The 115,543-nt window shown below is 42.5% G+C and overlaps 3 protein-coding genes across 16 annotated transcripts; 1 reads left to right on the forward strand and 2 right to left on the reverse strand.

Annotated features, from left to right (window-relative positions):
* Nucleotides 1-2,463: 2,463 nt before the first annotated feature.
* Nucleotides 2,464-18,608, reverse strand: ASMT (acetylserotonin O-methyltransferase). Of its 2 annotated transcripts, none has more exons than XM_075736809.1 (8): nucleotides 18,512-18,608; nucleotides 9,785-9,959; nucleotides 8,464-8,593; nucleotides 7,556-7,624; nucleotides 6,936-7,054; nucleotides 6,030-6,170; nucleotides 4,613-4,735; nucleotides 2,464-3,054 (listed from the first exon to the last, which is right to left on the reverse strand). In XM_075736809.1, the coding sequence occupies exons 1-8, from the start codon at nucleotides 18,524-18,526 to the stop codon at nucleotides 2,843-2,845; spliced, it is 984 nt and encodes a 327-aa protein (XP_075592924.1). In that variant the 5' UTR covers nucleotides 18,527-18,608; the 3' UTR covers nucleotides 2,464-2,842. The 2 variants fall into 2 exon arrangements, with proteins under 2 accessions (XP_075592924.1, XP_075592914.1); XM_075736799.1 differs by lacking the exon at nucleotides 18,512-18,608 and adding an exon at nucleotides 11,766-15,947.
* Nucleotides 9,836-31,312, reverse strand: AKAP17A (A-kinase anchoring protein 17A). Of its 8 annotated transcripts, none has more exons than XM_075736758.1 (5): nucleotides 29,612-31,162; nucleotides 27,360-27,508; nucleotides 26,009-26,249; nucleotides 23,655-24,558; nucleotides 9,836-9,959 (listed from the first exon to the last, which is right to left on the reverse strand). In XM_075736758.1, the coding sequence occupies exons 1-5, from the start codon at nucleotides 30,371-30,373 to the stop codon at nucleotides 9,940-9,942; spliced, it is 2,076 nt and encodes a 691-aa protein (XP_075592873.1). In that variant the 5' UTR covers nucleotides 30,374-31,162; the 3' UTR covers nucleotides 9,836-9,939. The 8 variants fall into 8 exon arrangements, with proteins under 8 accessions (XP_075592873.1, XP_075592857.1, XP_075592866.1 ...); XM_075736742.1 differs by lacking the exon at nucleotides 9,836-9,959 and adding an exon at nucleotides 19,070-21,241; XM_075736751.1 differs by lacking the exon at nucleotides 9,836-9,959 and adding an exon at nucleotides 21,078-21,238.
* Nucleotides 31,313-45,281: 13,969 nt separating this feature from the next.
* P2RY8 (P2Y receptor family member 8) lies at nucleotides 45,282-107,339 on the forward strand. 6 transcript variants are annotated; one of them, XM_075736848.1, is made up of 4 exons: nucleotides 68,193-68,277; nucleotides 71,806-71,892; nucleotides 98,815-99,439; nucleotides 102,674-105,730. In XM_075736848.1, exon 4 carries the CDS (start codon nucleotides 102,742-102,744, stop codon nucleotides 103,813-103,815), a length of 1,074 nt encoding a protein of 357 aa, XP_075592963.1. In that variant the 5' UTR covers nucleotides 68,193-68,277; nucleotides 71,806-71,892; nucleotides 98,815-99,439; nucleotides 102,674-102,741; the 3' UTR covers nucleotides 103,816-105,730. The 6 variants fall into 6 exon arrangements, 5 of the variants coding, with proteins under 5 accessions (XP_075592956.1, XP_075592963.1, XP_075592936.1 ...); XM_075736841.1 differs by lacking the exons at nucleotides 68,193-68,277; nucleotides 98,815-99,439 and adding an exon at nucleotides 45,282-45,333; XR_012832624.1 differs by lacking the exons at nucleotides 98,815-99,439; nucleotides 102,674-105,730 and adding an exon at nucleotides 106,161-107,339.
* The last annotated feature ends 8,204 nt before the right edge of the window (nucleotides 107,340-115,543 follow it).

Below are 115,543 nucleotides of genomic sequence, written 5' to 3' on the forward strand. Positions count from 1 at the left end.
GAACTGCTTTCATTACCCAAAACACAAGTAACTTGGAAACTTCCACCTTATTGCTTTATTCTTGTACAATCTTTTTTAACATTAAAATAGCCAATGACAAGCAAAGAACACAGCTGAAAGACCCCATATATAACAAGCTGTCATCAGAAATGCCTGTTGGAGCATGGAAACCATAGCGCAAACAGGGTTTTAATTTGCTTGCATACAGCAAAGCACTTGTTTCTGGTCTTCTTCACAGTGTTTGTCATTTAGGAAAAAAAGAAAAAAGAAAATGACAAAAGAAAATAAAAAAAAAGGAAGAGGCTCTGATGAGATCAGCTATGGCTCTGCTTTGTCAAGGCAGGTCTCAACCTCAGAGCACTCTGGGCTTACCCTCTTACTCTGGCACTGCCTTGTTCTGCTGATAGAGCAGCCTTCTCTCTTAGGGTCAGGATGGAAAACTAAAGGACGGACAAAGGTCAAAGGCACATGGGAGAAAAGAGGCTCTGAAGGAAGAAGAGTTTAAACATACTGCGGAGGAAAGAGTTGGGGGTGAAGAAGAAGAAAAACAGGAAAATCAGAACTGAGTAGATAAATAAATATAGTCTAACGAAAACAGCACATGCCCTCTTATTCCATTATTTTGTGTTTTCAAAGGTCTGATCTCTGAAGGTGAATATTGAATTTTAGTATTTTCCTTACGCATACTGCAGTATTTCCTTGGTCATCTAGCATAAGAGAGTAGCCAAGAACGCTGTAAAATCTCCCCAGAAGCTGGATGCTCAAATGCCAACTAGCAGATAAGGGTAGGTTCCGATTCACACAGGCAGTGAAAGCATACTGTGATTGTGTGTTGGTGTTTAGCTGCTGTGATATGGCATCACATCTGACCCTTAAAAGTTATTTAATACCAATGATCTTCAAATTCTGCACCATTCAGCACTTCATTTATTTCCATCTGTATTCCAGATGGGTCAATCCTGTTCTTTAAAGACCCAGCATCTTTGAGCCTTGATGCAGCCAAAAAGGCAGGTGTGCATCTTGCCTATTCAAGTTGTGCCCAAGCTACTCACTGCTAAGTTAATGACATGCAGAGTATGTTGTGAATGAACTCATTGCAGAAGTACTGTGTTCAGGGAATTTGTTTTCACAAACTAAAACAGCCTGCTCATGATTTTTTTCAAGTCAAGGGCAAAGTTACCACTGACACCAGCCAAGACTGGAATTCTCTGACTCATCAAGGTTATAGGATGTGTGTTTATATACGCAGCTGCAGCATGCTGACCATGACTGGCCTGTGTACCGGCTCAGGAAACAGAGCAGCCGTGTGAGTAACCATGGGCATGCAACTTTTTTTGGGAAAATATGTATCAGAGGAAGCCCACACAGGAGTTTGGGGTTTGTTTTTGCCCAGCATACTCAATCAGCTGCTTGGTACAGTCAAATAAGCAAAATAATTTCTCTGAACATTTGTTTTTTGGGGTTGATGGGAATCAACAAAGACCCGGCCAGCCTCATTTCATTATTTGCGTTCATGCCTGGCTGCTGCAGTACATAACACCTTGCTTTGTCTGGAAAGTAACCAAGAACTCCGAACACATTACTCACAGGCTGCAGCTCCTGGCAAAGTCACCTTCATGCCACATAATTCACAGGTAGGGAACACTGCACAGTGACTGCAGCTTATGAAGAAGCTCTCTCAGACACTTGCCCCAACTCCTGCAATATCCTGTCGATATCTGCAGGCCAAGATCCTACTCAGGCATAAACCCACTACCTGCACAGTGGCTCATGAACTGTGCCCTGTTGCTTTTAAGGATGAGAAGGGCCATTACGCCCTTATGATTTGATTTTGGTATCACAAAATATGACAAAAGGCCAAGTTTTCCATACTGAGGCTACTTTTTCCCTACACTCCTCCTACAGTCAAGGGAGAGGGAGGGTCCTACAGATGGCTACTGAGATGACTATCTAAGGCTCCTCTATTATCCATCTTAATGTGCAAATGCAATTGGTGTTCAAGCCACGACTGCATAGAGTGACTTTCTGGTACCTTTTCCAAATGTTTTTCACTCTAGTAGTCTGTAATTCTGCTTCCAAGAATTGGGTGGGTTATGGCAGGTTGTGATTGACCAAAAGGTTTAAAGAAATAGCAGGAGGGAGGCAATAAGGACTTCCCCAGTGTGTAACTGAATGACTTGGCTGCATCGTTCTCCCTCTCAGCTGTCATCTCAGGGCCTGTCCAGTAAAGAGCATCACTGGGCTTCAGCCAGTCATCAAGCTACAAAATTATTTTTTATAACTTAAATCGAAATCTAGAGGAAATAAAAAATTAATATCTTTTTTCATGCCAAACTTCCCAAGGCTCAGACAGGATTTCTCCTAGAACTCTGAAAATACTAACCACAGGGAGACTTAATTTGGTCTGTTTATACTACATCAATTCCCCAGAAATAAACAAATAATAATAATCAGGTAGCAGAGCTCAGTCCAGGGATCAGTTTTATTTTGCAGGAATTCAAGTACAAATTCAGCTTTGCTTTTGTCAGATACAGTGTTAAAATTGGAAACAATGCAAAAATCTGAAGCAGATGCACTGCATATTTCTTTTGTGGGTTATTTCATGTTGAACAGGTGTGGATTCCTTTATCTCCTGTCCAGACCAAAATGCAAACCCCAGTCAGGCTGCCTGACTCAAACTATGCATGCTCAAGGTCTATCATTAGCAATTCTCCTGACAACGTATCAGCCTACAAAAAAAGTTGACTGCCTTAACTAAAAGCTAAGTTGATGATTCCCCTCTAAGAAGGGAATATCACATCTCAACTTATTCTATCTCGTTAGGTACATAGAAGAGGTACTATTATTTCCTCCCTAAAACAGCATCATAGAGTTTTCCAGTCCTCTTGACTTGAATCTCTCCAAAGCCAGCTGCCTCAAGGAGCGTCCTGTACTCTGCCGCTGTTCGCTCTTTTCCTTCTGTCTGGACCAACATATTCATCGAATACAGTTGGGTTTCTAAAGGCCCACTTTTGTCTTCATTCAGAAGGGATTCAACCAGCAGTACTCCACCGCCTGGTTGAATAAAGAGAAATAAAACACACACTGAGATCTGAAAAGACAAGATATTTTTCAGCTCAGTTATTAGATTCACAGATTGGTAGGGGTTGGAAGGGACCTCTGGAGATCGTCTAGTCCAACCCCCCTGCTAAAGCAGGATCACCTAGAGCAGGTTGCACAGGATCACATCCAGGTGGGTTTTGAATATCTCTAGAGAAGGAGACTCCACAGCCTCTCTGGGCAGCCTGTTCCAGGGCTCGGAAACCCTCACAGTGAAGAAGTTTTTCCCCATATTGAGATGAAATTTCCTGTGTTCCAGTTTGTGCCTATTGCCCCTTGTCCTGTCACTGGGCACCACTGAAAAGAGTCTGGCCCCTTCCTCTTGACATCCACCCTTTAGATATTTATAAGCATTAATAAGATCCCCTCTCACTCTTCTCTTCTCCAGGCTAAACAGACCCAGCTCTCTCAGCCTTTCCTCATACGAGAGATGCTCCAGTCCTCTCATCATCCTTGTAGCCCTCCGCTGCACTCTCTCCAGTAGTTCCCTGTCCTTCTTGAACTGGGGAGCCCAGAACTGGACACAGAACTCCAGATGTGGCCTCACCAGGGCAGAGTAGAGGGGGAGGAGAATCTCCCTCGACCTGCTGGCCACACTCTGCTTAATGCACCCCAGGCTACCATTGGCCTTCTTGGCCACGAGGGCACATTGCTGGCTCATGGAGAGCTTGTTGTCCACCAGGACTCCCAGGTCCTTCTCCCGAGGGCTGCTTCCCAGCAGGTCAACCCCTAACCTGTACTGGTGCCTGGGGTTATTCTTCCCTAGGTGCAGGACCCTACACTTGCCTTTATTGAATTTCATTTGGTTCCTCTCTGCCCAGCTTTCTAGCCTGTCCAGGTCTCACTGAATGGCAGCGCAGCCTTCTGGTATGTCGGCCACTCCTTCCAGCTTAGTGTCATCAGCAAATTTGCTGAGGGTACACTCTGTCCCCTCATCCAGGTCATTGATGAATATGTTGAATAGGATCCTAACATTTAGTTTCAGGAAGAAGCAGCCTCTATGTAAAGTCATATTTCAGCATCACAGAAGGCAATGAAAGAGCCAAAGCATCAGACTGTGTCTCTGCTTGGCTACGTAGGTACTGACGTACCAGGGCTGAAGGGGACGCTATGGCTGGGATGGAAATTCCCATTTGCCCCAGCTGAAATCCACAGGAGCTTTCTGATTTTGCTGAGAACCCAGCTCTGTAGGCAGTGCTTTCAAAGCTGTGAGGGTTCAATGTGATGCTTCATGGGATTTTTATAATGACATAAATACCTGTCTGTCTAAACAATACCCCAAATCCTTACACCTAAATGCCTTGAAAGAGGAGGCCCTGTAAAGGAGAAGACTAAAACTGGAAGCCAGATAATGATAACTTAAGACCAGGCCCTATTTCACTCAGCTGCACATGGAAAGCAAAACACTAAGCCCTGCACTGAAACTCTGCCACCCAAATTGCGCATTGAAACTGGTATGCTTCACATTACCGATAGGTGAGAGTCTCCCTGCTCTTCAAGAGCTCATACCTACCAGGTTTGCAAGCCTTGTGGACTTTTGCCAGCAGCTGCCTGCATTTGTCATCATCCCAATCATGCAGTATCTTGGATAAAATATACAGTTCAGCTTCTGGAATTGAATCGTTAAAGAAGTCTCCTGTAAAGCAAGAATACATGTATTACTCAAACCCCTCAAAACGCATAGGGCTGAGTTAAGCAAGTATTTTCAGTTCTGTTCAGTTCCACAGACTTTGGGCTTGCCATGTCCATCACCACATCAGACAGCAACAGTTACCAGGTAAAAGTCCTCTGTGGCACTGCACAGGGGGTGTTGTTCTTATTAAGTCTCAAGAAGGTCTGAAATGTTTAAAAGCAGTAGCTCATCTAAAATGGCCACTGATGCACAGGAAAGCGTTTGAGTCTGAGTTTTCTTCAATGGCAGGAATTCAGTTTCATAAAGTATTAAAAAGAAGAGACAGCTTGTCATGTTTTCCGTAACAAACTGTCCTGGAAAAAAAGGAAGAAAGAATTTTCTTATCTAAGCAAATTTTCAAAAACCTTCAGTAACCATAGAGCTACATCATAAATCTGTAAGGAAAAAATTCTACATCTCTCACCTCCTACCACTAGCTTCATCATCATGCCTTTTGTTCAGCACCTGGTGAAAATTCATATTTTTCTTTCTGTAACTTACTTTGCCATTTCCATTCCCATTTCTTCACATCACTGGCACATGTAATATTTTCTGTGTTTCTCCATCTTTGTATGCACTCCCTTCCTTCCTCAAAGGCTTCTTTCCTCTCTCAGAGCTTCAAGCCATATCAAGTCCTTCCAACACTTGGAGGGCTTTTGAAAACATTAAAAATTAGATCTCCCTACATTCATTTTCATCACAGATGGTCCAAAGACCATGCAAGCAAGATCTGTGGACTAGGCAGGAGGAATATAGGCTAGCTCATCCACATTCAAAGCCTGAAATATCTCAGGACTTGATAGTCAAACAGTCATGACCAAAGAATGACAACCCCTTGCTCAGAGCAGGCCTGGCAACCTGCACATCTGCCAGGTCTGCACAGGAGAAAAGGGAGTGTTGGTAAGATTTATAACATAGCATGGCAATTCTTCAAAATTGCAAGACTTTTTTTTTTTTTTTTTTTTTTTTTTAGGTACCCTTGTTCTAAGTAATCAAATAGTTGTGTTCAGGAGTAAAGAGTTTCTGGGTTGCTGAATAACCAAGTCGTGTCTCAGAGAAGGTAGCTGCAGGTGCGCAACTGGGACAGCCCTGTGGTAGCAATGAATTGCAGACCTGGGCTGGGGAGGCTGCAGTCTGGGACGCTCTGCCCATGTAAGGGGCAGCTGGAGACCTGAACCTCCAGTATGGTACCTCTGAGCAGAGCCAAGGGGCTCGGGAGCAACAGCTGTGACAACACTACACACCTATCTGCACCTACCTTCATAGAAAGTGATCCGACGCTCCTCAGGGGGAATAAATTGCTCTTTGGCCACTTGCACGACTTTCGGCAGGTCATAAATTGTGACCGTGGAATTTGGGTACAAAGAAACACACTCCCGGGCCAAAGCTCCTCCACCTCCTTTGGGGAAAGCAAAAGAAGGTCAGCACTGACACAAAACCAACGTGTTCAGCAACACCCCCACAAAGCAATGCAGGCAATGGTGCATTCAGCCTCATGGCAGCTGGCAAGGTACATTTGCTCCCCACGTGTTACTGAAAGGGAAGAGGAGGGACAAGAGAGACCACTGTCTCTGCTCTGCAGGAAGCCCCAGGGCCCCCAGGACTCTGGGGTCAGCCCTAGCTCTTACAGCTCTTACGCACTCCCTCAGCCAGACGTAGCTGTGGATGCTGGAAGGTGGGAAATGAAAAAAAGAGCCACTAAACCGGGTGCTGGGGAAGCAGTGATGGAGCCTGCAAGAGAACCTGACAGGTCCCATGAGTCCTGACAGCGGTCAGCAGTGCTGGGACAGCGGGTGCTGCAGGGTAAGAGGCTGCAGACAACATCTCAACGACACTGACTGAAAGGGAGGAGGGAAAAAGTTTGGCTCTGGAAGAATGTTTCAAGCAAGGCCAGAAAAAATGCCAAACGTGCCACATAAACAAGGGGACAGGCCACTACTCAAACCAATGAGACTCTGTAGAGAAAAGCATTCAGCTTCCTAATGCTCTCATTACTCTCACATTTTTCTTTTTAACCCAACCAAATCAGTAAATGCTCCCTTTATTGCTAAGTCCTGCTTTCCCTTACTTTGCCCATCATATAATACATGAGTTGTTTTTCTTTTCAGAGCTTGTAAAAAGAGACAGTTCAGAGGCTTGTTAAAGAAGATCTACCAACGCTTACCTCCCAGGTCATAAATCTGCGTGAAAGAGGAAAGGTCAAACGCAGCAAGAACATCTCTGCCACATATACTCCACACTGAGTTCTGGCCAGCCATGAATTTCAGCATTTCTTCTTCTGATCTAGTAAGGCAAACAGACATAGCACGTAGAAAAGGTAACCTACAATATTCTTGTTATTACAAGTTTTAGCTTAAACACTAATCTCTGTTTATTGACACTGAACACATTCTCTTTGCATATAAACCTACCTTGAGTCTTACTGTAGCAAAGGGTACAGCTATGCATTTATGCATTTAAATAGGGAATTAAGACTAGTGAAGTCCAACAGTGTATTACACTGCTAATTCTCAGGTTTCCAAGGGATTTTTTTTCCTTCAGCTACCATTGCCTCTGTGCCAGAGACCTGTGATATGTTTTTCAGAATAGAAAATTATATATTTCTATTCAAAATATCAGACACTGTCCTAGTAATGGATACTGTTGAGAAAGGAAAACGCTGCATGATGGTTCTGATGAGTGGGATTCTCACATCATCATACTTAACTGTCCTGAGCCATGATTAAAAACTAATTTTATCTGCAATAAGAAGAATAAAATTTCTATAAATATACTAATGATTACCTGTACATTGCTCTAAAAGGGTCTGTGGATGAAATGCCAAAAGCTCTTTCGTATTGGTTTCTTCCTTCTCTAAAAAAGCAACAACAAAAAAATCATATGAGCGTAAATTTTTTTTTTTCTTTTACCCCAAACACACCTTGGGGCTTTAGTTTCAGCTTGTTCATCACTGTGGAAGGTGCTCAACTTTGTATAGAATATACACCATCCTATTTGTAATGGCTATAAGGGGATCCTCACTTGCCACCCCAAAATATGCTGATATATTTCTCAATCTTTCACAAGAATGACTGATTCTTTTCAAGCCCAGGTTGGATGGGGCTTTGAGCAACCTCGTCTAGTGGAGGGTGTCCTTGCCCATGGCAGGGGGGTTGGAACTAGATGATCTTTAAGGTCCTTTCCAACCCAAACCATTCTGTGATTCTATGATTTATGGGAACACATCTCAGGTAAAGGTGTGAGACTGGTGCAATCATCTCACACACCATGTTTGATCACCAGTTGCATGGAGTGCAACAAGTAAGACTTCAGCCCCATATTAAACTACTCCTATACACCTTTGCAACAGAAGTATCCTTAGCCATCATTACTCATAACTTACTTTGTTGATACCTCCTCAAGTAAGAGCCAGTGTAACGATCAAGTGCTTTCCTGAAGGTCAAATACACAGAAATCCAATTCCTAAATCATCTCTACCATCAGAAGGAAAACAAGAATACACACAAATGGAGAACAAGAAAAAACAAGAATACATATTGGCTGTGTTAACAGCCAAATTGATTTGCTGTTTTTTCTTTTTGAGAACCAGCAAACATCTTCATTGTGCCCTGCCCAGAAAAACACCACTCAGAGCAGCCACACAGATGCCACAAAGCGGTCTGCAACAGACAACACACACCACTCCTCCTCACCTCACAGCATCAGCCAGGTAGTGCCAGCACAAGTAGACTGTATTAGAGTAATACATCATAATATGATACTGAGACTTGGGACTTGATTTTGTAAGGTAGATGTTGGAAACTTCTGTGTTTCTGTAGAGGGCTAAAGGGTGAAATAAATATATTTACTAACACGTATGATATATCACCTTGCCAAGCCTATTGTACAGAATGGTATGTATAATCAGAAGATGTCTATATGACCTAAGACACAAACACATTGCTTCCACAATCAATCCTTCCACTGCAATGAGCAGCAGGTGAGGGTTGCTGAAATGTGTTTTGCCCCATTCAATGTAAGTAAACACTATATTCCTATGCTTACTCCACCACTAAACATTTCGTTCAAGAACAGCAAGAGGAATGCCTTATGAGTGTCATTATCTACCTACAGGCTTCTGCTATCAGAAGCAGCTTTTGGTATGCTCTATTTAAATGAGAAGCCCTTGTAGACAAATCTCTTTTCCAATCAACAAGGTCAGCAAGTGCGAGACAAGTCCCCAAAATATCATGCCAACCATACCTACACCTCTTCACTAGGGCAGGACCTTCTATAGACAAATGAATGCCTAAAGAAATCTCCCTCACTTCCTCCAATGCATCTGCAGTGGCATCCCTCACCCACAGGACCGGCATACAAATGGAATATAAAAGATAGATCCTGCTCTCCCTAAACACACTGAGCAGCTACTGTAAGCCCTAAAACAGGGCAAGGCAGCACAAGCCAGAGCAGGGGACACAACTTGCAAGACTCTGGCTTGTCCTGACCAGCTGTCTGATGGCCACAGATCCCTTCTGACCATGTGGACTCAATGTCTCTGATGCAAAGGCAAACTTATATCACCTCTCACAGTTCAGATCAGCAACCTAACAAAATACTTCACGTAGTGGTAAAACCCCAAAGAAAAACAAAACATGTTTTTAAATCATACCATTGGCCATCCATTTTGCTTTAAGGTTTAAAATCATGCCCACACCTCAGAGTTTTCTTGAGAACAGCTCTGCAGAGACCCTGAATATCTTCTCCAAGGTCACCTGAGGCTCTTGCACAAAGTAGTTTAGGTATATAGAGCCCTTCACCTTGGTTTTACTTTACACGTCAATGATGCTGACATTTGCTGCCTCTCTTTCAGCTGAAGAGGGGATAGTGTTCCCAAGTGATTCTCTCCTCCTTCTAGCTACAGGAACTGGCCTAAAACTAGGTATCACTTCTCCCCACACACCTCACCTCACTTTCAAAACCATCAGAAGGTTTAAGTCTTTTATTTTCTTAGCCTTCTTCTGCCTTTATTACCTCCTTGTTGTGTCAGCTCTACTGCCAAGAGCTTCAATCCCACGCAGGCATCCAACAGTCTTTCCATCCCCGTGGTGCTGGTACCCAAGCGTGCAGCAATGGCATCTGAAGACAGAGGCTCTCCTGACTCCAACAGAAGATCAAACACCCCCAACTCACAGGCAGTGAACATAACCTGGGGGTGAGGAAAGATGAGAGCGAGGGATCAGGTGAAAACACCAAAGCCTACTGATTTCTAAAGCTGCTTTGCTGGAGAAAATATACATATAGTAATATTTTTTTTAATGTAAAATCATATTTATATAAAACAAGTTCAATGATTAAACTGAAGTTTCTCTGAACACTGATAATACTATACAGTGCTTGTAGTGAACCGTTTTTCATTTCTTTTCCTTTTCTGATGAAGCCAGCCAATGTGTTTGGCTCACAAAGGTTTACATTTAGAGACCAGGTTTTGGGTGTGAATGTTCCTGCCTCTTCCTTAGTTTCAGAGCACATTCTTACAGTCTCTCTTGCTTTTTGCCTGGAAAGCACAAAGGCAAGAGTGGGTGGTGGTGGGTTTTCCTGTTGTTTTTTTTTATTCTTTAACTAAGGATCTAATGTGTGCTACAGAGAACCTGGAGACTCTCCTGTGGCTTGCAGCAGGGGGGAATAGCCCACTCTATGTATCCTGTTTAGAGGGACTGACGTGCTTGACTACAGGTGTCTCCCTGAGGCAGGGAGGTTCCTCAGGGCCAGCAGAATTTCCCTGTCTTTTCACAGAGAAGGAAGGTGTGTAACATCTCCAGGAACAACCCTCAACCTTGAGACACACATACATAACCATACATAAGAAAAACATCCTTCTTTAGCTGTACACAGTCAAGTTTACAAGTATTAGCCTATTTCTCTGGCCACACAAACACTCCTAAAACAGTAACAAAGCCATCAACTCAGTTGACTGCCTGTATCTACAATAATTTGATAAAGTCCACAGGAAGCTCCTTTTACTCTCAGTAAGAACATGGTTTAACCAAAGTTGAGATTGTTTCTCAGAAACATAGTACCAGTGTCAATTTGGAAAGCACTGGGCACCCCTCTTTCTCACCAAGCAAAAAGAATTTTTCATTATCCATCTTTCCTCTCTTTACTGTCAGCTCTGCCTTTCAGGAGCCTTAGGATGCAGCAGTATTTGCACAACCCAAAGAGCATTCCTTCTGTCACTATGTTGACCAGAGCTGCAGCAAGGGACAATAGGAAAGGTAGCTAAATAGAAAATGAGGAAAAAATCTCCACTGAACTGGATATTATAATTTTATGCCCATGTGCTTACACACACCAAAAGGTAAACGACATCAGTAAAGATTAAGGAAAGTGGAACTACTAGCTTTACGTTTGTACCTTAATAAATGCTGTTTGGAGAAACAGTCATTATACCAGACTCTCTTTCACCTGAAAATAGGCAATACACAGAAGTTTTCAAGCTCACCCTTCTGCATAATACATACAAAAAAAAACATGGGAGAGGGAAGGAAATCCTCTCAGAAGCTATTTGAAAAATCTTGTTCTTTGCATGGTTTAACAGGGAGGGAAAAAGGCAACTGAAGTCAGCCGTCTGTTTCTCAAACTCCTAAAATGAAAAGTGGGAAGAAATCCCACCACCAAAGGAACCTTCCACGTCTGAGGCAGTCAGACAGCAAGCCCTTCAGAAATAAACTCATGTGTTTTTTATAAAGCCTCATGTAGAAACAAGGTCTGATCATCCAAGCCCCCAAAGGTCAGAGAGGTCTCAATAAATGCAATGTCTATCCTGAGGGGTCAGGATGCTTTCAAATCCTTTTTCTTTTCAAAGTTCCTTCCTGCCTAGATGAACAGACAGGATGCTTTCATATGACATGGTTTTCATTCCAAAGACTTACCTTCAGGACCTAAAGTGAGATCCTTGAATATTTCTGTCTGCATACTTTTAGAAATCTATCCAAGACTGAGTTACATTTCTTACCTTTGAGACTAAAAATCCACTGTTGTATTGCAAGATGATTTGAGGATGGTCAAGGTCTTCTGTCGAACCCATTTTCTCTCTGGACTGAGGCACAGATTCTCTGGTCCTCTTAATTTAAATAAGCTTCTTTCCACCAGCCACAGAGCACACCAGCTGATCCACTTAATCTTATTGCTTCTGAGAAACACACTGCTTACAAAACATGTTAGCTAAGTTACTGGCTTCAATGGGTTTTTCTACCACCTTCAGCTGTTTCTTTGCCTCTTCCATCATCAAGTACAAGGCTAACAAAGCAGGGCAGATGAAAGCTTGTATTGTCAGTTCAGCAGTCGGTTAACACGCTGGTACTTCAGAAGCACTTGAAAGCTTGTGACAAGCAAAACAGAAATCAGTACAGAACAGCATCAAGAACCTGAACTCAGTGCAATGCACCAGAGCTCATAAACCAAAGTGGAGTCTTACTTGGGGCTTGTTCAAAAGCAGCTCTACTTCATCAGGATGGCTTTTTGATGCTGGAAGACTTCCCAAGAATAGAAATCCTTACATATGTCAGTCAGCCCAATGACATGACCTCAGAGGAAAGATGACAATTTGGCAACACAATCCTTCAGGTGAAATGTGGACATTCACGGGGCTCAAGAATGAAGGAATATCAGCTCAGCTCAAAGCGGTCACAGCATAGCCCTGGCCAAGCCTGGCATCTCCCATGGCCCTAATTCCACTCACCCCTCAATCATATGTACAGCACTTAACCTTCACCATGCTGAAACACAGACTTGTTCAGCCTTGGGCTCCAGGTCCTGTGTCCAAGGCCTCAGACCTTACTCATGCAAGGAAAATGACTGGCACGACAACTACATAGCAGGCAAGAACTGCCGAACAAATAATCTGAGAGCGGAGTCCGTACAAGGAGCTGAAGGAGACGAAAGCATCCCACCACAGTCTGTGCCTGGAATAATTTCCACCTAGGTATGGAAAACATAGTTGTGCTTCCCTGGTCAGGTTTGCAAGCTGTGCCCATGGAAAGGATAAAAGAAACACAGGGGTGTAGCCGGAGGGGAGATGAAACTTGCTGTGATGGGCACAGGTCCAGGTGACCCTGGGGCTGGCAGTAGGGTACCACCCACCCCTAAGTGCAGAAGCAGCCAGTCTGAAGAGAAGCTGTTAAGAGTCTGTTGTGCTGCTTTGTCGCAGTGACTAGTTTGTTCTGACAACAATCGCTCACATGAAGTCTACAAGGAATTAAATCTACTCTTCTTCCTTTTCCATACTTTGCAGGTCTCCCCACATTCCAGCTTAGAAAGCAATGCCCGTTTGATAGCTGCCAGTGACAGCGGGCAGGGGTGTCCTACTTGTGCTTTGCCATATTTTGGCAGGTGCTGAGGGATGACAAAATATTCTACATTTTCCAGCTGGCTGTCACAGTCTTCCTCCCCTTCTCGGCAAAACTAAACAGAGGCATGCAGAAAGACCTTAGGAAGCATCAATGAAATGACCGCCAAGTGCCAGATATGGCACGGATCATGCAGAACATATCTCACAGGTCTTTCATCAGAAAATGAAAACCCTGGGTTACTTTCCTGAAACCTCTCTGCCTCACTGTCCATTGTTCCAGCTTGTGAATGCCTGCCTTCTTGAGCAGATGCTGCAACTCTCAGGTGAGAAAAGACCCCTTCCATCACAGAAAGACTCACAGTTTTTCTAGCACACATTTATTGACCCTTCAGGCAACAACAGTAAATGAGCCTGATGTAGGTAATACAGCGACGGCAAAATGTTACCAAATAGCATTTTTCAGTTGTAGCTTTCTCCATGCTTCAGTGATTAAGGTAATGGGCAAACTTGAGCAATACAATGATAAACACTGAGCCTAACATTTTGTGTGCATTAGCTTGGTGTATATTTTAAGACCGCACTTTACAACTTCGTCCCAACACAACATTTTAATGTTCTCTTCCTTTCTTAGGAAGTAAGGTTATACGCTGCTGCTGAAGGGTAGTTCTGTGTTTCTCTTTTGAACCCACCTCATTTTAGAAGAAACAGGACAGTATAAAGTTTTCCACATGGTCCTTCTGACCATTTTGTGGATGCAGCAAAACTTTCTCAACTGAAAGGTTCCCCTGTATAACTCTTCTGAGGATCTGTATTTTCCATTCGGATCCTTACATTTCAGCTTGTTGTATTTCTTTTAGCCAGTAATGAAATAGCAACCTACTTAAGAGTTAGTTGTTAAAGTTAGCTAAGTAGATGTCACAGTTACCAGCCTTTTCCCCTCTATACACAACTCCAAAACAGTACCTGTTCCCCCAGTTCTAACACCCAGGGCCTCCCGCGTTACCAGAACACGAGGTGTACAAAAGTTACAGCAAACACCAAACTGTAGAAACGTTTAGCCAACATAGCCCATAAATTTATTGCTGTTGTCTTGCTAGTGCACCAGACTTCATTGTTCAATACAGGTTAGACCCTAACATTCTGTTTATTTTGTACAGTGGAGGCTGGAGATCCCAACACACCTCTCTGCCAGAGCAACTGTGAATCTGTGCAGCTTGCACTTGACATGTCACTTTCTCTGAAGGAAATGCCTGGACAACAGGTTTCAAGAACATATCTACATATGTAACGGCCCTCTTCCCCTGCTATCCCCACCTCAAGAAAAGCACACGAGCTCTGTTTCTATTTAGGAGCCTCCGTCTGCAAACGCACGCAACAAGCGCGAGTCTGCAGAGTTCATTCATTTGCACAAATCTAGACCCACTCTCACTGATGACGCTACAGCTTTTTCAGTTCCTCGCGTCCATTCCAGAGACAGTTATACGGGAAAAGAAAGCTCAAAAACTTCTCACGAAGTCTCCATCCATATGGATAACCAGGTCAACTTCTTTCTCTCAATAGCTTTCCCTCTCCTCTAATCAAAATAGAGAAATAAATTGTACATAGATAAGTATCACTAGCCAAAGATATATATTGTTAACCAAAAGATTAGAAAGGTGTAGGAAAATAAAAATATTTCTCTGCTAAAGGCCAGTTCTGCCTGCCTGCTACTGAGAAACAAATTGGTGCAATTTTGCCCAAGCATAAAGATTTCCCATTCCCAGGATAATAACAGTTACTCAGATCCAGGCCATTAGCCACACTGGAAGCAAATGCTTACCACACTGAAGGACACATTTCTCTTCTACTGAGCTAAACAAAAGAACTCTAGGAAGAGCTAGCTTAGCAGCTTACAGACCACTTTCCTCAAATGACTCAGCCACAGATTGGTAATCAGATATTACAGATATTACAGTGACATTTAGTACAGCTGCATTAAAGATTCACGAGTATGAAAATGCTCAACCCTTGATTCTTGTAGGTTTGCCTAAATTACAGGCGGTTATGTGTACAACTGTAGACTAGCATGTCCTAACAGGCCACAAATTCACTTCACTTAAGGCAAAGTTATAGGGTACAAGAGACCCAGGTAATAAAATGACCACACAGTTAATTAAACCCACTTGAAGTACTTTTTCAATTATGACTAAATCCATCTGTTGAGGACACCAGATGTAATCATCTAATGGGATTACTACTGGTAGGGAGATGTAGGGGAGGAGGGTTGTAGATAACCCACACCAGATTGATGCAGAACCACACACAGTGTGTTGCTGTTTCCAAGTAAATTGTTATTGAGGCTTAAAGTCTAAGCTTCTTTTAAGCTACAAATGCATTCGTGAAGATGAAATTGCAATGGCTTGCTTTCTCTAAAAACCCCATCAAGGTAGCTGTCATAGCACTCAGACCACGCGCTGGCTAAAGCTGTTATTTTACCTCCATGGTTCTACTTTCGTGATGAATTTTTCTTTGCCTAAATGACTCACTACAGACAAATACTACCCAAAAAATAATTACATCATGTTTGCGTAATATTTGAAAGGAAGAAGCGATCTACGAACAAAGCAGATTTAGTAAAAATAATGTGTCTGTGGGTGAGAAATGGCAGATTACACTATTTTCACACATGCAACATTCCTTATAAGCAACAAGTACAAATCTCAGAGACATGACTATGATAATGAGTTTCAGTAATGCTAGTATGGAAACAACTGTGCCTCGCTATCATTATTAGGCCTCTAAGTATGCCCAGCTTACATCAGATGGCCTGGAAGTGCATTAATATAACACAGTTTGTGCCCTGTGCCGCCCCCCCGCCCCCTTTTTTTTTTTTTTTAAGAGTCCTAAAAAGCCAAGATACTCCATATCATACTTTTTCTTTGAAACAGAACATCCAGTTCTAATGAAATGCTGATTTTCTTCTTTATAATTTCCAATTTTTCTCATGTTTTAACAACACATACATTTCCCTAGTAACATGACTATTGCTTCTGTCAGTTTTTGACACCAACTAATTTCTTTTTTTTTTTTCCTGTTTACATCACAACTACTACTGGCAGGCATTTGGAGTGGGCAGGAAATCCTGTATAACCAGCTCATTCTCTAAGCAAACCCTCCCTTCTCCTCACTTTTCCTCGTAATAAAAACTCTGACTGAGAATGTCTTTTAAAGACCATCACAAGCAATCCAGAGTTGTTCTTAGTTTAACTTCCTGGCCTGCAAATAATCACTCAACAAATAATTCAACCAAATAGTCACTGAGCTCTCTGTCAGAGGAAGGTCCCAGCAGAGAAGAGGTATATTCTGCTTGAGGACAGAGTCTTACTGGCTAAAACTTCAGAGAGAGAGATGCAAAAAGAAAACCAAGATGGACAGCAGCTGAGGCAGGCCTTCCTGTCAGAAATTACTTGTGCTCTGTCAAGCATCACAAAGGCAATCAGTGGGCACACAACTGCCTTGCACAGGCCATTTTTCACTTGCTAATCTGACAATCCTCTCCTCCGTGTCTTCAAAAAGAATCCTGCAGAAGGAAGTGTCCCCATGGCTTGGCATGGGCAAGCACCCCTGAAGTCCTTTTACCTGGTGGCTCACCTCAAATGTTTTTTTGCAGCCTTACGTTGTTTGCCAGCCATGTCAGCTGCAGCAAGCAGAAGAGAAAGATTTTGCCAGCCCTTCCCTTTTCTAGTGAAGGTAGAAAGTGACAGACAGCACCAGGCAATTCCTCAGAGCACTTACAGGCACGTGGCCAGGATCATATACAGAATTGCAGGGAAGACCTGCTCAGAAGGTGATCAATCCTTGTTCAGAGACTTGTTGGCAGGTCGAGACTGCTATCAGGGAGTGACTGTGGTGCTACCACAACAGTATCCCCTTCGTGCTGTCCTACAGACAGTCCAGTTTCAAGGACAGCATTCCTGGGTATCCTGTCCAGAGCAGGTAGAGCTCACTTCACAGGTGCCACAGTGCAACTACATTAGGTATCAGCTAGAAAACACTTCCAATCAGACTTAGCCCTTCAAAAGTTTTATAACCTACTGCTATGGTAAAGCGTTTTTTGAGCTAGTATGAATCTTTTTTGTGAGACAGCAGATGACGTTTTCAGGGGATGCAGCATGTGAGGGGGAACTAGATCAAATTCATTTTTTGTGCTGTGATTAAAGAAGAAAGGATGGTGCTGCTTATCATTTCAAACGGGTCTCAAGAGCCCAGTATCAGATTAAGTACAAAGAAAAAAAGGGATGCTTCCTTTTAACAATAATACTTACACATTTAGGAATGCAAGACACTAGAAGGACCCATTCTCCGCACCCTGTTCTGAAGGATCAACTGCAACCAGATTGCTGCTTTATACAAACACCAGAGACAGCTCTGCAAATTTATTGCGAGGCAGCAAAAGATACATTCTGCAGGTAACACATTCATTGGGCTGGGGAAGAGCCTGATCAACAGACTGCAACATAAGCTTAATTAAATAGGTGTTGTATCCAGATTATAACCAATCCAAGGCAGGATACCAGATCAAAACACAGGCAATACATGTATTTCCTCTTAATTATAATAAAAGAATCTCCTTAACTTGTATAGCAGTACATCAGTGGTCAATTTTGCTCACCCATTTATGAATTAAGGCGTCAAACTAGTTGGTTTAATTGCTGTCTTATATAGAATCTAACAACATCTCTATCTCTGCTATCAAACACGAGCAGCTGCAATAGTCAGTTCATGTTCAAGACCTGCCCTAAAGCTGTCACTGGTGCGATGCCCAGGTAGCACTGATCAGTAATTAACTCTCATTGGTTTGCGTTTATAGCCTTGTGGTCCCTGGTGCAGTCCTGCGCTCACAATTTTGGGAACAACTGCAATAATTCCCATTTTCTTTAACAGCTTTCAAGATGATGCTTCCAGATAACATATCAAATGTTTTTTATATGCATACCTAATCATGCATATGCCTTTATTATAGGTCATTGAATAGATTACTCTACAAAGGTAGAGTCAATTAGAAAAAAACATGGCTATGGTCACAGCTTTGGTAACCACCTCTTACTAGCATCAATTAATTCCAGCAATACAACTCATACATTATCAAAATTACTTTACTGTAGCAAGCAGATGGGAAGCACAACAATCATATTGAAGGGTTTGGCCTTGGCCTTGCCCTTGTGGAGCAGCTGTAGTTTCTGTTGAATAAGTTGCTTCCTGAGTCACCTGGTGCAGGGGCCAGGACATAAAAATAAAACTACAGGCCGAAAGGCTGGTTAACTGCAGAGGCTCATCAGCCCTCAGGAACCAGCAAAGACATTCTTCTTTAAGGATCAGAACAGGACTATGTGGTGACACTGACCATACCAACAGGAACTTGGATTTCTTACCCTTTTGAGGCTCATGATCTTCTTTGCTTAACAAGGAAAACCACTCCTGGCTGCCAGTGCCAACAGCCACAGCTCGGACCTTGCTGCAAGCGGTCTGTGATGAGCAGGGTCCTCATCCTCAAACAGGAAGAGGACACACGCTGCCTTGTATCATGATTAATACACTTCTGAACCCTATACATCCTCAAGACCAACGTGGGTTCCCACTGGCTCAATCCTATCCTCCTGGCACCTCTATGAGGACAAAAGGGATACAGCACGTTCTGTGGTGACAGATGTGAAATCTCTCCTGGAGCCGAGTGCAAGAAGAGAGGTGCCTCCTCGCAACTGAGAAAATTCTCATCCTGTCTCACTGGGTGACTTAAGTCTCAAAACTGGAGGCAGAACATTGGAAGAAACCCTGGGCATTTCTGGGGACTCAGTTAAATGGAACAGGGCGCAGAGGTCTCTTTCACTGCTACCAAGGCTTTCCAGCAGGCATGAACACAGCGCTGTACTGCGGTTGCCCAGTCCACGGCTTAATGGTGTTTACACCCCATGTTTATACCACGCCAGTCCTCTTCCCACACTGAAGGAAAACAACATAGCACTATAGAGTGAACCTGAGCTTTCCACAGCAACAAAGGCTGATCTTGAAGTAAGCTTAAAATTGACAGGTATGGCTGCCTGACACAGAGCACAAAGTTGGGAACTATTTGAGTTCTTGGCTTTGCAATGGCATGGGAAGAGATCCAGTTTGAAAGCAGGACAAAACAAATGAAGTCAAATGCATGGGATAAGCTTAACACTTCTGGAAGAATGACTTGTACTGAAGTCTTCCATTATCTTCAAGGATTTCTTTGCCCATCTCCACCCTATACCCCTGGGGCTGCCACGTGTTCAGTCAAGATGAAAGCTGACATCCAGGCTCCAACTTTTCAAACAGCAGTCTAATGGAGAAGAAAAAGACTTACAGTCTCGTTCACCCAGATCCTTGATGTCCAATAAAAACAGTGAATAAGTCCATATTCCTTGTTACAACCCAGGGGAACAAAGCCACCAAAATAAAATCAAACCCTGAATACTGACAGACAAATGGAGTAGGATACGTAACTTTGACACAATGGGACAGAAGTAACATGCAACTCATGACAAGCCTAAGCAAAGAAAGTCAGGTTACTATGGTACATAATCCTTGCTGACCAGTTTCAGAAGTAAACAGGCAGGTATCTTTGCAGACATTCTCACTGGATTGGATTTCTAGCAGCTAAGGGTCTAAAAGTAGAGGTAGCATAGAAGACCCTATCCAGTACTCAACCATACCAACATAAATTCAATGTTTCAGAAGTATTTATTAGTTTGGTATGTTGCTAAATCCTATACTCTTCAGTTCCCTTAACGTTCATATCAGACCCTGCGACTGCAGTGTGATTTAAGCACTGTAAATTTAATAATTAAACAAGACCAAGAACAGTAGTGTGGATTATTTGAACTCCTTCATTAATTAGACCAAAGTTAGTAGTCCGTTTCAAAAGGACAATGCTTTAAAGCAGATAAACCAGCAAAGGATAGACATTAAATACTTAGCTTTTCATATGAACTCAAGGTCACTCAACAGACATACACTGAAATGGTAGAAAAAAAGAACAACTAATTTTATCTGTTCTAGAGAAAAAAAGCAGCAAGTCAGTTCCTGAAAGTCAGTCTTGCAAATCCAAGCAATCAGGTAAGATTTAAGCAATCAGCATCACAACATTCTTCCATAGGAGGGTAAAGCATTGGTAACTTCGGTACTTCAGCTTCTAGAAGCCATTATAAAGCCTGCTGGTATCCTAGGTTCTTTCATTTGAAATACTAAAACCCATAGAAGATACTTGGTAGAAACGTACTCACAATCAATACAGAACAAAAAGCAATTGTTCACTATCAAAAGTTGTATTATTTTAGTTATTGCATCAGGGAGGTTTTTGCAGTAGTACAAGCACATACCTCAGCCATACTAAAAACCTGAATAAATTATAATGGGCATGGCATAATTTATATTTGTGATCTTATTAAAAGATTAGAGTTTCAACTCTTTTCAATGTTCCTTGCAGTTGAAAGCCCATCATCAACGAAGACCACAGGCAACTTGATGCCCAGCCAGTCTTGGAGCAATGGCTACCTTGGAAAGACAAAAGCCTCTGTTTTTCTTGTTGAGCATGATATTACATGTCACAGGATATCCCTTCGGTCACTTGGGTTCTGCTGTCCCAGCTGTGTCCCCTCCCAACCCCAGCCTACCCATTCAGGGGGAACATGCACAAAATGTGAAACAGAGGCGGCCTTGACACTGTGCAAGCAGCACTCTGCAGTAAGTGAAGCATTGGTGTGTTATCAACATTGTTTCTCACAAATCCAAAACACAGCACCACATCGGCAGCTATGAAGAAAGTTAACTCCTTCCCAGCCAGACGCAGTACAGGGACACATGATGCAATACCCATTTCAGAACATTAAGCACTGAAAAGATTTTGGAGAGCTTTGATGAAAACACATACCTGAAGCAACAATACTGCTAAGTGTTAGAATAGATAAAACTCTGCACTGGGCAGTTACTGGGCAACTTTAGGTAGCAGGAATTTTAAGAGGTTTTGATTGGGTTCAGCTTGCAGACTGAAAGAGGACGACTTCCACATTTCCTCTGCATTTTGGAAAGTAAGCATTGGCAAGTAGCTTCAAAGCACTTTCAGGCTTTTCTTCCTGAAGCTGCTGTGAAAAGAAGTAATACAAGCACTATAAACAACTAAGTTACATTATTGTAACATTGTACGAAGCCAGTGCTGGATATGGTGTGTTAAGCTGAATGATTATCAAAGCCTGACAGATGAACATGGTCCCCACAATTATCTGGCCTCACAAATTGCCCTAAACATCAGGGGAGCTTATGGAATTTAATCATTTCAGGGTGGAATATGAAACCTGCTCTTGGCACCTTCTCTGGAACAAAAAAAACCCCTAGCAAGCACAGGTTTTTGTATCAACTAACAGTATCTGTTGGGTTCTTCCAGTATGACTCCAACACTTTCTGGTGACTGCCACTTCTTTAACTGCTTCCACTCTTGGCAATGACACCACATTCATAGCTTGATGACTTCCTGAAAGTAGCATTAAACTTGAATGTCCCTGATTACTTGCATAATACATCAAGACCGCCCCGTCCAACATATCGATTCCAGTGGAAATCCACAGTAGAAATATACTGCAGTAATACTAGTAAGAATCTAATCCTGAGCTCAAAGACATCGGTACTGACAACCATGAGTTAAACTTCTCACATAACTGCAGATGGAATACTTTTTTTTTTTTTTTTTAAAGTGGCATTACCTGACAGTGGGTCAGTGTTTAAGAGCAGGCTAAGCAGAATTGCATGCATTTATGAGCAGGCATCCCACCAGCCTTATCAAATACTTGCAACCAACATTAGATTGGATTTTAGTAAAATCATTACTAAAGATGAACTTCTCTTCCAGTAGATAGGCTTTCAACACTTTAACAAAGATAGCAGAAAAATGAACTCTCCACAGAAAGCTACTGCTCAGAATTCAAGAGATTGGAGGTGTTGAGATTAGATACATCAGTCTAGCTCTCAGCCCCCAAGACAGTCGAGAAACTCACAAGAGAAGTCACAAAAACTTGAGAAGTAACATAACTGGAGATCTTTAAAAACATGAATTGCCAGGAAGATAAAAGAATGTCTACCTTTTCTTTCCACAGCTATTACTGTGGAAAGAAAACTACAAAGATTTCAGCAGCATGGTCTAGTAACAAACAAAGCCCGATTCACTGAAAGCAAAACAAACTCAGCCAGCCAGGGATCCAGCTAAGGTGCAGCACCAATGTGCTTCTCAGGCACTCCAGGAGAGGGATGCACTTTGACCTGATGCATCAATGTGAGGAAAATGGCATCTGAGGACTGTATATAAAGAGCACAGGTCCTGCTGAATTACCAGCTGATATAGCTGTACATAACAGGACCATCAAGAAGTGGCTGAGCTTCATTATTCAAATGTGTAGAGTGATTTTTTTCCAAAATGGGTTGTTGTATAACACTTCCGCAGATTTTAATGTACTGACATATGAAAACAGCAACTTCAGTTCACTGGAAACAGTTTTCTTTTTAATTTTACCATAAAAAGGCAAAATAAACTCTTTCACTGTAACATTATAGCTTTTAATATTCCTGAGCTGCATTTTAGAAGCAAAAGTATACTGAAATGGATTTAACAAGAGACACTGCAGCCTTATGTTCCAACACCACAAGTAAAAATAATTTAGCAAGAAGGCCCCTTTTTCATAAGACAATGGCTAGCTCTGTATGTACCTGAAAAAATGCTTCAAGTGGCTCTATGCCACCTAAAGTAATTACAAAGCCAAATATGTCAACAACATAACAGAAAAACTTTTCAACCATTTCACCACTGCTTCTTACTTCCTACATCAGTGTGCCTCTCTTACCTGGAAAGTATTATTATACAAATGGCATTACATGCCAGAATAATTTGGGCCACAAAGCTTGGCACCATACAGATATATGAAGGAATCATAGCAGTTTAAAAGATATCTTGCATATCTTTATAGTCAGTGTAAGAACTATATGGAAGTCCTGCTATCCATCCCAGTCAGAAAAAACTCTTACTTTGTTAAATTTCATTGTAATTTCATTGAATGCACCAGAAAGCATTTAAAATCAAATCTGTATGTAATGGCTTGTTATGTCTGGAGTTCTTATAACTGGCACCAATGTACTTCTCAAGCCAAATTAGGTGATACAGAGATAAAAACTAAATCGACTAAAATTAAGGTTTAGAAAACTGGAAATCAAGAAAACAGGTTGGCTTTTAGCACTGTACGAAATCAAGCACAAGCACAGGTGGTTATACCTACGTTGTGGTAGAAACCTAGAAAGAGACAACAAAGCACGAAGGAACATCAAAAAAAATCAGGCATCTATTTTCTTGATTTCAGGGACTAGGTGCAAGTTAAGCATTGGTTCAAACAAACGCGTTTGCTATAGCAGTCACACCAATGAGGTCTCGTTTACAACTTTCTGGCCCTTTTGTCCAACCAAATTTCCGAAGAGCCAAGGCCTTCCACTACCCACTCCAAGTACTCCTTTGCTTACTCAGTGATCTCCTCCGGTGCCTTCGTCTCCTGCTCATGCTTCTGTGACTATGACTTCTTTCTCTTCTGTCTCGTTTACGTTCGCTACTGCGATTTCTTCTGTAACGTGAACGTCTGGAGCTTACACTCCTTCGACGAGGACTATGGCTTCGTCGAGGACTGTAACTTCTGCTAGAGTGTCTATAATACCTCCTTTCTTTCCGGCGCTTTTCATCCCGATAACTCACATCTCTTCTGTGCCTGCTCCTCTCTCGTTTACCCTTACTCTCATCAGTGTTTACACTGCTACACGAACGACTCTTTCTTCTCCTTGGCTCTGTGCTATGTTTGCTCTGCTCACAACGTGAGTCCTTCCTGCAGGTATTCTGGTCACAGCTAGAGAGGCTCTTCTGCTGCTGGTTACTGGCAGGAACACATGAAAGTGTCCCAGAACTTCTTTTCTCAGAACACCTCTCAGAGGTTGTGGTATGAAGTTTCTGACCTTCTTTGACATGAACTTTGTCATGAACATTGCCATTCAAGTACTTGCATTGAGTGTTTTCACTCTCAGGGGATGCTACTTCTCTCTGAGAGCCAGGAGCCAGTTTGCCTGTAACAGCTTGTCCTGAGGTAGAAGTGATGCAGCTGGATGACACAGTGTGTGGAACACCACTAGGGGTTTTCAGCGTGTCAGCCTGAGATGCTTCGGTTTCTTCTTTGTTTTGATTAATTGCATCCATTTTTTTGCTCAGAAGATTGTTCAGTAGTTTCTCCCTCAGTTCCTTTTCTTTTCTCTGCAACCCCAGTGCTCTCTCTTTTTCCTCTTCCACACGTTTGAGCTCAGCCTCCTGGAGCCTTCGTCTCTCTTCTAGCTGCTGAAGACGAATCTTTTCTTCATTATGTTCTTGCTCCAAGAGCTTTACTGTCTGAAAGATAGTCAAAGGGAAGGTGAGAGTAAACAAGAAAGTATTTATAAAGCTGCTCATGCTTCCAAGTTATGGTATAACACAAAAACAGCAATATGGCAAGAAAATAAAATCTAACAGACAGAACTTAACCATCTCAAAATAAAATGGTTGTTTTCCTCTTAAATGGAAAAAACCTAAACTCAAACAAGCAAAAAAACCCACTAATACACAACTGTTGTAAGGTGAAACATTAGCATTAGTCCACAAACTTCTGAGTGTCAATTTCTCCTACCTGTTTCACAAGACAAAAACAAAGCTTGGTCTCTATGGCTCCTTAATACCACAAAAATAACACACAAGCTAGAACAACATGTGAAATTTGAAGCATTAAAATACATTTATCAGGGTCGACACTTGAAGGTTTCAGTCAAATTTAAAACATGAATTTCTCTTAGATGATTGCAATCTGTGGTTCATAGATGACTTTACAATGAGTCCATAAAAAACAAGAAATAATTAAGCACACATATTACATAGAAACTCATTTTGTCAGCCACTTTAGAAACTCATGATACTGAAAGACAAGGTTCAAACTTTATTTTTTAATCTGACCAAAACAAACACCTTAGTGTTGACCTCAAAATTCTGGGAGTGAAAGAAACACACTGCTCTGTTTTATCAGACAACCCTTCTATTTCACAGCTGCAAAGTTACAAAGTCTGCAAGAAGTACTTCTCCCTTCTCCTAGCATATAACTGATCACATAGCACTGTACGTGTTCAAAAACACTACTGAGGTACACTGGCATCAAGAAAAAAAACCTGTGCTTTGCCACACAGTTTTTCATTTCTACAGAAAATACTTAACCTACATTACATTACACCCTAACATGACTTTATCGAAGGCTTAAGCAAATGACATCATGTTTCAGTGAAAAATAACAATACTGTTAGAGAGACAGGATCTAACATTTGAAACATTAGCTGACAATACTTGTCCTACAGAAAAATCATTCTGCACACTTTCAAACATCAAATAATGAAAGCTCATTCTCTGAAACTGCAAAGAAGAGTTAACAGAACTGCTGAAAGCCAGAAGGGAAACAGCATCGAAACTGGAATTAGAAATAAGGAGTCTTGCATCTTATCCTCTGTTTAGTTCACTTTACCATGCTTACATATGCCTTTACTGGACTTAAGAGCAAGCATGCCAATTAGTTTACAGGTAAAAAATGCTATTCAGGACTACGGGTTCAAGTTCACTCTTCCATTTACCTATACGTGTGTATTTTACCAAGGGAGAAACACTGTTTCATTGCACTTTTTTGAATTTTTGTTCTAAAGAATAGCATCTGGAGAGGTACTCAATCTGTTGTTTAACAAACAGCGCTTCCCACCCCCTCTCAAGTCAGTAAAAGGCTTTGTTCGCTGGGTTCTTCATTAGCTTCTGAAATAAGTATTAAAGTTACCTTTGCCCTGCTTAGCAGTTCTGCAATTAGTCTAATGGACTGAAGATTTCTCTGAGCTAACAGGAGTTTCCTTTCTTCTAACTTTATCTTCTCCTGCAGTTTTTTCTGTTCTTCAGCTTGAAGCTTTTCAAGTTGTTTTTTGTTTCGTCGAATTTCACGATCTTTCTGTTTCTGTTCTCTCTTACGCAACTTTTCTTCTCTTTTTCTCTCTCTCTCATATTCTTCGAGTTCTTTCTGCTTCCTAAAAAGAGATTCATATTTTTACTTCATCTAGTGCAGGTACAATTTTAGACTCCTGTCTATGTAAAAATATATTTTGTACTTTGAGTAAATTTGTTTCTAAGTAAGTCTTGTTGATGACTGAAAAACAGAAGCAGAAAACAGTGAACATTTTAACCACTAGTTATGATAGCAAATAATCATTAGCCTGTCAATATTTGAAATCAAGTTGGAATCCAAACATAAACCATGGCTACAACAAAAATTTGTTTTTTAAACCATTTTTACCAGAGACAATAACAACACATCAGGCAACTAGGCAGTCAATCACCATAGTGAGAAGAAAATTACCAAGCCAATTTATGTGTGCAGGGTTTGGTGGTTTTTATTTCAATCATTAGGACAAAATGGTAGTTTATGTAAAAGGCTGAGGGTGTCTGAGATCAGGTGTCTCATGACACGATTTTTAGGAAATTGAGTATTTTGTAGATTTAATATTTTTAACTGAACAAAAGCATTAGTGATAATCTAAATAACCTTACAGTTTCAGAAATTGGTTAATTTCTAAACATTAAGCAATGAGAATTTATACACACCAAGGCAACTGGACACCATACAACCTCTGAAACAATAAACACAAATGGAGCATATACTCTGAAGAGCTGTCTTATGACATTTGCACTTACATACACTTCCTTAAAATGTCACTGTTAAAACATGCTTGTATCCCATCCCTTTCCTTGAAAAATACTGATGTTAACAAACAAGCTTTACAATATCAAAAGTTACTTACTAGTAGAACTAGTGCATAATTTTCTGTTTTCCATTTACAATGCACATTTTTCCATCAGAAGGACACACACCATGTAAGTTCCCAGCTCTCGGAATTACAGTTCAATCAAAAAAAAAAAAAAAGTTGTAAAACACTCTTCTCCAAATCTCATAATCCCTGAATCCTACTTCCTCTAAAGGACCACAACATTTTAAATGCTTCGCTTTAACTACAGGAGTAGGACTTTCAAAGGAAACGTGTGTTTAGTTATTTTCTATGTATTGATGCTGATATGAAGGAGTAACTACAGTTTTGTTATGCCTGATTGTTAAAAATATAACTGAGCAATGTGATAAATACCTTTCTTCCTCCTTTTGTTTTTCCTCAGCTTCTTTCTCTTTACGTTTTTGTTCTTCTCTCTGCTTTTCCAGCTCTTGAAGCTTTTGCCTTTCAAGCTGACGCTTCTTAATTGATGCATCACTGAGGTGTTTTGTTGAGTCAAAAGAAACCTTTACAGGATACAATTGAAAAGTCTTAAGTAGACAAAAACCACCATCCCCAACCTACACAATCCCCAACAATTTTAATCTAGCACAGAGGTATCCAAACTGCAGTGTAGTACAATCAGAAATATAAAGCCTTTTATAAAACAAAGGGAACTTCTCTATGTGCCCAAAGCAAGTACAAGACTATTATAACCAGATAACTGGGAACTAAATGCCTGCACAATTAGGTGTTAGTTTACACTTTTGTGTGTGTCTGACATCCAAAAGTAAACTCTAGTGTGGCTTAGGCCCTGGCTGTCCAAGTTTTCAACCTGTCAGAACAGGAGCATACAGAACTCTTTCAACTCATGTATGCTATTAGGGTCTTAGACCAGTAGGTAGAAATGGGACTACATGAAGGCCTCCCTTTCTATCTAGCACTGTGATCCTTAAGCTCCGCAGAAGAAACAGTTCTACCATATTCAGCACCTGGATTAAGCAAGTACTTCCCCACCAATTCTATCATCAAGATTCCCAAACTGAGGTACACTGGGCTGAAGCTCCAAGGGTGACACTGGGAACACAAAAGAAAGGGAAGTTACACAATTCTGAGCAATGCGACCTGGGAAAACACTCAACTTGTAGAACATACGGGCACACCTGGGCCATGCCCAGCTGCGCACAGGAAGAGGACACCAGCAGACATCACAGCCCTGGTGTCCTCATCTCCTATTCTAGATATCAATGCCTGTGCAGGCAGGCAGGGGTCCACAATGCATTCCCACAGGCCCATTGTAAAGAACCACAGGGCAGAGAACAAGGAGCACATACTCTGCAGTTTAATTCACCCGAGCTCTATGTAAAATGATGTTTCCCTAACAGGCTAAAAGGACAGACAGGTAGAAACAGATAAGGTGTTGTGACCTTGCATGAAAGAGATCTGTCCTGACAGCACAGTCGCAAACACAGCCCTCTCTCTTTCCTATCAATGTCCAGAGCAGCTGCCAGGGAGGCATGTTTCCTCTTGCACGGCCAAACTAAATTTGGGAACCCTGATCCCCTGCATGTAAGTGACAGTTTGAATTTCACATCCCCTTGAAAACGTTGGGGGTCAAGGTACAAACAGTTTCTATGCTCCAACTGACAAACTATGATAACAAGATAAAAGATTACAGTATTTTACTTATATTGACTAAACTACAACTTGAATAAACATATGAATGTTACCACATTACACAAAGGATTTTTCCTGAAATACACTTTCTGATTTGATAAATGACTATTGAGGATACTGAAATACATCCGCAAACATTTCATTCAACTAATATGTAAACGTACAGACTACATATCAGAGGAAGCTTTCTTCAAGCCATGCTTTCACAGATACTTCACCTGAACAGACTGCCTTGTTCTCTCATGTCATACTTGTATGTTCTAAGACAATACAGTTAAAGAAAAAAAAGATCTGAAAAACTCAGTATGTAGATATTATGAATTAAGCACACTGCATTCACAGGAAACTATGCTACAGGTTAACATTATTGTTTACGTTTTTGTGGGGCCTTTCTGTATGTGAAGTACACTAATGATTAACTGTGTACTCAGACCACAGGCTATTCAACTTCACAGTCCTGACACTTGTTAGACCTCATTATCAATGCAGGGACCAAATGCAGAGGCTATGAAATTCTCCCCCAAAATTTCTATTTGTAGTGAACATAAGAGAGTCAGTCTCCTGGTGAAATATGCCTGAACTCACTCAGAATTAAAATTTTAAAGTAAAATGACAAGATTTATAAATAACATATGATTTTCTAAAAACCATTTAGCAGTTCATGTTCATATACTTGTTCCATTATGCAATTCTCATTTCTAGAACTGTCTTGTTAAAAAAAAGCAAAACCCCACTCACTTTGTTCACGTAGTCAAACACATTTTTTTTCTATCATTTTCCTTTTAAAATTCTATTACAGTTGTTTCATGAAACTACATTAGTGCTGTTAATGTCACCTGTTGTCATCACTACAGTACATATATATAGAGAGGTTCTAAGCATTAGGGAAATAACATTTAGTTGTATTTGGTCTTTCACACAAGTTCCCATAAAAAAATCCCACAGTTTCTCACCTTTATATTGCAAGCCACTGCTTTGCCATCATCGCCTTTATACATCAGCTTCATCCCTCGCAGGGCATTCATGGCCTTAATGAAACCTGCGTACTCTCGATATTGAACGTAAGCTTCAAAATTTAAATGGCCTCCAAAACTGAAAGTGTGAAAATTTCTGCCAGTCATTTCTTCTCTGTAAGGGTCCAGCATGGGTATGTCTACATTACGTATTTCTCCAAATTTCTTGAAAACTTTTATAAGGACTTCTTCACTTGGCTTTTCCGAGCCAGAGTCCTTTGCTGCAAACCACTTACAGGGTAAGCCCTCTAAGTGAATAGTATCTGGCCTTTCCCCTGGCAAAGTTTCATTCATATCTTTCGCATCACGGAAAAATGAGTCCCAGTCATGTCTGGTAGGAAAGTCGATCTTATATTCTGCAGCACGGACTTTTAAAATGTCAGAGAAGCCACTCAGCTTTATTGTTTTGCCATCAAGGCATGCCAGAAAAGATTTAACCAAACTTTTGTTTTCAACCTCTCCTTCAAACCGGATGAAATCCATCGTACTTTTAGAAATCCGCAGAGTGGAAAACTGATGAGTTTGCACCATCCCTTTCAATCTTTCCATAACTTCCCAGTTCGAAATGGATTTTCCCGGTTGTTTCAGCTGAGGAAGTGCCACACTGATGGTCATTTTTGTAATGGGCTTAAGGTATAACCCACAGGGAGCACAGAGCTCTACAGCTTCTGATGTATCGTGAACTATTGTTGCAGCAGCCATAACACAGAAAAAGCATAGGATAAAAAAAAATAAAAGATGCAAGTTTAAGTTGCAGGCCAACAGTAGTCAAATAAAATAGCCCTTATCTGTAAATAATTTAATTCTTTGGCCATTTAACCATTCCCAAGTTAAAACCATGTCTCTTAATACAAGAGTCAATTAGAGAGTTAAAACCGAGTAGTACAAACATCTTAAATTACTTTATAACCACTAGAGCCTATAAGTAATTAAACCTCATCAAGGCCTCAGGAAAAAAACCAAGAAGCTGATGACAATCTTAGGAATACATGAAGTTGGTATGTGATGGCTCAGAAAGCAGCTACCCTTTTTACAGAAGGAAGGGACTGGCGGAGCGATGTCACACCGCTTTGAAGTCTACTTAACCACCAGTAAACCCCAGCAGGCTAGCGCCGAGGCGGATCCCACGTTCTCCAGCAGAAAGCCCCGGAAGGTGTCTGCAAGGAGAGAAAAACGTCCCGTTTATTTAAAAGCCAGAAGCCCCACCGCCCTGCGACAGCGCTGAGCGGCCTCAGCACTACAAGGCGGGGGAGCGCCGTGAGCCGCACCGGAGCCAGCGACCACCACCGGCTGCGCAACCTGCCCGCGGGAAGGCCGGCAGCTGCCCTCGACGGGAGGAGCTCCGGCGGCGAGCAAGACGCCAGCGGGGAAGGCCTCCAGCGGGCCGGGCCGGGCCGAGCAGGGTTACCCGCAACGCCACCCCCCGCTGGCTCCCCTATGCGTTCCCCGGCCGCCGGATCCCAGGGGCTCCCCGCCGGCTCCCCCCGCCCCAGAAGGGATCCTCCCGGCGCCCGCCTCACCCGCAGCCGGCGGGGTGACTCGGCCCCACGGGCAACGGCCCCCAGCCCCGCGTGCGCAGCCACCCCCGGCCCGTGCCGGCCCCTGCCCCTCTGCGCGCCGCCGGCACCGCTTCCGCTTCCGCGTGGCGGAACGCTCGCCGGACGAGAAGGGGCAGACGCGCTCTCTGTAGTGGCCCTCTCTATGGTAGCGCCTCAACGGCGCCACCTGGCGGCCGGGCGGGAGAGTGGGGGGGGAGCGGGGGGCGAGGGCCGCGCGGTGCTGGGTGGAAGGCGGGCTCGCGCTTCCCGCCGTCCCACAGGCGGGTGCGGTGCGGTCAGCATGCGTACCCCCGCCTCACCCACTAACGTCATTTTCACCCCTTCCCAAGGGCACAGGCACCTTGCCAAAGCCACCCGACGGCGCGGAGGACAGAGCTGGGGTGCGCAGTGTGTGGGTGCGGGTCACCCGCTGCCGAGGAAGACAGCCTCCTGCTTGCTGCTTACCGCGCGTTTCCAATGGCTGGCGCTTTTTTTCTTGAAAACAAACTCAAGCGCTATGTTTATGAAAGAATGGCACAAATCAACAAGACATAATTTAGCTGCATAAACGTGACTAGTGCTGTTTGAGATGCTGTAAGATACCCGAACTTCATACGTGGGTCTGGAAAACATGGCACGTGGCCTACAAGGAACCTGACGGCACCATCAGCGGGAGGCGATGCCGGGGACCCCACAGCAGCCCCACGGGCAGCAGACAACTGAATTGAGCCTTCGGTGTCATCTCGGGGGCTGTGGGGTCTGGGTCCTGCTTGGCTTTCAGCTGCTGCTTTAGGAGGGTGTGAGTCTTCTCAAATCCTGGGTCGAACCTACTGCACCTGAGCTGACATCTCCAGTACTCTAGAGCACCTCGATAGACTCTTAGCCCCCATGCTAGGAAGCTGAATCCTGTTTCTAGTTTACAAGTAGCTATCGGCATGCTGTGGGAATTGCACATAAGAGGTTGAAAACACCCGTGTCCACTTATCTCTGTTTACAAACATTGTGGATGGAGATCCGCAAGATTGGTATGAGAAGCAGCCGAAGGAGGGAGTCTTACGGCAGCAAGACAACCCTATTTTGGCTAGAGAATGCGGAATAAACAGATAGATGGTTTCTGTAAAGAATTTTGAAGGCCACGGTGCCTGGAGTGAGACCTTTTGCTTCATTATCCATGAAATGAATATTAAAGTTGACACCTCTAAATATGATAATGAGCTAAAAGAAGTACATCCTAAACATGTATGACTATAGTATACAACTCTCCACCCAAATCATGTTAAACGTCACCCTTGGGAGGGAACAGCTAAGGTTAGGGTAATAAAGGATATTGAGGAAGTTACCCCCAGGGGGGAGAGAAGAAATTGAAGACCCCGAAGAGGCAGTCGATGGGCTGCGCTCCTTCTCTTCCATCCAAGATAGGGACGCCTTGGTAAGCATTGCGATTTCACCTTTTTGGTAAGAATACCCGGGACAGCATTTTGCTAGCATTATAATTATAATCATACATTAACGCTATTGCAGTAAGTGCGTTTATCGACGGCAATTCTGAACTCTTTAAATCCGTCATTTTAATAAACTTGCTGTTTCAACTTTGTGAAACTGTCTCAGTGAAAGTCTTTTAGGGGGCTCTGACAGGCAAACATTGACTCTGATATATGACTATATATAATCCTTTAGACATAAACTGTTGACCAAGTCTGGGATTAAGACTGGACCTAGCCGCACCTAGGCTCCTCTCTGAAAAGGAGTTTATAAAGCAAGGGGGTCCTTCCTGAACCTCGTGACTCAACGGGAGGGCCTCCCTCAGCCATGTGTCAGACTCTCACCCTTTATGTGACACATGCAGACACATGAATTCAGAGGTCCGGTCCGAGTCTTTAATAGGATGATATTCTTGGTATTCTCGATATCCAGGAACTGTTTAATCAATTGGCAGAATGGGAAGAAGAAAGGGAAATATGGAAAGCATTGCTGCGTCTTTACATAATTGTTCACCAATAAATATTTAAAGCATACCAAAGCACATCTCTTAAATGTGCTCCCATCTTGCACTGGTCCTCAGGTTATAGCAGTGAAAAAAAGGGGGTTAAGTTGCAGTAGTGGGCAGAGGCGGCAGTTGTCTATTTTGCGCTTGTTTGCTTTTTGTCTGCTTTGCCCATTGTACAAATGAGGCAAAGTATTCGACAGGCCATCAGATCCTCAAGTACGGTCCTTAAATGATCTTACACTATTTTGCACATACCAAACACATCAGAACTACTCACTGTAGCCTTACCGTCAGCAGATTCCTCATATTTGGGTTCGCCGCAAGTGAAGGATGCCGAAGTTTCCACAGTTCCTGCAGCAGCAGGCTGGTGCTAAACATTGTGTGGAAATAATAACTTGGAAGCATCAATGAAAACACTCAGCACAGGAGGTCGCCATCAATCCAGCAGCTGCAGCAAGGCCACAGCTGTTGTGCAGAGGTGCTATTTCACGTCACAGATGCTGGTAATTGCTGGCCCTACTCTGTTTCTTTTATGGTTGAGTTAAAGTACCGGTGTAAAGGCAGAATAGGGAACTGCTGCTACCACACAAGAGTTTGAAATAGTTTGTGCTTTATAGTCTGAGAGCCCCTGCATAGTATGTCACACCTTCTCCTACGAACTTGCACTTAGGAGCGCATAAAACAGATATAGTTATGTTCCAGTAGCAGCTCACTGAGACATTGTGCATGGCAAAGATCTTGAATCCCATGCATAATGATAACCTCACCCCCCTGAGACTGTGCCAGAAATAAATAGTCCGTATTTTTAAACTAAAAGAGTAAATCAATGCTCTGAAAAGGTACAAAATGCCAGAAATGAGGTTACCCATGCTGTGACATCAGCCACAAATGTGACAGCTTTCATAGACTATTTTTCTGATACACTCAAAGGAAATAATGTTACAAGCATTGCATTGAATAATATTGTAAAACATACGGGCAAGAAGAAGTAGTGATAATGTACGTAACTTTTAGAAGATGTAATCAAGCATTGATACCACAGTGCGGCAAGCGTAAAGTGTCTCTGCTCAAATGCCATCCTTTGTGTTAGGCAGATGCGTTGGTTTTATTTTTTTTTTTTTTTTCACTGTAATGAGATACCTACATGAGTAAATGGAATGTCTCCCTTCGGGTTTCAGAGTCTGAAGTGAAGGTCAGTAACACAAGGGTATCACACCTACCAGGAAGAGGAAGGATGAACAGGCAAAGTAAAGGTCAGTAAGGGACAGCACTCAAGTGCAACATTGTGTGTAAATCTCGTTTTTAACATAAGACGTTGTCTCTCCCCAACTCTGGCAAAATACATTGTTCTACCACCCTTAAAAAACATCTAGTGTGTCTGAAAGCTTTTACCTTTTTTCTGACGGCAACAGATAGCCTAAGGAAGATATCACTTCTGCCTATAAACTTTCTCAGGGGTACCTTCAGTAGTTACAACACTGAAACCCACAAAAGTTCGCTAGAGGGAGCGCTTGTTATTTACATGTATATAATAGATCTATTCGTAAACACAATTAAAATAGGCTATAAACAGCAGATACTAGGTTTTGTATTCATGCCATAAGGCAGACCATTCTTCCTTTCTTGGAAGAGGATATAATTATCCCAACTACGCATGGTCTTACCCGTGTACTTCTTCTGCTCTTCCTGAAATGCACCATTTTCTTGACCTTAATGGTCACTTCTGGTAATGCATGCAAGATGTTATGTGGGTGTTTACGTAAAATAAAACAACAACCCAGTATAATTCCATTTCCTTTCCTTCCATCTTCCTTCCTCTCCAAAACACACCAAAGAAGAAGAAAAACTCTTTTTAGTTTAAAACTTAGCTCTATAAGTTGGAGAATGATTTATCCCCTGTGCTCATCTAAATCTTCGCTAATATATAATATCCAGAAATACTCCTAGTACGTATCTTCTTAGAAACAGTTAGAGTATGTGGCACCCTGTGGTTACTTTCAGTGTGATTTCTGTTTTCTGTTGTCACTGAACAGAGGAAATCTCTTTATTGTCTCTCACTCTGAAGGGAAAACAAAATGATTCACTGTGCAATTGAACAGTTTATGAATGGTATTTGAAGGTGGAGGCAGCAGCACAGAAGAATCTCTCGGATAAAGAGGTTGCTTAACTGTTGAAAAGCCATTACAATGTTGTTTTCAGACTCTAAATAGCCTCTCCCCACAAAGCAAAACTAAGCCCTGAAGTGGGTGGGAACAGAGGAATGCACCTGGAATATATTGTTATTTTCCATGGTGAGAAACAGCTCCACAAACCATTCAATTTCCTTTCATTAGCTCTACTCAATTATTATTTTTTTTTATCTAACTGAACTCTGTGTGTTGGTGAAGCGTGCGGATCTGACAGATTGTCTGCCTTGGAAAGAGTACGCTTAGAGGTAATACATGTGCTGATGCGAGGCAATTTCAATTAACTGGAATTAATCATCACTTCCTGTGGCTGGTTCTCCACAGGCCTAATTGTTGTATTCTGTTTAAAGCAGTAAGAATATGACAATACACAGAGACAGTTTCACTGTCCCTAATTCATCCTTATGGCAGAGAATTGGTTTTGTTAACACAGATTAGGAGCACGCAACGCAGAGCAGGCCCTTTCTACAAATTTATCTCAGTGCACTGTGCCAGCTGCCGTCTATCTTACACTAAACATAAGCGGCAAAATTTCTACTTTTTGCTTTTGCTGAGGAGGAATTAGCATCTGTAGTGGTACTGATTTATGAACTGTGTCTTTGAACCATAGTGTGCTGAGGCCTATAAAACATAAAATTAGATTCAAGTTGCAAATCTTGCCAGCAAGATTTATGTTTTACATATTTAGAGTACCATGCTCTCAGATTAATTACTGCTATCAAGACCTTGCCACTCAAACCCAATACAGATACTTTCACATATGGTGAGATTTCAATAGCTACCACTTAAAATAAGTCCAAATCTAAAATATCAGATTTTTTTTCTACTTTTTTTTCCATTATCTGTTTAGGGGAAAATATTTGAATGTGATTCAAATTAACATTTGAAAATTAAGCATTTCCTCCACAATATTACATGTTACAGATTGATACCAATCATAAAAGCATCTCCTGTCTTTATGTATAGTTTTTAAAGCCAAAATTTTTCTTAGCAATTTATGAAGTGAAATGCAAGAGCTGCTGGCCTATCTCTTAATCTGTTTCTGAAGCAGAAACGAGCAATGCCTTAATACCAGTAATGTTCCTCACTGGTATATTTCTCTTTTGACAAAGGGAAGAATTCCACAAGATTCAGTACTAGTGCAACTGCTGACACCCCAAAGAATTATTTTTTAAAAGAGGTGAACCTGTGTTATCACAACTATAGAACTATGAATTTCTGAAGAGTTTTAAGCAGACAAGATCCTCTCTGTAGGTTCAGCCTGCCCTCCCCACTAATGTTTCACCTAATCCAGAGTGACCAGAAACGTTTTGGTAGATCTGGCATAAGTAAGTGTGGCATCAATTCCGAGTTTCAGCAGCAATGCCTACAGCCCAGCCTTGTTTCCCAACGCACACATTGAAGAGGTCAGGGGAATCAGTGGCAGAATGCCGTGCTGAGTTGTTGTTGTTATTGCTTTTTGCTCCTGGCAATCCTCCTTCCTCATTTTCCAGGGCCTGATTTTGAAATCTGAAAAACTAAACAAAGGGAGGATGACTAATCTAGATCACATTTGATTTGCTCATAACACTACTCTTTTCATACTGACAGATACTGTCAATATGTCTCAGAATGAGCTTCCAGGGCTCATTTATTTTAAGATTTACATCTTAAAACAAAGTCTTATAGACATTTTTGTTGACCAGATAGTGGGTTTATACTAAAATGTAGATTAATACATCTGAAATAATCATCAGGTGGCCCAAACCACTGACAAAGTTTTGTCAAAGTTTGTTTCTGGCCCCTAATATGTATATACATATGTATCTATCTCTGTACATCTATCTACATATACACACGCATACATGTGTACAAACTATACTGTGCAAACTGACTGCAGCCAGCAGAGATGCACAAGTTTGTTTTGGGAAAGCCCTCTGGTGTTCTGGTGATTCTGTACTAGGGGATGACAATCCACCCTAGGATGAATCTGTAAATACTCTCCTCCCTTCTCTCCCTGGATATGTCAGTAGGTAGAGGCACCACTTCTGAAGAGTTTAGATAGGCAAAAAGCCTTGGTAGTCAGAATGAAACTCTTATGTATGTACCACATATGGCTAATATTGGACAGCAGTCAACTTCCAGCTAGAGGCTGAAAGGTCCCAAAAAGATTAGGTTGTTGAACTTGCCGCAAATGAGCAGATATTCAGGTACTATTGCTTGAACACATCTCAGTGGGTATCAGGCAGCCTAAATTGCCTACACCTGAAAAGCACCCATCACACTCCTGGATGGAGTTCAGACCATACGTTTCAGCAGCAGTCTTCTAATTGTGGGTTAATTCAGGACATTCATCCCGTGATAGCTATTTGATAAAGCTTCCTATCTCCATTTCCTTTGATTTTAGCAACTGCCAGATCAGGCTGGTAAACGTGATGCTGGAAGCGTGGATCTACACTGGACCATGCTTAAAGAAGCATGCAAGTTCGATTTGCCACCAGGACATGAGAACTTGCAAAGATCCTTGTGCATCTTCCTGTTCCAAGCCTTCTCATTAAATTATGGGAAGAAATAAGTGATAACTGAAACTACATACACTGAGAGCGGAAAGTTTTGGGGAAGTCAGCTACGTTCTCACTGATTTTGCCAGAGGAGAATTGGGATTCGTGAGTGAAAATACATACAAGTGACAACCTCTGTGTGACTTGTCTCTTTGTAAGCAATTGACAGGGGTTAGGATAAAGTCAAGCAAGAGTTATAGGAGAAGTGGAAGATGCAATTTAGGGCAAAGCTTCTTGCACATTTTTTGGTCTGTGTAATAGTTATATTTTCTCATGAGAAGCCATTAGCAATGCTGTCTATATAAAAGGCTGCTGTGAAGACTCTGAAGAAATGTGATGCAGCTTTGGCCATTAAGCGAAACACCTTATACAGGAATTTATGAAATTCAGATGTTCTTTTTCCAGGACCTGGAGTGTGCCAGCAGGCCTTAACTGCCCTGACCAGCATCACCAGGGTCCCACATCAGTGGATCCTCTGCCCAAGGGTCCCATCTGAGCCATGGTGCAGGTAGTCCTGACTTGCTAACTGCATTCCTGGATTGACCTTAGACTGGACTTCACACCTCGCCCTGTCTGATGATCGACAGGCAGTCAGAGGAGCCCGTCCCTATCACCATCCTGGCCCTGCTTGGGCGCTGCAAGACAGTGTCCTGACTGGTGAGAGTGCTGCCCTGTCAGCGCTAAGGACACCTGTGGCTCCTCTTGCCGCACAGAGAAAGGTCCATCTTGCTGTTCACTGACAGCTCATGTTAGAAATAAAGATTCTGGTAAGTGTTCTAAAAATAAGCTGTGACAGAAAAGATGGGCATCTGGTGAATTTCACAACTGCTGATAATCTTCTAAGTTCTACAGAGAACTGGAGGAAAATTTTGAGCTGAAGATGTCTTCTGAGCCTTCAGTTTACTGAGTACAGCATGAAGCAATGACTCTGCTAAATGCTTATTTGTGATAACAAATTCATAGACTGCTTTCTCTTCATCTCTCATTAGGATCTTTGAAATATGTCCCACATAAGAGGTAAGTTAAAACAGGGTTCAGCAATTTTCTGAAGTGCCAATGTAACTATCTGGTGGTCAAAGCTGCTGCTGATTAAAATCTCTTCAGTTTTACTTATGGCTTTCTGTAACAAGAACACAGAAAATGTAGGCTGGGTTTTCCTAAATTGCTCATCAAAGCAGCAGCTTTTATTCTGTTCCTTGTTTCGCAACTGCTTCTTACATGAATTTGGGCAAAATACTTGCCTGAGCACTGTTTCTTACTGACTTTATCAACCAGAGTCGACCTGAAAGATGCTAGGCAGAGGTGTGTATTTTCATTTTGCAGCTTACTTTGAAGTGTGTAATCAAAATAAAAAATAAAATGGGTATCTAACATTTTTTTAAAAAGGTGATCCTTATGACAAATAAATGAAGGCATTTCTGCAAGATTTGTATGATAGAGCACGAGAAATCAGCTGTTGCATGTCTGAGCAACAATTCCTGCCGCGGTCAGTAATACATTGAATCCTATCATTAATTGCTAGCCATGTTTATCATGGAACAGAACTATGAAGAAAGATATGAGTGCTGTAAAAAATAACATAAGAAATTATGTCTTATCAGGAAGTGGCAGAAAATGTAAAAGTAAGGAGAAATAAGGCTAATAACTCTGTTGTAGTGACATCAGCTTCAGGTATAGTGTAGTTTGTCTTGACCTGCACCGCAGGAAAACCTGACACACCATCTCTGTGTAGGTTTTACTTATTCTGCAAATGTCTAGATACTCACATAAATCCTAGGAGTTTCCAGTATTCTGGCTGCAAGACTCACAACATCACTGCAGGTGAGCTATTTTTCCTAACTGGTGATTCTGCAACGACTGAATGGAATAATTTTTTTTTTCATTAGTTTTCTCTTTAACCTGCACTTCCCTATTCTGTTTGCAGTAATATTATAGACATGATGGGAAGAGGAGCCAGAAGGAGAAGAAAGTTATAGGTTGCCTTATATTTCATATCTTTGGGCAGTAATAATCTCTGATATAATGACAGTCCAATTTGAAGGATAAAGTGAAAGTTTTCTGCAAGTGGGGAGAGAATAAAAGGATTCTTATCAAGCAATTTTAATTATAAAAGAAGTAAAGAATTCTAACTTAACAGTATATTTTCATCTACATATGCTAGTCTAATTGTTGTCTCTCCTTGAATTTGCTGTGAAATAACCACATGAAGCAAGCTTTGCACCAAAGGGAAAGTTATTTAGGTTAGTGCAAGGAATCCTAATTTTGAGTCACAGGACTTGGTTTAGAAAGGGAAAATGTCACGATTGCAAGATCTTTTGACTTGTAAAAAGGGGAAGTCATGATAACAGCCAGATTGTTTTGTTTAAAAGACTTTGTAGGAAATAAATCTGTCTGGGCAAAGCTGCAAAGGCTAAGAACTTTTTGTCTGTAGCTTCAATTTCCCACTTCACCCTTTGCTGGTAAACATAGGTGGTATAATAAATTGGTATCTCCACTACATTTCGGTGATATTTCTCCAGCTTCACAAGCTTGCTGCATTCCACAGCGCTTGCTACCTCTTTTAAAAAGCCTTTGCTTACTGAGCTAAGGGCTGGATTTTTGTGTGTTTCTTTCCATCTGATTATGTGTTTAAATATTTTACATATATATGGCTCATTGTATATTGTGGATTATAGTATTGTAAGAGGACCTGAAGAATTTAAATTCTATGTCAGTGATTATCTACAACTTCATCATCCTTCCCTACAGAGCTAGGCTACCCCAATTTTCTTTACAAAGATGGATGTTGTTCTTGTAATCTCAATCAGTTTGTCAGGGACCATGAGTCTTTTTAAACAAGTTTTGCTGATCACAAGCTTGCAGGAAATTTTAAAGCTTTAGGCAAATGTTTTCAGTTGCTCTGACTCCCAGCTCAGCACTCCCTTTTTGTGCTCTGCTTGTCTTTCACTGACATTCTCGCATGTTCTTACTAAAACAGTAAGTTTAGGGATACGGCACATCAGTTTGAGAGTAAAGCAGCATCATTGTAAGAATAAACTCTCAAGACCTGCCCAGTCCAAGTGCATGACAGCTGATAGTAACTCTCCACGGTACGCAGAAGAAAGCAATTTGATAGTTTAAATGCTTGTCCAAAGAGACTGAAATTGAATTTCCCTGCCTGTCAGAACTTGAGTATAAAGCCTTCCTGGCTAAAGGAATTAAATATGATGATGCTTAAATTTTAAGTGTGATGCCATTGCTCCGTATGGGCATACCTGTACACAGTGCATGGAGGGAGTCAAACACCTTAGGTGAGGTTCTAAAAAACCAGTTGGAAAGAGCCTAAACTAGTCAAAACGAAAGTCAGGTACAGATTTTGGGTCTTCATCTCAGCTCTCTGCAGGAGGCAAGTGCTGAAGCTCTCTCTCCCAAGGATCAAGCAGTTGCTTTTTACCTTAGGATCTTTTGAGTGGGAGGATCACAGGACCTTCACGATTTGTAGGCTTCCTCGGGTGAAGTGGGAAACTGAAGCTCATTTCCCATCTCAGCTTGAAGGGAATCAAGGCCACAACCAAATTCGTCAGGGCACATTTTTACGACATAGTTAAACCAGAATGTTTTTAACACAGAAGCAACTGTTACTGTTACAAACCTGAGGTATTTGGTTTCTAGCAAGCCCTACCTTTCAGTCAGGCTCTGGGCACCAGAAATGTGATAGTGTTTACTGCTGTTAAAACTGATGAGTTTAAAAAATAAAGGAAATTGGTTTTAGCACCTAAGTTGCCCAGTATGCAAAATTCATTGTGAATGCCTTTCGCAAAGATCTGTTCCTCAGCCAGCAGTTATTGACCTCAAGGCCTTAATCAGTGGGTGATATTCTACAGCCTATGTGATGCTGAGGTCGAAGTTCATGTGACGCTGCTTTTAAGAAGTACTTGGGGAAATTTTCATTTGCATACACAGTGTTTTTCAATTATTTTCACATGAGCTTCATCTCTTTTTCAGGTATTTCATTTTAGACTGAGTCCAGGCATCCAGTGCTGAGTTCAGTGATGCTGGTCAAAGAGAACCATGTCTGCCGATCTGTGCGCAAAGCAGCTCCTATGAATGTTCTCCCACACTTAAGGCAAACGCCAGTCAGCCAGCTCCAGCCTAGCTGATTGTCCTGGTTTTAGCTGGGATAGAGTTAATTTTCTTCTTAACACCTGGTATAGTGCTGTGTTTTGGATTTTGGATGAGAATAATGTTGATAACACACTGATGTTTTGGTTGTTGCTGGGCAGTGTTTACACCAAGTTAAGAAGTTTTCAGCTTCTCATACTGCCCTGCTAGCAAGGAGGCTGGCGGTGCACAAGAAGCTGGGAGGGAACATGGCCAAGACAGCTGTCTCAAACTGGCCAAAGGGATATTCCATATCATATGACGTCATGCAGGGAGCTGGCCAGGGAGTGCGTGGCTCAGGAACTAGCTGAGCATCAGCTCCAGGTGGTGAGCAATTGTGCTGTGCATCACTTGTTTTATATATTCTATTATTATTATTATTATTATTATTACTATCATCATCATCATCTTCCTGTTCTTTCCTATTAAAGTGTCTTTATTTCATTCCAGGACTTCTACCTTTTTTTTCCAGTTCTCTCCCCCATCCCACTGGAGGCCAGGGGAGTGTGAGCAAACGGCTGTGTGGTTGTTTTAGCTGCCAGCTGGGCTAAACCAGGACACTGACCCAATTGGTTTCATCTGTGGTAACAGGGATTCTTGCCCCATGCCTTCTCCTTCCCCCAGCTGCTGGCTGGCAGTGGGCACATGGTAACTAATTCCCCAGCCAGAGTTGGGCCAGAAGTCGCTACCTGATTTTAAGAAGTTATCAGCTGCACCTACCTGTGTGGCTCCTCTGCTGGAGATTAGATACCACATAAAAGAGGCAGGAAAAATCAACGTTTGTTTACACCTCTACTGCCCTTGTGCACAGCCCAACTTATTTAACTATGCAGGAGCTGGGGGCAGATGCCACATTTTAGTCTGCTGCAGCCAACACTGCAAGAGGTCATTTGTAACTCATGACACAAAAAGTGCACAAAACTTTATATATGGAGCAATTGAGGTCAATGCTTTGTACATGAGTTTGGGTTCTGCACTGATGCCAGATTCAGAATCACTTTTATTAAACCACACTAGTTTAAAGTACATCTGAGAAACAGCAGAAAGACAAAACGTAGTTCTATCTCCATCTCTTTCTCACCACCTCTGTGCAGGAAACTGGCCACAAATTTTAATGTTGCATCAAAGCAAAGAAAATTGCTTGTACAGATCTGTACAGATCGATGTCTTTTAGGGAGACTTCTCTACATAGACTGTATCGCTCTCTTTGTTGACCTCCATTTATAATCTAAAACCCACAAGAGTTCAAGCAGTATGCCCCAGAGTAACTAGGCTCTCACAGCAGCAGGTGGAAAAAGCTGTGTCTGACTTATGATAAAACAAGAAAATCCAGAGTGATGAAATGCAGGCAATACACAAAGAATTCATAGATAATGACAGCATCAAATTTAGCTTATGTAGATAATGGCCAAGAAATGAAATATTAATATTGAAACCTGAAGTTTCACCTTGAAGATCATGAACAGGAGAACAGACTAATAGAAGAAAAATCAAACATAACTTAAACTGAGAGACTAGACTTCAAAGAGGATCTTGAGGAGTGCTAGGCATGGACGCTGTAGCATAGACACTAGCTCAGTGAAAAAGAGAGAGGTATATCACGATACAAAGCCCCTCCTTTACTAAATCAGAATTGTATTAATTAGGGCAGATTATTATTATTACCACTATTTTTGCCATGTATTCCTAATTGTTATCAGGAGTAATACACCTAACACTAAGATGGAGTTTTCTGTTCTATATAAAGAACTCTGAATATCTACTGGTTTTAATCATCACACTTTCTGACGTCTACTTCTTGGAAAGCCCCAGCTTACTTCTCACTTCTGAATCTTCTCACTTCTGATGCTTTCAGGTTGTTGTATTTCTTATTTGCATTAACAAAGCCACGCTGGACGTATGTAATTTTTTTTTCATTTTTACTAATACTGTGAAAGCTTCTATGTATAGTACTACCCCAATCTGTTTTGCTGCTATCTTCTGCTGCTTAATATATGAAGTTCTCTTAAAGGACCTCATGTTAAATGATCGATCTGCTAAGGAGCAAATGAATAGCTGAGGTAATAATTTCTTCTGGCCTCCCAGCTAGACCTTGAAGAGGACATCCTGTTCCCAATCTCAGACATCTGCACCAGTCAGGAGTGATTCATAGCTGATGTGATTAGCATGGGGCACTACTGCTAATGCAGACAAGTTCTCTGGTTTAACAAAAGAGGAAAACAAATGCGAAAGCTATCTTTTAGGAAGAAGCATTAGCATAGGAATGGATTTTACAGGGACAACAGAGGTCTGCTAAGGATCCTGTAGTTACTTCTGGCATTACCTAATGTGATACCTATGTCAGTTGTCTCCAAAGAAGGGTGCACACACCCCAAGGAGTATGCAAGACAATCCACTTGGGTGCAGGAAGAAAATATTTTTTTGTCATTAATAAATAAAAGGAAAATATAATTTTTAAAATAGTGTTTATTTCATCTTTATCTCATCCTTTTTATTTTTTTTTTTTTTAGGTTTTATAATGTACCTAATATATTAATACAGTAGTACATGTATATAACTTATGTATAAATAAACATATATATATTGGGGGGGTTGCTCAAAATTTTTTTATTGTTAAGGATGCATGATCAAAGAAGTTTGGAGACCACTGCTCTATGTCATATAGGAGCCACCTTGCACTGGACATTTGTCTGACCAACAGCAAAGCATGAATCTCGGGAAAGTTTAGGACATCCTCATGTGGCTAGTCTCAAATAAGTAGCACTATTGAAACAGGTTGCCTATTTTTTCCACTATGGGAAATTCATCGTATGGGTGAATGACAGAGACAGATCAGGTTGGTAACATGGAGACGAACATAGTGCTTCCCTCATACTTGTGTTCGTATTCTACTTGGATTGAACCTAATATTTTAAGAAATTATTTGCAGCCTTCCTTGCTTTAAAGAGAAGGTGGATATACATTGGATTATCAGTGTTGCAAAATCATATGTCCGTTCTGGAAAATACCTGGTGGTGACTCCAGCGTTTGTGATGCAAGGTGAGTGAAGCAGCCATACAGTGCTCCATGAGTAATGGGAAACAGATTTTTGAATTGGGGAAAAAAATATGTATCCTTTTAGCAAATATTCTAAAATAGCTTTGTCAGTGAATAAAAGAAATGAAAAGAGGAAGTAGGTGTTACAGTATAACATGTTTTTATTGGTATCCTACAGCAGAAATGCATTCAGTGAGAAAAGACTGAAGAAATTCAGTGTGTGTTAAAAAATCAGGTAAGAAAATAACTTATTTATTAAGAATTTATAAAGTCATTAGGAGCAAAAGTAACTCTTTTCACCGTTTGTTTGACTGACAGGAGTGTTTGATTTGTGGTTGTATTTGTTCAGTCTTTGCAGTTTGAAGAGATTGAGTTTCTCTAGCCTGCAGTAGAAAAGTGTTCGGAGGGCTTATGTAGGAACGAGCTCATTCTCTGTGTTCAGGGTGGGCAAGACAGGATTCCCAGGCTCCAGACAGAGTAAAGAGGAGTCACATCAGGAAGATTTTTTCTTTTGTCTAATTTAAAGGTAGCACTTGAACAAATTGTCTGAGGAAATTATACCCATGATCATTCTTTCTAAGATGTTAGATAAACATTTTATGTCAGAAATTGAACTGATTCTGCCACAGGGAAAAGAGATGAACAAATAAGACCCCACCTAGCCCTATGTGTTTTGTGAAACTGTGATTGCTATTTCTTATATTGTATTTTAAGTTATACAAGGCTAAATCCAGGTTTTGGTCTACATTTGTCTGTCAGTGAGACAAATTCCAGAAAAGTAAACCCCAACCCCAGATGAATATTTGATTTATAAATTCCCCAAAGTCCCATGGATTATAAGTGATGTGTTTTTATTTTGCTATATGAATTGTATAATTATGTAAAACTGTTGAACTGAGTACTGTAACAAGCTGCATTTTATTGAAAATGTCTGTATGAAATTCAGACCTGACCACTGTTAAATAAAGGTGTGAAAAACTGCCCTGTTTAAGGCTACAGATCTTTTCTGAAAACAGGGTTTCAGTGTTGTAACTACTGATTTAGTTAATTTATGTAGCTAACTATGCATTTAGCTCTTGCTTAGTCGTGTATTTCCACTCATGTTTTATGATGCCAAGTACTTTACGAACGCATATATATATATATATCCATCTCAGGAAAAGGCGGAAGTTTTCAGAACTGCTTACATTAAGAGCTCAAGCCAGACTTTTCCTTCTGAAGTCACTTAAGCTTCATAAAGAAACATTTTGCTCAGCATCCCTTTCTGAAGGCCTGCTAGTGTGAAACATTGGCAAGATGCCCGAAACGGCAGAATTGAGTAGGATGGGGACAGCGCAACAACAAAACCAAAGGTCAGATAGCTGCTCAGTTAATTTTCCTTGTGTTTCATGGGTTTGCTGTGGGGAGAAGGACTGTTCTTGTCCGTCTGCGTGCACATGCGTTCAACGGGCTGCAAGAGGAGAAATGAAACTCGCGTGGTGAGAGTGAGGGAAGGTGGGTGAGATGTGGACACTGGAGGGGCAGTGGAGCGGAGGAAGGTCACCTGGACTGGTGTCGACGCACTGTAGCCAGCTGGTAAACATGGGGAGAAAATGGACTTTTCTGCAGAAAGCTTTCAGTGTCCTGGACAGACATCTGTAACTTTAGACACCGTGAAGAGGTGTCTGCACATTTGTGCAAAGTTTGTGAAGATGTCATCGATTTAATACTCACTCACTGTGTTCAGAGCTTATGAATGCTCACGTTGGCAATATGTAGAGCTTTTCAAGTATTTCAGGTAAAGCAAATCAATTATAATTAGGCAAAAGGTTCTTTGCACAGAGAAAGGCTATTACAGAAGTGATTTTTTTGGTGTTTTTTTTTTTCCTGTGGAACAGTTAGTGTGAAAAAGTCTGGTTTCTGTCTACCCTCTACTGTTTTCCTCATATGGCAATTACTGGACTGCTTAGGATAAACCCCAGGGAGCCACTGGAAAAATACAGTGGTTTTCACCAGTTTCTATATGACTTTTGCTCAAGTGCTTGCATCTTCACCCACACACACATAGTATCTCTATTCTGATTTTTTTTCTCAGTTTTGTGCCCTGACTTTTATTTAGGAAATTACTGGAGCCTGTAAAACCAAGTATGTACACAAATTAGAGTAGCTCAGAAGTGAGCAGAAGATCATCGTTTTTGCTTCCACTGTCCCATAAGGACAGTGGCCCACAGGCATGAGCTGGGAGCCAAGGGTGGCCATGAGGCCAGCAGGGCTGTGCCCTCCCCAACCAGGGTCCATCCAGTAGCACCCAGTGAGGGAGCAGGGATGGGACGGGGACGGTGACCAGGGCCAGCCCGGAGCCCTGCAACTGCCCGGCAAGGCCACAGCGATGGGGCTGGTGTAAAGTCCATCAGGGTCCTGCAGGTGATGGCCAGCAGGTACGAGGTTGGGCAGAGACTGTGGCGTGGCTCAGGAAGGACCAAGGCTGAGGATCTGGTCACAAATGCAGTTCCCAAGAAAACAGGAGATTAAAGCTGCCCCAGTGAAACTCCCAGGTCGTTCCCAGCGGTGTGATCCCAGGCTACGCAGCCGGGCTGCAGCAGGGCTGGCCTGGCCCTGAGGAGTGGGGATGGGTGCCAGAGCCGGGGGCTGCACTCGGGGCCTTGGAGAATGGGGGCTCAGTAGCAGAGCTGGTCTGAATTTTTCCTGCAAGTATCACTGAGAAATGCTGTGGTTTTACCTAAAGTGTTTTCTTGGAAACATACTGCCGCTGGGTCCCAACTGGGACTCTCAGGGTCCTGCAGCATGGGGCCAGCAGCATGAAAAAGTGTTAGAGTCTGGTGGGGGCCAGCGTGGCCATGGCCTGAGGAACCTCCGCTGGGAGCGGAGGCTTCAATCTATTTGTCTGTGCAGTGGGCTGTGGGCATAGTCAGTAACTCAGGAAAATCCTTGAGGGCTCGCTGCACCAAATAAACATGAAACATTCAGAAACATGAACCTCCTGGAACAGGGGCAGCACCCAAGTGTTTCATATGAGGAAACATCATAATTTCTTGGAATCTTTGGTTTGTGAGAAATTTTAAAACAAAAAAAAGTCTGTGTGTTTATAGTTTTGTTCTGACTCAGACCAAACCCAAATCTCAAAAGTGCCACGAAACTTCCCAGAAACCTCAGAACTCTTTCTGATCATCTATCTCTTCTGGAAGGAGGCTCACTCTGCCACTCACCATTTTGTTCCATAGAACAAAAAAAGTTGATTTCTGTGCAAGTCTTTTTCACGAATCACATTGTTTTCTTGTGGCTTTGGCTGAACTTTTCAGAACAGAGCATTAAAAAAAAAGATTTTCACAGTAGAGAAGAGAGAAGCGTCTACAGCTGTAATGAGGTAGGATAGATTGGAGGTAAATGCCTTGAATGTTGAGAACATCACCCTAATTTGCATTTGCTTCATGCAGCCACAAAGATAATGACTTTTTGTAGTGTGGTATGGATTTACTGCTCTCAGGAGGGGATAAAGGCAAACAATTTTAAAATCTGCCTTTCTACAGACAGTGGTTAGACCATAACAGAAATGCTGGTTGATAACAATGGGGCTTATTTGTATTTCAATATGAAGTTTCAATGTGCTATTTGATATAGAATCACAGAATCACACAATGGTAGGGGTTGGAAGGGACCTCTGGAGGTCATCTAGTCCAACCCCCCTGCTAAAGCAGGATCACCTAGAGCAGGTTGCACAGGATCACATCCAGGTGGGTTTTGAATATCTCCAGAGAAGGAGACTCCACAGCCTCTCTGGGCAGCCTGTTCCAGGGCTCGGTCACCCTCACAGTGAAGAAGTTTTTCCTCATACTTTGGAGCACTGAAAATATTGCTAAGGGTATTACGGACATGACCATGCAAATGAGCTTCATATCACTTGTTATAGATATTAAAGTGTATTTCCAGGCAGTGATGTAGCTCAAGTTACATACAGGTAAAAGGTCTAATCTGAACAATGTAGAGCTTTTCCATTTCTCATCAGAGGAGCTTTTTTCTTTTTTATTTATTTATCACCATTCACAGGCAAGTGTAGGGACATAATCTGGACTAAATTTTCTGTGCAATAACAGCTGTCTTGCCAAAACCATGTCAATATAAAGTCTTAATGGACTCAAGGAACTGGTCTGTATAGTCTGGTTGACACCCTTTAAATGGCTTTTACTTTTGGCAGTTCCGCACAGAGAGGTGGGTTTAGCTTCAGCTGGGCACAACAACATAAAAATTAACAGTGTTCGGTTTCTGCTGAGACCCTACAGGGAGAAAACAGTTTTGTTGACAGTGTGAGTGTAGTTTCATTTATGGATTGAAAACGTGACTCAGCCATGCCATAAAATGAAAGTCAATAGACTTGGCTTTCTATGCCTTGTGTGTATGCGTGGTGGAAACTACCTTTTCTACGTACATTGTAGGAAATAAGTTCTGCCTTAAATAAATTGATTAAATGTTGAGCTTGTCAAACTGTTATGTGTCCTTGCTTGAAACAGCTTGAAACTGGTTCTGTGCCCGTGAAACTGCTCAGAGATAAGGATGGCTTGATGTTTTTAACTGTTGGATGTTGAACTGACAGTAGTAAATCAAGATCCTGGCTGTAATTTATAGACAAGTTATGAGCTGACTGTAAAGGTCAAGGAGTCCATTGCTAAAGCACAAGGAAGGGAAAAGGAAAGCAATGAATAATTTGCAGTTCAGTGCTTCTTTTTTTTCTGCCTTCTCATGCAGGTGATGCAAAGTCCATTTTTCAAAATCTGTTTGTGAAACAGCTGAAAAACTGCTCGTGGTCCTTACTAGTGAGGAACGCCTAGAAAAAGGAAATACAAATGCTATTTTTTGCCTTGTATTGTATTTGTGAGGTTAAAGTTCAGCATAAAATCAGCATGAGGCCATGGCATTATGATGAAAAGACTTATGGCACCTGGTCTGAGTCAGAGCAAAAAAGTCCCTTTCTTCAGAGATATTTCAGGTGCTTTATTACTGCACAAGAACAGTAATATGGGAATGAGCTTTGAGCTACAACCCTCCGTTTGGGGGTCAGAAACTTGCCGTTTCAGTCATACTTCAAAGCCATGGCATTAAACACGTTCTTCCTGCCCTGTCTCGGCAGCAATTCCTTGGAAAAGAACGACAGGGGTTTTCAGCAGGTGCCACTGCCTTAGTCTCAGGAATCCAAAACTGACTCAGCAGAGGCTTTCCTGCTATGACCCCACTCAACCCAAGGCAGCTCTCCATCTAGCTGAGACGAGGGCACTTGCCCCTCTGTCCTCAAGTCTAAGGCACCTTCATCTGAGGACACCCTCTGACGTGAAGCCAAGCTGTCTGCGCCAAGCCCCAGGCCTGGGAGCACATCCCAGGAGCTCTAGGCAGCTGCAGGTGTTTTGCTTCCAACATCTGGAAACTCTGTGACCCCTCAGCTGGGCGTGTTAGGATCCTACTTCGAAATGGCTATATTCATGTTGTCCCAATGCATGAGGACCAACTCCTTGTAGTGTTTGTGAACAGGACTGGCTCGTTTTGAAGTTGTTCATTGGACAGTACTGAACTTTGATAACTGTATTGTGGGCCATTGCTTCTTGGCCTTAGGATTTTTCATAAAATTTTTTTAGAGCTTTTTGAATTATACTTCAGAGCTATCTGGGCAAATCTATCAGGACTCAGCAATTTTTTCCCAACGCTCTTCCTCTTATTTCCATCAAAGCACCAAATGTCCCAAAGAGCTCCCCAAAAGTGGAATGCATTGAGAATCCCTTCTTATCTTCTGCCTATTCTGTATTATTTACCTCCTGCCTCCAAAACTGCCAGATTTTCCTGCTGTGGATGAACTCTATCCAGAAGGGGAAGTCAGACACAGTAGATACCTTGGCAGGAATGAGTCAAATGGAAAAGGGACAAAAGGAAGTCAAATGCTTGGTGTAGATGAGTAAACTGTCCTTCTTAGGGAGTTCAGGAAGGAGATGGAAGGCCAAGGGATGAAGATAACCCTATTTTCAGTTTCTTACTGTCTAAAAAAAGATTGTTAATATATATGTGAGGGAAAGGGCATGCTAGTAAAAGTAATTGTGAGGACAAGTGGAAGAAAGAAAATTACTGGATGTCAGAGCTCACCTCCTACTCTATTTCCATTCCAAGCTGTGTGCTGTCAGTCTTGATATCTGTTGGCCAAAACCCAAAACTTTTTCATTATTATAAACCAGTATTCCTGCTCATTGCTGATAAGCACAATCTTTTCAACACTGAAACATCAACTGAGACTTTTATCTCGGGACTGAATACATGCTCTTCAACACTAAGGGAAAGAAAAGTCATTGGAGATAGTGTCAAAAAATGTATGAGTTATATCCATAATTTCTTTCTTGTTCTTTCCTTCATGTTTACTTTATATTGTTTCTTGAAAAATATAATGCAGCTCCACATAGCCGGGTAGGAACAGAGTTGCAAGCATGATCTCCTAGGGTTGATTTCTACTACAACAAAAAAAAAGAGTGCTTATATCTGGAATAACTCAGATTTCTACAGAGTTTGGAGGAGCGCAAGGTCCTTGCTGGAGGTACCACTGTAAACGGGTGAAGATAACTCTTGTGCTTGCATGGCACCACCTGGTGGGTAGCTACACATCACTACAGCTTCCAAATCCTACACCCGTGACGGCAATCGTTGGACAGGTTTTTTGTATGTTGTCTACAGCTGGACTTGCACTCGAGTCCAGATGCGCCCACACCCTAAGCCCATGGTCATGTGCCCATGCCACAGGCATAGCCGAGTCTCCAAATCTTAATCTCAGCATCCCTCCCTTCTCTGGGTTTCAGAAGGATGGGGCACAGGTGAGGTCAAGTGTACTCCAGGCTCATCCCCTTGCAAATGTTTGAGTCTGGTTACCCACAAATACTGAGGCAGAACTGTGGCTAGGCTAACGTGCAGATACAAAAGAAATGGGGTTGTGGGGCTGGAGTGCATAAACCCAGCTCCTGCTCCAATGAGCAGTATCTGTTGGTACCCGTTGAACCTGTTTTTGTGGCATGTGTGATTGGCATTGGTAGTCCTTTACACCCATACTGGCTAGTAAAGCTGAGGTAGCCTAGCAATAGCCGCCCTCTGACTGAGGCAGATGCACAAGGGAAAAGGGGGAATATGGTTATGTAGTTAAAGAGCAAATTTTCTCACAATGTTTGTGCAGAGGGAAAGTAATTTTCATGCTATTATCTCCTAGTTTCCACAAGTTTGACATTCCAAACTACTTTTAAAAATGTCATTTTACATGTAATAAATGCTCCCCTTCCTTTTGGATTTTCCTGTTGATCTGGAAACATTTAGCTAGCAGCCTGTATCTCCATGCTGCAGCTGCAACAATATCCTTCAGAGAAGGATTCACCTACCTCTTGCACCAGCAGCGTGACTCCTCCTGTGTCAGTGCAGCTGCCTGGGATTCTTCCACCTAGTCATATTTGAAATGGCTGATGATGCTGGATTTCTCTCTTTTCCCTGGAGGGAAAATTTTTCTAGATAAATGGAACTGGTTTAGGTTCAACTCCAGATCACCTCAGATCTTTTTTTAATTGCATTAATTGGTTCCTTTTAATTATAATTGGAACTTTCTTCTTCCCTATTTTTTGCTCTTTAAAGTTTTTCATCCCCATAGTTGCAGAAAAAAGTTTGAAGAAATGAATCTCAGTGAATGACAACCTATAAAGCAAATATTTAAGAAATAATCTGATTTTAAAAACAATCTCTTAGTATGTCTCACATTTATGATTTCTTGATGCATGAGACTGGCAGTAGGACCTCCAGGTAAAAGTGTTAAGGAATAAAAATTCAGTGTAACTTTCTGGCCCCATGCTCTAATTCTGCCACATTTAATTTGAAAGATCTGTATTCATAGCTAGCAATACCCTAGACTTAGTCTGCTACAGCATCAGTTGCACCAACTGGTACTAACTCGGACTCATGTTTTCGATTGTTCTAACCTGTACACCCACAGAAATGAAATAGTTATATCTCTTTATGAGAAATGGAGTGGCGATAACTTTTACAATCATCTGTTATCAGGTTTCATCTGCGCTTCACTATAAAATAATTTATTTTCATATATTGAGTATACTAAGGCCAGTTTGGGAAGCTACATGCTGAATATAAGGTCAGCAATGGCAGTAATGAGTTTAACTCATTAAAATACCCATGAGTTAAGATTTGCCTTTCTGGAGTAAGTCACAAAGGATGGGATTCAGCTCACATAAATTAAACAGTCTAAAAAGGTGTTTGGGTTAATCTTGTCAACTGGGGGAGATGGGCACTTCTAAGGAAGAGATTTCATCTTATTCCAGGACAGCTATTTCAGAGAGATGGGACAGTCCGCCCTCTGGGCCATGCCTCTCTCTTCAAGGACGTAAATCTATCCAGCAAGGGTCAGCAGCTTTTACACAGCTAACGTGATTCTTATCCACAAGGCTGTTGCAGCGTCCGTTGATTAGCACTTGAGCTTTAAACTCACACTCACCTGGCCTGACAGGGGAGAGGAAGATGACAAGAAAATGGTATTTTCTTGTTTTAGCTAACAAGACAAGGGTGAAGGTAGCTACAAGCTATACCTGAGCCTAAGAGAAATTGTTCATTGCTAATCCGACCGTTTTGGCCAAGTCTGAGTCCAGTAAAGTGGCAGTGGCCGTGACGAGGGAAGCATTCGGGTGGCAGCTGCTCCTGCGCATCTGCAGGTCAGTGCCGGCCGGTGTCCGGGCTTTGGCCGAGAGGTGGCAGGTCCCTGCCAGTGGTCCGAGGTCCCTACTTTCTGTTGCATCTGACAGTCAAAGCAGAGGTGGACAGGTCCTTGAAGACCTCTCGGGCTCCCCGAGTCGCAGTCTCAGCCGCGCTGGGAGCGGCACGCTTCAGTTTCACGTTGACTCAGTGGGGCAGGACGTGCTCCGCAGCAGTTCAAAAATGTGTTTCATGGGACAGAGCCCCGCATTGCATCCAGCTGCAGCCTGCTGAAGGGAAAGAAGCTGGGGAGAGGGGGGATAAGAAGGAAAGACTTTGAAATGAGAAAATTTTATTTTCCTGACGCTGACCTGGCATAAGTTTCAACAACAGAGGAGCATTGCAGGTGCTTGGAACAGGGGCTGGCTTGGCTTGGCCGTCCCTCCTGCTGCTTCTCTTCCCTTCCCTGGGACAGCCATTGTTCTGGCAGGAGCAGGAGGATGTTTGTGGTGCCAGCTGTTGCTGTTAGGGAAGGGACAGCACAGCTCATCTCGAAAGGGGGAAATGGGGGACTTTTGCAGCAAAGGATGATCATGCTGTATGTGGGAGCAAGGGTTTTGTGCTCATGAAGGTGCATGCCTTCCTATGGGGGAAGAAGGTGGCGTCAATCAAGGCTTCTACATGTGTGATGAAGAAAATCAGCCTACTGAACAATTAAATTTAAATGCATTCAATGTAGCTCAATGAGCTGCAATTACTGACATACTAGCCTTAATTTTTATCCTGTTTGCTTAAATTCTTTCTCCTTTATAAGTTTGGGTATTCCCTAATGCTTCCTCATTAGGGAATGCAAACTAACTGTGTCATAAAATTGCTGATTTAGAAAACACATTTAATTTTCCCCCATTGTTATGAAAAACAATAGATGGAGCTGAAACCTACAGGAAGTATCCCTTATCATTCCCAGCCACGGGCTCGTTAAAGACTCAGCCTCTTACATTTGCAGCTATGTTTCTAGAATCAGAAATTACAAACAGGTTGCTGCATATTAATAAAAGCTGAGACTGCCCCTCATCTATGTGTGTGGGAGTCAACAAGGAAGGTGAATGATATCCCCCGTATCTGAGGTGGAGCAAGGGGAATCTGCAGGATAGGAAATCTAGTACAAATTAGTTCATGCTGTGGGAACCAGGGAAACACAAAATATTTTGACTTTCTGGAGGCTTACATGTGCTCAGACACTTGAAAATCTACCTGCCATCTAGCTGCCACCATAAGTTCAGAATCAAAATCCTTAAATTTCCCACTAAGGCCTTAAAGTTAAGGTTATAGATACTTGAACATTAGATGGGGAAAAAGAAATCAAACCCAGAGAAAAGTTTGCTTCAGGTCCTAGTGGGAGCCTTTTCTTTTCCCAAAGCCACAGACAGACTACGTAGGAAACAGAATTCCTGCAATATTTATCTTTTTTTTTAATTTTTCCTTTTCTCATTTGGCTCCTAGCTGCTGCTTAGGAATTTGTTCAGTGCTGAATTGGTCAGTGAGGACCAAGGAAAATGCTGCTGCAGATGCTTTTGGACTCAGTCAGCCACACAGGCTTGTTTCTCTGCCACTGGATCCAGCTTCACCGAAGGAGTCCAGGTCATGTAGGAGAAGTGGCTCATGGCGGTCCCGCAGCTGGCCACCTCAACTGGGATAGCTATTGCTGCTTTCGGTGTCTAAGTGAGGGCTACAAAAATATGCTGGGGCCTTCCTCCAAACGTCTTCAGATTCATTTGCTTACTCATGGGTGTATTTTACTGCAGCTATAGCAAATGCTCCTGCAGTTGCAGCCGGTCAAGTCGCTGCGAGCCCCACTCAGTGACCTGCTCCCTTGCCTTCAGTGAAGGGGGAAGGGGGCTCAAGCTGGCACTTGGTTGCTGCCGTCAGGCCTGTAATATTTGCATGTGAGAGCACACAGCCTGCGGGAGGATTTCTGAGCCCCTCGGATAATTGAGGACACCTGCGTTCATTGCTTCAGGAGCTTGGCATCATGGCAGAAGTCACCAGGAGGCACTGTTACCTGCCTCCTCTCGTGCTGGCCCCAGACTCACTTCACACCTCACTAACTTTGCAACGGCAGGAGCCGTGGCAGGTGCAAAATTAGATTTTCTGAGGCGGCCTAAAAGCAGAGGTTGTCTTTAGGCTGATCGCCCATCTCTGATCTTGAGAATGACCCCTCTAGCATGGAGAAAGGCAGGCGTTGCAAAGGTATTTCTAGCAACTGTGTTAGCAAGTGCTTCCCCACCAGGACATTAATTGGCAAGACCCCAGAACAGGCTCATGCCGGGGCTGCATGTTTTCCCACTACCACCACTACTCCATTTTGCAAGCTGCAACACCACAAATGCTCTGGTCACAGGTGGGAGAGATGGGGAAAGGCACCTTGCAGGGCTGCCCGCAGCAACGGTGCCCGGTGATGCAAACCAGGACCAATGAATAGCAAACAAGACCCCCATCCTGTGCAAACAGCCAGGTTTGTACACCCATTTGGGACAATATGCCTTACAAAAAAAAAACAAACCCAACCCAAAACCCAACCGAAAAAAAACAACAACCAAAAAAGCATAGGTTTAAATCCCACTAAATTTGTGCAATCTGCACATGTAAAGCATCTTCTAACCAGAATCCTGTTAGCAAGAACTGGACTGAATCTGGGGTGACAAGAGAAGATGGGACTGGAGAAGAGAGAGGAATAATAATTGAGTGGGGGCAAAAGCTTACATTAATGGAAACATTTATTAGGTGGAACAGCTCTTCAGAGTACCTAAGAGAATATCCTTTCCTGAGGCATTATATACAAATGCCTGCATTGCTATTACAAATGGAAGCCATACTAAACATTGCTGTGTCCAGGAAACAGACGTCTCCTTGTCTCCGCTGTCTGTCACCCCGTGGCTGTTGCCTCCCCACGGCAATGCTCTGGTTCTGGCCACACGCCGCAGCCTCGGGCGCTGCCCGGGAACTGGTCGCTTGCTGTTGCAAATGTTTGAGATGTTCAGGACGTCTCTTCTGGGGTGCGTCTTCTTCAACTCTTTACCTCCAGTTAGGAAGACACACCGCACTTTTCAGCGCACAAATGGCAGGCAGCAGCTCACTTTGATGTGTTGGTTGCCCTGAACGATGTTTTCCGCTTACCTTAGAGACACTGCTTTGGTTCACTGGTCGTTTTGTTCTTTCTCCCCCCTCACTAACAATGCCATCACAATTATTAAAAAACTTTTTCCTGAAAACTTATTACTTCACCTCATACACAATTTGGGGAAACCAAAAAGCACTCTAGTGCTTTCAAGTTTGTTTAGTGTAAGATTTTTATGATGTGCTATATGCTTTATACAGTGATAACAGTAATCCAGTTAGCCTATATTGCCAAACTGAAGAGTTTGTTTAGGGTTATACAAGCTTTTGGTGGCATTATACAGTCTCCACTTTGATCCCGTTGTTCATTATTGTGCTGCAAAGAGTTTCGAGAAAAGGCACAAATGAAGATCTGCAGATGCATTCCTGAGACATGCAATGGAAATGAAGATATGCCAAGAACTTCCTGAGAATGCAGAATGGAAACTACATTTAATCTGGAATAGATACACATTACGGTTTTATCTGGGACCCGAAAAGATTGCTATTTTAGAGCTCAGATTGCAAAAACCACAGAAGAGCGTACACTGCTTTCTGCCAGAACATGATTGCAACTTCTTTGGGCGACAATTATTGGCACTAAATCCAGCTCAGTGGGAATAGCAAGAAAGGAAGTGATCTTCCTTGGCATCAGAATACTGCCACATACGAATATCTCTGAATTAGAAATGCAATGTATACATTAGTGCAGGGGCCCTGCACCCTGCTGGACTACATTTCTCAGGCTTAAAAGAAATTCTTCTAAAGCTTCTTTCCCGTTTGCATTGTTAAAGGAAATGGCTGAAGACAATACAATAAACATTCAGTCATGCAGTAAAGAAATATCTGGACTGAGAGCAAAATTCATTGTTGCCTGGGTCAAGGGTAAGTACAGATGAGTTGACAGAGCCTGCAGTTAAAAACTGAATGGCAAAAAGACCCACAGATTATCTTTAATCTGTCTACGTAAATTTGGTTTCCTCTTTGCAATCAGTATTTGCATTGTTGATACATTCAGTGTTAACAGATTGTATGTACATTTTCTAATGGTGTCAGTGCTTTTATCAGCCATTAATGGCCGTGGCCCATCATATCATGTAGCCTCTAATATCTGAAGTATCTGGCAAAGCATAGCACAGCAGAAAATCAACCGGGTGCTTTGCATCTCTCCTCCCTCCAGCACTGGCCCTACAGCCTCACCTGCCGCCCAAAGTTTGGCCCTCGGTCTGTGTCCGCCGCCAAGGCACACCAGCTGTGCGAGCGGCTCCGTGGCCCTCGGCTGCACCCCGTGGGAGCCCAGCGGTGCTGCGGCTGGAGCGCTGCCGGGCGGCCGAGTCAGCAGGTTTGCATGTGAGGTCCCTGCTCCTCTGGAAACGGCAGCTGAGAGGACAGCTGCCACCCCCCGGACGGCTCGCCTCCCCTGGCTGCCTGGGTGCTCCTACAGAGGCTTCCCAAGCCGTCCTGTTCCTTCTTTGCTTCTTTCCCCTCCCTGCTGCCCTTGTTGCTCGCTGCACGTCCAGAGATGCGGCACCCCTTGCGCTCCCTCTTAGCTGGCTCCCTGTGCCCCCCGAGCATCCCAAGAGCCCTGGGTGAATTGGGTTTTTCCCTGAGTCACCCCGAAGTTCCTTCCCTGCCCCAAGCGGGAGCGTTTTTCATGCACGACTTTGCAAGCAAAAGCAACGAGGACGTAAGGAGCAAAGCTGTAGGATGACAGTAAGTGTGGAATCATTCCAGGAGCTGCAGTGGTGTTGCTCCCACCTCAGCAGAACTGGGAACAAAATTTGACCCTCACTTTTTTTTATCTGATGGTCCACAGGAGTAATTACAAGATTGAAAGTAGTGACTGATGCTTGTATCATAGGAGTAGGATCCAAATTTCTGTTTTGAGCTGCAGTAGAGAGCCCCTTGGAAATATGCACCACCTAACTTCTTTCTTGCACGCCATTTCCTTTCTGCAAGAAATAACACTAAATCTTTTTGTATCTTGCTGAAAGGATTTCTTAGCAACGTGCGGCTGGAAAAATCAAAAGCTTTTCTGGGTATAACTGCCATACAATTAATAATTAATGAGCAGTAAGATCGTCTGCTTCCCCCTCTCCCCCCTTTTCTTTTTCTTAAAAAGGAGGGGAGAAAACACATTTCTGTTGAGACACGGATGACACCTTTAAGGAGCAGTGTATGCTAAATTCAGAACCTGGGTGGAGTGCTTCCTTCCTGTAATCTGTTTCTTATCAATGAGAAGTTAGAGACAAATAGGATGCCTCATATAACGACTGAAAAATAACCTTTTTACAGTGAGGGGAAAAAAAAAAAAGGCTCTCCCCCCCTCCCAGGTGGGCCTAATCCTAAGTCCTCTTAAAGGCTTGGATGATCACTCCCCTGCCTTGGCAGCTGGAATTGCTGGTGCTAGCCAGCTGATACTTTCATGTTTTGTTTTCCCTTCTTGTTCAGTAGACAGGCTTGTTTCTTGCATGCCTAGTATTGGGGGTAGATTTGAACGTGTCTAGATGTGAAGGGATTTTGGGTGACAGTCAAGACTTGACAGCATCTGCTTACCCAAACTTGGGTGAATATATTTTCCCAGCAGCTGTGTGATGCAAGAAGGGAACAGAAGGAAAAAACATCCACATCAAAAACCTACAGGGATCCCACCATCCTGTATGAGACAGCCGAAGCCTCATTTTTCAGCATCCATTGCTCTAGAGTTGTTGGCTGCTCCAAAACATCTACTTGGCATATTCCAATTTGTCACATCCTATATCTGGGTAACAAAGCCAAAGCCCCCCCACTTTCCAAACAGGTGCAAAACAAAACTTAAACACTTTAGTTGTTAAAAACAAAAAGCAAAAACAAACCCAAAGCATTAAAAAGCTATTATTTTTAACCACAGAAAAATACTTTTCTTCTGTAAAATGTGTGTATTGACCTTTGCAGGAGCCTGCCATTTTCCTGCCTGTTTTGTCCAAGAGGTAGAGAGCATAGCTATAAGGAGCTAGGAAGCTGAGCAGCCTGAAGAAAGGCTTTCCCACTTGCTTATCCTTAATTTGGGGATGGACTAGATGATCTTTAAAGGTTCCTTCCAACACAAACCATTCTGAGCTTGGTTAGTCAGGGACAGGCAGATAGGAAGCATTGGTTTTCTGCTAGTCTGCCCACCTATCATTCAGGTGTCTGGGTTGGTTGAGGTCTGGCAGAAAACATGCCTTGCTTGTGGATAAGGTAACCAAACAACCTTGATGACTATCAGGAGAAGTTTTGCTGGAACCTATATGTTTTTGACCAAAGCCTTGCCACTACTGACTTCAGTTTGTCAGTCCCCAGGTGTTTCAAGGCATGCTCCCAGAAATTGACACCCAAGAATATGTCCACTTTGGGAAAACTTTGCTTGAAGTGGTCTTACAAGCATTTCCTAGGAACAATGGGGCAGAGGATCAAGACAGAGTTCAGTTCTGGTGCAACACTCAATTGCTTCAACCATAAGAGTATAGAGGGACCACCAGACCACTTCCTTCTGTAGAACCATAGAGCTGATTGATTGTCTCTTGAGCTGACCTACTCTTTGGGAGGGCTTCAGAGAAATGGGTGTGTGGCCATGTCAGCAGCGAGCATTGTGTCTGTCTAACCCTGCGGGCCCAGCTCAAGCAGGTGCCTGGAGAATGGCAACAAGTGGGTGTGTTTTCCTCCAACCCAAGTTACCTGAGCTTCTGTTCACTCTGCTTGTCTCTGTCTAGGAGAAAGCTCCCTCTGCAAAATGCAGTAACCCGAGGGACTGAGGTCTGGATCCTGCCTCCTCCCAACCCTCCTCCCACAGAAATAACACTTGAGGTGCTCAGTCCTGAGTTCAGTCCTTAGGCTGAAATTTAAATATATCTTCAACAAAGAAAAATGACAAACAGAATTAGACTTTATATGACTGGTGGAAAAATGCCTCTAATAATTAAATACAAAGGAAGAAATTCTGATCCCTGCTTTAATTCTTTTTTGCCTGTTTAATGGCCCCTTTACACTGCCTTGGAAAATTAAGGGAGACCCACTTATGTGGGGCTCATATTCTTAAATAGAAATAATTGCAAGGGGAAGTAACTTTCAAAGTCTGACTGAGTATCAGGATTATCAAACTGAAATCTGCCAAGTAGGGGTTAGTCAGACCAGCAATTAGTCAGCAAACATACAGTTTTCTAAACGGTTTCAAAAGCATTTATTAGTTTTCTGGAAGCTGAGTCAATTCAAGCTAAGGCTCTAGCCACTTGGTGCTGTGCAGGTGGTTTATTCAGAGCTTGTATAATGCTGCACTTCACTGCAGTCTGCAACAGAGGCAGTGGTCAAAAATGGGCAGTCAAAACCTAAAAACCTCTGACATGCTGAGGATCAGGAATAAAAATTTCAAGAATTTTCCGTGAATGAAGAAACGTGTATTTTATTTTGAGCTGATGAAAATTTTATTTTCAGCCCTAATATATCTTTTCATTTGGCAATTTTATTCTTAAAAAGTCTGTGCTAGATTCACAGGGGTGCTGTCTTGTGGCAGCCACAGACCTGAAAGCAGAGCTCTGGTGCTTCACAAAGTGGGCTGCAGAAAACGGAGGCACTTGGTTCTCAATCGAATCACCGCCTCCCTCCCAAGAACAGTCACCAGTCACCAGACTGCAGATTCATTCTGCACAGGGCATAGTTCAATATTTTATACAACAGAGAACAGGAAAGAAATTCTGGATCTAGGCTTGCACTTTGATGAGGGCCACAGTGCATCTGATGAGGCTGGTTATTCCTGATTTGCAGGCTGTGCCCCTGCCTACTCCTACCTAAGGGCTCTTTTCCCTGCTCCTCTGCTTCTCCGTCCCCCTTGCACATTGTAGAGTATTCGCTCCCCTCTGCCATCTGTCATCACTCTCCCTCTCTTTTTTCACAGACATTTTCGCATCACTTGCCTGCAATAAAGTCTTACTCACCTGTTCCCACTCTCCCTCCACACAGCACAGGAACCTTTGCTCAGACTGCGATAAAAACACATGCCAGGACTCTTGTTTGGAGAATGCTTGCAGTTTTGCACAGAAACCTATGGGCATGTGTGAGTGTGTTTGAAGGAAGGGGGAGGAGATGTTGAAAATCTCAAAGTCTTGAGACAGGTTGGTTCTGGGGTGTAACCAGGACACCCACCTCAATGTGAAAAATAAGAAGTTTCCCTGAATGTGATAGAACAAATCTAGTTGGAGAGATCCTGCCCCCAAACTGCACTCCAGTGACTGAAATGCTCCCTCCCTCAGGAAATGGAAGGCCCATCTCAAGCAAAGCAAAGACCCATCTCATGTACTACCATTGCCACTGAATTAGGCAGCACTCATTTCCTATGACAGAAATTTCCTATGCTGAAATGGAAACATGTCAGTTTGAAAACACTGAAGTTAACCTTTTTGGCTTTGAGTTTTTTCCCTTCATTTTCTTTTGGGCAAAACTACATGAACCTGCAGTTTTGGAGATGAATAACTGTCAGTTGAAATGTTTTGACCCTACGAAGGCCATGACATTGGACAAGGAAGCAGGTCACACCTCCTTGCGCAAGGAAGAACTGTTAGGCAGATTTTCTTTCTCACCATACCACCCCTTCAGGACCCTAGGACATCTGGATACTGAATCTAACTTTAGGAGTAATTGAACAAGATTGTCTGCTTATTCCCTGGAGAGTTAAGAGGAGTGTCATCTTTCTGGAGAGCTCCACAGGTGGTTTCATGTTAGCACTGAAATGGACAATCAGTCATAGCTGAGATGTGGAGTTTCATCAGGTGTGTAATGGCATCATAGCACAGCCAGCTCAATGGCATGGACAAAAATGAACTTTGCCACCCGGATGATGAGTGCTAAAGTAATGTATTCTGTTTGTCCTTGTCACTGTTGGCATCACAACTCACTTCTGAGCTCTCGAGGTTGGTTGGTGTTAGGGAGCTTGGAGACATCAGGTTGACTATGAGGTGGGGGTCTCCTCTTTCTTTTCACTGGTTGCCTGCCTTCTCTCCATCCCTCTTGCTGGGGAACACTTCATGCCATGGTGATCTTGCCTGCCTAGAACGGACCAAGTGCCTGAACCCTGGAAACCTGCCCAGCACCTCCCAGTGCTGGATGACAGAGAAGCAGAAGTCTCCCAGAATACTCCTATTCTTTCATTTCCCTCTGCTATGATACAGGAAGGATGTCACCAGACCCTCTTTCCTCCCCTCTGTTCTGCTTACCCTCCTCCAGAGTTCTGAGACTCATTCTGTCAGCCTCCCTTGCTCCTACCACCTTCCCTCAGTCCTCCAGCCCTCCCAGCTCCTCCTTCTTTCCATAGCGATTTACCTTTCAGCCTTCTCACTCCCAAAGCACAGGACTTTTTTCTTGAGGTTGCCCACCCTCCCCCATCCTATTCACACTCCCACACCACTGTGCTTACAGACTCCTCCACCACCACCCGTGCAAGCACTCTTTTCCTCCCAATGCACCTCAAGGTGAGATGAAGAACCCTTTAGGAAGAGTGCAGTGACAGCTTGCCTCTCTTGCTTGTTTTTATGTTACAACTAACATCATGCCATGCCCTCCAGTGATTAGGCCTTCCTCTGCTCATTGACCACCAGGCTGGGTCCATCAGAGGGACCCAAAGCAGGTCCTGTATTTAGCCTGCAACTGTGCGTTACCCCAGATCCTCCTCAGCTGCAGAGAAGAAGCTAGTGCTTGCTTCTCTGGGAATAACATTGCTATTAATAAATAACCACACTTAGTGCATCTCCCCAAGACTAATTATTTTTTCTCTATTTTTGTGCAAGGGGTTGGTATGTTGAGGCCAGGGAGTCCTCAGGGCCTTGTGTAAATCAGATCCCCATCTGCATTTGCTTCCTCCGGGTGCCAGGAGCCAGATCCACATTCACGTCACCCTCAAGGTTGGTGCAGATTCACCCTAGAGGAAGATCTCTGCACTGGAGATGTACTGAGGAGCTTTCTAACATCACTTTAAAAAAACCAACCAACCAACCAACCAAACAAACAAACAAAAAACCCTCCCTCTAAAATATTACCAGAGCAGTCTAAAATGGCTTACATGAGTCAAGTCATAGAATCATAGAATCATAGAATCATAGAATCATAGAATGGTTTGGGTTGGAAGGGACCTCAAAGATCATCTAGTTCCAACCCCCCCTGCTGCAGGCAGGGACACCCTCCACTAGACCATGTTGCCCAAAGCCTCATCCAGCCTGGCCTTGAACACTTCCAGGGATGGGGCCTCCACAACCTCTCTGGGCCACCTGTTCCACTACCTCACCACTCTAACAGCAAAGAATTTCTTTCTAACATCTAATCTAAATCTGCCCTCCTTCAGCTTAAACCCAACAGCTCCATGTCTCTCCTGTACTTGGGCCCCCAGAGCTGGACACAGTACTCCAGGTGGGGTCTCATGAGAGCAGAGGGGCAGGATCACCTCCCTCGACCTGCTGGTCACACCTCTTTTGATGCAGCCCAGGACACGGTTGGCTTTCTGGGCTGCAAGCGCACACTGCCGGCTCATGTTGAGCTTCTCATCAATCAATACCCCCAAGTCCTTCTCCACAGGGCTGCTTTCAATCCATTCCTCGCCCAGCCTATAGTCATGCTTGGGATTGTGCCGACCCACGTGCAGGACCTTGCACTTGGCCTTGTTGAACTTCATGAGGTTCACACGGGCTCACCTCTCCAGCCTGTCAAGGTCTCTCTGGATGTCATCCCTTCCCTCCAGCATGTCGACAGCACCACACAGCTTGGTGTCGTCGGCAAACTTGCTGAGGGTGCACTCGATCCCACTGTCCACGTCACCGACAAAGATGTTAAACAGTGCCGGTCCCAGTACCGACCCCTGAGGAACACCACTTGTCACTGTTCTCCACTTGGGAGAACACAGTTGTCGCAGGAGAACACAGCCAAAGTGCAGAATCTTACCAACAGGTGCATAAACCCAAATACTCATAGACTTTTTGAGATGGCTCTAGGGAGGACTTGCAAGATGAACTCCTGACCCTCCTGAGCTCAGTAAGAAGCTGACTATGGACTTACAGAGGGCTAGAACTTCACCCAAAGGAAAGTGATTTATAAAAAGACACAGCATTGCTCATAATCATTCTGAAACACGTGATCATAGAATCATATAATCATCAAATGGCCTGGGTTGGAAGGGAGCTTAAAGATCATCTAGTTCCACCCAGCTGCCATGGGCAGGGACACCCTCCACTAGACCAGGTTGCTCAAAGCCCCATCCAACCTGGCCTTGAACAGTCTCCTGAGTGATGCTTTCTCAGCACCTAATTGCTTTCTGAGGAAATTTTAACATGGCCAAATGAGTCCCATAAAATTGATTACCGTAGTAGTAGTAGTAGTAGTAGTAGTAGTAATAACAACAACAACAACAATAAATCATTAAACAACTTACTTTTAATTATATTATGTTATGATATACTATAGTATATTAGACAGCAGCATTAATTACTTCTTATGCTCATTATAGCATACAATACTCCAGCAGTGTCAAAGTTCATATTTTTTTCACCAAAAAAAATGCTGATTTTTTTTTCTGAAAGTTCCTTTCCCCAGTTTCAGAAGGGAAAGGTTCTTTAAAAATGGTAGTGAATAAAAGTTGTAAAATTTAAATATTTGTAACCTTAAGGATCAAAAAGTGGAAAAAACCCTCTATTTCTAACCTGCTATATTTGAAGTGAAAGAAGATTATTTTTAAAAAAATAACCGCCTAGGAAGCAAACCAACTATCATTAGCTTTTAGGAGGTCTGATTCAATATTTTTTGCATGCTTTGAAGGTTGTGAGACTGAAACTCCTTCCTGTTTACCTGTAGGCTCATGGTGAGAAGTAAGTCTGGCAGCTGACAAAGACTGACAGTTGATTCGTTTTTTGTATGTGAAAGTGAGAGGAGTCAAGCCAAGAAGAACTTGAGTCTCTATCCTGCAGCCATGTTTAATATAAAACTCCCCAATGTTTCTGCATATGAAATGATATAATAAGTAGCCCTAGCTTGAGGAATCACCTGACTGTTTTGGCCACCATTTTAAAAAAGCAACTAAGCACCTGCTTACACTGAGGATCCTGAGAATCCCCATTATTTTTGTGGTAGGCTGTGAAAGGATGAACATCAAGTGCAGATCGCACTCCTCACTGTCTCACAGTCACTCATTATTACTGGATATAATTCCTGGGAAGTCAACGGAAGAATTTAACTTCAAGAGAATAAGGATTTTATTTGTTGTTTTTAAAGAATCTTCATTGCATGAAAAAGTATGCAATCATATATATATATATATGTATGTATACACACACACACCCCAAAAGGAACTCTTACTTGGCTTTTAAAACTCCCATATAAAGAATGCTGGAAAGGTCTTTTTTCTCTCCATTGCCTATATTCAAGAGTGCCTTGAATGACTAGCTCTGGTGTAGACATCTGCAGTGTGAACACCCAGGGCTAGGTGAGGCCACCCCACCCCTGTCTCAGATAAGCCAAACATGAGGTCTCTCCACAGGCTCAGAAGATCTGCAGGCTGAGGTACCAGATCTGTTGTCATCCAGAGGAAGGAGGAAGCACCCCATGGTGTCTTCCTGCCCAGAGGAACCTGAAGCCTGTCCAACACAGGTGCAGCAGTACTCTCCGCACAAGGCAGGGTGGCTGTGGCCAGTCCTAGCCACCCGCGGTGCAGTAGTCCAGAATACTGGCCCAGGCTGTGGAAAACCCTTCAGTGTGGATAGGTTCACGTTTCCTACTCCCACTTTCTGGAATAATCCCCTAAGCACAGGGCTGGGATGTGTACCCTTTCGAGTCCTTTTGGTGAAGCTGGACCACTCTGCTGAGAGGAATCCAAGGTCTGAGTGACCAGGTCTTGTAAGTAGTAATAATCAAAGAAGACACCTATTTCTGAAACCCACCATCCACTGAGAGCTGGATAACGCTGAGCTCTGATCCTTGTTACTAAAAAGTCGTTTAAGTAGTTCATGGAATGAACTCGCTGACATGTCAAGTCCTGCTTTGCTGAGAAGAATGGACTGGATTCCTATCTCTTCTAGCTTCCATGGACTTTTGACATATTTTATGCCAAAACACAGATTTAGCTCTTCTTAAAAAGAAGTTTAAACCGCAGCCATCATAGCTAGGTGCTTCAGTTATGAAACTGTGCATGTTGGTGACATTTCTATTCTCTCTTCCTCTACCAACATCCCAAATACAGGGAATGATACTTCCCTCCCCCATAAGGTTTTTAAAATAAAACACACACATGTCTAGGTGACGTGACTTGAAGCCTGTGGAAAGGACATGTATGCATATATGCCCAGGGCTTGTTTTCTAAACCATGAAAAAAAAGAGAAGAATGGAAAACAGGTCTGTCGTCAGCATTGCAGTCTGGATTGCTGCAAGTGTTTTCTTTCTAAGCCTGTTGTTTTGCTGTGGGGGGAATCCACTTTGGGGTGCCACTGCCCCCTGCACCTGCACATGGAGAGCCCGGATGCCACCTCGGGTTCAGCATGGAGATGCCTGCTCCTCAAAGCCAGCCTGTGCTCTCACCTGTGCTCTTGCGTGGAACTGGCCTCTACTAGCTGTCAGGCTGATGGTTTTGTATAGTCCTCAGGCTCAGAAATGCCTTTCAGTTGAATGGGTATGTCCAGCCAAAGGAAATATGCTTTTAGGGGCAGAAGGGTTTTTAGGCACAGAGGACCTAACTCCTGATGTTCCAGCATGCCCAGCTTTCACCTAGAGACCCCCATGCATAAAAGTATCGTAGACCGTATGTACATCAAATGCCTGTCCAAGGATCCTGCTAAGGATGCTGCTCCTTTAAATAACATTTTTTTTCCTTCCTCTGTTGAGTACCACAAGACTGAAGTCATGTTGAAAATACTGCTCTAAGCCTCTTCTAAAAATGAGAGCTAAGCGCTCAAGCCATTACTTAGTCATTTCTACACTTCATCACATAAACTTCACTCAGCAGTAAAATGTACTTGGTCACAGCTATGCAGAAGACACTGCAAATTCTCTGTTCCATGGAGGTGATCAGAGTCATGTCCTCTGGCCACCTGCATATTCTCAGTGTGAAACAGAAATCATTTGTAGGGCATGGCATTAGTTACCAAACTGCGGTCGAAGGGTGAGATGGATTTTTTTACTGTACTCAAAAAAGCAAAGACATTAGAAGTGAGGAAGGAGTTAATCTTTGCAAAAGACGGTCATTTCCTGAGCATGTGGTTGGATGATTGCAAACTTTCAACTATTTCTAATTCTTCTCTGTCATTTAAGAGGCTTTCAAGGTGCACTGTACATCCCACATCAGGTAAGGAGTACAGCTTTTCACTTCTTGATTGTTTATCAGAATTGTTTTTCAGTGGAGTCAGACTCAGTCAAGACTGATTTGTTCTTCCTCCTATTACTTACATCCGAAGGGAGAACAAAGTTCACTGCAATCCAAGAAGTACATGTCTGTCTTTGTGCGAGATGACTGTGAGCTGTAGAAATAAAGAAGGAAGTGTATGGGTTAATAATAGAGCAATGATAATGAAGAAGTTACGTTACACATAGAAGTTAGAATTATTACAGCAAATGTTGCAATAAAAGAGAAATCTTACCGCCAGTTTTAAGGAGTTCTGTCTGCACAAACCACTAGCAAAATAAGGGCTTCTCAGGTGTACGGTTTGCTTTAGTGAGGAGAGTAGTAAAAATCATAGCATGTCTTCAACGGTATTTTCAAAAGGAGGAAGAGGAATGAGCTTATACATATTGGGACAAGAAAAAAAAAAAAAAACCAAAACAGATAATTTTGGACAAGTTTTATTTGTAAATCTGGACCTGATACCTATCTTTAGCTATTGCAGAGTCACGCATTGTAGTCATCCTGAGACTGTTCCTGAGGTTTGCAGCAACCAAACATACCAAACATACACACAAAAGTGACTGTGGAACCATATCATAAAACAATATAATTTCGTTGGGGTCTTTTGATGCATAAAAACTGAACTCAGACAGACGGGCACCAGAAGGAAGTCTCATAACACAGTGCACTCTTGCATACTGCATTTGTTGTCTCTTAATAGGGTGAGAGACTAGTTGCATGAAGGTTTTTTTAATAGTTCAGAAACAAGCATAAACCAGCCATCTCTAGGGCAGTTATTGTAATAATGTGTTGCCATCAGGTCGCCCTACAGAAAGTGAAATTTTACGCGCCATGAAGATCCCTGGGTGAAGTCATACACGGGAGATTCAGGTTTTTGGCATTTGGGGTTTTTTTAAGTCTTTGCTTGTAATCAGTTTTAATGTTTGGACATTGGCTCCTTGACTGTGCTCAGTGTTTAGTATAAACACCTTCTGGATGTTATACATAGTGGTCGGGAGAATCTAGTTAGGGTTTTCAAAAGCATTCATTTGATTCAGGCACGTAAGTCCCATCAATGTTTGGACTTCATTCCTAAATCACCTCACCCCTACTTATGAGATTGCTATTATGGTAGCACTTGGACCTCTGTAAGGAATTTCACCCTTAAAAGACTCTGTGAATCACAGAAGTTTTGTCACTGTAATCTACAGATGGGGAACTCAGGTGAATCCCATTTGACACCAGACTTGTGCCCTGGTTTTTGTAGCTCCCCAGCACAGGTGATCTGATCAAGAAGCCCAGGTCTTGCCTTGGAAACAGCTGTACATCAGTTTGGACACAGCCGGAGAGCATGTCATCGTTCTGCTAGGGAAGAGGCTATGGCATGGGTAGAAGCACTTTCATCAGCCTTAGTCTGCTCAGTTTGAGTATCGATGCTAAGCCATTTGCTGTTCCTTGCAGCTCTGTATGGCCCTAGCTGCTAAATACTTGCAGCCTATGCAACAGCTTGCAAGATGAAAGCCGGCTGAGGTGTGCCTACCCATCCTGCAGTCACAATTCCCAGTTACTGCACAGGCATAGCCCTAGGAAAAGTACTCAGCAGCTTTGTATGGGAAAAACAAACTGAACCCAGACCTCCCCTGTCACCAACCAGCAGCTTACCCACTGCTTCTGCCTTCAGTTTTTAGCGTCCCTTCAGGTACATTTATTAAAAATGTATGTTCACCTTCTGTCTTTCAGGGTGGGTTTGGGTTCAGCGCAGATACATTTGCCTGTGCAGACAATTTTGTTCTCACTGCAAGTGCAGAAAAGGCCAGCTTAGATGATTTAACATGTTTGCTCTCAGTGCACTCTTTCAGCATAAGTATCTTTGTTTGGCATGGGAAAAGGGTGAACTCCTCAGCTCTCTGCTGGAGGGAGGCATACGTTATATGTAGTGGCATAACAGGATGGAAAAGTAACAAAACCTAGAAAAGCCATTCTTTGTATGATAAATGCGGTCTCACCGAGTAACCGCTGTGTTCTGGTCAAGTGGCTAGAGGAAAGAAACCCAGCTGCCCACAACTAAGCCTCAAGAACTTACCCTGTGGTGGACTCCCTCTGTCCTGTTAAAAAATGAAGCGACACCAAGACTACTTGTCAATGCGTTTAAAAGATATGGTAGTGTTTTGCACACGTATTGCCACCTAACAAGTCTACATCATATTTGCATAGTTTCCAGATTTAAAAAAGTTGTTTTGAAGCAGAAGTCCAGGGGGCTTCACCGCTCACAACTAATGTTTGCAAAGCCTCCAAGTGGACAGAAGGATGTTTGTCGTGTCAGGCGTATTTACTGTTACTGTTCTCATGTTTTTAACAGTGTGCAAAATGAGCTTGAAAATGGAGCTCTCCTCTGAAACATTACATACATGGGACTGTTTGGCCCTTAACTACTGCCTAAAAAATTCCTGGATGAAATGAGCTCATTTTATAAGTAAATGTCTTTGAGACTGTTGTTTGGGCTTGTTTTCTCTTACTGCCAGCTCTCGAATGGGAAGGTCAAGTTGGTGTTCCTCCTGGGCTTACTATTTATATGCAGGAAACCTGAGAGGGACTCATAGCCTGACAGGGTTGTTATTTTAAAATAGGTTTAAAATGGGTAATATAATCCAAATTTTGTCTCAATTTAGGTGTTAATCTATGAGAAATATTCCACAGGGTTAATTTTCTATATCCTTTGAATCTGGTAATGTCAGTTCAATCTGGTCTCGTTTCATACATTTTTGATCAGAAGCCTTCAGTCCTAACTGAATTTTTCCATTGGTAGTCTTATTTTTCAGTGCTGAGTATCTGACTAAAGCTAAATACTCAGACAGAGAAAGAGAGAGAGAGAGATCTGTACACACATCATGCAACAGCTCATTTTTTAAAAAATGCTGGATTTTAGCTCTCATTGATATCAGAACAGAGATTCTGCCTTTTTGTGCACAGACTGATGAGGGCCCAAGAGTTGTTCAGGCTGGGGCAAGGCATCTATAAGCTTGTTCATCAAGACCTGCACATTTTTTGTCACAGTTTCACACCACTGCATGAGGAATTCAGGCTCAGTAACTGGTGAATTGAAAACAATTTTACCCTCACTTCCTCGCCCTCCCAGCTGCTGATTAAGTCTTGAAATAACAAAAGAAATTGCACACCGGTAGGGTCATGATGAAACAGCTAGGGTTACTTACTACCTGAATCAGATCTGCAAAAATAAGAAGGGAAAATATCAAGTAACCAAAAAGTGTGTGCTCTTTAATCTTCCCTTCATCTTCAGATGTGGATATTATACATTTTTAGTAATCCTGCACAGGTACGTTTTACACCTAGTGAACTGTGTTTTAAAGCTATGAAAGGCAGTGTTATCAGTGGTTGTCACTGTTCTGCATTATCTTCAGATGTGCTTCTTCTAATTTATTTTTTTTAATAACAATTGTTTCTTAAAAGATTTTTTGTTGGTCCTTTCTGCAGCTCTTACTCATAGAGGAAATCTGATCTGCTACAGCACGGAAACGTCAGCGGTGACCACGGCGAGACAAATTCCTTAGGGAGCTGCCTGTAAGTCTGATCAACATTTAAGATGAAAAGTTTTGCATTTTCCTTGGCAGGATGTTACACACAGAGTTTAGCTGTATGAAGCAATTGCTGAGGCAATAAGGGAATATTCAGGAACACAAGCCTTTGCTTTGAGTAGATGAGTAAGCACAAAGAAAGGAATCATCTTGTAAAGACTTTTTCTTTCTTTTTTTCCCCCCCGATAACTTCTCAAAAACATGATCAGTCTTTGAGAGTCTCTAAGATATGCCCAGTTGAAATCCTGTTCTCCCAGGATCCTGGGTACACTGGGTAGACCCTGTTTCTGGGCTGTTCAGCAGCGGAAGGCTAGGAGAATATGTCTTTCATACTTGTATTACTTCATCTTGTGACAGTCAGTCAGTGCGAGGATCAAAGGGAAATCCTTCTGGAGCTCAGGGGAGTGGTGAGAGGTAGGGTAGGAAACTGTGGATAAGCAGGAACAGAAAGGGTGAGAGAAATAAGAAAAAAGAGAAGAGGAAAACTGGTAGTACAAAAGCGAGTAGACAAGGACAGCGGTTAAGAGGACAAAGATAGACTTTGGGTTACATGCTACAGATTACATAAGTGGGTTGTGGAGGACAGCAAGGTGTGATCCTTTCAGCTCTTTTTGTCAAAGACTCTGGAAAAAAACCTGAAATATCCAGGTCTCAGTAACGCAAAAATAATCTTTAGGGCAATGTAGGCTTGTCTGCACCCTCTAGTGGTCTAGACAGAAAATATGTTTTTACCCAACTAATTTTGCACTACATCCATTTGCTGGGACCCATCATACTCTGGTCTGTAGCTTATCTGACACACTTGTGACAACAACCATTCTTAGCCTTTGAAATACGATGGCTGCATCCAAACTCCCTTTTGGGAATGGTCTTTGGTCTATGATAACTCCTAAACTACACAAAATGGTTGTGTGGGGCCAGAGTTGCTTGAGAGACAGAATCATGAGTGTGTCAGAACTGTAATAGCCCAAGGAAGTGAATGTCACAGCCTGAGCCTAGGTTCTGGCAGCACTGAATTTACTAATATTGACATACCCTTGTGCCTGTGGACTATGGTATAGCCCTCAGTCATCTAAGAGTAAATATTACAGAAGGGTACTTCAGCACAAAAAAATAAATCAAGAGCCCGTTCAGAGGGACACTGTTGCCTGTCTCCCTGATCAGCCCTGATCTACTTGCCGCTGGAGGACACATGCTGATTGAGAGGTAGTGCTGCAGGAAAAGGCAAAGTAGCCTTGTGTTTTTGGTGACTGAGTGATTTCCTGGGATATGAAATTCTGCCACTGATTCCACCTGAATGTCTTCTGTGATGCTGAAAAAAGGGCATCTCCATAAGAAATGGATACATGAGAAGTGCCTGAAATGGAGGTGGGGTGGACCACAATGGAGGTCGGGTGGAACTTCAGAGGTTCAGCTCCAAGTTGGGACAATTATCATACAGCCTCTGACTACTACTAGGGAATTGTACCCTGGCAATTGCTTCTCATAACACAAGATAGCAGTACTTAAGATACTTAAGGACAAGTATAGAGCAGATATCCAGTTGCAATTATAGAGCAATGAGATTTTGACAGGACTGAGAGAGCTGGTTTAGTGCCAGTAAGGAGCATGCTTAAAGCACATCAGTAAGTTTCTGGGTTTCTTCTTTAGAAATGTGTTTTCTTTTCAAATACAGTCAAGTAGGAGGAAATAGTGTAACTCCTCCTCTAGGGTACTCTCCTAGGAGAAAGAGCATGCACATTCAACACTCTGTTCGGAAAGTATTCAAAGCCTTATCCACCTCCTTCCTTGCTAGCTAGCTAGTATGCTAGCTACCACATGCTGGGCTGATTTGCACCTGGCCAGTTGAAGCTGGAAGGGCAAGCAGTGGTCATCGGAGAAAAAAAGGAGCAGATGCTTGAAATATTTTTCAGCTAGAAGGCAAAATACCTGATCTCTAGTCTCATCTTCAAGGACATTATTTCACATTAAGTAGTCACTGGATAACCCCAAAGGCCAATCTATAGAGTCAAGACCAGGCCACATCCACTCCCTTAGAGATGACTGCCCCTGTCTCTAGGCTAGGGAATCTCTTGCCCTCCCACATGGCCTTTTGGTCTTTCCCTGAGTTGTCATATCTATATTTTTTTATTGCGCATCTTTGATGTGAAATATGGGCAGTACTCAGCAGCTTTGTGGTTAAAACAGTCTCCTGCTCAGCTAGTAAGTCTGATGGCCAGACCTGGGAGGCAACGTGAGGCATCTATTTCCTGACCTTAACCGCTGCTCTGTCATTTAGACAGGGAAGGGAAGTGTTTCTCTTCTATCAACCATCTTAAAAAATTGTAACAAATCATATTCAGTTCCCAGAAAGAAAAGGCAATAGGGAATCTTCATAAAAGGAAACTTCACAGAGGTTCAAGGCTCAGGTCTCCCACTAGTTTTCCTGCAAGAGAGAGGATGTTCTGTGAAACTCACTAAGATTTTTTTTCCAAGATTTTTTTCCATGTTTCCAAGACTCATATATAGTCTCATCCGGACGACCTGTGTATGTAGCATGTGAAGAGTGCTGACTTCACACTGCACCTCATCATTTTGCTAACTATTACAGATCCCATTCTGAGACACCTAAATCTTCATTGGTGCATCACCCATGTGATGCTCATCTTACAGAGCCTGAAATCCTCTTTCAGATCTGGTTTCAAGGGGTTAAAGCTTTCAGAAAGAGGCACCAACACCGAGTTCCTGATTTTAAAATGCTGATGAAAGGACACCTGGGTCTAACTTGCATGAGTATTGAGTACTCGCAGATCCAGATATAGTTAATAGAAGTGTGGCTTTGAAACAATAGCATTCTATGTAATGCCAAAAGCTCTTAAAAATCAGGTCCTAGACAGCTCAGGATCTCCATTCCTCACTTTTCTGTTGTAATATGGGATTAAATAATCTTCATATTAGAGCAAAGCAGCAAAGAAAAAATTTGTGGATCTTTTTGAAGAACTTTGGTGCTACAACACTGGATGCCACTAAAAAGCCCACAAATAAATACTTTATTTGGTATTGAGGGCAAGAGTTTGAACAGTGCACTGTACATCGGACATAGTGTCTCTCATTGAACAATGAGGAGAAAAGAGCCTAAATCTTTCTGATGGGGTATTTTGCCTTTGGAAAATTGCTGGGAGGGCATTGGTTCCAACAAAGATCAAATGGAAGTGGGCAGGCTTAAACTTGTCCGTTTTCCAGCCAGCTGACTTGTGAAGTTTCTTGGTAGCTGGGTTGATTGCATCTCTTCAGCTTGTTCAAGTTTTCAATAGTAGGATCATGGAACTGCAAAGCTGATGAAATTCTGGCTCCCAGCCTCTTCAGCTGTTTAATTGTTCAAGCTGCTAGACTAGTAACCTTCCTTAGGTATATAGGCATTGTGAGTATTTTGACAAGGAAGGAAAAGAAAAGACATTTTCATAAGGGACACCTTCCTCGGCCCTCACAGAATCACAGAATCACAGAATGGTAGGAGTTGGAGGGGACCTCTGGAGATCATCTAGTCCAACCCCCCTGCTAGAGAAGGATCACCTAGAGCAGGTTGCACAGGATCACATCCAGGCGGGTTTTGAATATCTCCAGAGAAGGAGACTCCACAGCCTCTCTGGGCAGCCTGTTCCAGTGCTCGGCCACCCTCACAGTGAAGAAGTTTTTTCTCATGTTCAGATGGAACCTCCTGTGTTCCAGTTTGTGCCCACTGGCCCTTGTCCTGTCACTGGGCACCACTGAAAAGAGTCTGGCCCCTTCCTCTTGACACCCACCCTTTAGATATTTGTAAGTAAGTGTTGGTAAGATCCCCTCTCAGTCTTCTCTTCTCCAGGCTAAACAGACCCAGCTCTCTCAGCCTTTCCTCATAGAAGAGATGCCCCAGTCCCCTCATCATCTTTGTAACGTCTCTGCAAAGCTGATAATCTCAATTATTCAGTGCTTAAATAATCAGTGCAATAGTCAGAGCTGTTGCAGTCATTAGAAATACATAGCTAATCAAAAAGTTTGCAGCTTATCCAGGATTGCAGGTAACAGAAGTTGACTGCTAGTACAAGAATGTGAGCCTGAGTTAAGTAGGAGCAACATCAAGCCCTTAAGCTGAACTAAACACTGCTTTCCACATTGCATACAACATCCCTTTATGAGCCAAATTTGTCACCTAAATCTGTACATGCTTGTCAAAGAAAATATCTGGAACCCATTCTCTCACATGAAGACGTGCCTTCTCAGTCATGCATTTCTCCTGTGGGGCATAAAGATATCATTAACACCTCTAAAAGAATGAAGAATTAAGTTTCCTGCTAGCTGTCTGGCTTTAGTGATCTCAGCAATTCTCTGCTGTGTAGTGACATCATAACCTTAAAATCTGGTCTTGGTGGATAAAATAGCCTCACAAACTCATCACTGAGATGTTTCGGGTTCGGCATATGTTAAATATTTGAGATTTTAAATAACATATACTTGTGAAAGCTTTTTTTTCAGCTTTTTAAATGACAAGTTTTCCATCAACAACACTTCTCAGAGCAACTAACAGGACAGGGCGCAGTTTTACATGTTATAGTAGGCTGATAGGTTTGCTCGACTCACGTGTCTATTCCTGCTAATGCTTGTGGGCTCTCTCACTAAGTACATGAACCCTCACATGAGAGGGGCAGAGAACATAACCAATCTGGATATCAGTAACATATATGGTTGGTCTACCCTCGACTTGAAAATGTTTATGCTGAGTAGGATGGATTCTCAGCACCTCCCAGTTTTTGATGCTGCAGTACTGCAAAAAATGAACTTTGAAGTCTCTCACAGCAGTGCCCGGGGATCACTTTGTTATATGGGGAACACCAACATGTGGAAAGGTTGCTCCTATGCCAGTTAGCAGTGGGAGAGCAGAGACACAAACTGTACTACAGAAATATCATCTTCTTTGGTTGCGACTGCTCTTCTGGCTGCTCTAACTTGTCTCTGGGACTAGTATAGTCATGGGAGTAGAAGGAAAAACAGGCAATCAGAAAGATCTTTGCCTGCTTCTAAGGAACATGGAGGCACTTCGGGATTTGATTTCCTCATGTTTGAAATAAAATAACTTCATGTTGCAGCTTGCCATTGCCAACAATTTCATGGTTCAGACTAATATGCTGCAGGAGTTGTAAATGTCCCTCTACCCCCACTTGCCTCAGAAAAGAAAAAAGTTCTCCCTTTGCATATATCATCAGCTTAAACTTTTCTAGTAAATCTGAAAAAAAAGAAATGTGTAAGTAGATATTTGTTCCCAAAGGACTGGGCAGAAATTCAAAGTGTGCCAGGCATTAGAAATAAAGTCATGCTTCTATATTTTTGTGTCCAGCTGTGGGCCCAAGAGAACCAAATGCTAAATGCTCTTGCTTCCTGTTGCCTTCAGTGGAAGATAAATGTATTCACTGGGTCTTGGCCCATTCATAAATTTGGTCTGTCATGTATTGAGTCAAGCAGACTTTGGTGTAGGATTTGAAGACTGGTTTTTGTAACCACATGAAATACTCTGCCATTTATTCTGAGCTATGCTTTTATTGCTTTGATCCCAGGCTGAAAAAGGGATAGGTGAGAGGCATTTTGAGCAGTTACCATGAGACTCATGGTGATACGCTCCAAAAAGGGGAGATAACACCAACAAGCTCTCCAATGGCTCTCTGGGCAGTAGAAAACACTAGCCTATTTTCTTCCTACAATTCTGTGACTTACAGTGGATTACTATATAGTAAAGATTGTCATTATTGTCATTGCACATGTCTATAACCTTCTCCTGAGTTATTATGGCCATGACACACAGCAGACCACATGCAGTTGCAGAAATCAGGGAAAGGAACCAAAAAACATTAGGTGTAATTATAAATGTCTGAATCCTAGGCTTTCATCAAATTGGCCAAATATTTTTATGCTATGCACAGAAACTTAGTTAATCTTGGGACCTACACCCTTTATCAAATTTGGCTAGAATTAACAAACACATTCACATTTATTGAGGGACAGAGGGGAAATACACACCTGTAAACAAACACCAAATATCCTTTTCAAACAAAGATGAACAACAGCTGAGCTCAGTAGCTGTTTGGTTTCTGTTTATATTCTTGCTTCTAAATTAATGATAAAGCGAACAAGTGGAAATGTATGATGCCTGCTCTGGCTGACAGTCACCCAGGACTCCCACATCCCCTTCTGGATTCTCCCACATCAGATTCTTCCCCTACAGATAAGGCCACAAACATAATTTCTCAGGTAAGAAGGTATTCTGAAAAACCAGAGTCTTTCACTTTGAAGTCCAAGCAGCCTACGCTGTTTTTGTGAACAGCTTTTATTGACCGGCTCATAGAAAGGATTGCCTGGCCCAGCATCTCGGTGCATGTTATCCCCACGGTGGTGCAGAGAGTCCTGGCCGTCACCTTCCATTTCTGCAGCCCAGTGCCATTGTGCTCTTTTACTTTCTTCTGTAAGGGCAGAAAAGATGTCTCTCTCCTCATTATTAGAAATAGTCCCTTCACTTCATGTTTCAGTCTGGGTGGGTGAGAAACCTGCACTTGTTCTTTGGCTAAAAGTGCAGAGTTTCCATTTCTGAAGCTCCCATTATAGTTTCTACCAGTTCTGAACGCCCCCACCCCCTAGAAGTAAAAAAAAAACCAAAACCAAAAAACAACAACCAGCCAACTAGTTAGGGGCTCTTCTATGTTGTTTATACACTATGTTTAAAATGCCATCAAGACTTTTTTAACTTTTTGTATGCTTAAAAGAAGATTGTTTTAACCACTACTTCCTTATTTCTCCTCCCTTCCTCTTAACTCTTTAAGATACAGTCTGTTAGACACTCTTGCTTTTCTTCTTTGTTTACAGTCTATAAATAAGTTGATCTATGCATTTTCCCAACCAATGGGTGTACTCTTCAGTGGGTAAAAAACTGTCTGGATGGCCAGGCCCAAAGACTTGTGGTGAATGGAGCTACATGCAGCTGGCGGCTGGTCACAAGAGGTGTTCCCCAGGGCTCAGTACTGAGGCCAGTTCTCTTTAATATCTTTATCAATGATCTGGGTGAGGAGATCGAGTGCACCCTCAGTCAGTTTGCAGATGACACCAAGTTGGGCGGGAGTGTTGATCTGCTTGAGGGTAGGAAGACTGGAGATGGATGGTCCAAGGCCAACGGTATGAGATTGAACAAGGCTCAGTGCTGGGTCCTGCACTTGGGTCACAACAACCCCATGCAGCGCTACAGGCTTGGGGAAGAGTGGCTGGAAAGCTGCCTGGAGGAAAAGGCCTTGGAGGTGTTGGTCGACAACCGGCTGAATATGAGCCAGCAGTGTGCCCAGGTGGCCAACAGCATCCTGGCTTGTATCAGAAATGGTGTGGCCAGCAGGATTAGGGAAGGGATCGTCCCGCTGTACTCTGTGCCAGTGAGGCCGCACCTCGAGTGCTGTGTTCAGTTTTGGGCCCCTCACTACAAGAAAGACATTGAGGTGCTGGAGTGTGTCCAGAGAAGGGCAACGAAGCTGGTGCAGGGTCTGGAGCACAGGTCTGGTGAGGAGCAGCTGAGGGAACTGGGGTTGTTTAGCCTGGGGAAAAGGAGGCTGAGGGGAGACTTCTCCCAAGTAACAAGTGATAGGACAAGAGGAAATGGCCTCAAGTTGCACCAGGGGAGGTTTAGACCGGATATTAGGAAAAATTTCTTCACCAAAAAGGTTGTCAAGCGTTGGAAGAAGCTGCCCAGGGAAGTGGTTGAGTCACCATCCCTGGGGATATTTAAAAGACGCATAGATGTGGCGCTTAGGGACACGACATGGTTTAGTGGTGGACTTGGCAGTGTTTGGTTAATGGTTGGACTTGATGATCTTAAAGGTCTTTTCCATCCTAAATGATTCTGTGATTCTATGATTTTAACGGGGAGTATGAAAGCCATGCAAATATTCAGGTAGCTTTTTATCAGAAAAGAAAGATGTGGTTGAAGAGGTGACAGCATTTTGTTAGGAGTGGAGTTTTGTCAGGCTTTTACCACTGAGAATCTTATCATCTCATTCATCCTTCTAATAGTGTTTTATTTTGAGGACCCTACATCACACATCACATTGAAGTTTCAGGATTGCTTGCTATCTGCTACCACACAACACTAAAAAATGTCCTGATCATCTGTTGCTTTCCTCAAACTCAGTCCTTCACAGTGACACGTACCCACTGATAGGAATTGTCATACCAGCAATGACAGGATGTCACAAGAGATAGCTGAGATCTCATGCTGGGGCAAGGTGTTTGTTAACTACTTCATGTATGTCTTGTGACCTTAATTCTGTTAAAAAGCATTCTGTTGAAAAGAGTTTCCGCTGTGAGGCCAACCTGCCCCATGTTGTAACTCCATGAGGCCAACTTTCATTTTTATTGAAGCCCTTTTCTCTGGCCTTAAAGGAGGGAAAACAGCTTCCTAGGTATCTCCCTGTGTAATTGGCTCTCTTATCAATAGTAAATGTAGTAACTGCAGTAGGTAAGTGTAGTCAGTGTAAGTATAGGATCTTTATATTGTACTTGTCCCATCCCAGCCTGACAGGGGCGGGGAGGGGGTAATACATAAAGGACCTCAGCAAGAGAGGTAGAGCAAGTAGATACCTATAGCCCTGTGAGATGAGGATCATCATCCTTCTCTAAACAACCCAGGAAATCAGGCATGTTTATGCAAGAAGTAACAGCCCTACTTCACTCCTGCCCGTCAGGAGGGAAAGAAACACGAGTGCTCGGCCTGGTGATGTGCAGTGAAGGCACCATACCCACCTGCCAGACTCACCCTCGTCCACCCTCACAAGTCCTTTATATCCAGTCTACTCTGTCTGGGAGAATGCTGCAAATATGCAGAGGTGAGCCAGGAAGCTTTTCTCTGCTGAATGCCTCTCCTAGTCTGCTGGGGCAGGATATATGGACAGGATATCTGTTCTCAAGGACTTTGGCAAAGGAAAAGTTAAAATGTCTGTGGACATACCATGATCTGGGAGGACTGGTTAGCTGATTGAGTGGCAGTACAATATGGAATACCTGCCAGGATTTTTGACCTAGAGAAAAACCATTGGGACTGCTACAAAAGCAGGAAAGGCAAGTACCTTTACTTGACTGCCACTGAGGTTTACAATAGATAGTGCAGGCAAACCATCCAGGGTGAGACTACGCTCACCAAGGGATGATTTAGCTGCACAAGCCAAGGAGATTCTTCTGCCAAAGGGGCATAATCCCCTTGAATTTGTGCATTTGTGGCTGCGGTGGGTTGACCCCTGGTGCCCACCAAAGCTGCTCTATCACTCCCCTCCTCAACTGGACAGGGGAGGGAAAATATAACGAAAGGCTTGTAGGTCGAGATAAGGACGGGAAGGTCACTCACCAATTATCATCACGGGCAAAACAGACATGACTTGGGGAAAATTAATTTAATTTTTTACCAATCAAATCAGATAGGATAATGAGAAATAAAACCAAATCTTAAAACACCTCCCCCCACCCCTCCCATCTTCCTGGGCTCAACTTCACTCCCAAATTCTCTGCCTCCTCCCCCCAGCAGCACAGGGGGACGGGGAATGGGGGTTGCAGTCAGTTCATCACACGTTGTTTCTGCCGCTCCTTCCTCCTCAGCGGGAGGACTCCTCACACTCTGCCCCTGCTCCAGCGTGGGGTCCCTCTCACGGGAGACAGTCCTTCATGAACTTCTCTAAGGTGAGTCCTTTCCACGGGCTGCAGTTCTTTACAAACTCCTCCAGCGTGGGTGTCTCCCACGGGGTGCAGACCTTCAGGGGCAGACTGCTCCAGCGTGGGTCCCCCACGGGGTCACAAGTCCTGCCAGCAAACCTGCTCTGGCATGAGCTCCTTTCTCCATGGTCCACAGGTCCTGCCAGGAGCTTGCTCCAGCATGGGTTTCCCACAGGGCCACAGCCTCCTTCAGGTGCATCTCAGAGGCGCTTCCACCGTTGCTGATGAGCTCGGCCTTGGCCAGTGGTGGATCTGTCTTGGAGCCAGCTGGTATTGGCTCTGTCAGACATGAGGGAAGCTACTAGCAGCTTCTCACAGAAGCCACCCCTGTGTCCCCCCGCTACCAAAAACCTTGCCACACAAACCCAGCACAGTGGCTCACATTATATGTCCAACATCAGTCTTCTGCATGTTCATATGCCTGACCTAACACTTGACCTCACACTAAAGGAGACAAGATTTCTTCACAGGTGGAATTTCCAATATCTGAGCTTACTGCTAGCATTGAAAAAAGGCTTTAGGAGCCTAAATACTCTCTTGTTTTCACTTTAAGCGCTAAAACTCAAGACTGAGGTCTTCAACTGTTCAGCTTTTGCTAAGGGTGCCCATTATCAAAATTATGAAACCGAGTCACCAGGTGCTCAGAAGCACGTATATCCTAATACCCAGCTCAGGCTGAAGGCCTGAAATGATCTGCAGCTGTGTAGTGGGGAAAGACTGTTCCTTGCGCTGTATCATTCTGAGGACCCAGTATGCCATAAATAGTCAAAGCACTTATTAGAGACTTACTAGACTAGCTCCTGCATGGGATACAGCCAGAAGAAAAAGGGGGCAATGGCATGTGCCCTTTAATCCTGTGGATGCCTAGAGCACTCTCTACAGACTAGGGATGTTTACCTGATCTGATCGGAACCAACCATTCTTGCAGAAATGCATTAACCACTGTGTTAAAGTTAATCTACAACTTATTTTTACTCTTGCACTTGAAGTTGTTCCAGTTTGCATGGTGCAACTGGGACATAAAGTTTCTCTCCATGGGTGAGAAAAAAAGACTATATTGTTTTGTTCATTACCTGAGAGGACAAGACATTAAAACTGCAGTTCTTATTTCAATGTAATTTATATGTTTTATATGAAGTGACTAAATCTTATTTCTTGGTGGGAGGTGTAGATTCAAATCTCATCACTCTTAAAGACAGAAATGAATTCTTACCTTCCACATGCCCATTGAATGATATTTGGGAAATGTGAACACTACTGTTGTGGCTGGTTTGGATCCTTCCATTTTTTGTGAGGTAAGACCGATGCAAGCATCTTGCTCCAGGAGAAACTTCAGTTGTAATACATGGTTGTAGCTAGATGTCTCACTGAAACCCTCAGCAAAGTGCCGAAAGCTGCAGCTTTCTCAGGGACCAAGGCGTTTCCTGTTGTTTAGCTTGCTTGCTGCTCGGTGTCCTGGTTTTCTGGATCTCATTCTAAATTGCCTAATTGTGAGCCGATGAGGTATGGGACATCTCAACTGGGGGTGTGGAGACTCCTGGGCAGGTAGGGGCCTCTATTACTTATGTTTCTACAGCCTGGAGTAGAGGAGGTGTGGATGGTGGGTGCTCTGGGTGCTCTAGGTGCTCTCTGTGGATTTGCATTCTGTATTAACGGCCTCTAGGTACTTGTTGCTTTCCTGTGTATCTCTCTTCTTTTGCCATTTGAGAAAAACTAACCACAATCTCCTTTTACACCTACTTTCTAAAGAAATTCTTTTAACTCATTTTCAGCTGAACTGTGGCTTTCTTGAGCTCAACAAGTGACAAAAACAAGATATCAGAAATCCAATGTACAAAGTCATACCCTGTCTTTTGTAATATGCGGTATTCAGTCATTTGAGAACTAGAAAATCCTATTGAACCTTGCAGTTTGTGGAGATTTATCCACTTAGGATATCATTGCATTATTATAATTTGGGCAGAACAAACCCACTACCTGTAAAGAAAGAATTTTCTATTTTGATAATTGATTTGGGAAGTCTTATTATCTGGGTATCACAATTTAAGGTACAAGGAAATGCTCAATTTAAAAAGAAAAATATCTGAACACATTTTGACAAATGCAATCCCTTGAATATGGCTTGAAGTGGACATTCAAAAAGGTGGCTCAAAACCTCACTCATTCAAGAGCTTTCTGTCATAACTTTTTAATGATTTCATCAAGCTTACTGCATTGTTTTAAGAAGTCATTGAAAAGTTTTCAGAGATTATAGCATAAGAGATCTTGATGCCTTGTCTGGGAAAAACACAGTTACAAGCCATGAGAAGAAGTCCACTGATTCCAATAAATTAATGTTAATTAATCAGATTAATACTTTCTGTAAAACTGAATACAGAATATATCTAACTTCTTGAAGCATTCCAGAAAAGAACAGAAAATCTTCTAAGTCAATGGATAGTGTACTGCAGCAACAGTTTTCATCTTAGAGTAAGCATACAAGTATGTGTTTTACAGATTGCTTCTTCAGTTAAATAAAAGCAGGTGCTGTGCTGGCAATTTCAAAAGCTACTTGTTCTCCTTATAACACTTGGAGCATTTACAAAGCAAGACAGTAATATTTCTTAAACCATCATCAGCGAGGTAACTAAGCAATGCAAATATACTACTATTATAAAAAAAATAATTTAAATCAGAGTAGGAAAGTGACTGTTTAAAAGGCATTGAGCAAGTGAAAGAGAGCACTAGAATTGACGATGATCTGATTATCATCCTCAACTACGCGCCTACAGTCTTGTAAACTCTCAGAAGAATCCTGCTTCTTAATCATCTTTCTCTTGTTATTGCAAGGAGGCTTTTTCACAAAAAGATACAGAGAAGTCGATAACATTTTAATCTCCTTATTGATGTGGCTTTCTGCAGGAGGGATAATGAGGAAGCTCATCATGGTGGTTGTCCTCAGCCCACTTCATCCCAGCACTTTGGAAGTGCTCTTGGAGTACCAGAGCCATCCTTTTACACAGGAATGTTCAATAAGGTGGATCCTTACTCTAATCTAGAAAGTCATAGTGGTTTAGTTATCGTGCCATTGCTGAAAGGTCACTGACATACTGATCTCCTGATCAAAGTATCGTTGGTACTTTTTCATTCACAGTTTTGGCAGCAGGAGACAAGCTCGCTTTTGCTTTTGCAGAAAGGTGCATGGAAACTAGTCAGGAATGCTACTGCTAAGGACTGATTCCTCAAAAATATTTGGATGCCTAATTCCTTGTGAGGACTTTGGCCAAAATTAGCATCTTTCCCAAATATTTTGCTGCAGGTGCTTAAAGAAACAAGAAAAAAAGGGCAATAACTATGAGTCAAATAAAAGCTAGACATTTAATTAAATGTAAACTAGATAGTTCTCACTCTTTTCTTCTGTCAGATTATGAATTTGAGTATAGCAAATAAGGCCAAAGCAAGAATGAAATACAATTCTGTTAGTCTTGAAGACTGCAAAAGTTATTATTTCATTTGCAATTAAAATACAAATGGTAATGGGAAGGAGTTGGCATGTGATGTGACCTAAAAGTAGGAGACTAGTATAAACACATGTTCAGCCTAAAAAGTAGTCTGTCTTGTGATTAGTGTGACCATTTCAAAATATTTCCTGTTGTGATTGTACAACCTTTGAAAAGGAAGGATAGGTTTTAGCTGATGAATTGCTAGGTGGCTTCTCTTTCTACTAGCCTTCGGGAAAAAAAAAGAAAAGAATCATGTCTTTTACATGAAAGAAACAGGTAAACAAAACTAAATAAGCCTTTTTAGGGTAGTTTATAACAATGCAACAGAATGCTCTAAAAACTGTCAGTTTACGCAATGCAAACACAAGTAACTTTTATGTGTAGTTTATAGTACATCTTAGAGGTAACATCTATAGAGATGGTGTGGGAGTGGTGGGAGGTTTGAACTGAGGAAACCGCTTTTGAAATTTGTTTTTTTTGTGTGTGTGTAATGTTTTTAAAGAGTTTCAGAGAATTGAAAGGGGAACCTGCACTGAGCAGCTAGTCCTAACTTGTACAAAACTTTCCCCATATCATGTGATGAAATTTCTTTTATCACTGCACTCTTATCTTTGGTTTCTGAGATATTAGAACACTATGGCTTTGCTCACCTGCATGGTTGGCTGGAGGGTGCTAGAAGTGGCTGTAAGAATTTATTTTGCCTTTACAGGCTCTTTTATGAAAATGTAATGTACAACCTTTACTTAACTCCAATGTTCAAGAAAACGGATTTATTTTAAAGCTTGAAACTCTGCTTTCCTTTTCTTTTCTTCCTCTCACCCTCTCTGTATACGTGTACAACAATGAGGCAGAGCACAAGACAGAGAAATGCACACAGAAAAAGAAAGGATACTAAAGCTTCCCTCCTGGAATTTACATTGCCTTTATGTTTTTATATAAGACTTGCTGAGATGTTAAAATAAAAAAATGACTTAGACCTGTTTCCTTCAGTTTCAAATCACTGGCTTTTCCCATCACTTGCTTGCCAAACCACATTAAACCCCCCCGCAGGCTGTAATGCAAAGTGACTGTCCCAGGCATGGGTGACTCCATCTCGCACACCCTGCCGGGCCTCTGCGACGCCGGGCTGATGCCACACAGAGAGGCAGGCTTGCTGCCATGCACACGTGCTGAAACTGTGCCCCAGCCCCAGGGACTTCAGCAGGGCTGTGGAGGGCATAGGTTTGGCAGGTCTGGGGGAAAACCCTGAGATGGCCCCAAGCCCCTCAACTTCCCATGAGCAAGCACGAAACAGAGCCGGGAACTAAGCAGTAGCAACAATTAACAGACCTCCACTATTCTCAGGAGAAGTGAGAAAGTAGTTGGTGCTGATCTTCCTTCACAGCAGGCAGGGGGGCAGGTTGTGTTTTCAAAAGCACCGTTGTGTCTCTACTCCCAGGAAGTTGAGGAGCATCCTTTGGATTTCAGAAGAGAAGCTGGCTGCTGGGGGGGGGCTGTGATTGCATTTCAGTCACTGCCAAAGCATCAGGTGCCTGCCAGTGAAGGAGCTTCCAGCAGCAATTCTCCTTTGAGATCTATGGCGCTACAAGAGAGCGAAAAAGGGAACCAAAACTTTTCAATAGGGAAGCCCTCACGAGACCCCAGGTTTCAAGCTTGCCGTTTTCTACCAAGTCTCATTTCTCATTAGATATTTCCATGCATTTCTTTGGGGCCAACAAGTTCTATTTTTATGTTATATTGATGCTAATAGATTAATCAGCTCCAGCGAATGTTTTTGCTCACTGGAATGTGCTTCTCTGCACTGTTAGCTCACAGGAAGGCTCTCTCATGCAGTTTTGGTTTGCACTATCTGACTTCTCCCCACCGGCTCCCAAGATGGTGTTTTTTAAGAAGAAAAGGGATTCTTCAGTGATGTTAGAATTTTCTTTGGTATTTCTCCAAGACCTAATTCTGTACCTGTGTAGCAGCTCTGTAGGTTCACCAGAAGGCTCCCCTCTCTGCTGGGCTTTGCCATTATCCAGCGCTGCTTGTGTCAGTGGCCCAAAGCAATGGCTGGGACAACCTGGTGTATCTTCCAGCTGAGCACTTTAAGGATCCAGAAAAAAAAAGCAAAGGAGAAGCTTTGTCTCCTTAGCCTATCCACTAAACACAGGTAGGGTCAAATCTCACACACAGACGTAGAATATTATTTTTTAATTAAGCAGCTGAAGTTGTAGAAATTTATTCATGATAGGCTACAGGCCAAAGCTCTTGGGTGTTCTGATGCAGGAGCAGGAGACTCCAGGTCAGTGCTCCTGATGCTGTGGAGGCTCAGGATGACAGAGGCCTGAGTCAAGAGCTGCTCTTCCTCTTGCGAGAAGCTCCCATCTGCATCTTGAGTGGGTGGCTTCCACGAGAAGTCACACTGCGGTGCGTGAACACATGTGTCGCACCTCGGCGCATTTGCCCAGTTTGTTTAGGGCTAGTTGAAGGGTTTTGTTATTTCCATATCGTTTGCTCTCACAGCCGTTTCTCTATCCCAAGCACATCACTGCCACATTTACCATCCTCGTTCTGTGCTTGATGATACAGTCCTGCAGTTACAGCCTTCAGTCCGTGGAAATTCTGTCTCATTTGTTGATGCAGCTGAATTACTTACTGGATGTGACACAAAGCTTCCTGTAATACAATAGTACCAATCCTTCAGTGACATGGTCTATTTTGGCAGGGCTATATCAGCATGTGCCCTGGCGATACCGTTTCCAACAGTTACCTTCTATCATCAGACTTCTCAGATGCCTAAATTAGGTCAGATTCCCAGCTGAAAACTGGGGCAATCGGCCTCAGCATCTTTACACTTTTTATGTATCTGTAGACACACAAATATCTGGGGTTTTTCGTGGCTGTTTTACATGATCTGCTTTTCATACACTTCACACGTAGAAACTGTTTGTCCGGTTCCTTTCCTGGACTTTATTAATATCTTTTCCTGTCCTTTTTTTCTAAGAATACAGAGGATTTAATAACATTCCCACCCCTAAGTATGTGTCATCCTGAACTATGCTTTTCTGTGCCAATTGACTTTCTCTAGTCTTTAGTTTAAAAACTATACCCTTAACTTTTAGTAACAGAAGCCTTGCCCTGTTTTGGTATCGGTTGAACCATATTTTCCTGAATAGGCGCCATCCACACCAAACATTTCCTTTATTCTTAGTACATTTATATCACTTTCCTATGCATGTATTTTCAGTTACACACTGAAGCTGCAGGAATGCAGTAATATTTCAGAGTACATCACTTAGAGGTCTCTAGAGGTCCTAACAATTCAAATTTTACCTCCAAAGATCTCCTACAGCTCTATTGTTATTAGTATCTTATCAGAGCATAATCATACCAGTCCTCAACACTACCTTAGAGTTTGTCTTTACATAAACCCATGAGTTTCACAGTCTTCATCTCCAACAGGCAGTTTTCACGCAAACTGAAATATCTATAAAGCCCATAATTGGTACCCCAAGGGCTACAATTTCTCTCCTTTTTCATCAGGTGGTATTTTAATCTGTGCCACTGAAGGACCTCCCATCTGTAGGAGCTTTTTCTCCAGCTTGCCGTTCCTCAGTAAATGTCCATTCTCCTCAGAAAGGCAAGGACTGCGTGTCCATGGTGGGACTGCTCCTTTATGGTATGCCTGCAAGTTTCTTCAGCACGTTTCTTTTCTGCCTGATTATTGCATTCATTTTATTGTGTTAATAGGTTTTAGCAGAGCAGGAGGAGTTTATTTTCCTTTTAAACTACTTGGGTGAAGGGAAGTGTTTGTTTTGTCATTTTCAAGCGCCAGAGGGTAATAATATTGCATTTTCTTTTCCCATACCTGAATTGTCACCACAGTCACATTCTCCTCTGTCCTGTAGACTCATTTCGAGAGCCCATGCCACCCAGGGGCCTCGTTCTTGCTCTGACAAAGCCATATATTTCACTTGAGGTTAGACCCCAGCCTCAGTTCAATCTCAGCTAAACCTCAATAGTTTGATCAGTGCCAGGAGATGATTAATTAAGGGCAATATATTAACTGCCACAGTGTGTGGCACCTCACTGAAGACCAAGTCACATCAGATCATATGTATATTGCTATGCTTGGAATCACCTAAACCTTGCATTTAAAATATGCAGATTTGTTTTGTGATAAAACTTGAAAAGTTCTATGTTTTCCAGTCTAGGGGTTAAGCTAAACGAATTTAAAAAAAACTAATGCAGTTCTGTGTATTTTTCCTTGTCATTGCATTTCACAGACTTAATATACTTTTCCAAGGGGTTGAATTTTAGGTGTCACCTTAAAAGGAAATTCTCTTTAAACTCTGGAGACAACATTTTTCTCTAGAGTGTTTCAGACCTAGTGAAACTCAAACTTCAAATTTAGTCTGAGCACTTTTTACATTAGGACTTCCAGCTCCTCTACTGTAGGATTGCTCTCGTTTCATTTAAAGGTTTATCCTGCTAACATTTAATATCCAAATAGCTGAAATTTTACTTGTAGTCATGAAAAAAAGTTTAAAAACAGAAGAATGTTATCAATTGTAGCTATACTATGAAACAAGAAAATAATATTACATATGATCATACAATATAATATCATATAAGATATATAATATTGTGCACATATATATGTACACACACACATATAATGAATCAGTAACACAGGCTAAAGCATCATCCGATAAAAAAGACATTCTAGCACCTGGGATGTTGATTATGGGGTTTATAGGTATTTCAGTTTGTGGTACTAGTGAAAAAATATTTATAGCATAAATATATCATATAAATGATGTTTAATATATAATATTATACCCGTATATTATGATAATAATAACTCATACATCATATTCATTTTATAATTTGGATAAATAAGAATACCTACCTGTCATCATGAGGGCTTCCCACCTCTCCTTTACTTACCCTGTCCCGAGGCGCTGCCTGCACCAGAATCGCACTAAGGCTGCTCTCACCTCATACCGGCCTGTGCTGCTTGCATGAAGTCACCATAATATCTCAGCTGTGTTTATTTACCTTAAGTATGTGGGCAAGTAGACAACTCATGGCAGAGACAAAGTAGGGCATAAGTGGTAGTATATTGGCTGTAGGATAGTATGTCCTATAGTACAATAATGAATACACCTTCTCGCATAGTAACCTGGAGCTGTTTTGCAAAACTTTATCCCAGAGGGGTAAGCAACCTCCTTTTTCTGTGGGAGTGAGATCAAATACATAGAGTGGCTGATGAGGTATGGATTCACACCTTCACTTACATTGCAAGAATGTGTTTGCTTGCCCATACACTTAAAAATAGCAGACCACAGATACATGTAGTAGAAGAGATTGTGAGATACAGACTGTTTACAAATGGAGTACCCAGAATTAGCCCTATTAAGTTGGAGCTAAATGCCAAGGTCATAAAATTTTTCAGTACACAGGTGAATAAATAATAACCCTTCAAAGCACATAATTTTTTCTCAAGGTGGCAAGACTCCAGTAAGGATTTGCAGAGCAGCAATGATCCAGATGTTAGCCATAAAGAGGAACTCAAGTAAAGCCAATAACAAGCTGTCGGAATGTACTGTCTGTTGATAAGAGCAGAGACTAGCTCCCCCAACAAAACCACCTGTAGAACATGTTTGACTTCTGCCTGTGATTATTTCATAGGTAACATTCATGTAATAATATACCACCATATATTTTGACTATAATTAGGGCACATATATACTTCTCAATGCAGGAGGAGTATGTTAGACAAGGATAGAATCCAATTTTTGTCTTATTTATGCATTTAAGTTGCCTAAGTGCAGTGAGGATTTGAGAGGAAGACCAAAGCCTGAATATGAGAGCACTTGCAATCTGGTTCAGCTGAAGAGCTGAGCTTCGACCTGCTGTTTCACCTGCCCTCGAGGACTTTCAGAAGAATGAAACAATAGCAGATGTGATTTCAGTGTGCTGTTCCTGATGTATCTCTTTGTATTAGCGTGATAGCTCGAGTAGTCACAAAGAAACTTAGCAAAAAGTGAAGCTTTTGTTAGAAAACTTTCTTTCTTCCCATTCTCCATTTCTTGTATGTTACCAGTCATACCTTTAACTGGTATCAAATTGCCAAACTGAAGAGAAGTCAGGAAAAAAATCTTAAGTGGCAAATCAGGGAAAAAAAAATAATTATGTTGGCTCTTTCTTTTTCCTTAGTGTGCCTATATAATGCTGCTTTTAAAACTAGGTCACAAAGTGTATCTGCTCCTGTAGCTATTTCTGAGGTTTCTGTTACCTGTGCCCTGTCCCTTTGGGTACATCTGCTCAGCACTGCTCAGGGACTTGTGACTTTATAATGTGCCCTGTGCCAGCCACAGGCAGTGCAGCTGCAGTTACCGATGCTCAACATAAGCCATGAGCTTTTGCAGACAAGCCAACTTTCAGTTCTTTCAGCATGTGAACGACATGAGTTTGCATGAGCTCGGACAGGGTGAGCTGGCTTCTGTCTACTGAGCAAAGAGCTCTGAGGTGGTGTGCACACAGCACACAGAGCTGCCTCAGACTTCACTGGGAGATGCATGCTTACCAGACCTGCAGGACTGGTCCCGAGATAAATGAATCCTGGTCATGCCATCTGGGCTCCATAGCGGTACCGCAAGTGCCCCAAGTTGCTCCTCTCAAGATAGATGCAGGTGCTAGTAACACATGCCCTGATCATGATATGACCATAATTAAAAGGTAGAATCAGCCAGGGTAGCCCATGATTGTAGCTTGAATACTATTGACTGCTGATGGTAACACTGAAAAAATGAAGAAACTTTCTCTAGCAGAGAATCACAAGCACTTGTAAGACCATATAATGGGAAACAGTACATATACATATACAGTTATATATAGCTCAGTAGTACAGATACAATTCAGGGTTCACACTCTGAGCTGTGGCAATAAGCAGTAAGAGAAACTGTGCAAAGGAAAGAGTTGTGACAGTGCAAGATTTCTTATGATCACCCGAGGAGACCCCCAAGCACTGCTCCCTTCAGGCAACGCTGAGAGGCATTGTCCAAAGCGCTAGGGAACGAGGAGGCAACCACCGAGCTCACGTTTCCCACTGCCTTGGATTGCATGCATCACTGCCTGCTGGCCTTTGTCAGCCCAGGCACACCTCCCCTGCTGAAATACACATGGTCATCTAATGTCAGGGGATCCCAGGGGAACGAGTGGGCACCATATTAGTTCCAGCCATACAAAAGATCTTCCAGTAGCCCATTTTTTGTATCAAAGCTTTCAAGTAAGAGGCACAGTTTGACAGGAAGCAAGCTGTTCTCTACATCTAGCTCTTCTTGCCCTTTCAGGACCAGAGAATCATGTATGCGAGAAACCTGCCAAGTGCATGTCAGTTCAGTTCCTACAGAGCCCCTGCTCTCACGTATTTTTCAGCCAAGACTGTTCTCAGTAGTGCTGATGTGAGAATCATTTCTAACTGATATGTGGGCCAGGAGAATGCCCAGTCTGCCAGGAGTTCACCACCAGTACCTTGCAGAAGGCATCTGGGGAGAAGAGCAGAGCAGTCGGTCCTGTAGGTGGGCTGTCAATAAAGGCTAAATGAGATGTGCTGAGCAATTACAGCTGCAGGACCAACAGAAGACAAAATAATTTTTATTCAGCATCCCAGCTGTGGCATCTTTGCTACACAAACAGTTTTACGATCATGTAAATTTGACCACAGGTTTGGACACATGGGTGGAAGAAGACGGGTACAGGTAAAATCATGCATTTGGTCCTATTCTGTGCCAATTCATTTACACACGGAAGCTGGTCTGGTCATTGTAAAGTGGCAGCTGAGCGTTCCAAGTGTGAAAGGGGACAATTATCTGTTAGTGGATTAGTTCAGATTTTAACAGAATCCAGGCAATTACAGGCCTCCAGGAAACCAGGATCTGAATCAACAGGATGTTTAAAATGGGATCAATTCAGCTTCAAACACCTGCATTTACAATGGAAATTACTACATATGAGCCTGTTACAGTCATTGGAGATCTGCCCAGTACAGTCAGTGGCATCCACACTTTCCAACTCACCCTAAAATAGATACTAAGATTTCTACGGATGCTAAATCCACAGCTGTAGCAAAGACCAGGCAAGAAAAGTGCCAGCTATACCCAAATCCTGCTACCTAATGCTACTGTTCTGGAAAAAAAGAGCTGCATATTCATATAGATCCTAGTTAACAAGAGGAACAATAATTCAGCTTGTATTTACAAGTCACCAGTTGTTATGGATCCAGCATGGGCTTTTTGGGATATCTAGGAGGTAGGAAGAAGTTTTGTACATACTGAGACCAACTAGTGAAAGTAGTGGAAGAAGACCTATCTGAAGATGGCCTGCATGCCCAGCCAAGTTCTTTGATTCACCCCTAACAATACTATTTCTGACCCCAACACATTACATGAATGTTAGAATTACCCTACATTCTTTGCTCAAAACATTTCCCAAACACCATGCCAAATTATCCAACACCTCCAAAACTTGGTTGACTCTCCTGTTTATGGATTCCATCATATGTTAAATCGATCAACAGCTACAGACTGTCATATCCTTAGTGCAAGTGCAGGAAAAAGCAATGTGCGAGATTTTTCTCTTCTTTTCTTTTCTTTTTTTTTTTTAATCTCTGAAGATAATCTTCAAAAACATGCATGCAGCTCTACCTCAATTCCTTTGTGGACTGAAAAGGAGAGGAAATGTTCAAAAAGAGTTTCACAGAAAAAGATAGATGAAAAGATAGGAAGTACAGATTTCAAATAGAATATATATATATGTTTGCTGTAAAATTCCAATCAGACCATACAGATTCAATGTAAGACCATACAGTTTTCTGACGATTGAGAGATTCTCTGTTGGAATTCTGTCATATTGTCTATCACAAACACCATGTGCCAACAAACCTTTACTTCTTTTCCCAGCATTTGAAGTCAGAGGGGAAATGCTTGACTACACTTTTTCCTCCAACTTTCACAACAGCTATGTGAGGCAATTACTTCTAGTAGGAAGTAATTGCAGACTGGAAGCTGTTGTCTGTCAATTCTGGACGTAGACAATATTTGAAAGATTTAAAGTTATAAAGGAAATCGGTTAATGTGCTATTTAAATTTAGATTTGATCAGGCACTTTCTATGGTCAAAGTTCTATAAAGACATAAATCTTCATCATCTTGATATAACTCAATATCATGTAATAATAGTTTAGGGGCAAGCTACCTGCAGGAGGGCCCTCTGGCACAGGATAAGGTCACGCTACTCAGGATGTCCACCAGAGTGGTTAAAAGGAGTTTTGTGAGATGCTGGTCCACAGCCATGCACCATCTGACAAAAACTGTGGTGGAATTAAGTCAAGGTTTCCTGCCAGGCATCAGCAATATTTCAGTAACTGCTTGCATGCATGCTCTTCCTCCATGATACATGCAAGATAGCATTATTTCATCAAGAGGCAAGTTACCTTGTGCTGTTGGGAAATAAGAGCATGCACATGGGCAGTGACTGCAGAGGACTGTAAGTCCCGTAGAATGAATTCCTGGGCTGTTATGTTGAATTCTTAAAAGGGGTTGCTTTAGCTTTCCTAATCCTTTTAAAAATATCAGGCTTGCAAGAATTAAGCTTACAAAGTCTGAGTATGTAAAAAAGACCAATATATATATTATTTTCTAGCTATTAGCCCATAAACTGGAACGTCTTTAAATCCAGTTTAGGTAAGGGACTGTTTATCAGGGAGTGTAGTGACAGGACAAGGGGTAATGGGTTTAAGCTGAAGGAGGGTCGATTTAGATGAGATATTAGGAAGAAATTCTTTACTGTTAGAGTGGTGAGGCACTGGAACAGGTTGCCCAGAGAGGTTGTGGATGCCCCCTCCCTGGAAGTGTTTAAGACCAGGTTGGATGGGGCTTTGGGCAACGTGGTCTAGTGGAGGGTGTCCCTGCCCGCAGCAGGGGGTTTGGAACTAGATGATCTTTGAGGTCCCTTCCAACCCAAACCATTCTATGATTCTATGATTCTATGCTCACTCTAACTGAAATTTAAACCAGCCTTGAAAATCTATCAATGGAGTTACACAAGTTGGGTTTGAACTGACCTAAGGTTTTGCTCACAGAATTTTTAAAAGCTGACTATACTGCACACCAATAAAGAAAACTGCAAACTGCTTCATTTTATAGTGTAAGTAGCACTTAAAGTCATAGAATCACACTTCAGATGCTGAGAGGTTTTTGTCAATACTGGCCCACAGCCTTCCTATTTCCGTAAACCTGACTACTGCAGACTACTGAACTTTTTAAAGACCACATTGACTAGTTTCACTCGGAACAGGATTATTGACACAGATGACAGTTGGCTGTATTTATGCAAACCTTATCTAAATTAGGATGAACGTTGCTAACACCAGCACAGAATCCTGACTTTGCTAATTTACGGTTAGCAAAGGTGAAGGTTCAAGTGAACTAAAATTCAACTATCAGCAAAACTGCATAGTCCAGGACAGGCACAGGAAACATAAAGGTAGCCATGTACGGTTAATTTTACTCCTTCACTAGTTCTGAAGAATCAGTCCAGTATTTCCTTGCGATGTTTCTTTGCCTCTCACCTAACAAGCTCAACAGGCATGCACCCCTCCACTACACTAAAGCTGGTAATGCTTCTACATTTTCTTACTGAAAAATAGAGGAGTTTTTTACCTCCTAATGTGAAATACTTGTGGAGAGCAGACACTCTTGTTTTACTTCGCCCTAACTATTTGAGGTCAGAACTATAACCACCACAGGGTTACTTTGACTAGGTGTACTAAGATAAAGACTGAAGTTTGTTTCCGCAAGAGTTTTTGATTAATATAGTAACTATTTCATTGTAAAAAATATGCCATCTTTCGCACTGAAGGCATAAGTATGGTTTTCTCGTGTCCTTTATCTGAATAATCTTTGGTGAAAAAGAAGAAATAAAGGACAGATTTATTTTTCTAAAGCTAAATACCATAGAAGGTTAGGAATATTGCAGCTAGTTAGATGTTTTCAGATTTGTTTTGTTTGCTCAGAAATACTTATACACACAAGTGCACAGAGCATAGAAGTCTCATTTCACAAACATATTTACTCTTAAAAGAAGATAAGCTAAAGCCTAATGTGAAATAATGCCTTTGTGATAATATAACTACAGGCTCAGCAGCAGTTTCTGATCTTTGCCATAATGATACTCAGAACAAAACAACAGAAACAAAAAAGAAATCAGCAAAAAGAACAGGGAAGGCCCAATACAAAGAACTTCCTTAGAAGACTTCGGTTCAGATCTTGACTGAGTGAACCAAACCCTTAGCTTTTAGAGATGTAGAGATGTAACCCTAAAAGCTAAAATTTGCATGAGCGTTTATTGCAAGGGTGAGAAAGAACCATCCAGACAAAACCTGCAGCTTCTTTCGGTAAAGCCCACGTTCAGTTTTAGGAACGCACGATCAGAGATGCACTCATTTACATTCCTCAGTTTGGTGAACTTGAACATTTGCAGAAGTGTTTCTCTGAATTGCATCAATGATGCTTTAGGAACAATAACTGAGACGTGTTACAACAGGGCACTTTTTCTTCTTGTTCCTCATATTAAAACCCCTTATTCTATCTAAACACCAAAGTTTTTGTCACTTTTTCCACAGCTCAAGATGACTGGTTCCTGACTCCTTGCCTTTCTGGCTCCTTCCCCTCGTACTCAGTCTACAATATAAATTAAATGTCCGTTTTCTGTGCTTGTCTAATATTCTTTCATCTCACTAGCCATTCAGACAGTCCAGAAGGGGTTGAATCTCCAGGCAGCACACTGAGGATCCCTAAGTTTTCACTAGTTTTAGCTACATTTAAGTAGACATGAACTATCCTAACCCTTTAGTTCTTGTTACTACTTTGTAATAGTATTAAACTGAGCAAGTAAAAAATAAAAAATATTCTTTTTCAAAAATTGCAATCTTTTGAGAATGTGGTGGGTTGACCCTGACTGGGGGCCAGGTGCCCACCAAAGCTGCTCTATCACTCCCCTCGTTCACTGGACAGGGGAGAAAAAGTATAACGAAAAGCTTGTGGGTCGAGATAAGGACAGGGAGAGATCACTCACTAATTATCGTCATGAGCAAAACAGACCGAACTTAGAGAGGGAATTCATCTTATTTATTACCAAGCAAAACACAGTACAGGAATGAGAAATAAACCCAAATCTTAAAACACCTCCCCCCACCCCTCCCATCTTCCCGGGCTCAACTTCACTCTCGGTTTCAACCTCCTCCCCCCTCAGCAGCACGGGGGGACGGGGAATGGGGGTTACGGTCAGTTCATCACACGTTGTTTCTGCCGCTTCTTCATCCTCAGGGGGAGGACTCCTCACACTCTGCCCCTGCTCCAGCGTGGGGTCCCTCTCACAGGAGACAGTCCTTCATAAACTTCTCCAACGTGAGCCCTTCCCAGGGGATACAGTCCTTCACGAACTGCTCCAGCATGGGTTTCCCCCACGGGGTGCAGACCTTCAGGAGCAGACTGCTCCAGCGTGGGTCCCCCACGGGGTCACAAGTCCTGCCAGCAAACCTGCTCTGGCGTGGGCTCCTCTCTCCATGGATCCACAGGTCCTGCCAGGAGCCTGTTCCAGCCCGGGCTTCCCATGGGGTCACAGCCTCCTTCAGGTGCCTCCACCTGCTCCGGCGTGGGGTCCTCCACGGGCTGCAGGTGGAATCTCTACACCCCCTCATCCTTCCTCCATGGGCTGCAGGGGGACAGCCTGCTTCACCATGGTCTTCACCATGGGCTGCAGGGGGATCTCTGCTCTGGCACCTGGAGCACCTCCTGCCCCTCCTTCTGCACTGACCTGGGTGTCTGCAGATGTTCTTACATCTTCTCACTCCTCTCTCTGGCTGCAAAAGCTCTCTCTAACTTGTTATTTTTCCTTCTTAAATATGTTATCACAGAGGCACTGATGGGCTCGGCCTTGGCCAGCGGCGGGTCCGTCTTGGAGCCGGCTGGCATTGGCTCTGTCAGACACAGGGGAAGCTTCTGGCAGCTTCTCACAGAAGCCATCCCTGTAGACCACTCCCCGCTACCAAAACCTTGCCACGCAAACCCAATACAGAGAAAAAAACTAAAATACATTCTTCAACAATATTTGTGTTGATTAAAAGCTGTTAATATGATTTCTCTAAGTGCTTATGATAAAACCTGTGCTTTCATTTTTCTTTATTCTGAATATGTTTGCAATTGAGTTGAAATTGCATTTTTTCCTGTTATCTGAAACATGCCATCCTACGTTCTTCAGCTGGAAGGGTGTCTTTCCAAAAGTGTAACAGTATCAAAGAATTTATGAAATAAGATATGTTTTGGGATTTATTTTTCCATCTCAAATTACTAAACAAATCACAAAAAATTTTATAAAATGGTAATTCTGGCTTTCATTCGGCTCACAGGCTTTTCAGTCTTTTTCACAGGTGCCCCTGACATTGACAACAGGAAGAGAATAGATGTAAGAGAGGAAACACATCAGTTTTATTTAGTAGTCCCCTACAAAGAAAGTAGACTCATCTCTACTGTTACTCTTCCGTGGCAGAAATAGCACAGTCCTCTTCTGATTTTTAACTGTTTGATTTTCAGTATGCCCTTTAATGTTTTATTTGTCATCTTTTGTCAAGTGAAGGAAAAGGAATCACCCTTCTTGTCAACAAGGCACTAAGTGGCTGTCACCTTTCCTTACGGTTACAGCTCGGATGAAAACCTGGCATTACTGAATTTCCAAGTGAGCTTTCTGTGCAGAGTGCCATGAGCCAGTGAGTACAAAGAGGAGCAAAAAAATCCTACCTGGATTTAGCAGAGTTATTCCAGAGGATGTAGGTGCTTTTAGTACCTAACATAAAATTAAATACATCCATCTACTAAATGTTTCAGAAATGAGGCAAGCAGAAAAGCTTAAAATTTCTCTTTCTGTGTCAGAAGCTCGAGGACTCATATAAATGGTAATAAGACTGGATCTTCTCACTTGAAGAATCCTTACTGAGTTTTTGTTTCAGTCTACCTGTATGTCCATTTGTCTATTGTAGTTTAAATGTAGCTCTCCCCAACATAAAAGTAAAATCATGTCTTTCTGCCAGGGTTATTTATGTAACAGAACTGTATTTTTACAGATTTTGTATATGAAACCTTAGCTGAGGGCTGATGTTTTAAAATCATCCTGCAGCAAAGTTTTTCCTGCAGAGACTCCATGCATACTCCATGGTGTGAATTGCATTGGAACCCTGAAATTGAAAGGCAGCAACTCATCAAATGTAAGGGGAATCTAATTCTAATCCTCATACAGATTACTTTCTCGCTTGATTTATGACATTTTCAAGTTAAACCACAAGAGACAGACAGAGACTGTGGTTGCAGTGGGGGAAGGACTTAAAGTTACCCTGAACAAGATGAAAACATAAACAGAGCGTTAACTAAATCCAAATAGACACAATAATGGGAGAGGTAAAGCGTGTTGAAATGCTACATTGTGGTTCCAGCAGCTTAACCTGGTTATTTAAAAAGTAAAGCATCACAAGTAAGGGTAACTCAGAGGAGGCACTTCGGCTGGCCCAGACTTTCCTGAACAAGGAATTCAGGATTAGACCCCCAGAAGGATTTGGCAAAAGGAAAGCCAAAGTTGGAGGGAAGATTTTCTGTACTCCCTATTTTCCCTAGAGGCTATTTATCCTTGAGAATGACTTGCAACAACATTCTTGTGTGCTTCACATGCTCTCTCCTCCCCTCCAGAACACACTAGGGAATCATCGCATCGTTCTTTTGTGCCTTGTGATGGGCATCTTCCTTACCAAAACCCATGCCCAGGGCACCTACCCTTTTTGGAGAGCTCTTGTAGGCACATAGCCACAGAGTCTGGTGCCTTTGAACCTGTATTCAAGAGATGCCTAAATTTGGGAGGCACTTGTGTTTTATTGACGGTAGAGTTCCATAAGTGCAAAACATCTGCCTGTAGCCAGGCCACAAATCCTGACGGTGTTTTGCGTACTGCAGAATCTGTGCATGCATTTTATCTCCTTCTTATCAGGACGTGCTCTCAGATAAAGCAAGTTTAGAAGAAAATACGTTTGTGATTAGCCCTAACACAAAACCAAATGTAAGAGGTATTCAATAGCCTGTGTGACAGATTTAATGGAACTTTTCACCTATACTCCAACTTCCCAAGTACATAGAATTTCTATAGGGATATCTAGGGGTGAGTTCCCTTAGCCTGTGAGAGCAAGTATCTTTCACTTATTATTAGAGCTCCGTAGATACTTTGATATAGGTAAAACTTTTCTGTTTGTTTCGGGAAGTTTAGGGTTCTTAGGCACAAAGGGGTGTCACTTGAGAAGGACTTTTGAGCCAGTAAGGAGTTCATGAATAGGTATTTATTATGGTAAGTCATAGATAGAAGAGTTGATACAGATAACATTAAGGTTTTTTCAAGAGCTTTATCTCAGTAAGTGCTTTTTCCAGTTCCCCTGAATATTGAACATTTAGTTTCATCCTTGATATAGCTCCACTGACAACAACAGCATTTCATCAGCAATGGATGTGGCTCAAAGGTTTTTTTGCAGTTGTGATCATGTGATGTGCTCGTTACTTGGAACATGTTTGCTCTGTGTCATGTGCATGATATATTAGGAACATATCTCTGACTTCTTAGCAATTCCTATTTTCTTGTGCCCTTTTCTGGGCTTCCAACAGTTCAGCTAGAAGCTCCTGAAAGACTGGCAACATTTGTTAACATCATTTGTTTGATACTGATTCTCACTACTTCTGAATATTTTTAGCTGACATTTGAAGCACTATGTCAAATTGATCAGATCAAGAAAAAAAAAAAGAAATAAGCTCCTGCTGAGCTTCTTGCTGCTGTAGCTGTGCTTTTCCTTGATCTGCATTTAGCGTATTTTTAGAGTTGAGTATTTCTCTACTGCAGTACAGCTTGCAGTAGAGACCTCACCCTACCAGGTCTCATCAACAGTTATTTTGTGACAGGGCTAGCAAGTTATTCAGCAAGATCCTCTGTCAGAAATCACAGTTTTTGTCAGAATGGTCATTTCCATCTACAGTTAGCCAACACTGAGGGCTGACCACCTCTCTGAGGGACTGACCTGTTACACTTCTCTCAGGCTATGACCACACAATTAAATAAAAAGGTCTTATTTAACCAGATCTGAGGTTGTGACACCAACTGACTGGCATCTACTCTTTTTTAATCTAACCTCCTACAGCAGCTGTGTCTTGGAAAGAGATGCTTGGATTGAACAGTGCAGGTGATCAGAATCCACAAGTAGGAGTGTATGACTGTACCCACTCACTGCCTCTTTTATTAAACAGCATAGATGTGCTCAGAATTATCAGCTGGCTTGGCCTGGCACCCCTTTCAGGCCAATATTGCCACTCTTCACAGAACTTACTGTTGCTCTGTCCTCTGTCTTTCTCATCATTCATTGCTGTTTCTTCACTTTTTCAACCGTGTACTTTTGTGAAACTGCATCCCTGTACTTGCAGCTTGATCAAAGTAAGCACACAGCATGTAGCACATTAAGGCATGAGTTCTTGTTTGCAGCTGCTAAATGCTCCTACACTGTATAAAATAAATAAACTAAACCATACGCTATTGTGTGTGCCAGGAAAGATCTATATAGGCCAGACAGTGAAAGCATAGTTTTGCTTTGCAGACTGCACGACTGAAACTAATTTTGCAGAATGACAGGTGATTCCAATAAGACAGCTGCAAACAGAACTTTTTTTAATAACTTACATCTTGCAGAAAATGAAACTCTATAGCTTTTCTTTTTGTTAGAAGAGGGCTTGTTACTTCTTTAGCCTGGTCCCTTCAGCCTGTAAACCAGTCCAAGCAACCACAATCCATCCCTGGTTCTCGATTATACATGGTGTTTTCCTTATATTGTTTATATCATTAATATATCAAGAATAACTGATTGTATGTTTTCCTTTCCCCAATTGAAAACAAACAAACAAACAAACAAACAAAAAAAAAAACCCAAACCAAAAAACACCAGAACTTACTTGGAATGGATTACTGTTTAGTTGAAAGAAAAAAAAAAAGTCAGAAAATACTGTGTATTACAAGAAGCAAGATCATGACATTCAGGCAAGATCATGACATTCAGAGTAGATAGGATGGATTTAGCTCATGGAGATCCTATGGGATAGTGTTCTCATGCAGACATCAATTTAATTTCAATTTGTGATATGTGATTTTCTTTATGTTACAATAACAAAAGAGATGTGATAATGCACAGGCTGCAGAAAGTATCGGAAAGCCAGTCAGCAGGGAAAAAGTAGCTGTTCAAGGCTAGGAAGAAGTGAGACTCGTAAAACATTACCATGATTCGAAGATAATTTTAATGGATTCAGTTCATTCAGAGATAATCTGCCAACTATATAGGGCTTTTTTTTTTAGTTTGATTAATAGAAGAAATATGTTCTTAATTTCTATTTTGACATATTGCTTTTCTCTCTTGACATTTGTCCTCTAGGTTTTTAAGCCAAGTGTTCATGATATGATCCAGCTGGCTTATAGGGATCAACAACCCCCTTGTGAATAATGGTTAAAAACGGATCCCACCTGGACATTGAAACGCTGGCAATGCTCCAGAATAAAGCTATCTCCATCACCCTCCCAGTTGTGTATACACTGGTGGCCTTGATCAGTATCCCTGGCAACTTGTTCTCCCTTTGGGTGCTCTGCTGGCACATCAAACCCAAAACACCTTCTGTTATCTTCATGATCAACCTAAGCATCACGGACCTCATGCTGGCCAGCTGCTTTCCCTTCCAGATTTCTTATCACATCCAAAGCAATCACTGGAGCTTTGGCAAGACTCTTTGCAGCCTCGTGACTGTGATGTTCTACTCCAACATGTATTCTTCCATACTGACCATGACCTGTATAAGCATCGAGCGGTACATGGGTGTGGTATATCCCATGAAGTTGATCAAGTGGAGAAGAAAAAGATATGCCTTGGCTGCCTGCCTAGGCATGTGGATTTTCTTGCTACTAGCCTTCTACCCACTAGAAAGCACAGATCTGACCTATGAAGTGAAAGAACTAGGGATTATAACTTGTTTTGATGTCCTCAAATGGGATATGCTGCCCAATTTTGCAGCCTGGGTAGCCTTTCTCCTCACGCTATTTGTTGTGCTGTTCCTGATCCCTTTTGTTGTAACAGTTGGATGCTATATTGGTACCATCCGGAAGCTTATTCAGACATCAAACAGATACGGTAACAAGCAGAAGACTAGATCCATATACCTGGCGATGATAGTTCTTTCAGTATTCATCACTTGCTTCGCTCCCAATAACTTTATCCTACTTGCGCATATGATCATCCGCCTGTTTTACGACAGGAGTTTGTACCCTGCCTACAAGCTCACCTTGTGCCTCAGTTGCCTCAACAACTGCATAGATCCCTTCATTTATTATTTTGCATCCAAAGAATTTTACCAGAAATTCATGCAAGTGTTTCGTCCTAAGGTACTGCTCAGTGACAGTTTGGAAAACAGAAGGGAAAGCTTATTCTCTGGCAGGACCATGTCAGCCAGGTCGATGTCAAGCGGACCTATGGATGGTTTAGAGGGAGTAAACGCCTATTTGCAAAGGCAGGAAAGTGTTTTTTAGCCTTAGACATCCCCAGAAGAAAGGCACCTGTGAGATCCACGAGTAGACACAGAAAACATTTCTTTTTGAATGGCTGCACTCAAAATATCTTGCTCCAGTGACAGAACTCAAGCCATCCTACTTCAGTATTTTCTGGTAAGAAATGGAAGCATTAAAAGACCTGAGTTCAAGAAGCCACTGAAGCAAACCCAGCATTGGTAATTAGGGGTTGGCCTGGAATTAGTCTTACTGCATGAGACCAAGGGATAAAGTTTAGAACAAAAATTACTTTCAGGTTGTATGATCTCAGTGTTTAACCAAATGCTTGTGATTCTCAATGAATGTGAAATATTACTGTATATGAATTAGAGGATACACTGAAGTTGGATTTGGGGTACGGGAGTTATTTTTCTAAGCAATGTGCTGGGTTGGGGTTTTTTTGTTGGGTTTTTTTTGATGTATTGCTTTCTCTCTTGTATTTCTATAAAAGAATGAGTAAAAATAGCTTGTCGTTTTACCATCAATGCATAATGCATATCCACTGTGAATTCACCACAACACTCACCCGACTGTTTATCAGAACCAAATCACACTAACCTTTGAAAAGGTTAGGTTGACTCATATTATTTATTTCAGTTTTATATAGCAAAATATCTCATACAATGAAAGGAAAGTTAGAACTAACAAAGTTTGAGACTACTTCAGCAGCTGAGAGGATTATATTTTCATTTCTTGAAGTTATTAATTTCTCAGGACAGTGGGGAGCAGTTGATTTAAGAAAACAGATTTTTCTCACATTGACCTACTACTACAGTAATAATGCTGCTGCTCATGTGTGATTGGTATCAACAAGTCATTTTTACCAATTCACTATAGGCTATATGCAGAATCACCATCTCCCTCATCAGAGAATTTAGCTTTATATTAGTGCATGGACGGTGAGTTTATCGTCCTTATGGCAATGGTATGGATTATTAAGCAGATTTTCAGCTGGATATTTGAGAATTCAACCACAGACTGGAGTGATTCTGCGCCAGCAGAAACCAGCTGAAAACCTGTCCCTATGGCCAGATGTCAGAAACGTACTTCTTTCGTACGCTAGGCAAACAGAAAGAAGAAGAAGAAATGAAAGCAAGGCTGGAGAATGGGAGAGGTACCAAATACCCTGGAAATAGGTTGATTGTGTGGTCCTGTGTTTGGGACTTCTCTCTGAAATATGCTTCTCCAGCTTGTTTGCATATACTGTGCCATGTAATTCTTCTCACATCTCAGCAGCAGCCTGTGGGCTTGGAAAGACAACTGCTACAGAATATGTTACTGAGGACAGACAAAGGCAAAGTTTTCCAGTAGTATTTACAGCTTTTACCTACCCTTGGCCCTCATTGACAGTGAAGAGCCAAAAAAGACCTGACAGAGCCAGGCAAGCTTCCCTTCACAAGAGAGACAAAGCTATACGGCATCCTTTTGCTGTGCTGCGACTCCATCCAACGCCGAGTAGGAGGCTGTCGTTGACATCATGGATAGTTGATTCAGACACCACATGTTACGTCTGCCTTGAGCAGATCCTTGCTGCTTTCTGAGCTCCTGTGCCTAAGTAAAAGACAACACCCAAGGCCCTTACAATCTGTCTTCTTTCTTTGTGCATGACATAGTTAAAACACAATTTCCACTACTAATCACCACGAGTTTCTTCATGATAGAGGCTAGATAACCACAAAATCAACTATGAGATATTTGCATGTCCTATCTTCTGCTAAAGTATTGTCATTGAAGCAGGATAAATGTGAGTGGACCTAGTACTACCCTTCAAAAGTCATCTGAAGTGTTTTATGGCACTTCACAGTGTTAGTTTTAATTGATGTGCACATTTTCTGCCCACAAGGCCAACCTTAATGATACATAACCTGTCCAAACCTTCCCATCAATTTGCTGGGAAGAGACTCTGCATTACCAGACTGAATGCTGGGCTTGCTACTGTAAATCACCTCATGTGTGCTGAAAAGGAGTTCACTGAATATACTCCTGTGTGAGTCTGGGGCTCTGACTTCTCCCAAGCTCCTCTTGAGCTCTGAGCTCTAGCACATGCTCCAAAATGCGTGCTTGCACCAGGACCTCCAAAGAAAGAATGATGGCTGTTCCTAAGCCGTCTCATATCCATCAAGCAGAAATTCAGTTAGTTTTGCAAACCTGCATAATAATTGAGCAATACATGCTTTCACATTGCTGTTTAAGTCCATTCACCATCCACTTTCACAGAATTCCAGCTTTCTGACTGTGAAAACTGTTTACAGCATATTGCTGTGGCAGAAACTTTTTTGGAGGTTATACTGAAATCTCTCTTTTTTTTTTTTTTTTTTAACATGCAGGTTTTTTTACAATGAAAACCATTACTTCTCCTAGCTCTAATGCAGATTTTCACTTTGTTTTATTTTGAACCTGATCCCCAAGCACTTAGTGCCTCCTAAAATGTGCTGCAATGTGCCTGAACTGTAACTGACAACAGAGCCAAAAGGGCAGAAACTTTGCACTTTGGACATCAACTGATACATTTTGAAAAATACTGAATTGTTCCTTTTGCCAGAGAGAAAAGATGCCCACAACTGACCAAAAATGTTCTTCTCTCCAGCCTCACGCAGCTCTTCATAGCCCTTCATCCCGCTTCTGACATTGTCTAAAAAGGAACAAGGATGCTAGGGCTTGACCTGCTGGGAAGCAGCCCTGGGGAGAAGGAGCTGGGAGTCCTGGTGGACAACAAGCTCTCCATGAGCCAGCAGTGTGCCCTTGTGGCCAAGAAGGCCAATGGTATCCTGGGGTACATTAAGAAGAGCATGGCCAGCAGGTTGAGGGAGGTTCTCCTCCCCCTCTACTCTGCGCTGGTGAGGCCACATGTGCAGTACTGTGTCCAGTTCTGGGCTCCCTAGTTCTAGAAAGACAAGTGTTTTGGGTTTTGGTAGTGGGGGGGCTACAGGGGTGGCTTCTGAGAGAAGTCAATGCCAGCCGGCTCCAAGACGGACCCACTGCTGGCCAAGGCCAAGCCCATCAGTGATGGTGGTAGCACCTCTGTGATGATAACATATTTAAGAAATTAAAAAAAAAAAAAAAAAAAAGAAGTGGCATCTTTTGGCAGCCAGAGTGAGATGATGTGAGAAACTCTGCAGACACCAAGGTCAGTGCAGAAGGAGGGGCAGGAGGTGCTCCAGGCGCCGGAGCAGAGATCCCCCTGCAGCCCGTGGTGAAGACCATGGTGAGGCAGGCTGTTCCCCTGCAGCCCATGGAGGAAGGATGGGCAGCAGAAATTCCACCTGCAGCCTGTGGAAGACCCCACACTGGAACAAGCAGAGACACCTGAAAGAGGCTGTGACCCTGTGGGAAGCCCACTGGAGCAAGCTCCTGGCAGGACCTGGGGCCCAATGGAGAGAGGAGCCCACGCCAGAGCAGGTTTGCTGGCAGGACTTGTGACCCCGTGGGGGACCCACGCTGGAGCAGTCTGCCCCTGAAGGTCTGCACCCCATGGGAGAGACCCATGCTGGAGCAGTTCGTGAAGAACTGCAGCCTGTGGGAAGGACTCACCTTGGAGAAGTTCATGAAGGACTGTCTCCTGTGAGAGGGACCCCACGCTGGAGCAGGGGCAGAGTGTGAGGAGTCCTCCCCCTGAGGAGGAAGGAGCGGCAGAAACAACGTGTGATGAACTGACCGCAACCCCCATTCCCCGTCCCCCTGTGCTGCTGGGGGGAGGAGGCAGAGAATTTGGGAGTGAAGTTGAGCCCAGGAAGATGGGAGGGGTGGGGGGAGGTGTTTTAAGATTTGGTTTTATTTTATATTATCCTACTCTGATTTGATTGGTAATAAATTAGATTAATTTTTTCTAAGCTGAGTCTGTTTTGCCCATGACAGCAACCGGTGAGTGACCTCCCTGTCCTTATCTCTACCTACAAGCCTTTTGTTGTATTTTCTCTCCCCTGTCCAGTTGAGGAGAGGAGTGATAGAGCTGCTTTGGTGGGCACCCGGCGTCCAGCCAGGGTCACCCCACCACAACAGGGAACTGGAGAGAGTCCGGCAGAGGGCTACAAGGATGATGAGGTGACAGGAACATCTCTTGTATGAGGAAAGGCTGAGAGAGCTGGGTCTGTTTAGCCTGGAGAAGGGAAGACTGAGAGGGGATCCTATTAATGCTTATAAATATCTAAAGGGTGGATGTCAAGAGGAAGGGGCCAGACTCTTTTCAGTGGTGCCCAGTGACAGGACAAGAGGCAATGGGCACAAACTGGAACACAGGAAGTTCCATCTGAACATGAGGAAAAGCTTCTTCACTGTGAGGGTGATGCAACACTGGAACAGGCTGCCCAGAGAGGCTGTGGAGTCTCCTTCTCTGGAGATACTCAAAACCCTCCTGGATGTGATCCTGTGCAACCTGCTCTAGGTGATCCTTCTCTAGTAGGGGGGTTGGACTAGATGATCTCCAGAGATCCCTTCCAGCCCCTACTGTTCTGTGAATCTCTGATGCCTTGTTCAGGTACTTCCTCATGCCATTTTGCTAACTAGCCTGTAGTTTGCTCAGATTAGGAAAAATTCCCATTTGGGTCAGCGAGATTGTTGCTTGAGAAAGGAATACAAAAATGAACCCAACGACTGCAATCTTTTGAGTTTGACGGTGTATACTGTGAATTTTGGAGGGCTTTTTTAGAGAGGAGAAGAAATCATTAAAGTGGCCCAACATACTGTTCTTTGACACTGGAAACATGTGCTTCTGGGGCACCATAAAGTAGCAAGACTTCTACCCTCTTTGGTCAGTGTGTGTGAGTTGACATACATATATGTATATAAATATATACACATAAATATAGATTGCCATTTGAGAGGTTATTGAGAAGTTCATGTCTATATTGCCTTTGGTTTGGGGAATATGGGACCTGGGCAACATGCTTGCTTGATTGCCTCTGTGGTTAATGTACTTTTACTGAAAAGTAATGAATGTATAGACTCCTGTTTGGTTTGGTTTTTTTTTTTTTGTGGTTTGGTTTTTTTTTTAATTATTGTTTAGCAATTTAATCTATGAATATGCTTAGGGTTTTTTTATATATAGTAATTAAAAAAAAAGAAACCATAAAAAGGACATGATTTAAGATTCTTTCCTTTGTTTGCACGGGCCATGTGTGAGAAATTTCCAAACTTAGAAGAGGGCAGGGAAACCAAGTTATGAAATATAATGAATCCATTTCCAATTGCTATTGTGGTGTTTTTTAGATTCCTGTATCATTTTAAGTCTCATCCTTTTCCCAAGCATTTTGAAGATGGATTATTTTTTATTTGCATACCTGTTTTTTTTTCTTTTTTTTATACATATCTTAGAAGCTGGCATTGACATACCCCTTTCACACAAATTTTAAAAGCAGCAATACTTGAATGAGATGTTGACTAACTTGGAATCCTTCTCCTTGCCCAATAGGTGCACCAAATACATATATTTTCAATTTTTAATGTATTTCTGCAGGGGGCTGGCAGCCAGGGCCTGTCCCAGCCCCAGCCAGGCACAGGGCAGCCGGGGGCAGCGGGGCAGCCCCAGCATCAGGCACTTCCGTGGGGATGGGAACAGGCTGAGGCTGGGACGTGGGCCCATGGCTGGGCAGGGCAGGGCCGTGGGGAGCTGGAGACCGGCCCTGATGTGGCAGTGCTGGGGCAGGGACTGATGGCCCCGGGGGGCTGACATGGGGTCCTGGGCCCTGGGCAGGGAGAGGGGAGCCCAGGGGGTGGGCAGGGACAGTCAGGGTTGGTGGTGGCTTGCTAGACTGACTATGCTTCATTTTGGGTTCAATGTCTGTTTGGCTACATCTATGCTGATACATGAGAGGGCCAGAGATCATCCTAAAGTCACTCAATCATTTTTTATTGTTTTTTTCCTGTTCAGAGTGTTCAAAATAACATGATGTCTAGATTGCTGCCCACCAGAGTGGTGTCACTCTAAGGCGATGCTGAGGGTATGTGCTATGTGTTCAACAGTGTGCATGATAGCATGAATGTTTCAGGGAGAAATTCAGCATTGCTAAGTGTGAAGTAATACACATGGGGAAATCCAGTCATAGCTTCGTGTACAAAATCATGTTGCTTGGCAGTGACCACTATGAATCATAATACGTAATTCCATGCATCAGCTCAGCATTGTAGAAGTCCATGGTTCACCAACACATTGTTTACTCTGTGCACTTCTGGTCTCTTCATCACAGATAGGATCTGCAAGAACTGGAAAACGCCAACAGAAGGGCATGTGGGATGGTCTAAGGCATGAATTTAAAACCTTACAAGTTAAATAGACTAGGACTCTTCAGCTCAGAAAAGAGACAACGTAAGGTAGGTGGGAAAGAGGTCTACAAAATCCTCAATGGAGTGCAGAAGCTGATAGGGTGAGTTTCACTGCCTTTGCCCAAGCAAGAACTGGGGAATAACATATTAAGCTAATGAGATCCAGACTCAAAACCACAAAAAGTTAGTATCTCTTCTCATTACACATAATAAAACTGGGGAACACCTTGCCAAGGATGTTGTGGATGCACATAATACTTGGGTACTCTCTTTTCCAGAGAAACTGGAAAAGCACCTGAAAAAGAAATCCATTGTAGGTTACTAAAGAGGCCAACCACAACAAACTCAGGAAAACTCCTAAGCTTAAAATGGTCAGAGGTTGGAGGAGTATTAAGGGGAAGTGACATAATGTGATTGCCCTGTTCTTCCTTTTCTTGAAATGCCAGTGCTTGAGGCAGGACACCGTGAGCTGGACAGTACAGCCCCTTGGCCCCACTCTAGCCAGCCTCACACTCCCATGCAAGGCCTGCCAAAACTGCCTTGGAGCCTGACCTCTTCCACCCTGCCTGCTGGAGTGCTGCCAGTGGGGATTCAGCAGGGAGCTTTGCCTGCTACTGGCTTGGATGAGGCCATCCCAAAGTCAGGGAGGGAGCTGAGAGTGCCCCAGGGGGAGCCTGGGCCACAAGCTTGGCCCTCTTTCACTTAGCCCTGTTGACAAGTCACAGAATCACAGGATGTTTGAGGCTGGAAGAGACCTGGTTAAGGTTGGAAGAGAGCTCTGGAGGTCACCTTGACCAACCCCCCTGATGAAGCAGTCCCTCATGTTCAGGTAAAGATGAACTCATGTATCACCCTTCTAGCATCTTTTCTCACCTCTGCTCTCATTTTTTCCATCACCCGACTGTCTTGAAGGCTGCTGCTGTTGGAGCTGAGTAGCAGCAGACCTCATTGTCCTCTTGGGGCAGGGCCATTCGCAGTTGCTGGCTCTCTTTCAACTTCTCAGGGAGCAGCCTAGTCTGCACTTAAAAGATGTCATAGCTGCATTACTGAAGAGTATGATTCCCTGGCCTGAATTGTCACAAATACACTGGCAAATACAGTCTCCTGTCTCTTTGCTGAAAGAGCATGTAACAAGGTATTTTTCAATGACCTGACAAGTTCTGCTAGAAAGATGATTTAAGATATTATGTCAGTATCTTGTCCTGGCAAAGTTCATTAGAAGAATCAGTTTTATTGGCAAAATTTTTAGATGTATCTAAAGTCGCAGTTCTTTTAAGTGCCCAAAATGAAAATTCTAATATAAAATTACACTTACAAGAATGATTAGGATATAAGCCTTGGTTATTGTACTTAATTGTAATTAAATCCATCCTGAAAAAAAGAGGAACTCATTATTGGAATAAATCTTGTACTGTCTTTCCTCATTTATGCCACAGCTCATAGTCTTAAAAGGAGTTATTGCAACCAAAATTTCAATCATACTATTAATCTTGACATATTTGGATTGCTTTCATTCTGGATTAAATTTTTGCAAGTAAGTGTTCTCTTGTCAAATTTATAAAGTTTAATTATGGAGCGCATTATAGAATAGAGCATAATGCTTAGTTGAAATGCTTGTTTTTTTAACGCTTGCTTTTTTATTTGGCAAAAAAACCCTGCCTGTCTAAAAGTCTGAACTCCTACCGAACTGGTCTTTTATGACTTGGTTGCAAGTCTTATGACTTGTAGTATTTTTCCTATAACACCTGGAATATGTTATCAAATAGGGAGACTCACAGAATTCTTCAACTACAAAACAAGAAGGTCAGAGCTGCCAGACAGAATACCTTTCTAGCTTTTAGCATAAATAAATACTTCAGCCCCCTGCTTGACTTATCTTGGCTCATGATGATGGCCTGCAGTCAGTCTTTTTCTTCTACTTCTGCAGAAATTTTCAGCACTGGGAACCTGATGGTCCTCTTTCCCCAGTTTCTGCACCACTGTCCACATGACCTGGCTCTGACATGCCACAATTACTCAGATGCAGAAAGTAAAGTGTGCATGTTGTCCTGCTGGGAGCTGCCAAGGCTAATTGTCCTATGAAGCTTTCCTCAATATCTTCCACACCCTTAAATGCTGTTGTTGGATACGGTGAGGTACCAGAAAAATGGGGAAGTGTTTTGTTGAGTGCCTTAAATCTGAAGAAGCTCAAAGGTTTGGCTCCTGTGCTGTATACCTGAACAGCCTTGTCAAAGGAGAAAGGACCACAGACTTAAGGGAGTTATAAACAGATTCAAAGGAGAGATCGGAAAGAGACTGAAGAAGTGACCTCTGTGGCAGTGGGGGGGGGGAGAAATACAGTAAGTGAGAGTTTGGAAAAAGATCCAGAAAGTTAGTCTCAGCAAGAGACCAAATGCAGTTAGAGAATGTCTGTAAATATTTTTCTTCATAAACAGCCAGTTTCATTTTAGAAACTTGGAGCCTTTTCAGTGTGAAAGCTGGAAGCAGCAGCAAATATCCAGATCTCTGCTGTAAGGAAAGGAATGTGATGAACAGATAAATAAACCACTACCTAGATACAGAGCAAACATCTCACAGAGACACTCAGATCTCTAGAAATGTGGGCTTGCCAGGCACAAAAGGTGCAACTTATCTGATCAAAAGTAGACACTAAGCATTTTATTGCTTGGCAGCATTCATGTTGACTGTTTCCTCTGTTTCCAAAACCTACATGACAGCTGCTTTGGCCGTTGGCTGCATTCAGACATCCAGATGTTGGTGGACTTCCATGTTATGACAGACCCACACCACAAAAGAAATGTTGGTATCCCAGGACTGTTACCACCTTCTTCTTGACAGCCGTCTTTGGATTTTGCCATGTACATGCTTGTAACAGCAGTTTGTTCATCTGATGGAAAGCCATGTAGGCTCATGACCTGGGAAATAATATTCCTGTGGACCTCAGCAAACACTTCAATAGGGTGCAGGTCTTTCTCACCTCCCCAAACCCATATGGCTTCAGAAAATAAAGGCAAATATAGAAGTTAAATGACTGGAAGCCTCTTCCCATAATTCACCTCTACAAAGAGACTGTACCACTACCTCAATTAGAAACTCTATACGGAGGTGCAATGTTTTTTTCTCCTTCAAAAAGTTTCAGCACTGATGGTTCTGCTTCCTCAGTTCCTCAATATTGTCCACAGGCTGACATTTTTCCTTTCCCTATTTCACCTTGCCTTCCATAGTATATGCAGAATGCATCAGTATCTCACCCCATTCTGATAAATAATGCAAACCATTCTGTACACTTTTACCTAAAATGTCAATATATTTGAGCTTCTTTAACAAGGCAAGTGTTCCCACATACTGCTGTTAAAACTAAACCTTTAAAGGAGTACAAAAAAAAAAGATCAAATACAGCAAATAACTGTTCTTCAATTGATAAATCTGATCAGATTGAGAATATAGAAGACAAAAATAAAGCCTTTAATCTGACAATTGTTACACTAAATATTTAGTCCCATATTCAGTAAAGTTATTTGGGTCACAGGGTGGAATTATTCCTGTTCTTACAACCATGCAAATTTGCTGGAGGGGCCTTAAGCTCTATTACAAACATATCATAGCACCTGTTAATGTGTTTATGATGTCCCTTTATAGCTCCAATCTCAACACATCTCTTTCAAGATACAGCTAGACCTACGGGCATTGACATTAGCTCCGATTGTTCCTATATGTACACACATGTATGCATACCCAGTTATATTAAGTAATCTTTACACTTAAAACTAGGACTTCCAGTGTTTGTGGTGCATGGTCTTTAACCCTTTAACAGCTCTAGAGAGCTACTGCAAAGTTAAGAGAGCAAATGACGGGATGCACTGCCCTCTTGTGGAGATTTAAATAACGAACATATTCTTAAGAGTTCCACAAACGTTCTTGACCTTGGAGCCTTGGAAGTCATTTTCTGGAAGAGCTGTGGTTCCAGCTGAGCCAATAAACCTTCTCTTTTCTCCTCTCCTCTCCTCTCCTCTCCTCTCCTCTCCTCTCCTCTCCTCTCCTCTCCTCCCTTCTCTTCTCTTCTCTTCTCTTCTCTTCTCTTCTCTTCTCTTCTCTTCTCTTCTCTTCTCTTCTCTCTTCTCTTCTCTTCTCTTCTCTTCTCTTCTCTTCTCTTCTCTTCTCTTCTCTTCTCTTCTCTTCTCTTCTCTTCTCTTCTCTTCTCTTCTCTTCTCTTCTCTTCTCTTCTCTTCTCTTCTCTTCTCTTCTCTTCTCTTCTCTTCTCTTCTTCTCTTCTCTTCTCCTCTTCTCTCTTCCTCTCCTCTCCTCTCCTCTCATCTCCTCTCCTCTCCTCTCCTCTCCTCTCCTCTCCTCTCCTCTCCTCTCCTCTCCTCTCCTCTCCCCTTCCCCTTCCCCTTCCCCTTCCCCTTCCCCTTCCCCTTCCCCTTCTCTTCATCTTATCTCATTGTCCCTAACTTTATAGCACTGTCTTTGCAGCAATCACTGTACTGTACAAGTAGAAGGAAGACTTGCTTTTCATACTTAGGCAAATATGAATTTGTATCTTACATTATATGTGTATACATGCATTTTATATAAATACACACACGTATAGCATGTGCATGTTATGTATATAATTATATACATTATGTCCACACACACATTTTTCCAAAAATCCTTTATAAACTTGTTTATGTGTTTTTCAAATATAAATAATCCAAACCCAGTGGTCTTTATAGTCTGATATACTATTTATTTTTCTCTAGAGATTATGTAAGAGTTAACTTGAGTAAGACTGGGTTGATGCTGAGATTAGAGGTGGAAGTACCCCTGCAGCACAAGCCAGCCACGGGACTCTAAGAGAGGCTCGGGGATTCGATACAGTCCACTGCCCCTCAAACACACAAACACACTGTCTTCTCCTCTGAGGCCAACTGCTGGCCTCAAGCTCACAGCACAGGGAAAGCAAGTGGCAGATCAGAAGTTGCTTTCAGCCGCAGACACTGGGCTGTGGCAGCAGCTGGCAAAGACAGCGCTGGAAGTGTATGTAACTGTGATGCTGCTTCTGTACCACGTAAATTGGGATGTGCTTGCAGCATGCCATTTCATCCCAGAAGGGGCTATAGCACGCATTTGATATAAGAGGGAAACTATCAGGAAGGAAGCTTTCTTTTCTTTCTTCCACCCCGTGTTGCTGCCGTGGACCTGTCAGCCCGTGCCCTTGGACAACACAGGGACAAACCCCTCTCATTCTGTGCTCCCCTCACTGGGATGTAGTTGTGTTCACAGTGAGATTGTTTTCAAGGCTCGAGGCTTCTCCACCTTGCAATACCTTCTCTGTGGCAGAGGCCAAAAGTGAAGCAGTTAGTCTGAATCCCTGACATCCCTTCTTTAATTATTCTTGGACGGAAACTCTTTACGCTTGTTAAAGGAGGAGCTGCTGCTGCCGGAGCATTCACACATTATTCATGGTGTT

Source organism: Balearica regulorum, chromosome 1 (assembly GCF_011004875.1).
Source record: "Balearica regulorum gibbericeps isolate bBalReg1 chromosome 1, bBalReg1.pri, whole genome shotgun sequence".
NCBI classification, from domain to species: Eukaryota; Metazoa; Chordata; class Aves; order Gruiformes; family Gruidae; genus Balearica; species Balearica regulorum.

What these genes read in the sequence shown, in the direction of transcription:
- P2RY8 (XM_075736841.1), top strand. Translation starts at nt 102,742, where the DNA reads ATGGTTAAAAACGGATCCCACCTGGACATTGAAACGCTGGCAATGCTC.
- AKAP17A (XM_075736732.1), bottom strand. Translation starts at nt 30,373, where the DNA reads ATGGCTGCTGCAACAATAGTTCACGATACATCAGAAGCTGTAGAGCTC. An exon ending in AAACAAAAGGAGGAAGAAAG is followed by an intron (nt 26,250 to 27,359) that starts GTATTTATCACA and finishes ATCTCTTTTTAG; the next exon opens with GAAGCAGAAAGAACTCGAAG. An exon ending in AACTGCTAAGCAGGGCAAAG is followed by an intron (nt 24,559 to 26,008) that starts GTAACTTTAATA and finishes ACTATCTTTCAG; the next exon opens with ACAGTAAAGCTCTTGGAGCA.
- ASMT (XM_075736799.1), bottom strand. Translation starts at nt 11,837, where the DNA reads ATGGGTTCGACAGAAGACCTTGACCATCCTCAAATCATCTTGCAATAC. An exon ending in TACCTGGCTGATGCTGTGAG is followed by an intron (nt 7,625 to 8,463) that starts GTGAGGAGGAGT and finishes TTGCTTTTTTAG; the next exon opens with AGAAGGAAGAAACCAATACG. An exon ending in CCTTTTAGAGCAATGTACAG is followed by an intron (nt 7,055 to 7,555) that starts GTAATCATTAGT and finishes TTGCCTTACTAG; the next exon opens with ATCAGAAGAAGAAATGCTGA.